The sequence below is a fragment of the Tetrao urogallus genome, assembly GCF_951394365.1.
Source record: "Tetrao urogallus genome assembly, chromosome: 8".
NCBI lineage: Eukaryota > Metazoa > Chordata > Aves > Galliformes > Phasianidae > Tetrao > Tetrao urogallus.
In genome coordinates, this window is record NC_136821.1 from 25,606,609 (window position 1) to 25,731,631 (window position 125,023).

At 39.2% G+C, this 125,023-nt stretch overlaps 4 protein-coding genes across 4 annotated transcripts; 3 read left to right on the top strand and 1 right to left on the bottom strand.

Moving 5' to 3' along the window:
- Nucleotides 1-24,005: 24,005 nt before the first annotated feature.
- Nucleotides 24,006-62,644, top strand: ALS2 (alsin Rho guanine nucleotide exchange factor ALS2; the record flags this gene model as incomplete). Its single annotated transcript, XM_079538884.1, is given in 36 exon segments — nucleotides 24,006-24,067; nucleotides 26,717-26,898; nucleotides 29,723-29,766; nucleotides 29,770-29,809; nucleotides 31,915-32,064; nucleotides 32,605-33,524; nucleotides 35,671-36,031; nucleotides 36,727-36,895; nucleotides 37,322-37,418; nucleotides 37,809-37,886; nucleotides 38,849-39,022; nucleotides 40,001-40,172; nucleotides 40,555-40,735; nucleotides 42,536-42,601; nucleotides 45,168-45,330; nucleotides 46,119-46,250; nucleotides 46,493-46,621; nucleotides 46,983-47,053; nucleotides 47,450-47,516; nucleotides 47,706-47,908; nucleotides 48,053-48,118; nucleotides 49,851-49,949; nucleotides 50,347-50,511; nucleotides 51,374-51,485; nucleotides 51,796-51,873; nucleotides 51,978-52,111; nucleotides 53,897-54,085; nucleotides 55,093-55,210; nucleotides 55,753-55,910; nucleotides 56,635-56,757; nucleotides 57,633-57,809; nucleotides 58,210-58,255; nucleotides 60,024-60,085; nucleotides 60,674-60,823; nucleotides 61,112-61,208; nucleotides 62,606-62,644. Coding segments are annotated over 36 exon segments (5,274 nt in total).
- A 6,191-nt stretch (nucleotides 62,645-68,835) lies between these two features.
- On the top strand, nucleotides 68,836-88,641 carry MPP4 (MAGUK p55 scaffold protein 4; the record flags this gene model as incomplete). Its single annotated transcript, XM_079539035.1, has 21 exons — nucleotides 68,836-68,896; nucleotides 69,957-70,078; nucleotides 70,970-71,047; nucleotides 71,733-71,813; nucleotides 72,364-72,495; nucleotides 73,127-73,208; nucleotides 74,469-74,554; nucleotides 75,520-75,591; nucleotides 76,041-76,237; nucleotides 77,299-77,363; nucleotides 78,078-78,095; nucleotides 79,075-79,113; nucleotides 80,353-80,373; nucleotides 81,340-81,354; nucleotides 82,222-82,263; nucleotides 83,089-83,259; nucleotides 84,319-84,399; nucleotides 85,347-85,440; nucleotides 86,190-86,298; nucleotides 87,391-87,525; nucleotides 88,450-88,641. 21 exons carry the CDS (start codon nucleotides 68,836-68,838, stop codon nucleotides 88,639-88,641), a joined length of 1,893 nt encoding a protein of 630 aa, XP_079395161.1.
- A 2,279-nt stretch (nucleotides 88,642-90,920) lies between these two features.
- On the top strand, nucleotides 90,921-102,013 carry TMEM237 (transmembrane protein 237; the record flags this gene model as incomplete). Its single annotated transcript, XM_079538927.1, has 13 exons — nucleotides 90,921-90,950; nucleotides 92,347-92,378; nucleotides 93,346-93,356; nucleotides 93,926-93,982; nucleotides 95,374-95,487; nucleotides 95,750-95,864; nucleotides 96,570-96,730; nucleotides 97,359-97,482; nucleotides 98,491-98,682; nucleotides 99,491-99,564; nucleotides 99,887-99,980; nucleotides 100,866-100,987; nucleotides 101,946-102,013. 13 exons carry the CDS (start codon nucleotides 90,921-90,923, stop codon nucleotides 102,011-102,013), a joined length of 1,194 nt encoding a protein of 397 aa, XP_079395053.1.
- A 6,760-nt stretch (nucleotides 102,014-108,773) lies between these two features.
- On the bottom strand, nucleotides 108,774-114,995 carry STRADB (STE20 related adaptor beta; the record flags this gene model as incomplete). Its single annotated transcript, XM_079538885.1, has 11 exons — nucleotides 108,774-108,926; nucleotides 109,379-109,421; nucleotides 110,022-110,251; nucleotides 110,481-110,585; nucleotides 110,967-111,138; nucleotides 111,592-111,715; nucleotides 112,275-112,383; nucleotides 112,827-112,948; nucleotides 114,085-114,184; nucleotides 114,577-114,657; nucleotides 114,984-114,995. The coding sequence occupies 11 exons, from the start codon at nucleotides 114,993-114,995 to the stop codon at nucleotides 108,774-108,776; spliced, it is 1,251 nt and encodes a 416-aa protein (XP_079395011.1).
- Nucleotides 114,996-125,023: the final 10,028 nt, after the last annotated feature.

The following is a 125,023-nucleotide window of genomic DNA, read 5'->3' on the forward strand; positions in this document are numbered from 1 at the left end:
AGCCATAACATTAACTGGCCTCTTAAATTTGGCTGGGCCTTTTCCTGCAAAATCCTATGGCATCTGCCCTTCTTTGTGCCAGGGAGCACACCAAGCTGCTCAGCTCAGCCACACTGTTCAGGGACAGAAGTGTCCAGCTGCAGATGAAGCAGGAGGCCCCTTTGCCTTCAACCTGTGCAGCCATTTCCAGAGCAGCAGGCCCTGGGGCTGGGTCACTCTGAGTCTGACTTGATGCACAGACAATTTGAAAAAGTGCAAATGGCTGAACTTTCAGCACTTAACCTTTCCAGCAGCAATCTTTCACCATTAAGCCAGGCAAGCAGGTTGTTAAACCTGTCTATCACAGTGTAAGTAACAGGTCACAGCTGAAGCATTCTCTTACACCCAAATAGTAAGGTAATTTGTAAAGCGGTAAATGGCAATATAATCTGGGATAGGATTCATGACTGCTTAGGTGCCAGAGCTCTGGAATTATCACCATTATATAGAAGATATATATCTTTAGTAGCCTCTTCCCTGGTCAATCACTGAGATTAATTCTGTCAGAATGCTCCTCTTGGATCACTATTAACATGTTCTCAAGGTCCTCCTTCCTTCTCCTTTCCCCCTCAACTGTAATAAAAGTGTAGAAATAAATTGTCTGTACCAAGTAGTGATGTAAAGTTTACAGGAAAAAGAGAAGAAAACTGAGTTAAAATAATGGTTTGGAATTATTTATTTATTTATTTATTTTGTGAAGAAGAAAAGAAAAGCCCCATGTTGCCTCTTCACTGAGCTGGCCTAAAACTTGCAGATGCTGTAATACTCTATCAGAAAGTTTTGATTCACTGGAAACATTTCATGGCAATATATCAAATCCCTTTAATATTTAACAACAGTGCCGAAATTACTTAAATATTATTATTGAAATCTTTTAACTGTAATATTCTTTAAGGAGTTTAATATAGAAGTTAAAAAACGCAAGTTCAGTTGCTAATGGCAGGGGAAAAGGTCTCAGTTAAATCTAACTGGAACATCATTTTGCTTGCGTGAAACAGGGAGGAAACTGGACTTTCCTTACCTTACAGATAGTAATACCAGCTCACTTGCTGGGAACTGTGAGGAATACTCAAATTGCTATGTCTTGAGCAAGATTCTTGACTATAATTTAACGTTTATATAACTGAGAGATTAATAATTGTCTACAAGGGGTAGTATAAGTGCCAGTAAGCCAACCACTGCTGTTCCAGTCCAAAGAAATCTCTCAGTACAGAATTCTGCTTGAGTGAGGACAGCCAAACTTGCCATTTAGAGTAGACAGAGCTTTGATTATAACTGGAAGATATGGGTAAGAAAACACTGTGTCTCTACTCAAGATTTAATGCAGTTAACTAATCCACTTTAAATCAGTTCAGATTAATCTCCTGACTGACCCCATATAGGCAAACCCACAGAGAATTCTGAGGCCCCATTGTGTTGAGCAGGGTAAGAGCAGAGCAGTAAATATTTTTCCTACTGTAAAGATTAAGACCAATCTAAAACTGTAAAACAGTGTAAACAGCTTCTCCTTGAAGGTGAGAGATACCACACAAAAAAGTGGATGAACTACTGATTTAATCATCTTACAGTGATGATAGACATACACACGAAATGATGGGATCCTGTAGGGCTGATTGTTTTTTTTTTTAATAGTGTGAGTAGATCTGAAAGGTAGTGCTTGGGTTTGTTATTTTCTATCAGTATGCAGTGCAGTGTGTGCTAATGAGGAAATACCTCCCTACATGAAAACCCAGGTGGAAGTGGCTAATGAACTGATAATGAGGCAAGCAAGCCAGAGGACAAAAGTTAAACTTTCCTAATGGATGAAGAGAGAGATGCCTCGTGCTGTTGGATGAAGGCACTGAGGTTGCAGGCTTGAAGAGAAAATTTCTCTCATTAGTGAAATCTGTGTGGCTGCAGGACAGGACGAGCTCTGCCCGTGTGGCAGGCTGTAAAGTGCAGGCTGTGCCCAGTGCCAGCCAGATAGGGAGTTTCCCTTCAGTCTGGCCAGGATATACTGTGCCTTAGCTGCAGCACAGCTTTTCCCTTTGGGATCAAAGCCGTATGCAGTTTATAACGACAATAAGAATTTCATCATTTTAGAATTCAGTTTCCAACCATCCAATTTATTAAATGAAGCATCAGCATAAAAAAGTGAGATTAAAAATAATAATAATAATAATAAAAAAAAGCAGCGTTCAGAGTTCAGACTTCATCTACATTTTCAAAAATGCCATTTGATGTTTGTGTTTCACTGCCTGCTGCTTGTTGCCTCCATCTGCCGGTGGCATTTTGGAAAAGCAGGAGATACTAAAAATGTTATCAGGAGAAAGAGTTGACTCTTAAATCTCATTCAGCATAGCAAAGCTTGCAGACATCTGAAAAACGAGGATTAATATGAAAACTGTTGGTGTACCTGAAAAGGCAAGTGAGCACCATGAGTCTGCAAAGGGAAGCGATACTACTTGGCATAGGAAACTTTATAGTCAGTCTGTGTGATAAATGGAGGAGCAAAGCTCGCTCACAGCAAATTACAGCTCACAGCAAGCTCACTGCATTATAAACAAATAAGCACTGCTTCCCCTCTTTGCAATCCAAATGTCAGAAAAATGAAGCATAAAACAATGCACTGGGTGCTCCAAGTATTCCCAGTTTGGCAAAAGCACTAGCTTAATGTCATGGGCTGTGATTCTTAATCCTTTCCTGCCCTTGACCCCTGCTGTCTAGATTCAAAATTGTAACCATTAATGGGGCTGGATCAAAACACTGGCCTTCTGGTGTCACCAATGGTGTTTAGAGGGGATTTAAACTCCCTGCTTTTCAGTGCAGTGAAATGAACACAGCAGTAGATTAATGCAAGGATTTGAGCTCACACAGCATGAGAGCTTTCAAAAATAGTGTTAACAGAGCTACAACTGCCTCTTTCAGGGAAAGCAAAATGAGGGGAACTGAACAAATGAACAAACACAGGGCAAAGTCTTGTCGCTACGGACTGGGCTCCTAAGCACAGAGAACTGGGGAGAGGGCCAGTGAGCACACTGGGCATGGGGCTGGAGCTCTCCCAGCCCTGCACATTCTGCAGCAGCCAGTTCTGAAGCCAGGGCTGGGGGAATGTCATGCTTTCAGGCTCCACGTCTGTGTGTAACTCCCTGTCCCAGATCTCCAGTGGAGATCAGAAGCTACAGGGCTGGACAAGGAGGAGTTTCTCACCTGTCTCCCTGCTCACCTGGGTTTGGACACGGGCTGAGATTTTGTCAAACTTCAGGCAATGGGCATGGGGACCATTTCTGAATTTCTCTGAGCAAGAGGGCAAGGGCACAGGTGGACAAGTATTGCCTTGCACAGTTCTCCTACCAATTTTCCATAGAGGAACTAGGGGAGCCACTCTTTCTGCAGCTGCCCTATGTGTGCCTGACTCTCACACTCTGTCTCCTCTTCACTGTTTGCAGCAGGATATGCTCAAGCCCACAGTAGTGACAGGAAAACATCTAAAGGTTTCCAGCTTTCATTTCAAAGATTCCTACTAATCCACCTGGCTCAGGAACCCTTCCAGTAACAACCTCAGTCTGGGGCTGAGCCTACACTGCTGAATCCAGTGGGAGTTTTGCCATCAACTTCAATGAGAATAGGATCACACCTCAGAGCTTTGTTTTGCGTGTGTTCGTGCATTGCCTCAGGCAGGAACCTGTTTGTTTGTTTGCTGCCTGTGCTCACTGCAAACATCAATAGGACTAGCTAAAAGCATTCAAGCCATCAGATCTGGGGAAGCTTCCCAAGTTTGTTTGCTTATCTGAACTGTCCCAGGCACTGGAATTCACTCCACTGGGCTGGGAAGAACCTCAAGAGGGAAGGTTTCCTCAAGCAGCTCCAGAGCTTTCCCTGGGGGGACAGCAACACTTGTGCCTCGGGGAGAGGGGGGAAGTACTCAAGGCATGTTTAAAGCAGATAGCTTTAAACAAAGAGATTGATTTGCCTTTTTACTGGCAGCCTCATCAAAAACTGACTTGGTTTAGTTCATGACTAGAGCATAGTCTAACCACGTATGCACAGCCTTATTCTAAGTGGGCTGGTTTCTACATCCCAGGTTTGAGCCATGTGTGGCTCCACTGTGTGGCTGGAGCATCTTGGATCTCCTTCAGCAGGCTTTGAGGAAGGGAAAGGATGCTGGCTTTCCAGTTGGCAGAGGTATTGCCCCAACCACTGGTTCAGCAGCCCTCTTCCATGTTCTTGCCAGCAAGGTGGGATGCTTCCACAGGAGGGTGTCCTCTTCTGCACTGACTCCTGCATTTCTGTCTGCTGCAGCCACAAATCACCAGCATCATGGCATCATGGCACAGGGCACTTCTGGCCCACTGTAGTCCATTAACAAAGCATTCTACCCAGTCTGAAAGCAATTCAGGTTTGAAAACTGCTTATACTGACTGCAGCTATTTCCATGCTGCCTAGGTGCGTGTCTTCCCCTCCCAGCCCTGTCACTGGCATCCTCCGCAGTGGCAGAGGACAGTGCTGCTGCTCAGGCAAAACAGTGCTTGGAGGAACTGTTGCCCAGGACAATTCTGGGTACTCAGATATTCCATGTTGATTCTACTAATTTCTTCATTAGTTTACCATTTGTGCTCCCACTTTTCAAGTATCGCTCAGTATTGGGAGAGTTTTTGGCATTGTATGCAGAGATGACTGCTGTCAAAAATTGTCATTGGTTTGTCATCCACATGAGCATGCCTTCCCTCCCTTCAAAACATGTAGAGTACCCTACCAAGCTTTCGGCAAGTTAGAGAAGAAAGTGCTTCCTCCAGCTGTCTACTCTGTGCTCTCTCCCTATCCAAATTAAACTTGCTGTGGACAGCGACACATTCCCATTTCACGCTGGTTTGATTAATGTGTCTCAGCTAATTGTGTGAAGGATTCCAGCTCCTTGGACTGTGAGACCAGGTTATTGTTCAGCCAGTCGTGGCTACCATGTGAAAATGGGGGCTGTTTAGTGTTCATGCACCAAAATCAAAGGAGGGGCATCTTGGACTGGGTCACAGAGCAACACCCACTTCTTTGAAAAGATGTTACTATGCTCTACTAAACCTGTAAACCTCTTGCTCAAAGCACGTCTTCTCCCTCCTCCTCTTCCCCCTGCTCTCTTTTTTTCCCCTCTAGAGAGACAGACTCCCCCCACGCTCTCTTAGGGTACAAGAGAGAGAGAATGGCTAGAGTGCAGATGGGTGGATTTCACATTCTAGGGTTTTTAATATTTCACTTTTATATTTCTCTTAGAGAATGATCCTGCTGAGAGGCTGAGAATCAGTGCTCATCATTTCCCCCTCACTGACACTTGAATATATTTTCCCAAGAGAAAACATTAAACAAAAAGAGAGAGAAAGACAGAAAGGGGGAGAGAGAGAGAGAGAGAGGGAGAGTGACTGAGCTAGCTTTTCAAAGCATACTTCTCAACCTGCCCACATCAAAATAAGAGACAACTGGCCCTTTGAAGTCCAGGACACAGACTTCTCTACCAGCCCATGTGGAAATAAAAGAAGCCAGCTTTATAAATCACACAGATTTCTCACCTTGCCCACATCAAAATCAGGGACAGTGACCTTTAAAACCGAGGCTTATGGCCCCCAAACTAATTTCCATAAAAATAGGAAGAGTTCAGATAAACTGTGTCCCCCAGTACCTGTCAGCTTTCCCAGTGCAAAACAGGAGACACTGGTCCTTTGCACTGAGGACTAACTAGATTGGGACTAACTACTTGGGACAATGAAGTCTTCCATCAGCCTAACATGTATCTCAGTGAGGCAGCTTTGCCATGCTTGTACTTTTGCCTGTATCTTAAAACAACACTGCAGTCAAGTAATTTGAGGGATTTAGTAACTCTGTCTTTTTCCTAATATGAATCAATGATCCAAAAATTATTAAGTGATCAGCAGCTCTGACCAAAAGCTCCATATTCTTGTGAGTTAAATCCTACCTGGCTTATAGTTGGGGAGCTTGGAGAGTCCTGGCCAGGTGTCTTCAGTTGGGACCCCTAATACCTGTGCAAAACAAAAAAAGAGACTGAGAAGAGCAATAGCCTCACTATATTGTACCCTGCAGAGCAGGATGACTTGATCTCAATGGAGAGAGACTGCCTTAAGTGGTGCTGGATCTACCTCTGCACATAAATGACATTCACATTTTAGCACCTTGATGTTACAACGGAAGGGTTCCTGCTGAGACTTCATGTTGTCACTCCTGGGAACATCACTGAAGGTGTATGCAGCTTCACTGCCAGGTGCCATTCATGCATACGTTCACCAGCCCAGGGGTCACACTGCTCAGCTGCTTTCACTGCTGGAGGTGTCCTCCTGTGCCAGCACTGCACCGGGGACTGCCCACTGGCATTGGCACCCACTGATACTTTCAGTGGCAACTTAGGCTGCAAGCTGTGATAGAAGCTCCGCTAAGTGAGGGGTAACACAGGCAGGAAAGACAGCCAGGAACATAGAGGAGGATGGACACCATTTAGGGTGGTATTTGCCTCTAAAAGAAATGCTGATGAATTCACAGTCAGACTGTCCGATGGTTTGACAGGATGAACACATATTTCACAGCATGGAGATTTTCCAGCTGTATGTCTATATGGTGTTTTAAACAACAATCTGGCATGTAGATAAGTGTCTGGATGACATAGAGTCATGCACACAAATGCAAACGGTCTCTAAACCAGTGCCTGATGCCTCTATTATTAGTACATGAAAGGAGCTGACTATTAAAAAACAGTAGGAATCCCCATTCTGAATCTCAGACTATGCCAAATATCTCAAACTAGGCATCGAAAGCCTCTAAGGAGCTTTGAAATCTTGGCCTAACACAGAGCCTCATTCCAGGCTGTATAATAACATAAAACCTACTGTGAAAGGCACTAATTATTTCATGGTTCTTAAAGCTTCCTCATGATTTTTAAATAAGTTTTTGCCTTCTATAGCACAAATCCTATTAATCACGGTATCAGTTCTAATACCGGAGAAATGACGATAGGGCTATAACCCTCCAACTGTAAAACCACAGGAAACGTATCCAGAGATTTCAGCCATATGTGGAAGGGTAGCCTTCATTCACACTGCAATTCACTGAGTCCTGCCCTGATTTTGAACTGTGTTAATTGGCCAAGTCTGGATTTCTTTTTTCCTCAACAACTCTCTCTATTCACTTTCTATGACAGAGAAATTCAGCATTTATTTCAGTGAACTGAACTCAAGTCTAATAGCTAGACTTACTTGTAAGTCTTTTTAACAAATTCTAGGTAGAAGCAGAGAGGAAAACCCAACCTGACAGGTGTGCTTCTGGATAAAGGAATTAAGAAGTAAAAGTTTGATTTCAACAAACTTGAGGCTATAAAGTCTTCTCTCACCACTTCCCAACTTTAAGTCTTCTCCACTTTCTGCTTTGACACCCCATCACTGGAAAACTGCCTGTGCAGAAGAGTTAATCCCTGGGAGATGTGAAAGGGCAGATACCTACAGCAAAACCTAACGGGAACCTCTGGGTTGACCTTTCTGGAGAGCCAGTAGTGGGATCAGCAGTGAGCAGTCAGGATCATACAGAATCCACCAGTGCCAGGAACTATCTCAGTTTTGCCAATAACCACTGAGGGCGTAGCAATGTGATTTTGTTTCCCCTGCAGAAAAGTCATCTTAAGAGGCTTTTAAATCTCTCTGCTCTTATTCACTGCTACCTTTGTAAAGTATTTTTCACGCTTTTCATTATACCAAAGCAGTCCCTAGGGCTGCACCATAATCTGGTTGATAGAAAATGTTCCAAGTCAATATAAAAAGGACCTGCAAAAAAACCCTGGGCCTTGCCATTTTCCAAGATAGCTTACTAGCAGTGTTAGAGCTTCTTTGTGAGATTATAGTATGCTGCATCCTACAATAAGTAAATGAATTAATGAGAAGGAATAGAATTTGCAGTACCTGCATACCTTTTATGCCTACTTCAATTTGATGTCACTTTAATTGGCTTTAAATTTTTGATGAGATGACAAACATCAAAGGAAATTCATTTGATTTACTCCTGTGTCTGTAAGAAAGTTGCCAAATATAAAATGGGTTACCAAGTCTGCTATGAACTTGGCAGACCTAACCAAATTATTTCTGCTGTTCACAGGACCTATGCTCCAGACTTCACAGTCAAGTACAGAGCTGTAACAACAGATTCCTTTCTCTCCCATTTCAGGATGTATTTTACTCACCGTCCAGATCTTCTCCAGCTGTTCAGGAGCACTAGAAGTTCCTGCAAACGTTGGCTGGCCCTGGATCATTTCAACAAAGACACAGCCTGCACTCCTGCAAGAGACCCAAGGTATTAACTCATTCACGTGCTTCATCTGCACTGTGTTTGTGTGGGGTTATCAAGGGAGAGAGAGCAACTGTTGGAATGGAAATGTAAAAATCTTGATCTGCAAATTCTGAAATCCTGACATAAGTAAATACTACATGTTTTGCTTCTCTTGCAAAAAATACAAGTCTGATGTATAGATACCACGCATCCACCTGTTTTTTACCTAGTGCATGTGTATAGGAAGCAAGGCAGGACACGAGGTGTCTGCATACATGTACCTAAGCTTCAGCAAAGGCTGATCTACCTCTGTGGTACACTGTTAGGCAGGGTAATTCATTATCAAAAATCTCTACTTCCTATGGGAAGGACCATGCTATACAGCCCTGGGCTTCCAGCATTGTCCTAAGTGCTTGCATCTGGCCCTTGTTCCCAATTGTTTGCAGTAATCAGCAACTTCATCCAAGGCCTACACATTGAAACGTTTGACCTAAAGACCCAGCAAGCAAAATAAGACCGAAGGAGACTAGCGATTCATCACATTCGCATCCTTCCACGTTAAATGTTTTAGAATAACACGGAGCAGTCGAAGCTGCCTGTGAGTTGTGGTCCCATCCACTTTTCTCATCAGCCCCGCCAATTAAAAAAAACAACACTCTTCACCAGCAAAACAAGACAAGTGATATCCTTGGAAGAGAAACTTTGTACCATCTTTTTTTTCCCTTTTTTTCTTTTTTTTTTTTTCACCAGCAGCAAACTGTTTCTTTCAGGTCTCTTTCAACCTATCCAATTAAAAACCCACTTCAATAAAGATAGTCAGGGCAGATGCCTGCACAGCTGTAGGTTGTTTTCTGTGAGAAAAAGATACAAAATCTGTGTGATAAGAGTAGAAAAAATAAATGGGGAACTACTAGACAGTTTATGGGCTAGAAGGGTACATTAGATGCAGATAAAACACAGAAGAACTAACCAGTAGAGTGATTTCCCTTCGGAAGCAATTAGCCCTCCTCTAGAAAACTGAAAGCAAGATTTCACAGCATAAAAAATTCAGTGGCAAAGTAATCCTAGTTTTATGTTGTCTTCTGCTCTACACTTTTGCTAAAGCAAACCAGCTTAAAAACAAAAACAAAAACAAAAAAAAAAAAAAAAAAAAATCCAAAAGCAAAACCAAAAATCCCAATACACCAAAGCCTGCAAAAAATGCTTAGTTTTATTAAGGTGGATTAGTCCTGTTGGGAAAAATGATTAGATAGTTGTGGTCAGGATAGATTTATCTATTTGCAGGTGTTTCAGTCTTTTCTTATGTGTTGTAAAATTCTGCTCCTTTACTTTTTATTGTTTACCCTCCAAACATTTTCTAGATTTTCTGCCTTTTCATTAAGCCCCAATCCAACTTTTCAAGTTTCATCTTCCTTTTATACCAGATTTGAGTCTTTCAAGCTTAAATGTTGAAACCCCAGGTTTGTCTAACTGACTCTGACAGTATTATTCTCACTCGCAGAGCTACAGCTAGTAATCTCCTCTGGTCATCTGTACTGCTCTCTTACCACTTACATCTTGTTTTTGCAATGCTGCAGATGCTTTTCCCACCTGGCTGTAGTTGGTTGAAAGCCTGACATGCAGCTCATCTCTGATATTCATTTTGGTCATCCTCCGGTGATGTCAAGCCTGTTTGCAGATCCATATCTAATGCTGTTTTCACAAACAACTCTGATGCACTTTGGGTCTTGCGAGCTTAGCTCCTTATTCGTCAAATGTGCTTTCACACAATCCAGGCTTGTCATGAAACTTAACCCACACTTTTGCAACACGGATTTTTGTGTTTCACAGTACTACCACATCACTAGATATTATTTTGGAGACTACTCTGCTGAGACGAGTGCCATAACAACCTTCTGTTTTCACAGCTGATATATGTACTCAGCTGGCTCACCCTATTTTGCAACCACAGGGGCTGCTGCAATCCACTGATGCCATTGCACAAGTCTAACCACATGTGGTCAGTGCAATTTAGGTACTTTTGATTTGTGCCATGAATAGAATCAACTTTGTATGTTTTTGAAGCAAGAAATCCTGACATTTATCCACAGTTTGGGTTCTGATATCCTAGCTAGAAATGGCCGTTAGACTGGCAACAACAGAAACTTCATATGGATTCAATATAGCCCCCATGTCAGATACCACTAAACATCCTGCAGAGATTAGTTCTGATGTGCTGTGAGGTTTTCTGAACTGAATCTAGACATACACAACACTAAGGAAAAGGGCTAGTAACACTGAAAGTATTCTGTGACTGTGATCTTCATGACTTAAATTGCTCTGATGAAAGATTTGAGGCAACATTGAAGGCAGACCAGATGCGTTATTGCTGAGAAGGCATACAATCCAGGCAGAGCAATACATGGAAGTAAGAACTCTTTTTTTTTAAGTCTCTTTTTTTTCCCCTAGATTTTTCTAGATCCTATCTAGCTCTTTCTAATAATTTCTTAAGAGCAAATTGTTCAACTTTCAAATCTAATGAAACAGTCTTTTTGCTACTGGGCAAGCTGTCAGTTTGAGGAGAGGAACAACGTCTGAGTTCTTACAAATTTGCCTTCTGATAGAACTCTTCTTTGTATTCCTGGTTTATTCCAACAATATCTGGATCTCTTTCTACTCCAGTGTCTCTCATAAAGACAGAGCTATCAGAGCAACCACAACAGCTGGGAAGGAAGAACTGTTTCCTGTAGTGTGACTCAGCTGATGAGCTTCCTTTAATGCTTACTTGATACCGCATTGATTCACCAGTGACAATTGTAACTGTTGCTACCTCCGTGTGCTTCCAGGCTGATATATGCTTTTCCTTACAGAAAATCCAGAAGTAGCTGGAAGTAGTAATGCAGTGACATATGGGCACCCACCTCTTTTCCCAGGTAGATTTTGCTATGGGCTAAGGTAGGACTTTGGGAAAAAAGACCTCTTTGGTGCTAGTCATCTGATTAAACTCTCCAGAAGCCTCAGTCTTCCAATATATGAGAGCTATAGGCACTGCCCTTCCAGCATTATGGAGATCCTTCTGTTAATGAGAATGGTTCAGAAAACAACCTTTTGTTTTAAGTATTTCTCAAGAGTTAGGCCTAAGTCAGAACTGGTTTGTTTTTCTCCCTCTTCCCCTTAGTGCTCTGGTGTTCGTTCCTGAGGTGCCCTTGCGTCTGAAAGCCCACACACTTCTCAAAACATGTCAGTTCCACAGAGCAGTCTAGGGAAGCACTGGGGCAGAGCAAGAAGTGCATCATAAACTGCAAAGGATTTAGATGGGGTCCAACAGAAAGTTCTGCCAGGAGGAGAAAATGCAGAGCAGCCCTTCACTGACTGCTTTGTGGCTGTTCAGTAGTCACAGCTACCTTCTTATACTTGCTGTATCCCTCTGAGACTGGTGTATTTTCATCAATGGGATCCTAGTAGTGAGAGGGGAAGACAGAAGTGCTGTGCTAGGGCTGGTCTCCCTTGCAGTGGTGTTAGACAGAAGTACCCTGCTGAGATCAGTAGAGTTACATCAGTGCAAATAAGACCAAGGACTTTGTGGTACCTCCTGGATCAGATTGTTTTCTCTTTTGTCTCCTATCTTAAGCAGACATTGTACCATCCTGCACGAGAAAACAACAGGCATTTTTACCATCTGCAGGCCCTCATGATGTCTTTCAGGAAGGAGCCTGGGCATGATGTTTCAGCATGCACCAAACATGTATGTGAAGCAATACACTGACAGCTAAAGTAGCAGGAGAGTTATAACTGGTTGCACATAGTGAACATAAACAGGGTTGATTCAGACAGCGCTATCACATCAGCCTGCAGTCCCTGGGACAGATTGGATACTTCACTTAATTCTCAGTCTCCATTACTGCATCACACAACAGAGAAACACCTTCATCGGGATTAAGATCTAAGGGTTCTCTGTGGCATCCTGCAGTTTCCTCTCCACAGATTTTCTGTCACTGGGGAATTGCAATTTGGCATTTAGCCACAAGTATATCTTTCTCCTTGTACCTTGCCAGGCAGTGCTGCACATTGGAGCCCCTGGCCTAAGTCTCCCAGTTTGACAAAACAGGGCAACATGATCCAGATTTGGGACAAGTCTGTAGTGGCCTGGCAGATCTATGTCAGATGACTGCATAGGAATTCTTATTCTAGGTGAATCTATGTGGGGAGATTCCTGCAACTACCGTAGAAGAAATTACATGGAAAATCTGTCTGAAAAGAAGACATGACTCATGGGTGCTCATGATGTTGAAAACTGAATTTTGAAAACTAGTACTGAACATGCATAAAGCCTTTAGTGTTTAAAAAAAGTCTCCCTCATATGCAGTGTAATCTTGCTGAAACATTGTCAGTCTCCCTGAAATCCCTTAATTGAATTTTCTAAAGTCTTGAAGTGATAGTGAGGGAGAAAGAGAATAAAAAGATACAGAGAGATTAAAGCAGCTTTTCTAGTTAGTCCAAGAGCTAGTGAGACTCCTTCTATATCTCTTTCTTCATCTATTCAAGGCCTCATTCACTTCCCGTGTGCCTCCCACTGACAGTATTGCTGCTTAAGCACACTATGCATGAATTGCCATAATGTTTTATTTTGTTGTAATTGGTTTCTTTAAACCAAGGCTTTAACACCCACTGTCTCATGCCATTAGCAAGGGCATTCTGACCTGCCTTCATGTAAATTGCAGTATCCAAAAGAAATAGTTTTTTTTTTTCTTTCTTCCCAATAGACAAGTAACATCTGTGTGAATTCACATTATTTCCTAATAGACAAAAATTGAACTTAAATGCAGTGTACATCAAGATAATAAATGACCCTTGTTAGAGGAAGTTACTGAATAGAGCTCACTGAAGAACTCTCTATTCTCTCAGCGTGACATCTTTCTTTAGGGCCAACACTTGGAATGTTGTTATTATAAGGAGGCGTTATAACAAAGGTGCCTATAGTGTGAATGTTGTTCAGCACTCAGTTAAGGGACTGAGTACTCTGCTGTTAGAGCTGGACAGAGTGCTGGATGGGATCTTTGTATTCCAGCCCTCTGTTGCCATTCACTGCTCTAGAGCAGAGTTATGTAGTGGGGATGCTGGATTTGCACAGGCAGAAATGCCAGGCTTTATGCATGCAATCAGGACTTTGGACAGGCCCCAGCTTTCAGAAAAAAATACAGGTTACTACCAGCATCTTCCTAATGCAACCCCTCCAGTCTGTTAGGCAGGCATCACAGCAGATGTTCCTGAGAGACTGTCTGGAGAACAGAGGTGACAAGGAGTGGGAGGGAGAAGTCAGGACATTTGGACTGGCTTAGCAGCTGGAAGCCATTAGAATTTAGCAAGGTTTTCTTCCTCAGAGAAATCTTTAAGCAATTAAATTATCATCAGCCCTAGGGAAGTTAACAAACAAATCTCCTATTTTCCTGAACTGCCCTCCAGACTTAGTTCATCAGAGTCTCCAATAAGCCACAGATCTCTGACAGGGGATGCTGGCTGGAGCTTTGCAAATTTACAAACCCTCTTCTTATGCATACTTCAGCCTTCTGTGCTCCCACCCTTTCACAGCCTTCAACTCTGCACAGCAGTAAAGTGTCAGTGTGACATGCACAGGCAGAGGATCTGCTGATCTGAAGAAAGGGCAGAGCTGCAGTACTATCTACAAAGGTAAAATTGGCCTGAATGAAGATGCTCTGCTGCTCCTTCATGAGATGCACATTGTCCATGAGTAATTCAGAACTGCGTTGCTGGGAGCAGGTTCATGGTGATGCAGGAGAGAGCCAGAAAGTGGATGCATACTCAGACCCATCCAGGCCAGCTCAAAAGGTCCAGTGAGAGTCCTGTGAAACACTCATTCGCTCCTGCATTTTACCTGCTCTCAGGAGCTTCTCTCCCTTCAGTTTTGCTATTGCATAGCTTCCTTCCTGTGATTCCCAGGCATTTTGTGATTCTGTGATAGGGCTCATAAGAAGCCTTAACAGAAGACGGTTCTTCTCTTATATGAAGTGTAGAGTGCATTTAAGATGTTCTTTAAGATGAATGACAAAGTATTTCAGAAGTAATGAACATCTTAGACACTTTTATACCTCCAGACCTATTCAGAAGTCCTTTACTGCCATCTTTTGTTACAAAGCCCAGAGTCATCATTTGTGTATTCATGCTTGCATTCATTGTTTCTTCACAAAGCCATAGCTGTAGAGAGCTACCACTGACTTAGCCAACCACATATCTACAAAACTGTAAGTGCTTTAAGGAAACACAAGACCTGAAAGTGCTTTATAGATGTCACCAAATGAGATTACATACTTTATAAATATTGCCAGGTCAGATTTATACAACTCCATAGCTGATACGTACTGACACCATTCCCAAAAATGTCTATGAACCCTGCAGTACAAAACTCCTCCATGCTCACATGCTTTCTACTCACAGGTGTTAATTCCTCTGCTTACAACTGTAACTACCATAACTTGGTTGAGTTAATTTAATTCAGATAAAGACGGTTTTTCCCAAAAGACCCCAGATGATTTGACATAGGCCAGTACCAGATATCTAGATCAGAAGAATAATCTGTAGCTCCAAGCAAAACATCAGGAGGACGGTACCAGAGTGTCACCACTTCAGAGGAGTATGTCTGACTGGGGATGGACTTGGCACGAGCGAGGCCTGCTAGAATAAAAAATACTGAGTGCTGTGACAGAACAGTCTTTCTGTGGGTACAATACATAAATGATAACAATAATTGGAAACAGAACATTATTTCCTCTCAGTTCAATAAACACAAGGAGTCCCAGTGCAAATTCCAATCAATTGACAAAAAATTGTGTCTGGAAGATACCTCTAGGGCAGATCACATCAAGCAATATGCTAAGATGTGCTGGGCTTTACCATTTGTGACTGAAGCAGCCATCACAAACTGATGCCAAGAAAGTCCGTCTGTTCAGTACATTGTTGTGGACTTTACATGTCACTTGATTTTCTGAAGATAAAGGGGTTGATTCTCAGTTCTCTTGAACTGACTTTATGTGGCAGTAATTGCTCTGACTTAAGTGAGGTTACTCCCTGCAACTAGTAGTGCAAAGACAAGAAAGACAAGACTGACCACAGAAATACTTTTCTGAAGTTCAGTAAGAGGTTATGCTTCTGTGCCTTTACTGGCTGTGGATGCAGATCTATATGCATGCTAAAGCTTCAGTCTGAGCAGATATATTAGCAGCATACAAATTGTGACTCACCGAAGTCAGCTAATTTGAGCTCACCAAGACAGCTGATGAGCAAGTTCTGGGGTTTCAGATCACGGTGAAGAATATGTTGTTGGTGGATGTATGCCAGGCCTCGCAAAAGCTGGAACATGAAGAGCTTGAAAGAGCCAACAACAACAGAAAAAGAAAGAAATGATTTGGTGTGAATTTGCATTCATACATGAGCTCTGAACTTTGTAAGTCCTGGAACAAAGCAGAGGCAAAGCAACTGAGAAATGAGTAAAAATCTCGAAAATGAATAGAGTTGTCTGAGAAGTAGAAAACTATGGTGGGATATGATTGCTTTCAGGTGGAATATTTCTCCACTAAGGCAATAAAATGCAGTCCCTAATTTTGGAAATTCAGCTTCTCTCTAGAAGTGGAGTGTTGACTGCAGGAGCTACGTGCCAAAACACAGTCTGAGCTTTCGGAACAGCAGATATTCTGACCTCAGCGTTGATAACGAAGACATGAAGCTAAGCATGATAAAGGCTTAAGGAGCTGAAGATTTTCCCTGTTGAGCCAGTTATACCAGCAGAGGGAGTTGTGGGGCTGCTTCTCACACCTACACTGCCTCTCCTCGGCCCAAGCTTGACCAGTGAACTGACTCGTTTGGCAATGTGAGCTGTTATCTTCAAGCTGGGAAAATCAAGAAAAGAGAAAGGCAAATAAGAAAGCAAGCTAGAAAGAAATATCTAACTCCTACCGCTATGGCAGTATAAATAAGCCTTAAGCAAAATAAGTTGGATAGAGACAAGGTATGAAATTGGATAGTGGCTAGAAAACAAAACACAGTAGAAGTATATAAATAGAGTTATCAGAGAAAAGATATTTTTCACAAAAAGCTTAACCTGAAGAGGAAGATAAACAGTGACACCCATAGGTAATTTTTTGTACCAGAAAAGTGTCCCTATGATATTCTGCACACTTGCATAACACTCAATAGGAATCACTCAGAGGAAAAAAACATTTGCCAGCAAAAATGAAATGAACTAGATTAACCCCCTGGAGGACCAGCAAATCATTTTTGTGATTTGATTTCTGCTGACAGTGAGGGCTTGAGGCAGGAAAGAAGAGCAGCTGGCTAGTTTTACTCACACAAATGCCAGGGAGTACATGTTGCAGCCGTGTACTCCATGTGCTTTACAAGCCTGCCTGGTAGTAGAGCCCTGGAAGTCTGTGCCCAAACTACAGCACCGCATCTTGGACATATCAGAGCTTTAAGGATGTTAAAACTCAGGGCCCCAAGAAACTACATTAGAATTGGTGTTGCTTAACAACTATCCGAAATAAGATGTGAACAAGGTGGCAGCATTTGAAGATGACAGAAGTATTTAGATTAGCCAAGATAAGAAGTGACAGTGAGAAACTTCAGAGAGATCTGACAAAGTCAGATGAATAGGCGGTTTGATAAGGTACAAAGTTACTGTTGACAGCTGTAAGATAAATTAACTGACGCTACTCAGGAAAACGACCCAGGCATTCACCGAGGACATCTGCACTGAAACTGTAAGTCAGTGTGCAGCAAAAAGCCTGAAAGTTAATTAAATGTGAAGATGTGTACAAAGAAGAATCAGAGACTATTATAACATCAATCTACAAAGTAATGGTACATCTTCAGCTCTGCTCAGTTCTAGTCAACCTATCCCAAAAAGCTGTGGCAGAAACAAAAGAGGTTTAAATGACTGAATATGAAGACATCATCAAATAAAGAAAGAGTGACATTTGAGAGCTTTTAACAAGAGGGATTAATAAAGTATTCTAATTATAAGAAGATACAAATCTGTGTAAAGACAGATTTGCTTGCCACAAGATGTCATTGTCCACAAAAGCTGAACTGGGCTTATGAAATGGAAAGAACTAACTGCAGAAAGACTTTGGAGACCAAGAGGTAGTCTGTTACATCTTTTATCAGTCAGTTTTTCTCCAAAGTGCTTGTCATATATGGAACAAATAGATACTAGTAAGAGCTTAAAGATGTTTGAAGCACTGCAGCAATTTACTGTCACCATATACAGAGAAAAATAACATTCTCGTTCATACTTTAAGGGATGTGAGTCTTTTAAGGAACTCACCATAACATTGCAAGGATGAAGTCCTCCAGGATGCTGGGCCATGTACTGTGCCAGATCTGTGTGCTAAATAACAGCAGATAACTTGAGGCAAAACAATGGACGAGAGACTCAACATGAGCCAGCAGTGCGCTCTGGCAGCTCGAAAGGCAAATGGGATCCTGGGCTCCATCAGGAGAGGGGTGGTCAGCAGGGACAGGGAAGTGATTGTCCCTCTCTACTCGGCTCTTGTGAGGCCCCATCTGGAGTACTGTGTCCAGGTGTGGAGCCCTCAGTACAAGAAAGACATGGAGATTTTGGAAAGGGTCCAGAGGAGGGCGACTAAGATGATCAGGGGGCTAGAGCACCTCCCCTATGAGGACAGGCTGAGGGAGTTGGGCTTGTTCAGCCTGGAGAAGAGAAGGCTGCGGGGCGACCTCATTGCAGCCTATCAATACCTGAAGGGAACCTACACCCAGGAGGGGAGTAAACTCTTCATAAGGGCTGACAATAGCAGGACTAGGGGAAATGGATCCAAGTTGAAGGAGGGAAGATTTAGGTTGGATGTTAGGGGGAAGTTCTTTACGAGGAGAGTGGTTAGGCCCTGGAACGGGCTGCCCAGGGAGGTTGTGGATGCCCCGTCCCTGGACGTGTTCAAGGCCAGGTTGGACGGGGTCCTGGGCAACCTGATCTAAATGTGTATGTTTGGTGGCCCTGCTAGGCAGGGGGGTTGGAACTACATGATCCTTGAGGTCCCTTCCAACCCGGGTGATTCTGTGATTCTGTGATTCTGTGATTCTGTGATTCTGTGATTCTGTATGTAGAAGAAATGAAGATATCGCTTTGACCTTGGAGAACATTTAATTTGATGCAGCACATAAGGATGTGCCTAAGTGCTTGGTCACATCGGGGAGCTGGCTGACCTGTTATCTCTCCCTAGCAGTTTATGGCCTGAAGTTGATAGTTAACAGAATTCATACTTGTGCCAGAATTAATCATAAAACTGCAGAATGAATAAAACATTCTCATAATTTTGTTGATAGCTGTTAGCAAAAGCAACAAAAGTAGTAAAGCTCATGCAGAGAACTCATTTAATTGGCATCCTGCCCTACCCATGATAGTATCCTGCAGCTTGGTCTTGGTGAGCCACATGAGGTCAGGGACAAATTTGATACCAGGATGTGAGCTGGCATCGTTATTCCCTGTCCTTGTGGTGCTCAAGAACAGTACTGTTATTGTATTGTCAAGGCAGAAATGGACGTAAATAGTTTCTGCCACCCTCGTGTAGATGAGATGTGGAATCATTTTTGCATGCAGCTGCTGCATACACTGAAAAAACAAAAGCAAAATTGTGTGTGGTAATCAGGAGATCAATAAGGGAAATCAGTCATTGCACTAAAGGATTGCAATTTGTTTCTTTGCCAGTGTCTCATAATGCAGCAAATTCATTATGCAGCCACTGGTCTTCCCAGTACTTCCCAGTACTAGCTTCACAGGAAGCCAGAAAAAGGAATAACTCACCATGTACTCAAGGACAAATGTTAGGGTCTCCTTGGTCTGGATAATATCATGGAGCAGCACAATGTTGGCATGTTTCAAATGCTTGAGAAGAGAAGCTGGAGAAACATAAAAGTAAGATCAGCTTCAGTACTGCTTCTGCAAGTTCAAGGAGACTGTATGTGCAACAGAAAATAAAATTTGGGGGGAACTATTCCAATCTCAGCATTTCTGTACAGCAGCATATACTGAATGTGGAAGAGGATGGAACAGCTCCTTAGAGAAGCAGGAATTAGTGCTCTGGGCTAGGCAGGAGCCCATCTTCTCTCAGAGGCACATTGCAGTCCTCAGCTGTCAGCTTCTGAGTCAATGAGAAATTATTCTTCCAGGAAAACGCTGAGAGAAGCAGGGGCTGGGAGCTCCCAGTGCCACAGTGTGGCAGACTTGGGTCACCACTGAGCTTCACGTTCAGTCTGCCATCCACCTCCCAGCACATGCCCTCAGAAAGGCCCTTACTGGACTTACGGGGATACATAGGTTTCCATCAGCTTCCAGCTTTTGGTGTAAAAGCTGCCAGAAGAAATCAGTCTATGCTAAGCTGAATTCAGCTAGGTGCTTTTAGCATATTGGTAACTTTTTCCAGCTTTAGACTCAAAGAACAGAGATGAAGTCATTGAGTGCACAGTGATTTATGCAGCTCTGGCATGTTTTGTCTATTGGCCTGTCAGCCTCAGAGCTGCTCCAGCAGTTTGCTTCAAACAATGCAAACAAACAATATTTGAAGGTTTTTAGATTGGCAATGCAAACTTTGCATCTTACAACCTAACAATTTAGGCTGGTTCTAGAAGCCTTATAGGCCTAAGTGCATGTCAGTAGTGAGACTGCTGAGCAGTAGAGATACTTGGTAAGTGCTGGAAGCAGCAGAGAATGTCAATTAGCTCTTGCACGGAGCTTGGTGCTGCTGGAGCTGAACTGCCACTGGTACTGCCACGAGTGCACTGTGGTATGAACCTTAAATATGCTTCACACTGTACCTAATAGCCTGTGAACTCAGTAATTACACTCTGGCTATATCCCAGCCAGACTCTATCTGCTATCGGAAGAGACTGCCAACCTGGCTGTGTGATACCTTGAAAATCCCACGTGGCCAAACTAATCTGTTGCTCCAGAGGAGCAGTTCAGAGGGTCTGCAGTGAAATGAAGAATTGGGCCCCTGTGCCTGAATCAGGCCCCTGGGAACTGCTCCTTGTTGGTTGCTTCTACAGCCTCCTGCTGTGGTGTCAGGTGCTACAGCTAGAACTGAGCTTAAAATGCATTTCAGCTCTGTTGTGCTTCCTGGGGTGAACTGGCTCTTTGTCAGTGGTGTACCATTCCTCCAGGGTAGATGAGAATGTGCCACATGAATAAATCTTGTGCTTTGTTTGCACTACTGACTTACATTGTAAATTTGAAGTGTCAGATGCTGCAAAGCTGAGCAGTACACAAAAGATCTATTTAAAGTAGACTCTTTGTGAAATCACCCTGGTTTTCTCCCATACTGAATGAAGTTAAGACTCTCAACCTGTCCTACAGTAGAGCATGTTAAAGGGGTGCTGATCATTAGAACATCATTAGTTCTACATAGATAAAGCTTTTAAGACTTATTTCTCTAGTGGACAAGTGTAAAACCAGAGCAAAAAACACCACAGCAAGTGGGTGTATGCAAACTGTATAGCACAAACCATTCTGTAAAGAGCTATACTTTGGTATCTCTCTGCTTTCACTCAGAAACCAGCTAAAGAGTTTGTTAACTTTCTTATCTTAATTACACTGGTATAAGCCTGGAGCGAGTCCACTGACATCTCTGTTTTTTTCTGAGCTTCAAAGGGAGTTGTATGATGTGAGAGTCCCTCTGTGCTTGGGCTGCTGTGAATGCTGGCACATCCGGCCTCTGACACTCCATCTCATGAGCAACAAAGTCCACCCTAGTTTTGAACTATATAAAAAGTAGAAAACAAAATACGTGTGTCCTCTTACATGTGTAGCTCTCACTGACACGAGACAAGTCTGGTGCAAAGGTTACATACTTCTGTGAAAGGAAGAAACTGGATTATGGTCCTCTTGGGATAGTTGCACAGATGAAAATAGAAGCTTAATCAAGCAGGCAGTTTGTGAACTTGTGTCTGTAGGGACACATAAATGCGTTCAACCAAAATCAAGCACTTAAACAAAAGCATTTCTTTCTCAAGGAACTTGAGAAAGCAGCAGATACTTTGCCCCGTGCTCTGTGAAGGTGACCGATAGAATTTCTTGCCATGCTGAAAAGGTAAATGTTGTTAAGCACTGGATTTACTCAAAGTATTTCTCTTCAAGCTGGGATGTGTGATCCTCCACGTATCAGCTGTGTTTGTGCTAACACCATACAGACTTCCAGTTCACAACTGCCCAATGTAAAAACTGCTGTGCTCTGCTAGTTCCTAGCAGACCTAGCTTGTGGAGGTGGCTGTGTGGCTTTGCATTTGTCAAAACAATAGCAGTATAGCTGTGTCTGGATTTATCCTAGCTCACTCCAGGCTTCATAGAGGCCTCTAGATTAGGGCAACCTTGGCTGACTGTTGAGTGAAAGGAGCACAGGTCAGAGTTCTTCCAGGCAAGCCCAGAGCCTGTGCATCTGTGCACTAAAAACAATTTGCATGTGTAAATTTAGATGTTTAAAGCTAAGCATAAGAAATCTGAGCCTGTTTCAGTATTGAACACTGAGACATCAAAAAGACATTTTTTGAAATGGTTAACTCTGAGCTGTGGCCTGTGGATACCTTGTGGATGTGCAATGAGCATTTCTGTCAGCATGCAACTCTGACAGGAGGAGTGAGCTGAGAGACAGGAGCAAACACAGGAGAAGCTGCCTGCTGCCCATGTGGCTAACGGTACAAAGGCTGTTCTTCTCTTTTAAAGCATGAAATTTGGGAATGAGGGTCAAGCAGTGCACACAACTGACTGACTTCCTCTGTCCCACCAGGAATTCCCTGCATGCCAGGTTCTCTGTCCTTTGACCACTGGATCTGTTAAAGAATTCATTGTGGTGAAGCTGCATGACTTCCATGGAATTACATCCACTCAAGCCCTAGTGCGGAGGTGGGCATGGCACACAGCAGGATTGATGCCAGGGAGGTGAAGTGTGTTGACAGAACAGAAGCCAGGTGAGTCCAGCTCTGCTTAGAGCAGTACATCATTAATGAAGTTTGATCCCAACACAGTCAGTGCTGGAGCATCCAAGGACTGCTCTGGAGAGCAGATTTGACGCATGTTATTATTGATGTCATTTATATTTTTATTTTTAGTGTCCAAAATATGGACAGTGAGGGAAGGCTTCTCTCTTATTACACAGCCATAAAGGGTATAGCATCAGCCAGGCATCATACTTCAAAAAAGATGATGCCCACTACATAAAATCTTAAATCTCTTCCAAAAACACAGAGATTGAAAACTTAGCCCCTCTTTGATATGCCTTGTATTAAGCTCCTTTATTACATATACTATGTTTGTTCCATTGCTTAGAGCCCAGAGTCTGCAGCTGCAGCCCAAGTTGTTTTTCCTCTGATTCTCCATGTAACTGGGACAAAACATGTATCCCAAAACATGTATCCAGAAGCTGACAGCTGCAAAAGAAGTTACTTATCTCCTGTCATATCTCCCTCAGCTTTGGAACTTGTATCTGATACATCTTGACAGGCAACCTGTCCCACATCCAGTAGCCCCACCTGGCAGATGCAAGTCACTCTGATCTGCTACTGCCAGAGGAGTTTAGAAATAGCAGTGAGAAAGCAACCTGGATTGCAGGTAGGAGGTGTGAAGGGGTCCTATACTGCTGGAACAGACAAGCTGTGGCTGCAGCCAGCCCTTTCCTTATCGCAGGCTTGGCTGTATCTGCCTGTCACAATACACAGGCCAGCAGGTTCCCCCTCCTTCTATCACATGCTTAGCCCCTACAACACAAAGATCTCCTTCATGAGGGGATAAGGACACTGAGAGTTTTGTGAGAAGCACAGCCTTGTACACTCAGTCAGCAAGAAAGGAATTAGGAAGCTGTCCCACGGAGTTTTTTTCAGATTAAAACAAGTACTCTTCAAGAATGATGTCCCTCACTCTATACCAGTGTTTGACAAGGTTCGAGAAGGTTCTTACCTTCTCGAATGGCTGTAAAGGGCACTCCCTCCTCTGTCTCCAGGCTGATAACTTTCAGTGCCACCAACTGACCATTGATCCTGTCAGTTCAGAGCGGAAGGTCACACAGAGCACCTTGGTGCTTGGCATGATGACAACATTAACAAACTTCTGAGGTGCTTCACACTCACCCAAGCAAAAGTATTTAGGACTCACTGTCCCTTCCAGGCCAAACTTAGAAACGAGTTACAAATCTCTTGTCTTCTTGAGAAGTGGAATGGAACCAGCCCATCCAGACAGAGCAGGTATTGCTAGTGTGCCTTAGTGCTCCCATTCTTCCCTCTCACAGCTTTCCTGCCCCCATGTGATGGCAGTGTGCCCTCAGCCTCAATTTTGCTGTCATTCAGGAATTCCTCATTCCCAGGAAAACCCTTGCTCCATTTCTGATCTCCCTGGCATGCTGCCATGCAGCAAAATGCACAGGCAGAGAGTCCATTGCTAAAGTGGAGGAGTTCTCTGAGAAAATTGGATGGGTCTTCGCAAATATTCCACTTAAAAGCAAACCCAGACATTTGATTAGTCTTTATCTTCCTACAAGTACTCCAAATTGCCCAGCTTCAAGCTTATTCTTCTGATTTCTGTAACTGATAGGCATTGGGAATGCACTTACAGCACTGGTGGTCCATGCTCACCTGCTGATCCCCCTGTAAACAGTTGCAGAGGACCCTTCACACAGCTTCTCCAGATGTACATAGGATGTGGCAGCTCCAAATGGGATGCCTTGCCTCTGCTTCATGAAAAAAAATGGTATACATGTTAGGTTGTCATGAAGAACTACAAGCTACCAGCATGTCATTCACCAGTTAAATATGGATTCACAGTTGGAATAATCATAAGATGAAGTATCTTCTGTCTGTCATTGTGGATGCTGCACACTCACCCATTTAAAACTCTCCACAACATCCTGTTCTCGGAAGGGATCAGTGTAAGTCCAAGGCCTCCACATTCTGCACCTTCGACTCTGGAGAGTGTGGAAATGCTGTGGCTGCTCTGAGAGCACAGGAAGGGCTGCTCTGGTTACATCTCTCAGCTGGCACAAGAACAGAAGGCAAACCATATCACTGGTGAACAACCATTTAACTGCAGTGGTTCTTTCCTTTCTCTTTGACTGCACTGGCTGTAAGCACTTCATTTTCAGCTCCCTCCCCATCATTCATGCTTTACAGCGATGATTTCCAAGACATGCAGAAGGGGAAAAACTGTCTGTATGTTTCTGTCTTGGTAAACGTTAGCTCTGACAGCACACAGAGATAAAACTGCTGCAACTACTGAAGAAACTTCAATCCGAATCATTCTAAATACATGATATTTTATCTTACCATTGATTTTTTCCTTTCCAGATAGTAATCTGTTAGGGCAGGGAATAAAAAACAAATGCAGGAGTAAAATTTAAAGAAGTTTAAATTTATGCCACTCTTCTTCTTCTCCCCCCTGCCACATTAAGCCTTTCTCACCACTGTATGCTTTGCACAGCCTGGTAATTTGGCCCACACTTCGTAACAGTGCCATAAACCATAACACCAGTAGTAATGAAGGGCAGGCAGCCTGCAGTCTCCTCATGGGCAGCTACATGGGACAGATGCCTGCATCGTCATTGAATTCAAACACAACAGGACTTGTAATCTAAGGCATGATGCCTCCTCCAGAACACTGATAGAGAGATAGATCATTAGCTCCCTGTTTTATAATCTCTCAGTGTCACAGAGCTTACTGGAGTGCAATCTCTTCCCAGATCATCACATCAAAGGAACTTATTTGCTATCTAAGGCATGAAGCACTCTCTCAGCGGTTTCACAAGCCTGAAGCTGCAATGTTTGATGCTGTCTAGTTAGAAGCTAATGTGAACACCGGCACTTCCTTACAACAAGGGGAAGAGCCCAGGCGCAGTCTCTCACAGTGCAGAATCATTGCATGGTGATATTAAATACCTCTTCTGTAGGTGCTCCTTCCACGTGCTGAAGGCCTCTGCTGTGCTGGGAGCCCCTTCCCTCAGAGCAGCAACTGCAGCACTGCGCCCTGACAGCACTCACACACAGCATGTCTTCCCTGCTGTCCCGAGTCCTGCTAGCGCTCTCTCTTTTCCCATTTGCTCCCCCCTCTAGCTGGTCTTATGACTTGCGTGAGACCTCTGCCTCGAGCGTTCTTATGACTTCTGCAGTTTTTCTTTTAAAGTGCAATATGCGATGATCCAAACTCATGCTTGCAGTAGCTCTGTTGGCTTAAGCTCATTGGGTGCACGTCCTCTAAAAATATCCAACATATTTTCACAAAAAAGGAAGATGGAAGATAGACGATAAATCCAAACCTGCTCGTATGAAGCTCTTTTGCTTAAGTAACTCTCAGTGTGATAGATGAGGTAATTAACAGATTAGGTAATTGTAATGTATCGCGCAGGAACAGGCTGTGACTTTACTCATGTCTGTACAACTACAGTTTTGTATGCTGTTAGCTTTAAGCTGAGCTGCCCGAGTGGCGTGGGTGAGCAGTGCACACAGCAGCTGTGCAAGCGTTGGCTGCCCGTCGCTGCAAGGCTTCCCACGCAGGAAGGCATTTCTGGGCGTTATGATCACGTTCGTACAAACGGGCTTTGAAAATATATTTAAACACAAACAACGCGCGCGGTTTTGCAGCGGCGCGACCCTCCTGACCCGCGCTAACACCACGGCCCAGCACGGAGGGCGGAACGTTTAAGCGCGGCCGCGCACGGCGGCGTTTTGTCTCAGGCGGGGACCCGTCGATGCGGCCGCCCGAGCCCGCCCCCGGGCCCCTCCATCCCGCCCGCTGCGCGGCGCAGGCCCCGCCCCGCGTCCCCCAGCTGATCCGTGCCCCGGCGGCGTGGGCGGGCGGGCGGTAGGATCGAGCGCGCGGCCCGGTGAGGCGTGAGGCGGCGCGTTTTGCTTACCTGAGGCGTCCGCGCGGTGCGTTTTGCTTACCTGAGGCGTCCGCGCGCAGCTGCCGCTCGCCCGCGCTTTCACGCCGACGGTCTCTCCCGTGGGGGGCCGAGGGGCCGCCGCCCTCCGGCAGCTGCCGAGGCGGCGGGACGGGTAACGGGTGCGGGAAGTTCGGGGGAGGCGCGGGGACGCGGCCGGGCCTCTGCAGGAGAGGGGCTGGAGCGCGGCGCCAGGCGGAATCGCGCTGCCGAGGGGCCCCGCGAGAGCTCCGTGCGTCGCCCGGGCCGTAGCGCGGGAGGCGGCGAGGGGCCGCGCTGCATAGGTGAGCCTGCTGTGGGCCTCCGCCGGGCCGCACTGACGGGGTGGCGGCTCGCGGGGCTCTGCGGAGCGGGGAGCGGTGCGTTCCTAGGGGTTCCTGAGGAGTTTTCCCTTTCGCCGTGAGGAGGTCACCTGAAGTCACTCTTTATCTCTTTTCACTTTCGCTTTGCGTGACTCGGTTTCTTAGGGCCGAGCGCGCTTTCACCTTTCGGCGTCCCTCAGAGGCAGCCCGGCCCGGCTGTGCGGGCGGTTACTGGCGGTGTGGCGCAACCCGAGTAGTTGTAGAGGGGCCGGTGTTCTCCGGGGTGGGGGCCTCGTCGCCGCTGTCACGGTACGCTGCCTTCATCGAAGGAGCCGTGCTCGGCAGCTGTCTGGCTCGGGAGGGAAAGCATCTGCATGTGTGCTGAATGAGGAAGGCGTGGTTTCAGAAGAGGGGGCTGAGGGATGCTCACAAATCTTGGAGCTTCTTGTCTGTTCGGTAGATCTTAAATTATTAATTGGCTGTGTAACGGATAATTTTCATCCCAGTTCTTTTGGCTAATGCTAGGAACTAGGAAGCTTGGAAATAACGTTTTCAGCAGCTGTGTGGATAACTTTGTGCAACAAAGTTGCAGTCCTCTTAGTTACATGCTTACCAGCTCTACAGTTCTGTAGCTGTAAGCCAACATAGGGGGATGTTACAGAAGGATTTGTTATTAGCTGTCAACTGTAGCAGGTAAATAAACTACCAGACGGTGATACGTTTTCAAGGCTGATGGGAGTTCCCTTATTTTTGCAGGTCAGAGGTGTACAGGTTCTGTTCAGCCTTGTTTCTGTTCAGCCTTGAATATGAGATTACTTTTATGTCTGTGATACTCAGTACTCAATGTCCAGTGAGAGCTGCAGTCCTGTAGTTATCAGATGAATGTTTACGCCAGGTCATTCCTTGCAGTAGCAGTTGTTGCAGTGTGGCAGTGTTTGATTTCTGGAGAATTGGAGTTAGCAATCTGCTCTGCTAGTGGGAGCCATGACATCACTGTCACAGTAGTAACCATCTGTTTGTAACAAAAATCCATTTCATAATTTGGATCCGTTTGGCAGTGTTTGCAGTTCTTCTCTTGCAGTGTTGAAAAGAAAAAGTAGAAAGTAAGCATGTGGGCAGAGCAGCGCAGGTGCTGATAACTTGCCAATCCTTCATACCATGAAAGTGATATGTGGTATCTGTTTTTTTCACTTCTGTGATTATTAAACTTTGCTACTTACAACAGTTCAGGTGAAATAATGCAATGGTAAAGCTACAACATTATTGTATACAAATGAAATTAGGTGATAGGCTCAATAGAAAATGGCGTATTCTGATTGTGAGAAAATTGTGAGAACTTGTTACTAGAAGTAAAATAGTAAATTTTTGTGCAGTCGAACTTCATGAGACATATACATTTTTGAGCCATTAAAAATAAATTCCTCAATGATAGAAGCCAAGTATATTAAGAGTTAGTTTCTCTGGTCTTAAATATTTGTGGTGTGATACGACTGTTGATACTCTGACAACTCTATCGAAGCTTCATATAGTCCACAAGGAAGTTATATATTTAGCTGCAGTCCTTCACAAAGAAGTGCCAACATCTTCAATAAAGAAATTCTAAGAACTGTATTTAAATGGACTTATTCTAAGCAAGAATGCATCACAAAATCAGAAGTTCTAGGAATGATTCATTTCTTTTGATGTTTCATCAACACCTGCATTACTGAAATGTTGTATGGCAGTTTCTTTATCTTCAGACTTCCTCTGTTAGTGTAAAAAGTGACAGTAGTGGGTTTGTTTTAGTTATTTGTTGTTGTTGAGAAAGAAGAGGAAGAAATGTCTTGAAAGCAGTATCTTTCTGATGATGAATGCAACTGTTTCTGATCCTAGAAAGTCTGATCTGACTTGATGTTTCTTAAGTGCAAAGTGTGTATGGTTCATTACAATGCTATTTTGTTATGTTAATTTGATTTTTTAATTTTATATTTTGTTTTATACTTTTGTGATTCTTATCTGTTCTTTTGGTGTCCTGCATCTGGTGTTACAAAGGTCTGCGTGGTACCTCATTATTCAGAGCACCCTAGTGCTGGAGAGTACTGGAATTTGTGTGTTACTTCAGTTATTTGTCACCATGATGAGCATTATTTCTAATTGTGAATTTTTTCTGTATGCAGTTTACAGCTTTGTATATATTATCTCTTGTGATCAAGACTTGTCTTTTTCTGTATGAGGGGTTCAAATATTCTTTTCTTGGAGATGAACTGTCTTTAAAAGGCCATTGTGTTAGAATATTTTTCTGTTTTTGTTACAGTAGATATGAGACAGCAACCATGCTGAGACAAAATGGCCGAAAGAATTTGTCTGAAACTTATTTCAGTCAATGTGATCACGTGTTCCGTAATGTAATTTTGAGTACTTCATCTAGCCAGGTAGTGCACTGAGGAAAAATACAGATCTCTCTCTACCCAACAGACTGTAAGAAACAGGTATTCTCTGTAGTATCACTTTACTTACAAGACAAGTAACACAAAGGTATCTTTGGGAAGATGGAAAGGCGCGAGTGTAGATTTCCAAAATTCAAAATGGAAAAGGATAAAAGCATTAAATAGAGCAGCTGCTTTTTCCTCGTTGGTTCATGTGGGCTTATCATATAGCTACTCTGCTACCAGATTCTGTGAAGAAATGTTTTGAATTCTTCCATTGGTTTTCTGCATTCCTGCACAAGCTTTAATAGAACTGTACTGTTACATACGGTAATGTGACTTGATATGTGAATTCCTAACTGTTATCTGTTCCTATAAATATATTTGCCTTATACATTTGGTTTCAGTTTAGGATTCTTAAACTGAAAACAAATCAATTACACTGCTTCAGTGTTTTTTTGAGTGTGTACCGAGAATTAGAGAAGGTTTTTCTGCCTTTGAACTAGATTTTGATCAGTTTGCCCTTACAATGGGCCTACTGTGAGAAGAGTAGGTAGGACAAGTCTGACTGCTTAGCTTTGTCTGCTGGCTCTGTGTGAGTGAACCAAACCATCCTTGTGTCGTGGAAGTGATTATTGATTTCTACGTGTGGGATCTAACACTTTGCTTCTTGTTTCTTGGGGTTCTGGGATTATTATTATCTTGGTTTCATGTTATTTGCAGTTAAATAGCTGTATATATGTATTTTTTTTGTTTTGTTTCACAGTTTGTGGAGAGACTGTTCCTTTTGAAAGAGACATGATTTGGTGGTGATGGAGTGCTGCCACTGACAGATGGCCTCACAGGAAAGAAGGTGAGAATGAGTGAGCAGCTAGGTAGAGCCACAGAGGCTCCTAGAAATGTGCCAGCCAATGATTGCTCTGTGAAACTATTGAGTAATGTCAGCATACTCTGTGTGTAACCTAAGGTGGAGGAGGGAGGAGTAACATAGCTTCAAGTTTCAGTTATGTCTGGAACAGTCAACTTATTAAAACAGCAAATTCTTCTTTATTTATTGAACCTTGTGGACATGGGAACATAAAAGTAACATTGTCTGGTGAATGGTAAAATCATCTCTGCTGCTTGAGATGGAAAATTAGTATCTTGTAATAAATTCTGGGATATAAGTACCCACACAGTGATCTGAAGGTTATCAAATGAATAATATCTGGAGTATAAGGCTGTAAACTAAATTGAATGCACAGTATGCTGACAAAAGCTCCGTTATCAAAGAACACAACACTGTAACATGTGCTTTGTCCATCTCAGTTAAATCCATGTTCTTGTTTCTAGCCAGGTACCCTAAATGTGATGTTGGATTTTTCACAGAATCACACAGTCACAGAATTGTGAGGTTTGGAAGGGAGCTCTGGGGATCATCAAATCCCTAACCTCCTTTTTCTGGCCTGTACGTTACTTGGTTCTTTTTAAATGTACTTGTATTCTAAACTCAGGTTCTCTGCATCTAAAATGCAGGATGGACTCTGCATTTTAATATTATGTTTGTCATTTGGATTGCATTACTTATCTGAATCATAGAATAGTTCTTGTTTGTCATCATGAAGTTCTTTTTTTTTCTTTACATGGAAGAAGAGATTGAGGATAGGTACTGGAGCTGAGAGAGGCATAATTCAGTCTTGTGTAAGTTCCTCTCAGCTTAAATGTTGCAAAGGCAGACTGTACAAAGGTGTTGTTTGGCTGATGCACCACAATGAGCAAAACTTAGTTTAAAAAAAATAAAAAAAATCAATGGTCTTCATGAATAAAGCTTGTAGCTTTTGAATGTGCTTCTTGGGTGTTAAAAGTTGTCCACAACGTGGCTTCTCAGACTGACTTTTTCTGAGTTTGCTTCAGTAATTGAATTCGTGTGTTATTTAATGTCTTTATTTTAAACAAACATTGCTATTCCATCAAAGCTCTTTCATTACCTTTTTGTATTTAACTTCAGGTTCAAGCAAAGCTGAGAGAACTGTTTTTTGTAGGCAGTAAATGACTTGACAGTAGCAAAAGAAAGAGCTAAGCCTACTTTTCCTGCAGGGTGGAGAAGTATCTATTGTATATAAATTTGGAAATCTGAAGAAAACTCTTAATTTGAAAGTCTCTACTGATGTCTGAAAAAACTTTTTTTAAGAATACCAAGTGATTTCACAATTTACTAAAAGTATGCTTGCTGTCAAAGTCCAAAAGAATTTCTTTTGCTGAATGGGAAATGGTGCTGGCTGAGCATTCAAACCAGAGTGCGAGTGTTACAGAACCTTTGGATAGCTTCAGCTGTCTGTGAGCACAGATACTCCCATGATGTTTCAGGGTTGTTTCTTTTCCTTGGTCCAGTTGATATGAATGACTGATTCATTTGAACCTGAGAAAGTTGCTAAGAATTGAAAGATCAGAATGTTTTTTTTTTTCTTTTACACCCAAATTTCCCCAAATTAAATAGTATAAAATATGAATAAAACTTAGCAATCTAGAAGTGTTCTTTCTGTTTTCTAAGATGGGAAGAGTTCATGTAAATCTCACTGCAGACAGGAACAGAGTTGCTCGGAAGAACTGATGCAGCTCTCTCCCCCAGCACATCCACAGTGGCAAAATTGTGCATGGATTTTATCTTGCTGTGAGCAACAAGTACAAGATGTAATTAGTTGTATTATTTGCAAATAAATGTGTCTTTAAGGGTTGCTGGTAACAATTGCTTTGAGGGTAGTAAAGGAAAAATGAAAAACTAATAAACTCAAGTAAAAGATTTTTGTTTTTAATTTAAGATTACCAAATCGTGAGTTCTGTTGGTGCCCTGAATTTAAAACTAATATAGTAACCTCTAAGTTTTTCCTACATACATGAAAAGCAAGCTTTTGTGATATTGCAGTACCACAGAAGATTTCAAGGCAATTCTGCGCTTCCTTCAATCTTTTTGTAGCTCAGAAGAGGCAGAAGGAGCCAAAGAGAGAGGCCTGGTCTATACCTGGAGGGCTGGTTCCTGCTCTATAACTCCAGAAAGGCTTCCAGGCCTCTGTGGAAAGACTGTACTGCAGGCAGCCCTTGGTACGAATCACGGCTTACTTCTAACAGAAGGTAATAACTATGTTAATATTTAAGATTTGCATCAGTAACAAACTTTAATTATCGCCAGCCTTTCTTTTAGAATGTTTCATTGATTGCATCTGCAAGTCTCATGTGCAACTTTCAAACTGTTTTTTAATGTTGCCAGTGTTTCATTTTTAGTTATGAATACCTTAAAACTATGTTGGAGCAGAGTTTAGTGTTTTCTTTCCTATTCTTTTTGTGATGGCTCTGGATTTCCCATTTGAAAATGGTAACGTAGTCTAAACTGTCCTAACTCAAAATGATATTTATGTGGTGTATTTCATTCAGAAAAGACATTACAGTGAGAAGTTCTCTGGATTTCTAGCAGCCTTGTTTTCCCATCAAAAGAGGCATAGAACTCTGCAGTAGTGGAGGGCAAACAGCAGTCTTCCTATATCAGTAACCACAGTTTTGTTAAGATGGGATTAAGCTAGAAAATGATATTTATCATAATGTTTTCTCAAACTGCTGTATTGATTTAACTTCATTAGAATTGTGAATAAATTTTTTGTTCTTTTTTTTTAATAGGTGGTGAGGTCTACAGTTTTGGAAAACTGCCCTGGAGATCAGGACCAGAGGAGTTCTGTGCTAATAGTCCCATTTTAGAAAATACCTTGCTTGGGCAGCATGTTATTACAGTGGCAGCTGGCAGCTTCCATAATGGAGCTGTGACAGAAGGTGGTGTGGTCTACATGTGGGGGAACAATTCTTCTGGACAGTGTGCAGTTGCTAATCAACCATATGTGCCAGAACCACAGCCTATCAGTATTTCTGATTCTGAAACCAGTCCTCTGCTATCAGTAAGGATTTTGCAGCTAGCATGTGGAGAAGAACACACGCTGGCACTATCGCTAAGCAGAGAGATATGGGCTTGGGGGAGTGGCTGCCAGCTGGGCCTTATAACAACAACTTTCCCAGTGACAAAGCCACAGAAGGTAGAGCACCTGGCAGGACGTGTTGTGCTCCAGATTGCTTGTGGAGCCTACCACAGCCTGGCTCTGGTACAATGTCTCCCTGTGCAGGAGATGAAGCCTATTCCAGAGAGGTGCAATCATTGCAGTCAACTCCTCATTACCATGACAGACAAGGAAGATCATGTAATCATTTCTGATAGTCACTGTTGCCCACTGGGTGTAGCATTGGCTGATAAACAACCAGAAAACCATGCCTTCTGTTCTTCGTTGGAAAACCTGGAAGGAAAAAGTGTAACAGGCAGTGAGAGTGAAGACTGTAAGAAACCTCTTGTGGAAGAGCATGCGCTTGTTGCTTTAGAGTCTGATAGAGCAAGTTTACTTTCCAGCAACAATGGACAAGAAGACAGTGGAATTTCTAGCCCTGGAAATATTCTGTGTGCTGACAAAAAAGAAGTGAAAGAGTACTTAATCAGTTTATCTGATCGCACGTTAAATGAGAGCCTGGAGAAAAGTATCTGCACAGGATCTGAGCAGGTTGGTAGCCAGTAGATTGCTCTGATGTGCTGCAACTCCTGTTACATATGCTGTGCTTGATGTTACTCATCACAAATGAGATACTCAGTTTAATGGAGCTGTGGTATTCCTATAGTTTCGAAGTGTTTCATCACTCAATTACTCTCATTTTTGAAGTGTAAGAGTTTTTGTCCCCTATCCTTGTTGAGTTGTAACCCTTTGATGCAAGTAGCAGTGACAGTGGTATAGTCTTAACTCCTCATGCTCCACAGTATCAAAAGCAAGTAAGCTTGTTTGCCATTCTCCTCTCTAGTCCTTCTGTGTTGTGTGGGTTTCACACTTGTGTGGAAATTGTCAAATTTACCTTCAAGGTAAAGCTTCCTTTATTTTGCATGGAATAGATTCTTTACAAATCTGTTTAATTTCTTGATGTTAAAACATTGAATAAAAGGCTTCCAGTATTAATCAATACACAGTGGCACAAATGGATAAACAGGGATAGGAATTCATAAATACTGCTCTGTTTTGAGCAATGCAGAAAATAGTTCAACAGTACTACAACAGTGCTATAGCAGAGCAGTTAATTAAAAACTTCTTAAAAAGGAACAGGTTGTTGTTTGATGTGACTGTTTCCCAGCTCCCTGACAAAATATCACCATTTCTATTGTTTGGAAAAAAAATGTTGTATATCAAAGGGGGATAAAGTATATATAACCCAAAAGCTCCTAGACTAAAATCTAATGCAAAACTTGACGGTACAGTCTTGGCAGTACCTACCTGAGTACTAGGTGATGTGTGATAAAGGTAACTTCTGTAAGGTAAACTGCTACTCTGGTCCCATTGTGAAAGTTAAAGCAGAAATAGGAAAATTTCTTCCATTGTTTCAGAAGTGAGTATATACATTTCTTAAATTCATTTTACAATTATCTGGGATGTGTTGTTGTCACTGCTTGCTAAAACAAACGTAAGTAGTATTAAGAACAAAAGGCTGTCCTGTAATTTGGTATTTCAACATGTTCTGTTTTCCTATTGAGAGAGATCTATTTAATAAACATTACCTAGACACAACTGTCCTTGCTGGTACAAATGCAGTCTCACACTTGTGAGCTCCTCATAATCTTGCAAGCACTCCTGCCATTAGGAAATAACTGAAATAAGTAATTTCATGCGCTGTCTTGATTTCTTGCTCCAGGAATGGTTCTAAAATAGTTTTTCTCACACAGTTCCAGGTATTAGACAAATATGGGATTGATGCACTGAATGTTAACATAACTGAGCATCTTTATCTCTGCTCTTCAAGTTACTCATGGATGCTCATGTAATGTTTCATCTTAGTTTTGGAAAAACATAAATGACGACAAACCTGGTCTCCCAAATTATGATGTGCAAATGAGTGAGACAATCCCAGCCCTTTAGGCTACTTTTTCACAGAAATATCAAAGATTCTTTCCTTTCTGATGGGGTATAAATAAGTTATAATGTTTTCCACCAAATATTGGGTGACAAAATAGGACTTGCTGTCCTGTTTTCACTTTACTATTTTGTGTATCGGCTCTTATTTGATAGGTAAAATTGTTGTTGCAGGCAATGATGTGCTGATACTAATAACTGCCTTTAGTCAGTTTATCACTAGTGTAACTCGCTGACTTATCTAAGTGTTTTATGGCTGCAGTAGCAGCGTGGGAGAATAGATAGAATAGAGTGGTCTTAAGGCAAACCTTGGAAAAGAAGTCAGTGAATTATTGTTTACCTTTTAGTGTATGAAAAGGAGACCTTACATTTCTTTTAGTACACTGCTCACTGATGCACTCTGTTTGCTGACAAAGTTGGTAAGGAGCCTAAAATATGTTTGTAAAGATCCATTTTTTTTGTATTAAAAAAAAAAAAAAAAATCATACCCACAGAAATAGCCTTCAGCCCCTTATGAATGAGCTACAATGTGTCAAGTCCAGAAGACACTTGGAGGTATTTTTGGTCATATCCATAGAAGTGTGCTCAATTGTAACCTGTGATTCCAGGGACCAGTAGCAGTTTATGACAGACTATTAAAAAAAAACCATTTCTTATAATGTCTTGTTCAGTATAGCTCTTAATTTGATTAGTGGATCAGCCCACTGTTACGTGCTGTCTTTGTAACACTTCTGTTGTTGTTTTTATTTTATTTTAGCCTTCTCAAGGAGAACAAATTGGTGCTTGTATCCCTGGTCCTCCAGGTACAAGTGCATCTGCCTTAAACAGCCTGGTGGCCTCTTGTGCATCAGCAGTCGGTGTGAGAGTAGCTGCTACATATGAGGCTGGAGCGTTGTCTCTGAAGAAAGTAATGAACTTCTATGGCACACCTTCAAATGAACCAAGCCCTCAGCCTAGCAGTGGTTCCACAGGGCCTGAAGCTCTGAAAGACAGTCGAGAAGAGCAGGTCAAACTGGAATCAATGCAGGGGAAGAAGAGTTCCAGTTTAGTAGATATTAGAGAGGAGGAATCCGAAGGAGGAAGTAGAAGACTTTCCCTGCCTGGCCTGTTATCACAAGGTAAAAAAAACCAAAAAAAAAAAAAAAAAAAAAAAAAAAAAAAAAAAACAACGGAAAATGACACATTTATTGACTATAGAGTTACTCTTCAAATGGGCCTACTGTGTTAGTCTAGCCATCTTCTTGCAACGTGACTGTCTATACACATTGTATAGCAGATGAAATATCTGTGGCCTCTGATCCCTGCTGTGCTGAGGTGGTTTTGACCAATGGTTTTTTGGGTATTCCAGCTCTCTCCACCAAGATTCAAAGCTGGTGATGTTTCTCCACCATAGGCTTCCATAATATTAATTACTCTGTATATGTGGTTATGTAGCTTGGTTCTGTATCAGTCTGGTGTCTGTACAGAAATTTCAGAAACTGGAATATTTCTGTTTGCTGCAAGTGTATATTTTCCTTAGAAGTATACTTATTGTACATATAGTTTGTTTTGACATATCTGCAGTGTAACTGCGCTGTTCTCATATGCTGTTAACTTTGCTAGCTGGTAAAAATTACTTGGGATCCATCTGCCTTTAGCCCATCCATGGCTGCTTCTTGTCAGTAGCTTATCTTCTTGCACATCAGCCTTTGCTCTTAATCTTAATTAAAACTTCTTGCAAAAGCCTTGATTTTGCATAATGCTGAGTAACATGCCTGTGTAAGTGATGAATTTAAAATGATGACCTATTTTTTTTCTCTTGGCATGTTTTCAGTTTCTCCTAGGCTCTTACGGAAGGTAGGACGGGCAAAAATGAGGACTGTAGCTCTCACTCCAACCTACAGTGGTGAGGCAGATGCTCTTTTACCATCTCTAAGAACAGAGGTATGGAGCTGGGGAAGGGGGAAGGATGGACAGCTAGGACATGGTGATGTTCTACCAAGGTAAGATTTCTTTGATAAATGTCTCTTTATTCAGTCAATCACTTGAAAATCCTAAGTATCCAATTTAATTTTGATCATCTGCCTTGCATTGTTCGTGTTCTTTGAGGTGTTCTGACCTAAATTCTTCCACGAAATGTGTCTCATGCTGTGTTGTTACTGATCAGTTAGTCAGAATTTCTCCCTTGCAATTGCTAGGAGTTCTGGTGATATTTTGACCATGTTGCCCACACTAGGGTGACACTTGTGTCTACTTTTGCACCTTGTGGCCTTTTTAATTAAGTTTATTATTGGATTATGGATTATTGTCAAAAGACTTAATATATGTTTGCAATGTTTGATTTTTCTGATGTTCTGTGGGAGTGGGGTAAAGGGAAGAAAGACCTTTTTTATTTTAAACTCTTCTTTATGGGTTCTGGAAATTGACAGGCTTCAGCCACTATGTGTGAAAAGTTTAGATGGTAAAGAAGTGATTCACATCTCTGCTGGTGGTCATCATTCCTTAGCACTCACTGCCAAATCCCAGGTACATGTTACTGTATCATTTATTGCTCATCTATCACGTTACTGTCACGTTGAATGTTTTCTAGGTTTCTGTTTCTTGTAAGCTCTAGTTTCTGTTTGGGGAAGGGGACTTGGAAGCAGTGTGCCTCATGAAATTCTGATTGTATTAAAGTTCTCTATGGGCCATCAGTATTATGTTTGAAGACTGTAGTGACCTGTTGCATTTCTGTTTCTATTCTCAAACTGTCTTCTCACATTCAGAAAGACGCAAAAAATTAGTGAGGAGCTTCTTAGTACATTCTTTGTATGCCTTTGGCTTGTATTTGCACACTCAATGCATTGTGCTACTACAATTCAGATTTCATCTGTGTATATTGGTTGTCAAATACTGATATTGAGCTGTTTCTTACAGGTGTATTCATGGGGCAGTAACATCTTTGGTCAGCTTGGTCATACGAACTCCCCAACAACAGTCCCTCGACTTGCAAAGGTATTTTGTTTTCTGCATTTTTCTTCTTTGAGGTTAGGCCTATTCCTACAAAAGTGAATACAAAGCAATTTCTGAAAACTGACCTTATTTATGGGTCTGCATGCTATATGTAGCTGAGTCTTTGCTTTCTTTGCTTTATACAGTGACTGTTATTTTTAAATGAGTTTGTGAAAAAGGTGTTCAAGAAATCATATTTTATATATATATATACACTTATATACTTGCACTGTTTTTGACTGCTTCAAAGTTCTAATACTGAGAGACATGACTGTTTTGTCTCCTTAGCAAACCTGCCTAACAGTTGGTTCTTCTGATACAGATGTGGAAGTACTGAAACTTTCCTATTTGTATAGAATAGCTAAACAAATGCTTCTAGCTTTTTCCAGTTTTGCTAGATCATGACCATATTTTTTTCTTGTGTATTTATAGAGCTGTTAGTTAAATCTTACTCCTTTTAATAGGGTTTTCAGTTTGAGTTTTTCATTATTTTAAGTGAATAGGTTAATAATGATTTTTTGAGTCAGACCAGATCCTTGCCTGTTTTCCCCTACGACAGGCAAGCACCAGAAAACTAGCTGCAGAATTTTTCTGCTTAGGCCTTATGCAAATTAAGGTACAGCATGTTAGCTTTCCCCCATATTTGTGGGTTTCACAGCTAAATGGACAGGGAAAACTGGTGCTGTAATTTTCATTAAACCTGCCTGATGCCACTTAAATTATAAACCAATTTTATTTTTAAAGGTTAAAAGAAATATCTACTAGAAAGAAGAGTGAGAAGAGATGATTTTCAGTGAAGGACAGAAAATACACTTGTTATAAAACGCTGATGTTAAAAAATTACCTTTCATGTAATACATCAGCTTGTTATCAGGTGTATTACTTGCATTCTTGTCTAGAAGCTGTGCGTACTCTCCTTCCAGTTGGAGATGACTTCTAATTCTTCCTCTTCTCATGAATTTCAGGTGTGTGGTAATGGTGTTTGGAGTACAGCAGCAGGATCAGATTATTCTCTCTTCTTAGCAGATGAGGAAGACTTCCAACCTGGATTATATTATTGTGGTCAAGAGACAACAACAGATAGTTTGAGTGAAAGTAATTGTAGTAAGAGTCCAGTTTTGTTACTATCCTGTAGTAAGGTGAGTGATATTTCCCCTAAGTTAGTACAAGTCATACTGATTGAAATTGAATCTTACTGTAACTACCAAGAGGTTGGCTTGAGGTGAGGGAATGTGTACTCTGATTCTGTGTCTTTGTATCATTTGGGCTAATTTGAGTTTAAGATAGCAAAAAGGAGATGCTCTGGGAAGAAGGCTGCTCTTTTGTTTCAGTTAATCTGAGCCTCAATCCTACGTCGCTAGATCTAGTAGAAAAACAATAGGAGAGAGGTTTTGAGCTGGGATGGATTTATACATATGAACAAACCCAGTATATGTACATGTGTGTTTCCAAGGAATCCTCTTTTTAACAAAAAAAAACAGGGAAGTGGAGTTCAAACACTGAGTTATGATATGGTATTGCATATGAACTGAAACTGGTGAGGAACCTCAGTGCATTTAGATTAGTGGCACACATACTGACTTGAGGGAATTTTTTTCCAAAAACTGTAAGTTGCAAGTAGTATTAATGCAGATATCAGTATCAGTCCAGTTTGTTAATGATGTAATATTCCTCTTAGCAATAAATTGACGTCTTTCAGATTGAGAATGCACTGTAGTTCAGAGCACAATTACATTAAGCTCTTGTTATCCTCAGCTCCTAATTATCAGGAAAAAAGAGCTGATGTGGTATTATATTGATATCAACATTGTTTACATAGGCGTGTTCTAAAAGTGGCTAATCTGAAGGTAACTGTTTCTTAAACAGGCAATGATTGTTGTCTTTAAAAGCTTTTTTTAGCAGTAGTATAACGAACAACATTGACTATAAATGTTTCCCCTACACTATTAATTTTGTATTAAGCCATTGAATAGACTGCTTGACTTTAAGTTTTAACTATCTGCGGTAACCCTTGGCACTAATGATGATAGCCTTTATTCTGTATCATCCTAATTTTTATTTATTTTTATTTTCAAATGTAAGCTATTTTTCCTTTTTGTTGTTGTTTTGTCTTTCAGATAGGATATATAAGCAATGTGATAGCTGGTGGAGACAACTGTTTGGTCTTGGTAGACAAAAACATAATGGGGTATATTGCCAGTTTGCATGAGTTGGCTTCTACTGAGAGAAGGTTTTATTTCAGACTGAGTGAGATCAAATCTCAGGTTCTTAGACCTCTTCTAGGTTTAGGTAAAATTTTTTTAATATTTTCTTTAATATTATTTAGTCTGTGTTCTATAGTAAAGTCCATTATGTGAGACAGGTCATTACATGTTTTTAAGTTAAGCCAAGATTGTTTTTGTCTCCCTTGTTTCATTCAACTACTGAAACACAGCTGCAGTTTGATACCTGCGCAATGTTACTGGTGTTTGTGCTTTCTTAACTGTTTCATCTGAAATAATTGTTTGAACCATTATGTAATGTAAAGTCATTGAATTCCTGAATGTGGATGATGTTGCTGGGAAGTGAAATGAGCTGATATAACGTCCATACAGTGTACTGGGGTAATTCTCTTATTAATGGGTGATCTACTTTTATAACGTAAGCTAAACTTCTTTCTGATTTATTACAGATAATTTGGGCAGTGCAAATACGATCCAGTTGTTGCAAGAAATGGCAAGCAGGTTCAGCAAGCTATGCTATCTCATTGGTCAACATGGGGCTTCCTTAAGTAGCTTCCTTCACGGAGTTAAAGAAGCCAGGAGTTTGGCCATCCTGAAGCATTCCAGTCTCTTTTTGGATAGTTACACTGAGTAAGTGTCTATCTCATCTTGCGTGTCTGCAGGCTTAATCCACTGACCACAGCAAGCCCTGTATCAGGAGAAAATAGATCATAAAGGAAGTTATATAAGAAACTATAATTCAAGTTACATTCTTGCAATTTAAAATTTATGCAGTTTTTCACAGGCTAGTTCATTTTGTAGTAAGCTTTGTACTTCAAACTTTGCTAGTGTGCACGCTGGACAATTTTGGTGTTGGGAAAGCATTAGGAATGTAAAATTCTGTACAAACACTGAAGTGACTGCTGCATGTATAACAGTAAAGCATGACATATTTGTTAGTTAAAGATATCCTAATATAAGGCAATAGAGTTGCCGTTACTTGGCCACTAAGTAAAAATACCTTTGGAATTTACTGTGGTTACTGTGGTCTTTTGAAAAGTCATTAACTAAAAGTTGTTTCCCAGAAGAACAGTTCTTTTGTCTGGTATCTGCTCATAGCAGACCTTATGCCTAGAAGACACAGTTGTGTTAGCGTTCAAACTGTGGTCTGAATTATCTTTATTATTATTATCATAATTATTCTGGGAGAGGATGTCTATGCGATTGTTTGCTGTCTTTCCTCTCAGTAAGCTTTGCAGTTGCTGGATAACTTCATCCAAATTCGTTTCAGAAATCTCAAATTAGTATCTACAGGTTTTGTGAAAAATACTGGCTTAAGAGGAAAGGGTCTAAAAGTATCTTATCTGAATGTATCTGTCTTACTAGATATCTGAAAATCCCTAAAGGAACAGAACTTTGTGATTGTAAACTCAAAAGCTTCACTTGTTTTGCAGTAGTGTTCTGAATGTGCACTTGCACATTTTATTAAATACAAGTTGTCTTTCCTGCTGGGTCAGTGACAAAATTAAGCCATGTCACCCTGAAACAAACTTTTCATCTCTGTTTATCAGATGAGTGATCAACAATTTTCTCCATTTCATCCATACTGACTGCAGTTTTTATTTTAACTTGGATGCCTGGAGATGGTTCTCATTATTACTAGAATTTCTTCTTTTTATCCTGTCACTTACTGCTGTGCATAAAGTCTGTTCTTGATTATTTGCATGGCTTCTGCTCTTCCCCTTTATTTTCTTAGTTCTTCAAATATTAATCTGTGTATGGTGTCAAACCTATGCATGCTTCTCAGTGTAGTGTCTTTACCATCTTCCAAGGATCCATCAAGCCACATGAAAGACTATCAGTTAATTGGATTAAACTGAGACCTGCTTTTGTTGTGAATGGTATCTCTGTTACAAGGGAAGGGAAGAACCTCTGGAGGCTCTCTGGTCCAGCCCTCTGTTCAAGCAGGACCATCCAGAGCAGGTTACCCAAATTGTATCCAAATGGTCAATTTTTAAATTTTTTTTTTTTTTTTTACTAGGGAAGAAATGAAGGGTAAAATGATGAGTACAGGAAAAAGAGAGATTTCTATCTTTAATACTGCTAGGAGCTAGTGTTATTGAACTGTTGAAACAGATGACCTATTCTGTACATGTTCAAACTTGGGGAAACAAATACTTCAAGTTTCTGTTGTAAAATAGTTCCTCTGGCAGCAACAGTGTGTAACAGTAATGCATATTCTGTCCTTCATGTGGAAAGGTGAGTACTCGGTGTTCTGGTAACACTGAGTATTTCAGTGTTCGATATTTTTCTCAAGCCCTTAGGCTTTTGATCACTTGTGTAACAGGTAATGAGGATCTCACTGGTATGTTGATGGAAACTACAATAGATGCCATTTCCAGGGTTGTTCCTAGTTTGAAACTAAAGGTTTCTTTTCTTTGACCATTTTAGGTATTGTACTTCAATAACAAATTTCCTTGTAATGGGAGGATTTATGCTTCTCGCAAAGCCTGCAATGTAAGCAAACTTTTACTATGATGTGGAGTTTTTGGTCAGCTTGTAGAGTGTTCTAAAGAAGTATTTGTGTGCATGTGTGTGTATAGTAATGAGCATGTAGTGGCATTGCCTCAGCATACTTGAGTACAATAATTCATCTTCCATTAGATGAAGAAAAAGGTTTCTCCCTTTCAACTATGATAATAATTCATGTTAAAACGCTGCTTAATTAGCTCAATTGCTATTACATCTAGGTGTGGAGAGAGGAAGAAAAAGATCATAAGTGATGGCAAATTCTTTAAAAGAAGCATAAGTGGATTTCAAGTAATTCCCGAAAGCTTAGGAGTGATGTTTTCATTATCTATTCAGTGTTTGTCAGTATTTTATGCTTTCAGTTATTGCTCCCTAGAATATACAGAACGGTGAATATTTCTTTAAGAGTTAGTGAGAGTAGATATTGTGAATTCAGTTTAGTTTGAATTCTTTTATGTTTATATTCTTTTAAGTTTGTGGAAGCTCTCTAGAAGGATGGAGAAACAGCATGCTTTCTGCATCAGACTTGCTTTACTTCTTGTATAGATGCTTTTAGGCTTGAAGAAAGAAACTGTGTTTTTAGATCTTAGAATACAGCCTTTTCTCAGTTAAACAGTATTTTTGCCTATGAATTGAAGTAGTGATGCTGTACAGCTCTTGCTCTACTGTTGTGAGGAAATCGTTGTAATGAAGGAGTTTTTTTTCCAAATGTTGTCAGAAAAATTGCCAGTTTTCATTCCTTCCTAAAGTCTCTCATCTGGACATGATTTTGTTACAGCTGATTATGATGCACTTTGAATGTAGCATAAGCAATGGTACTGGAAGTTCTTTGAAATATTGGGGTATCTAACACAGGGAATTTTCTACACCTGTGGAGTAGTGCCAATGACTGAATACAAAATCCCACTGCAGAGAGACATTGAGAATCTTTCCACGGAGGGCAGGATTCTTAGGGTGACTTGCAAGAAATCAGAGTTCAAGTATAAGCTTATTTATTATTAGCAGTGACAAGTTCTGGATGCTGAAATTGTGTACCAGATTCTTCACACTGGTTGGCATTGTTTGGTATCAAAGCTTCTACTGCAGCCAGGGTCTCATACGGTGAACAGCAATTTTTAAGGGTTCTGAGACTTCAGAGAGCAGATATCATGGAAGTTTTGGCCCTTACCTGTAAAGGGAAGCCAAGAATATCTTTGCTGATAACGATTTTGTTTTTGCAGTGAATTCTGTCTCAGTGAATGGTTAATGGTATCAGTGGGTCTCTTCTGGATGTTCCAGGATATTCCAGAAGATGAACAGTTAGCCTTAACAGTTAGTCTTAACTTTCTTTTAAGCTAGCTGACTTCATTGGGAAGTTTAGTTATGTATATCTATAGTATATAGATGTGTATAAGAGTATACAGGTACTTGCCATTATTATTTGACACTTTCCTATGGAGAGAACTCCCTGTGAGGATCTTGAAGCACTTCAGAAATGCAAGCCACCCATTTAAGTGGTTGACTTAGTTTAAATTTACAACCAAGTTAAATAATTAAATTTATAGATAAAAATACTATCTTGTCTCTAAAGAAGACTCTTCTTAATGCTTATTGAGCAAGAGAGTTCTTAATATCATTAGCAGACCTAGAGAAGATACGTAAGATAATATTTTGTGCATCAAATTAATCATGTAGAGCTCTAGGGAGCCTGATGTGCAATTCTCTGATCTGGTTCTTTGTCCCTGGGGCTTACTTTCTCAGCCTCACCTGGTTCTTGAACTTCATGGTTTAAATGCTTCCCAGCTGGATGTGTATTAATGGAGATATGTCATGTGTGCACATGTGATGGCACAGGTACTGTGAAGGAGAGGGAAAAGCAGATTTGTTTTCACTTTTATGAAGAAATCCTGGTCTTGTGTGCTAATGCATTGTCTTCAGAATCATTTCCCTCTTCTTCTCTGAACTAGATTAGTTCTCCCTCTTGGAAGTCAGACTGAGGATTGAACAGATTTCCTGCCTTTCTTTGAGGTAGGATGTAATTTTTCTAGTTAGGGGAAAAACTGTTCAGCTTTCTTGAGTAACAGGGGTGGGGAAGAGATTATTTGGTTATATCTAGGAAAGTGTACTGGAGCAAAGTTAAGATTCATTCAGGCCTCCTTATATGAGTCAACACTGCTAGAAAATCACTAACAATAACCATGACAAAGCTAAAACATTCCACCTATTTTCTCTTTTACTCGCCACATGTCAAAGGGGAAAAAGGCAATTAATTACTCTTCAAGTGGGGCAGCTAAGTCAGCTTTCTTCAGCCAGCATAATGACTGAGCTTGTGCGAGCAGAACTGAACTCCTGTGTTGCAGTTGGTAGAGAGCTACATGATTTTATTACAATACTTGCTGAAGTTAAATTGGGAATGGATTAATAAGTAGCACGTGTTTGCCTTTATTGTTTTTGTTTTATGGAAATCCAAAAAGGTGCATTCTGTGCTAGTACAGTGCTCACTGATGCAAAGTATCACTGATGTCTTACTGTCATTCTTGTTTCCTTCCTGTTCCCCAATGGTCCTATCATTTAGAGACTTCTTGAGTAAAAGTCAGGAGCTGTTACAGAAATTGTCTGAGTACAATGAGGAAAACCTGCAGCTAGTGGATGTTCTAAATGCTCTGTTTTTCATGCCGTTTGGACGACTTCATGATTATGCCAGAACCTTGCTAAAGCTTGCCACGTGTTTTGAAGTGGTAAGCTGTCTTTATTATCTATATCTCAAAAAATATCACACGAAACTTATTGCTTGGAAATAGCAGTGAGAAGCAGATGCCGGGCAATTAGAAGTAGCTTAGCCCTCAGTGAAGCTACCTTGGATTCAGCTTTGCTACAGAGAAAGATCGTGTACATTTACTTGCAAATTCATAAGCCACACTTGCGTAGATCACGCAAGTAAAATGTTGTTACTCTGCCAGAACTTTCTAGTGCTTGAGTGTCTAATTGAAAATTTTTCTTGCATTATTTTGACATCCGCGTATTGTTTTTCACTTCCATCTGGCATTTTTAGAGTAGCGATCCTTGGCTTTAGCACTACTGAAAATAATGTGTAATATTAGATATACATGTTTATACATAGCAAATGTCTACAACTGCATGCTATTGAAAGAGCAGGTGACTACCCAGCAGTAAAAATTACGTGCGTGTCTGTCCCAGTGCGATTATGAGAGGCGTTACTCCTGAAGTTGTGATCATTTTTTCTGCTAATCTCGTTAAGCTGCAAGAAAGTGAGCCATGTAATTATGTATGTTAATCATTCTGCCTTTAGTGTTGATGGAACTTCTCTGGTCTAAACTCCTGTCACACCAAGAGAACATGTGACCAGGAAAATTACCTAGCTTCCATTGTTGATATTATTAACTAGACCAGCTGTCATACACTTGGTGCTAATTTAATAAAATGGGATACTGTCTTGCAGCTTGGTTATTGTTATTGGTACAGGCCCTCAGAAACTCTGTCAGGTCTGTCTTGCTTTGTGCCCTAGGCATCTCCAGAATACCAGAAGCTACAAGATTCTAGCTCTTGTTATGAGAGCCTTGCTGTCCATCTTGGCAGAAAAAGGAAAGAAGCGGAGTACACACTTAGCTTCTGGAAGACATTTCCTGGGAAAATGACGGTATGATGACAATTGTCAGCCTGTTAGTAGCTGGTATGTCTGGCTGTGAACTTTATATTCTGTCTGTTATCTATGCTATTCTCAGTTGCAGATTGCATTTTTCTGGCTTGTGTTGCTGAAGTAATGTAATTTTAGAAAATTTTGGCCTATGAAAGTACTCTATGAAAAATAAATAGCACTGATCTTAAGTCATAATCAGTGAGAAGTAAACTTCTGTGACTATTACTAATCTCTGCCTGTAGGATTCTTTGCGGAAGCCAGACCGTCGTTTAATCTGTGAAAGCAGCAACAGGGGGTTGTCCCTACAGCATGCTGGAAGATTCTCTGTGAACTGGTTTATCCTCTTTAATGATGCTCTGGTGCACGCTCAGGTAAGCCTGCTTGCATCCAGGAGCAAAGCTTTCTTTCAAACAATGTGACTCATTTTTCATACAGCGAAAGTAAGTTTTTGCACTATTCACTACAATATTTCTTAACACAGAGCGGTACTTTTTCATGTTTACTAAGCAACTTGAAATGATCTTCTAGTGTTTTCTTTCAGTGTATGTTTAGTGTTGCCTTGTGGTTGGCATTGTTTCTGCTCTCTTTTTTTGAGAGAGGAAAGTGTGCATAAGGAGCCCGTAATACCATTTTCCTTAGTCTGTAGAGGAAGAAATTATGTTCAGAAAAATCATGGGCAGGGGTAATGAATCAGTTAGTACTCAGTGAAGTTTCTCTTTTCCTTTCCTTCAGTTTTCAACACACCATATTTTTGCCTTGTCCACACTGTGGGTAGAAGCTCTTTCAGAAGAAGCTGGTAATGTGTGAGTATGAGTATTTATTGTGTTGTGAGGCAGAAATAATCAGATGTCTTGGGTGGGAGGATTAGGGCTTTGTAAACAGTTACTGTAAACTAGGAGCTAGTTTACAGTAGGAACTAGGAGGTGTAATCATTTTTAGCCCCTTTTCTTTCAGATGATTTTCTTTTATTTCTGTTTAAAAAAAAAAAAAAAAAATTGTTTAAAAATTAAGAACAACAAGATAGAATCAAGAGATTAGCCAGTAGTCTTTTCTGCTGCTTTTTTACTCATGACCTAATGTAAAAGTGAATTCTAATGAGTTGGGGCAACGGTGATACAATATTCATGCTCTAAGAAACATTGCTCTTTCTTTGGATGAAATTTCACTAGATTAAAATGACTCTCTTGCCTTCCTTGTAGGAATGGATTGAAGATTACAACACCAGAAGAACAGTTTGTTCTGCTTTCTTCAACACCACAGGAAAAGGTAGGTGTATCTGCAAGCTTTTCATGGCTTCAGTGACACATTTTTCTCTCCTACTGTAAAAGCAAACAGGGAGAAGTAGCAGTACTGTACTGCAGAGCGCAAAGGAAATAGCTGTAGTTGCTGTAAAGGAGAGAGCTTCTATGCAAAAACAGATGCTAGCTAAATTCTGTGATTAAAACTCTGTTTCAGACTAAGTGGCTGAGGGCAATAAGTCAAGCAGTGGATCAGGCCCTTAAAGGGACTTCTGATATAATCCTATATGGAGCTGGAGGGAATGTTCCAAGACAGGAACCTCCTATTTCTCGCAGTGCCAAATACGTCTTCTATAAGGACCCAAGATTTAAAGATGCTGTTTATGATGGGAGATGGCTCTCAGGAAAACCCCATGGCAGGTAAAAGCATTTGAACATAATAGTTGAAAACAAAATGAATTGGTAAGTGGGCTTATTCACAGAAGCCTGTTTGTGAAGTGCTGAGTGAACTGATTATCTGGTATGCATCTTTGTATAAGAAGTACAACTTTGTTTATTTTCCAGAGGGATCCTAAAGTGGGCTGATGGAAGAATGTACTCAGGGACCTTCCGAACTGGACTGGAGGATGGGTAAGATCTTCCACTACTTGTGGAGGGAGAGAGCAAGAAATACTTCTGGTGTAAGTTATAGCAAGGATTATAAGAAGATAGTAAATAAATCTTTTAATTAAAAGATTTTGCAGTGAATCTCATTGAGCCAGGGTTGTGAATGTTAGGATATCCGTGTGCATTGATACTTGAATAATCCAGAGCTATGTTAATTGTCTTCAGAGTAGACTCTGTAACTGCAATTAAAAACTTGCTGTTTAATAAAATTGGAACTAATTGGGGTAATCAGCTGCAGGATGGAGAGAGAGAGAGAGAGTGAGCGAGTGGTAAAACAGTTGAGAAAGAATGAGTAGGTGATGTGAACTTCTAAGCAGAGGAACCCAGTTAAAAGCTGTACAGTCAGGTTTTCTTTATATAGGTATCTAATGTTTTGTGTTGCAGCGTTCTTTCAAAATGTCCAGTTGGTGCTTTATTTTTCCTTCTAGGAAAGGCAGTGGTTTTCATACAGTGTAGTGATGCAACTTCTTTTTTTTTTTTTTTTTTTTTTTTCCCAATGTTTGTTGTGGAGTGGGGGTGTAAGAATTTTGGAAGGAGATGAAGTCTTGAAATATAAGCCTTTTGTCTTAAAATGCATGAATATATGATCCTGGTGACTAAGATAATCATGTCAGAGGAGTTTGAAAATAGGATGCACGGGAGTGAGTCCTGGATATTAATAATTTATCTTATGAAACAAGTGAGACTACTTAAAAGTAAACTAATAGTTGATTATACAGCTTTGAATTAATCCATTGCTAAGAATCTGCTTACGGCATTATTGAGGCTGCAAGGTTAACTTCTTTCTAAACAAGGTAAGGTAAACTTCTTTCTTATACCAATCTTGTGAGCAGACATGTCTGTAAAGGGCAGGATTAAAATATCTGAAGAGTCCTGTTGAATTCCAGTTGTATTTTTGAAGTATCAAGTCAGAGGAGACATTGAAATGCGATCAGGCTGTGGGCAGATTGTTAGCATGCACCTTAGTTATTGGCATATGTTAAACTATAAAACCAGATCAGACCAGATCATGCATATGTAACTAGTAAATGTAACTAACCACGATCACTTTGGCATTCTTGGAGATTCCTAACATAAATAGATTGATATTTAGCATTATTTACTATGATAATCAAATGCATATTCTTGCATTTCAACATGCACACTGTTCTCAACATTCAGCAATAGCATTATGCGGTGGGCTAGGTGTGCTCACAGGAGAATCTTTTATAACAGAATTTTAGCCTCTTTATAAGATCAAGTCCTATGAATAAGTTGTCTGTTCAGGTGTGAAAATATGAACAATTTTGTGCATCTGCTTGAGCATAATTAGAAGCTAGCATCTTGTTTTCTTTTAAATGTTGTCGCCTTGGAATAATGGTGCACTTGAGTTATCAAGACTTGAAGACAACCAAGGTAGACATAAGATGTGAGAAGTCTTGTGTCCTTTAATAAGTCGAGAAGAATGCTGCAGCGTAGTAGAGAGGGGAAAGCTTAGAGCAGTGTCAAAATGCAAAACCAGAAGAAGCAGTACAGATTAAATTGACCTAATGATGCTGAAATTTTTGCTTTCTCTCTTTACATCAAAAAATCTAACTGTTGTAGCTAGAGATCTGCAAAACCATAGAGCATTTTGATTTTAGAATGGGTGTTACACGTTTTTATTGAAATGAGTTAGTATTATAGCTGCTTGTGTTCCATGTCTGTGCACTGACAGGTATGGTGAATACAGAGTGCCAAATAAAGCCTTGAATAAAGATGACCACTACGTGGGGTACTGGAAGGAAGGCAAAATGTGTGGGCATGGAGTCTACAGGTAATACAGCATTTGTGTTCCCATCACTGCAGAACAGAGTCCCCTTACCAACCAGCCCCATGTATGTAGGTGTATTGTTAGCTTAGCTTATTTTCTGCTTTTACTTTGAATTGCTCACATTTACACTCATGTTGTGTTCTGTTAATAACATATGTTTTACAGTTGCTACCATCTTTCAAAAATTCATGATATTCTTTTCTTTAGAGATAAGTAAAATATACCAGTGTTGCTTGCTGGGGAGAAGTTGCCTTTAAAACACCAAAGCTCACTTAAGTCTCAAATATACTTTAACTACAGTTTTTATTTGGTATGACTGTGATGTAGTTCTTATAAGGAAAGAAGGGATGGCAAACTGGAGGAATCTTGCTTATTCCTTTTTTTTTTTTTTTCTTCATAGCTATGCTACTGGTGAAGTATATGAAGGGTGCTTTCAGGATAATATGCGTCATGGCCACGGGCTGCTGCGCAGTGGGAAGCTTACCTCTTCCTCTCCCAGTATGTTCATTGGACAGTGGACAATGGATAAGAAGAGTGGTTATGGTGTTTTTGATGATATTACAAGGTAACATTTGAGGTGCTTGAATTCTTAAGCACTAATACAACATACATGTATACAAATATATACATGAAGTAAATGTTTTCTGAGCACAAATCAATATAGTTTTGTCTTTCCAGTCACCAAATCAATGTTCTTTTCATCCTTGAAAAGAGGGGTTTTAGTTGGAGCTCAAGAAACCAGTTTTGGTTTAACTGGACTGAAAGCACACTTAAAAAGCAGAATAACAAGAAGACTGAGAGTGGAAGAAGTATGTGTGTATTTCTTGAAACAGAGCTAATAGTATTTTCAAATGTCAAGTGACTTTGAAGGCCTCCTTCTCACTCCCTGCGAAGAACTTATTTTTTTTTAATTATCCCCTCGATTTGGGTCATCTAGCTTAGGTAAAGAAACCAAAATTAGGCAGCAAATTGCCTAAAATAAGCATATAGCATCTGTTCTAAGTAACTGTAAAATATATCAAGTAGATGCCTAATGAAGCTGAAGGTCTCTTTTCACATACAGTTTGTTTGCTGAACTGGATCAGATTCAAGTTTCTGTGTTTCTTATTTGCTGCAACTACAGCTTGGGTTCCTTTAGGTAGAAATTGATCTTAACTGGGCTTCAACTATTCCAGGCAGTCAGGAACAGTTTGCTTGGATGTAGCCAATCTGTAATGTGACTTGTTAAAGAATGTTCTGTAGAATTCCTTTATATCAAAAAGTCTTATTCTCTTTAATCTAGTGAAACTGGATTGACAGGCTTGTAGCAAGTGATGCGTAACTCATTTATAATGTTTTCTGTGATGGTCAAATACCAGAATAAAGCCATAGAAAGAGAAAATATATATTAATTAAGCTGCATTATTTCTACTTCATTTTTTCTTCAGAGGAGAAAAGTATATGGGAATGTGGCAAGATGACCTTTGCCAAGGCAATGGTGTTGTAGTTACTCAATTTGGATTGTATTATGAAGGAGCCTTCAGCACTAATAAAATGATGGTGAGTTGAGTACTAGGATTTGTGCTACAGTAATTTGTCCCTGAGATGTGGTACTCTTCTGGGGTAGATGGTTGGTCATATAAATAATCTGTTAGGTTGTGTAAATCTTCTGTTCTTCTAACCTTCTGTTGTGCTGTTCTGTTTTTTAGATGTCTATATTGCAGTTTTGTTTTACCTAGGACTGCTGCAGAAGTTGTTTCAAAAAAAAAAAAATTAAGAATTAGTAGCAAATATTTCAGTGTATCTTCAGATCTGTAGTCTGGCCTTCTGTTACAATTACAATGCTGTTTTTTTCTGATTCTCTTTGTAGGGGACTGGCATTCTCCTCTCTGAGGATGATACAGTTTATGAAGGGGAATTTTCAGATAACTGGACTCTGAGCGGAAAGGTTGATATTACAATAATTTGTAAACTGTTATTTTTAAAATAATAATAATCTTGTACTTTGAGTCCTAATAGCTTTCAGTTCAATTTTTGTTGTCTTTTTTCAAGGGAACACTGACCTTGCCAAATGGAGATTATATAGAAGGTCTCTTCAGTGGAGAATGGGGATCTGGAATAAAAATCACAGGAACCTACTTCAAACCTAGCTTATATGAGAATGAGAAGGATAAGCCTAAAGCATTGTGAGTGTTGAGTTGAAATATTTTCTGATGAGGTTCAGTAATGCTGTCAGATGTAACCCTTGGCTTTTTTCAGAGGCTGATTAAATTATTTTCCAAAGAAAAAAATGAGATTTTGAGAAGATGCTTCCTCCTTTTTTATTCCTTTTCTCTCCTCTCTAAAAAATAAGATAAAACCCTATTTCATAGCTGTTGTGGTATTCATTACTACTTGAGTAATGATATAAAAATTACAGGATACTTGACACGTTGCTACTGACCCGTAGCAGTCCCAGAACTACTTGTTTGTACCTGGGCTGGCTGTTAGAACCTGAATTCGTATCTAATGATTCATGATTATATTTGTGAGAGAGACTAAGTTGCATTTGAGGGATTAAATCATTCACGGAGTGTTCTACCTTCTGCTAATGACTCTGATGGTAATTTAATGTCAGTAAGGGTGCATTTGGTCGGAATTAGCTAACTACTACAACTTTTCCAAACAGCAGAGTACTTGAACTGCTGAATTGCCAAAAATGAAACAAGGCATTTTAACAGATTATTTTGCAAAGCATATATAATAGTAACAGCTGTATAATCTCTGGAAAGAAACAGTGTGTTTGTTCTAGTTAAATCATAACTGCGATCTTTAAGTAGAATAAATTTAAGTAAATTTTAAGAAGAGTGGTAGATGAAAGTTCGGTGTTTAGTAGTGCTGTATATTGGTCTGCAATACTAAAAATAGTTGTACAGAATTCAGTGTCTTTGAAGCTTACTCTGAAATTTCAGATTAAAATGGGAAACACAACTGTTTTAACCCAGATTACTTCTTGGTATGCTTCCAGAAGCGTTCAATACTGATTTCTTTTGACAGTGCTGACACCCACAATGGGATGTAGAGTTACGCAGGCCTCCCTGCTGTACTGCGTACTTAAAACCTTAGCAACTGCCTGTTTTTACCCCAGTAGGGAGTCTATGCATAAATGTATGTACATATTTGTGAAGACAGCTTGTGAAATAAGGGTTTCACCAACCCTTTTCAGTCTCTTGAGACTGAAAAATCTTCTGATATCAGTTGTGGAAAAAGCTTGAAAGCCTTCTTTTTCTGCTTTGTGAGACTGGAAGCGTGGAGAAATGTCAGTGTTTCTAGTTCTCATCTAAGTTTGGTGGGGAAAAAATATTTATGAAAGATCTGGCAGTTTCTGAAACTTGATTGAAATCAACAAAAGCACTGCCAGACTTAACAGTTCTATTTGCTTTCTGAAAGCTTTTTGAAGCCCTGAACTCAATTTTATGTCTTATGAATATGGATGGGCAGCAGCTCTTGGTTTTGTGTATAGAGAATCCCTGAGCAATGGCTGTCAGGGGAAAGATGCCTGCACTTGTTTTGCTTGCTACGACCTCATACCTAAAGTGATGCAGCGTTATCTGTAGATGATACTTTTGGGCCAGAGACCATAGATGGATGTTTTTTGTCTGTGTACGTAGGCTATTTGTACATCCCAAGATCGTGAGATGCTTGGGATATCTCTGTACTATGTTCTTATTATGTTAACATGTACAATCTTCTGAATCAACGCCAGTGATGTAAATAAGCCTCATCAATCGCAGTATGTCCTATTTGATTGGAAAAAAAGATAGTGCTTTTATGTTTAAACAAGTACTGGGTTTATTCTCAGTGATGAACAGTAAGAAACTATTAAGTATATGAGGTTTTGGTAAAGTTCTTTGAGATGTTAGGTTGACATTAGCTATGAAAAACCACTTATGTCTAAATGTATTGTTTCAAGTGTGTTTGATTTTTAACAGACTAACTGATCACTTTATTAGGAGGAAACTTGGAATCCTGGCAGTGCCTCCTGATGAAAAATGGAAGGCTGTATTTGAAGAATGCTGGAACCAGCTTGGCTGTGAGAGCCCAGGCCAGGGTGACAGATGGAAGGCTTGGGACAACATTGCAGTGGCTCTGACCACCAACCGACGGCAACACAAGGACAGGTTGGTTCCTAGAGAACGTAGTGTGCAAGATGAAAAAGTATTGACAGAAACTGGAACTGTGCTCTACTCTAGAAACTGATTCTGGTAAAAATCATTTGTGTTCTGTGAGCAACAATAACAAAGCATCAAAACAGAACTCCTAATACAAACATCTCTTTCAGGGACATGGTGTCTAGGGTTAGTTCAGGTGTTACAGTTTGTTAGATTATTCAGTGTGTATTAATAAGATGCTAGCTAATTACTACTGAAAGATCTTTAACAGATAAGGGAATGTTCAGTTGTCACAACTGAAATTAGTGCAGAAAAATCAGGAGAATATAGGGAACAGAAATTCAAGGGGTGGGAAGAAAAATTTTCTTGGATAATTTTTTCTGTGAGATTGAAAAATAAATAACAAACCAAACCACCAACAAAAGCCACAAAACAAACAAACACAAAGAGGTTTAGACTTCTCAGGATATTGCACAAGAGACTCATTTAGTAGACTTTGCTAATTAAGAGAAAAATAGCTGTAAATGAGCTCAGAAGATTAACATAGGAAGCTGGCTTCTAACATCAAGAAACTTACGATAAAAACAGTAGTGTGACACTTAGTTAAATACTGCTGATGTCCAGGAAACGTGTAGTGATAAGTTGCTGGTGTCTGAATGTCTGTTAGAGTGGGAATTGGTATCTTCCATGTTCCTGATTTTACAGACTTGGGATTTTATAGTAAAACAAGTCTGTGGATGTGTATTTCCACAATGTTATTTCAAATTAAATTTGCTTAAGTGAAGTTGCAGAATTTTCGTGCAACCAGTGTGGAAGATGAAGTTCAGGCTGAAGGATTCATTAAGACTTTGAAAGTTCAAGGGCATAAAAGATTGACTAGTTTCCTATGTGTATTTCTACCATCTTTTTCTTTCTGGCTCATCGCTTTCTTGTTGAAACTTCCATGTTTTGCTTCAGTTTTTATTGCTTCTCTGTCTCCAATAATCTGTATGTATTTGTCCTTTTTATGACTGCAGTCCAGAATTACTGAGCCGTTCTCATACTCAAACACTGGAAAGTCTAGAATTCATTCCGCAACACACTGGTGCCTTCACCTTGGAAAAATATGAAAATATAAAAAAATATTTGATTAAGGTATTGTGATTATCAAATGCTCATATAGCTTGTTGGCAAGGCATTATGTTAAATTCATTTGAGTTATAACTTGTGTAAGAGCTTCCTTGAATCCCTTTCGTATTTGCATGTTTATAGTCCATGTTGAATTCATTCATATTTACTTATAACTTTCTAAGTCATTGAGTTCAACAATCATTAACTAAGACTAAAATCACTGAGTATTTAACAAATATTTCTTTAAAGTCAGTTTTTTCTCAGTTGCTGTTTTGATTTTTATGTAGTGGATCCCAGCAGAACATTCTGAAGTACTTATTATATCATGTTAAATTTGGTATTTATCCAAGCATGTTCTCGAACTGTCTTGACCACTGTATGAGTCTGTATTCAGCAATACATAAATTTCTTAGTTTAAATGGTCATTTGTTGATGTATCTGCAATATTTTTGTTTCAAATTGTGTTGTTGTTTTTCTGATCCATCTCTAGTTCCACATTTTTTTTTTCTTCAACCTGCCTGGCAGGTTGATCTATTTGACCAGGCAATTGGTATCTTTCACATCAGGCATGTGATACTCCTCTCCATCCGTTGGGCAAGCTTGTGGAAACATTAGTAGCTGTCTACAGAATGACTTACGTTGGAGTAGGAGCTAATCGACGATTACTGCAGGAGGCAGTAAGAGAGATCAAGTCCTACCTCAAACGCATCTTCCAATTGGTTAGGTAATGAGATTCCAGTGTTCAAGTCAAACTACTGCTTACTTATTTAAAAATATGTCCAATACTGAAACAGTCTAGTGTTTATGTAGTCCAAGCATACCAGTATTTTACTCTGTTTTGGGTGTTGATTGTATTTCCTTAAACTTTCTAAAAGGTCTTCAATATTCTGTCAAAATAATAATAAAAAAATATCAGACTTCAACCCAATGACTTATGTCCCACATTGCACTTCAAAATGCAGATCAGAAGAGTTCAGTACAGATTTCCAAGTTCACGTCTTTGGATATTCATGCTGTGAGAGGACAGTGTCCAAAGGGTTTAGAAGAGTAGCAAGAATAATGGAATATGCTGCAATTCCCTAAAGTTCTAGGAATCATCCATGGCTCATCCATGTTGATATGAAGTCTTTGCTTGAATTCTCAGTGCAATTGCAGCTTTCAGTGGAGTGTTTTTGCTTTCAGTTTGGCGGGATCCAAATCAGTAACCACTAGAAGCCTTATCTGTAGGGAGGTAATGTCAGATTGGCCGAGGTCTCTTTGACGTATAAGGATATGGCCTTTCTAAGTTTTCTTCCAGGTGGGTGGCACTGTACATATATTATCTGTGCTGTCTTAGTTATGCCTCGTTGTAATTAAGGAGACTTTTCTTTCTTCTCCAATCATCTCTTATGCTGTTCCGTGGAAATTTCTATGGATTTTCATACGTTACTCTGTGCGTTGCCACTTAGGTTCTTGTTCCCTGATCTTCCGGAAGAGGGCAGCACAATTCCATTTCAGCCGACGGAAGTGAAAGGAAGGCGTTCATTCTGCAGTGGGAAATCTGATTCCAGATCAGAATCGCCTGAGCCAGGGTACGTGAAGCAGAACATGAACTAATGAAAGCCTTGCTTTATTTTCTGTTAATTTTCAGGTTTCCCTTTAGAAGGTTTAAAAAAAAAAAAAAAAAGAGCAAAACAAAAACAGAACAACAAAATAAGCCCTGTGTTTTACTGGTGGACATAAGCAGTTATTTTTTTTCCTTTGGTTTTGATGATGGTTTTAGAAACAAGTTCAGACTTAGGCCTGGATTTCAGAAGGACGTTTGGAATATGGGTATTGGGCTAATGCAGATCAAGTGCAAATGTCATGTGGAGCTCAGCCTTGATTCCACCACTGTCCTGTCCATAAGCACTTCAGGTGTGGACAACAGAAGGAAAGAGGGATCAGCAGGGAGAACCTTCTGTGAAAGGCCCCATTTATCTGTATAGATGATATTAGTAGGTACCTTACATTCAGCTTTCCCTGTTAAGGTTATGGCTTGATGCGAAGAGACTCGTGTCTTCACGATGCCTTATGGTATGAGTATGTGGAGCTAGGTCAGCTAACTTGCTGGGGCGTTGCCTGTTTTTCAGCTTGTGCTTAAAAGGTAAAGTTACATTATCAGTGGAGTGGCTAAGAATGGGTGCCAAATAATAGCCTTGAATATGCAGGTAAAACTTGAACTACAATATAGTATACAGCTCCCCAGGGAGTGTTCTTTGTGTGGATGCAAAAGAAAGTAATTGCTAAGCATTTCTTAGCACAGATTTTTTCTTGTACTTTCTATACTGTTAATTCCTCACAGAATAAATCCATATTAAATTAAAAATCTGTTTTCCAATCAGTATTTTTTTTATTCTGCTTTTATAGTTGTCTCCCTTCTTAAATATCTTTCTCTTCACCCCATTTTCTATTTCTTGTGTTATAGCTATGTGGTAACCAGTTTTGGCTTGCTACTCCCTGTACTACTGCCACGACTCTATCCACCTCTATTCATGTTATATGCCTTAGACAATGAGCGTGAGGAAGATGTTTACTGGGAGTGTGTCTTACGTCTAAACAAACAAACAGATATGGCACTTCTAAGTTTTCTTGGAGTGCAAGTGTAAGTATGCTTCAACGTTAAGTACTTAAAGAAAGATTATGGTATGTAATTAGATAAAGCAAGTCAGTGATTGTCCAGAGTGCATTTCTCTGATTAAAATACACGTAAATATATTTTCAAACTAATTACTATGGTTGAGAGAATGAATCAAAACTTCTCTTAGAAAAATAAATTAAAAAATGCGGATAGAATGGGAAAGAAGATAGGTATCACTACAAAACCAGAGGGAGGTATTTCAAATCTGAGTATTTTTCACTTATCTGTGCTAGATATAGTTCCGCCTGTTGGAACAGATACTCTGACTCAGAAAAAAACACAATAATTTTGTTTTCATAAGGAAAACAATACTTTAAATTAATAGGCTCTGTTATCTGAATAGATTGTTTTGGCTTTCTTGCAGGAAATTTTGGCCAGCAACTGTATCCATCCTTGGTGAGAGCAGAAAGGTATGTTCATTGGGTCTTGACTTAACAATGTACTTTGTTCAGTTTTCTTTAGAGAAGTCAGTCATAAAGAATAGGTAGGAGAACTTTAGACAAACCTTTTTGCTGAAGAGATGCTGCATTATCTTGATCCCTAGAAAATTCTGCTACTTAAAAGCAACATCAGTGATTTCTTAGAATAGCTCTTTGTCCAGCTTTGTCACTTACTGTTTTACTCTGTAAGAAGTTCTAATTCAGGAAGAAATTTGAAACCCTTTTGCTTGGTCTCCAGTTATGAAAACGTATGAGGGGAAAATACCAAATAAATTTTCAAGATGTTTGAAAGTTGTGCTACTGTATGCACTGAATTATTTTTATTCTTAGTCAGAATGTTTACAGAGGCTGAATACTGGTCTTAAATAGTGGTTATATAGTGCTCAGTCTCTATGCTCCACTAATAATTAATTCAATAATCATGACTTTGAACAATTTCAACTTTTACAATATATTTTACATCACGTTTGTTTATGAGCCAGTGGATTTTTATTTGAAACTTTTGATTTCTTGCAGCCATTTAGATCCCACTGCCTTCAAAATTACCTTTTCTGTGTTAATAACTGTGGCTTGGCCAAAATTTTAAACATATGAAGTGTGGTTTTGGTAATGCTAGTTGCTGAACATAAGCAATGTGTTATTAATAGAATCTTAGAATCACCAAGGTTGGAAAAGATCCACAGGATCACCTAGTCCAACCATTCCTGGATAGAGGTGAAATGTTACAGATTTATAGTAATAAGCAAAGCTGCTGCTTATCTTCCCCCTCCTTTTTCCCCCCCCCTCCTTTCCCAGAGGGAAAAGGCTGTGGGTTCCCAGCAAGGCATCTTCCCTCTTTCCCAAAACATGAATGGTGGGACGCTTCAGAGTTCAAGATTCACCTAAGGAAACATAATGCAGACCTCCACTTATACTTGAAACATTCCAAAATCCAGCAATAATATGTTGAGTTGCTGCAAACCTTTTGTGTTTTTAGATACTAAGCAAAATTCTTATTAGCTGCCTGAAATTTTTTACCCAACTGTATGTTTGGAGCTGTATTTTTTTTCTCTGTTGTAGAGCAGAACCCTTCCACTACATACATGTACTATGCAACATGTCTTTGAATTACATGGTGTCTGATGCTGTCTGCAACTATTTATTTGCTGTGGTCATCCATCTATTAAACAGGATGTGTTCAGCGAGACGTCATGTTTATCTTGCTTCTCTCAGTTTTCTTATTTCTTTGAATTTCTGTGCATCTTTCTGCATCCGTCTATTCTTTCTCTCCTTCATTCAGAAAGTTGTAGGCTCAGCTGCTTATTAAGAGCTCACAGAGCTCACAATTATACCAGTTCTTTTCTGTTTTCTCCAAGCCTATGGATCTGTGATTCTTAACTGGTATGACCTTTCTGGATTTCAACTATTTCAGTCTTAAGTTTCCCTATCGCCATTAGGATTCTAACCATGTTAACCATTAAGATTCACTGATTCTCAGTCTTCCTTGACCTGGAAGATATCCAAAAAGTCTCTGATCCTCATAACTTAACCACTTGTTCAGTATAGGCTTTTCTGAATTTTAAAGAAACTCAGTAATACATGGACAGCTTCCTAAATGACTTTATCTTCTGGGCACGTTCCCTTCTCTTTGCACTGGAAATCTGAAAGTCTTTTATGACAGTGTTGCACAATATGCTGCTTCTTTCCCTGAGTAGCGTGTTGTGAAACTTGAATGACAAATCTTCTCATGTTTACACAGGTATCATCGAATACAAAAGATGCCTGCTTTGCCTCTGCAGTTGAATGTTTACAGCAAATCAGGTAATTCTCTGAAGCTTGTCTGTTAGTTTTTTACTGGTTCTGCTCTAATGGCGTCTACTTAATATGATTGTTCTTGCCTTATCTTTGTTCACCTTGTTAGGCAAGGTGTATTTTCAGATAAGCTAGAAGTTTCAGAGTTCCTATTATAAACATTAAAAATTGTCTTGGTGGGGAATGACATGTAGCCTTGTAAAGGCGACTGTTGGGAAATTTGCCTGTAGACACTTAAATTCAAAAGCAAAAGGATATCTAATCAAATATGCATGTGAATTTTTAAGCAGTTAGGATAAAATGACCTGTTATATCAGCGTAGTTTGTTTCTGTCAGCTGGCACAAGGAATTCTGTTGTAAGAACTTGAGTTCTTTTTTTCATCTCCCTTCCACAATGTTTAACTAGCTTTAAACTGTGAAGCTAATCTTGTTCAAAGCACACTGCTGCAAACTAGTAATTATAGACGAGGGTGTACTGCAATGAATGATCTAGCTTCTTGCGTGGAGGGAAGGCTAGCTAATAAGTTGTCTCCCAAATTTATGTGCAGATACATTGCTTCTTATTGTTATCCTGTTTTGCTTTTGCTCTCCAAACAGTACCACATTTACACCAGCTGACAAACTGAAGGTAATCCAGCAGACATTTGAAGAGATATCTCAGAATGTGCTTGAGAGTCTTCAGGAAGATTTTCTGTGGTCCATGGATGACCTTTTTCCCGTTTTTCTCTACGTGGTGCTACGAGCCAGGTGGGTGCTAGCATTGGCATCAGGCACAAGTTGGGCGTGGGCTGTTGGAGAGCTCATGCCTGTATTAAACTTTCAAGCTTCTCATTACATGACTAATTCTTAGGGTTTTTTTTTTTGTAGTTTAGTCCAACTTGTAGTTTAGTTGTTTGCTTTGACCTGGATAAATATTGGAGAGTCAAAATTGAGATGACTGCTCTCAGAATGGGGATAGGAAAAAGGCTGTTTCTTGCCCAGTATCTGATGTACCATGTCATCATCACTTGTCCTCTTTTGTCCCTCATGTGACAGGATAAGGAATTTGGGTTCTGAGGTGCACTTAATTGAAGACCTGATGGATCCTTACCTGCAACATGGGGAACAAGGCATCATGTTTACCACTTTGAAGGTATGAAAATTATCCAACATTATAAAAAAAAAAAAAAAAGGAAATTAATCAGCTTTAAGCAGTGATGACTGACTTATGTCAATTGTGTGAATGTTAGGATTTAATTTTAAGTTTTTGTCTTATTTTTATCCAGGATGACCAAGGAAACTTAACTTAAAGCTTAGGATAGCCTAACAATTATGGAAACTGCTAAGAAAATGTTGCAATGTGCTGTATTCAAATATTCAAATGTACTTTATTCAAATATAAAAACAAGTTGCTCTTGACTATTGTGTATGCACAGATGTACCATGTCTTTCTCCTGCAACTTAAGAAACCTTACTCCTTTTATAAACATGGGAAAGAGGTGTTGGTTTTTTTGGGGGGGACTAAATTCTGATAATGCTTAAGTCAAGGATTCCATCAAGGTGGCTTGAGAATTCAATTTTGTGAAATAAATAAGTTGTCTTCATTTTCCATATGCTAATTAGTATCCTCTTTGTAAGTATGGGGGAGGGGAGAGTCTGTCCTCACAATAACCCACTGTACAGCTAGGAACCTCCATAGCAAAAATTGTTTCATCAAAACTGTTGAAACAAATGGGTTTCATGACAAGTCAGGTGTGTAGAGCTTTTCTGTGGAGTTTTGGGGGATGCTGTTAATCTGAAAATTAAAAATCTCAAGCTGATCTCTAAATTGAGTATGATTGGTTTTTTTTTCTGTCTGTGCAAATTGGAAAAAGAGTTGGGTGCAGAGTTTTTTCATATCTATTGTAGTAGTGTAAAAAGGAAGGCTTCAGTTGCTTAAACTTTCTTCAAGAATCTATTTAGTGTTAAACTATTTAGTTTACTGAAACAGATCAAGTTGCTGGTAATGGCTGATCCGAGGCATGTTTGAGGCAGCATTAAGGAGTGAATAGCAGCAGATCATGTGTGAAAGTTAAGGTCTGAGTATTTCTTCAGGAGACAAACTTTGCTCTTCAGTCTGCGTGCTTTTGAAATGCATTAATACCTACATCCTAGTGTAAGGAAATGCTTTCATTTTGAGGTCCTTCTGTCAAAGGGCAAAGAAAGACTTGTGAGCCAAAAAAAGTACGTCGTCTTTGCAAAGCGGAAAAACAAAATTATTCAGAGGCCCAAGTCATATATCATGCTATCTTTATTAAGAAAAAAAGTTGAATGTAATTTATATCTTAAAAGCTCCTGTTCTTTCTGATTGTTTACTGTGTCAGAGGATTGTTGTGTGTTGCAGTTTTACTGTATCATACCTGCTTGCTGAAAGCCTAGTCCTGTTTTTTTGGACAGGAAGGAAGGGTTGGGGCGGGTTGGAGGAAATCAACCTCTTTATATATATATGATTTTTTTATCAGCGTACTGAGAGCTGGTACATATGCTAAAATGACCTTTGTTTTAATTTAGGCGTGCTACTACCAGATTCAACATGAAAAGCTTACCTAGACCACCATTTACGACGTGTCTGGGATTATCTACTGAGTGAAACTTCAGTGATACCACTTTATTTCCTGACATGACACTTAAAATTGAGAATACCCTGATATTTCAGTTCTGTTGTTACAGATGAAAACATCTCAATTTTAATATCTGAAAACTGCAGCCAGAGGTTATCTGTGAAGTGCTGATGAAGAGCAGAACTTGATTTGTTGAATATTTGCCAAGAGGAAATAATTTCCTATTCTAACAGATCACTTATTAATTTTAAATTAAAAATACTACGGAAAGGCATGGCATCTACATAGAGTACATGTAAAAGTCTGGATCGCATGGCTTCTAAAGCAGTAGGTTTCTTTTTTTTATTCCTGGTTTGTCAACAAAAGTGTTTAAACAGGATGAGTTGCACCATAGAACCATTCAGTCTTCCTGAATTAATCCATTAGATTTGTTTACTTAATAGAAATGTTAGTATTTATAATGGATATCCTATAGTGTGTTTTGGCTGTATAAGTTCTGAGGCATCTTCGTAAAAGAGAGTTACTGAATGCAGTATTAATGTGCTATTTTAGAACTAATCACTCTATTATGGACTTGCCTGTTTACCAGAATTATGTACAGGCATTCACCATGCTTTCTGTTTATGAAATGATTAAAATGGCACTGACCAATTCAAACTCTGGCACTGAATTAATTATTAAACCTGAAGAGTGTTAAGTTTCATTAACCAGGGGTCTAAGGACAAGCTTTCTTTAGAAGCCCATGTGATAAGACAATGGGATCATGCTATTGAGCAACCTGACACTGAATTAGATTTGAGACTTCTGCTTGTTAAGTTATTTGGTCGCTTAAATATCAGGATTAACAACAACAACAAAAAAAGACCACTTTGGTGCATTTTTGAACATTCAGAGAACAAATAATTTCCCTGGGGGATTTGTGTGAGTGTGTTCTTCTGTGGTTTATGGTTAATTTAATTTATATAAATAACACTAATGGATAATTTGGGTATTGTAGAAGCTGTTCTTCACCGTGGCTGGCACAAAAAATGAGGAGGCCCTCACAAAAAATGAGGAGGGGGGAACTGGTAATAGAATGTTATAACGGTTTGAGATATGTCAAACTACCATAGATAATGCTAATAATATTTTTGAAATAGTAATCATGGCTTGTGTATTGGCACTTAAATGGAAAGAAACCCATTGTCAAAATACTGTTTTGAACAGTGACTATAATGTAGCAATTTTCATAATAAAGTGAAAAAAGATTGGTCTTTCTGAAATAATTTTTAGCATTATCAGCAAAAGGGGGAGAGTAATTCTGGCAGGGCAGTGCTTAAAAGTATTGTTATACTTGTTCTCCTTGCAACCAAGAATAGAGATAGACTTCTTCATGTTCATGAACAAATTCTTTTTATTTCAATCCTACGTTTAAATTATACTGAATAATACGATAGATGAACAAAAACATGTTTAGAAGGTAAGCTATCAAATATTTGGGTTTTTTTGGAGAAAAAAAAAAAAAGTGTGACTAAGGGTGGAGAGTGTATTGAAGTATAACACACCAGCTCTAATGCTTTATCTTTTGTGCTGAGTATCTTTCCATGCAGTCATCTTTTAGAACTCGATGTACAAAAATGTTTAAATGAAAACTGCAGGAGTAGGATTTCTTCTTGAATAGGAGTTACAGTGAACAGCCAGGTAAACTAATTTTCATCTGCACAGATTAACTTGTTATTTATTTAGCTTTTTGTAGGAGAGCGAATGATTAAAAGCGTTCTTTTTCCTTGTAATTGTTCAGCATCAGTGATCCTCATCTTTAGGTATTTCAGAAGAATAAACAATTTCAATCATAAGCTTTGACACATGAAGAACCCTTTTCTGTATGACTTTAATTCCATATTGCTTCTCTGCCTTAAGCTGAGAATGCACCTGCAAACAGAAATGTTTTTCTATTCTCTTCCTACCATTGAAAAAAGATGGTGTAGCTACAAATATGTAACAACTTCAAATGTTTAACTTCATTTACTGTGAATGAAACAAACTTGAGTATTAAAAAATCTGCCTTTTCTACCTATATACAAAATACTGTAAAAATAGTAATGAGATCACTTGTGAATTTAGTTTGCTGATTATTAGAAGCTTGGGCTGGATTTTTTTTTTTTGCCTTTCTGGCAAAGCTAACTGATAGCTTCGTTATTGGCTGAAGTGAATCCTCGGATTAAATGTGTTTCTGACACAGATTCCAGTTTACAGCCTACGTGGGCTTGATGCATTGGGCAAGTAATGCACAGCAGCTTTGATTTTCATATTTCTGTAGCTACCCAAGGAACGAGTTAACCTGCAGGACTTCTGTCTCTATTGCATCATGGTAATTAATTTATTTTCTTCATCTTTTTATTTTTCTGAAGTTGAAAGCTGGTTGTTTCTTGTGTTGCAGTGGAAATCCCGTAAGGAGCACTGGAAGATGGAGGCTGAAGTATAACACATTGTAATTTGTAGGCATGGTAGTTGAAGACAGACCTGAAAAGCTGTGTATCCTACTAAGTGGGGAAAGTTGCTGAGAATGAGAAACTACTTAAGTGAGAGACAAAGTATGCTTTTTATGCAAGAAAAGGGTTAAGGGGATTTGTTCTTCGTGGTAATGAGTAGTTCTAAGGTTAGGTTTCTGCGGATTAGAAAGGAGGGGATGTCCATAGATTAGCTAGGGCAGTGAGGATACTTGCTCTGCTAACATCCAACAAATATTCTTTCTCTCCAGAAATTCTACGAGAGCTGAACATGGTGTATTCTGCACTATTTGCAGGTAAGAAATTATGTACTGTACTGAAACCATTATGCTACACAGATGCATTTCCCCCATGCAGTTGTAAAATTAATGTCTTTTGATAGTTATGGCAAAGCTAATTAAACTTGTGTTAGGTGTTCAGTTCCCACCAGCCAAATACTAGAGATGTGTATGAATGGGGAGTAGGAACTAAAAAGATAATTTTTCCTCATTCCCAATCTTCACAGAATAGTCTGACTTGAATGTCAGGTGCTATATATGTTGACCCTTTTTGCTGAAAGTAAATTGACTTCACAACCATCCCTGGTGTAATAACAGTCTAGGAAACTACCTCGTGTGTAGTGAGAGATACTGTAGAAGATGGATGTGAATGGAAAATTTTACCTTTGAACTCCCTAACCTTGTAGTGTTTAAGTTGATTTAGTGATCAGTGTGCTCATCTTGTCAGTTTTGTCTTCAGTCCAGGTGGTTGGCAATAAACAGCTGGAAGTAAAGCTGCCTGCTTCACATGACTATGGTTTGCTGCGCTCAAGTATTCTTTGAATGTGCTGCTCTTCTAGGAGGTGATGCTTTAGAGGTGTTACCACCATATAAACAAGATAATAGCACCATCAGTGTAGCAATATGCTTTTCTTTTAGAAGAAAGGAGGATGAATCGAATCATCAGATATATCTAGTTACAGTTATAACATACTTTTAATCAGCAACTTTACATATGCAAGTGTGATTATCTAAATACTGTAGAATGGCTTACTGAACAAATGTTCTTTTAAAAAAACAAACAAACAAAAAAAAAAACAACACCTGTGCCACCTCAGACTTGCAGTAGTTATCCTTGTATATATGGTTTTAAACAAAGTCTCAGCTGTTGCTTAAAATGTATGTTCTGCTTATGTTTCAGATGGCTATTTAAATTCAAGCGCTTCTTGCTTTGAAGTTTTTTACACTCACTTGAGAGTGACCTATGTCAATGGGAGGACTAATTAAGTTTTTAGTGTGGGACAAAAAAAAGTTCTGCATGGGCATATCATTAGAAGAAGCTTATTCTTCTTTATTTGCGTTTGCAATTTACTGGCATTTGGTGGCTTACTTAGGACAAAAGCTCAAGGATATTCTCTGCCCTCAAACTAGTTTACAATCTTCAGTAATCCAAACAATTCTGACAAATTTAAATTGAGTGGTTTTCCTTTTTAAACATGCTCAGTAACCTTGCAAAGGAAACCCTAAGTATGACCCTTATAGTGTGTGTATATGTCTCAGGGAAGGAAGGAAGGTGCAGTGTTTTTAATTAGCTTTCCCCTTAAGTAAGCAATTTGGTAACTGATAAGCTTGCAGTCTTCTCTTTGATGCCGAAAAGGTAGTCAGAGCAATGAAGCTATTTGTGTTTCTAAATTAATACTCAGTGAAAACTAGGGTACGATGTCCTGAATGTAGTTTGCAATGTATTTGCTTGTCTAAACCATCCCACAGTAAAGATTTCTGGCCTACTCCTAATGTCTTCAGTAATTAAGAAACAGGTATTCATGGCTAGATTTATATGGCCTGCTTACTTGATCTGCCTAATGATGGATTTAAGGAAGCTTAACAAAGGAGAAGGAAAACCCTTAAAGGAACAGAACTCAAGAATATTGAGGGATAAAAAATACTAATTGTGGCTCAACCCAGTTGCCAGTGAGCATGTGGTAGGGAGGATTCAGTGTTACATAAACTATTACATAGATAAAATATGGAGAAACAGTTTTTCCTCAGTGGAAAAACGGTTATGCAGTATAATGCAGCAATTCAATGGAAATGTTGTGTTGGGTGGGGGAGGGAGATCAAACTATGTATTTGCTGGTCTCTGAAAGGAGAAAACAGAATTGTAAAAGTGGTCTTTGGGTTAGAATTTCTGCAAGACATAGAACTGAGCATCCTGTGGAGGTAGCTTGTAATGAATTAGCATTACTCAGCAATAAAATGTTTGAATCAGAATTTCCTAACTTCTGTTCATTTTTTCCTCCTTTCATTTCCACTGCCTTCTGAAAACAGTTCTGTGATTTAATAGGAGAGAGGAAAAATGGTCTAAAAATAAGTATTAAGATGTGCAGTAAAAGTGGCAGTAATGCCTTCTGCTTTTATAAGCAGATCAAGGTAATACATTTCCTGCATTTGCCTTTGATATGTTCTGTCCATAGAACAATTTAGAGGAAAATGGCTGCATTTTTGCTTTACTAATCTAGGAGATGAGCTACCGTATATTTAACAGAATTTGATGAGGCATTCTCTGTGCATACAGTGTCATAGTGGTGTTCACTGCTGGCTGATGTGCTCAGATATTTGGTGTTGCAGACTTTTTAACTTGTTAACTTTTTAAGCCGTGTGACCTGTTCAAATACGTAGTTCTTCAAGAGTAATCTTACAATAACGGCAGTCTTGACAATGTCTTCATATTTGTATCAAACGTGATTTGAAGTTGGCTTAACTGAGATGTGTAGTAATTCAGCATCTTTGTTACATCTCTCATACATGGGTTTTTGATACTTTGGTGTGGAAGTACACCAAGTTATTTCACAAGTCTAGGGAAATAGCACAAGTAAGCACAGGACCGTATAAGTGAGAGAAAACAGTGTGTTACCTGAGAAATTCCCATGCTTGTTGGAACTTTTAAGTGAAGAATTGTGAGCATTCTCTAAGGTAATCCCCTACTACATTGTTTCTTGCTAGAAATAGGTGGAGATCTTCCTCCACTTCTAGTCTAACGTATCACTTAGTGCAATCAGCTGTAAACACCTGAGTCAGATGAGGTAAGGTGTGGGATTTTTTGTTTGTTTCATTCATTTTGAGGGAATACGAAGGAAATTATGAAATCCTTTCAAAGATGTTGCATTTAATTTAAACAGAGATCCTTTCTTTGCAAAATTATGCCTTCAATTGTTTCAATTTTAATAATGTCAATGACAACAAGAATAAATATAATTTGTTTTTTGAATATGATTATTTTTCAGCTATGTAAAACGTATTTGTTTTATGTAAAACAAGCTTTTAAAATCTTGGGGAAAATAACTTTCTGTGGTAGCACACTTAGAGGTGGGGAACACACGTTATATAAGTAGATTGTTATTTTAGACAGCTTAATAAAGCAAGCTACTGACAATTCCGTGAAGAAATAAAATGATATTTTGCAGCTTAGGTTTATCTCTGCGTTTTCGGTGGTGGTGGGTAACTGACTTTACATTTGTGGCTGACGTGTCTTCAATTTATGCTTGCAACCTGTTCTTGCAGGTATAAAAATGATTGTCATTGCTTTTTTTTGTTGTTTTAATTTTGTATCAATTTAATATACTTGATTTTTCAGTATGAACATACTCTTTTCCCTAGCTCAACGTCTGTCTGTGAAAACCTACTTGGTGTGAATGCTGTAGTCAAAAGCATAGATGGAATCTCCTGGAATGAAAGAAAAAATGGAGGTGCCAGCAGTCTGCAGTCAAGATAATGGTACTTGTAACTCTTGCATTTCTCTTGCCAAGAAAACTGGCAAAAAGTTTTGTTCCATGCATGTGTGACTTTGACTTGTGAGAAAGACTAATTACATCTAGAAGTTTTACTACTTAATAATGGGAAAGACTTTTGGTCTCTAATGTTGTTAGGTAGTTTATAGGGTTTCGGAAGAGAATTACTGCCATTTGTTTCTGGCTTAAAGTCAAGTTTCTTTAGCTGCATGAAAACATTCTAATTTGTAATGGGGCTTTTTTCTTCTGAAGTAAATGATTCTTTTTATTTAAAAAACTTATGCTCCTATGCAGAGTATATTGTATTATTTGAGCTTAGTTGTGTAGGGATTGCATTCTTGGAGATACTTAGTACAAGTTCTTTCAGAAGAAGGCAATGAATAAAGAGGAAGAGATCTCAAAAAGCCACGTTCTCTTGGGTGATAGAAAGTTCTTGCAGCAGATAATCCTTTAAAGTTAGCTGTGTTTTGAAAGACAGATTTCCCTGTGGGGCTTTTACAGTCATGGTTCACAGAATTCATAGATCATTATTCTTACAAGTGTTTAGACATCTGCTATCCTGAAAGAGATGGTTTCTTTGGTAATGAGGTACATTTCCAGGCTTCCCAATTGGGATATTCAATAATTCTGCCTGATGGTTGAGCTAAGAGTCCCATCTGAGAAGCTTAGTGAGGAAGTACCTGTATAAATGATTGTATAAGAAAAATAGCTGATTGAAACTAAAGTTGATTGAATATAAGTGTTGTCATCGTTACAGTGTAGAGTTGGTATAGGAAATAGGGAACAGTTAACTGTCAGTGGCTAAAAAATCTTGTTCAGGAGAGAAGTAAGAGCGGTTTCTGTGTTCAATTAGCTGTGGTAACTGGATAATGGCAGCTGGTTATACAGTCCATTGCAGAAAACAAGTAAAGCAGACAGAGGAAATCAGTGCATATTTCTTGCAAATATAAAGATGTTGCTTTTCAAGGAATGGGTCACTGATTAGCTTTGGTTGATCTTCTATTTGTGCTGAAATTGTGTTGCACTTTTCTGTTTCTTGGGCTCAGGTTTATCTCATGTTCTGACTCTAGTGCTACAAGAACTGAGTTTGCTCTGTAAAAGAGATGTCAATGGCGTTGGCGTGTTGTATGACCTGCTCAGATCTCGCTGGCTGCAAGCACTTTTAAAGGTAAAATAATATTCAGCTGTGAAGACGGCTGTTTCCAGGTGATAGCTACTTTATTTTGCCGTGTAAAGACATGTAAAGAATAATTCATGCTAAGTGCTCCTATTCCTTATATTAGAACTAACATCAGCAGTCCAGGTGAACAAAACTACTTTAGCTTTATGGAAAAAAAAATATTTTTATGAGACAAGCTCTTTTACTTGATGCATACATATTAAGGTTAGGGGTGTAGAGGCACGAGTTGAATATGGCATTGCTCAGCTGTCTTTTTCCACTCTTCAGTGTCAGTTTGGCTGTGTATCTTGCTTGGCATAGATACTGATTAAATAATACTTTTTGGTTTTTATGATCTGATATGCAGCTGGATGCTGTGTGTTGTTATAGAACAGAGTTTTGGCTGGTACTTCTGTCTGAATCAACTATATCTCTTTATAAAACAATGTTTGTACAAATTTTGTTTTTCTTTTGTGAGGATTCTAAAAATCTTTTAAAATTTAAATTAAAAATGCCCTTAAGGCTGTTTTAAATATGGCTACTTGGTATTAAATTTGTTTTGTTAATCTGGCCTTCAACTAAGGGCAAGGAAGCAAGCCACAAGTCAAAATTGACACTGTCTTGCTACTGTCCTGTGTAATCAGCTTTCCTTGTTGGAAAACTAAACACTAAAGCATAACTGGCTAGCTGAATGACCATATGGAAAAACAGTTACATGTAGACTGAATTCTAGATGCAATAGGCATTAAAGATTGAGATTACAAGCTCTCTGGCTCTAGTTGAAATGACAAATTCCTAGAAATGCAGTATTGTCTTTGGTATGTTGTGTATGTATCTATATAGTCAAGAAAACAGATGATGCTCTCATTGCATTGTCTTGTCTATTGTGGCATGCAATAGATTTATGAATGCCTCCAAAACTACCTCGGAAAAAGACCAGTTCCTGTCATGCTGCAGGCACATGCGTTGAGCTGTGAGGTAAGACCATGTATTTCTTTACTTACTAATACCAAATCAGTCAACTTAACTGCAGAAAATAATGTTCTAGTATTTGTTTTGTGTCTCAGGTCTGAATATACTATATAAACTGGAAGGATTCTTTATCTATTCAATAGCTGATTACTTACTGTGTTAAGAGAGGGAAAGAAAATATATACAGCTGTAATCATTAGACTGCACAAGCTTTGGCCGTATGAGATCATTAATTATTTGCTTTAACCATTGACTGTGTGTGTGTGTGTATATATATAATTTCTTATCTCACTGTAGTTCAGTGTTATGGATATTATAAAGCACTTTGACATGGGGTTTTTGAAAAGCTTTTTAGATGTTTTTTTCTATTAGCTGATTATTAAATAGTAATAATTAACGTTTAAGTGGAGAAACTGACAGTAGTGATGATATTGGTTGAGGCATAGAAAAAAGTAATTTAGAGCACATGGCCTGAACCAAACTTAAGTGTTACACAGTTGCACAACATGCAACCAGACTTATTTTGGTCCAGTTTTAGAGCAAACAGTATAGATATGCTTTTAGTCATATAACATGCAGGACTTTTTTAATAGTTTTATTAGTTTCATAATGTTGTATTCCTCAACTTATTTTAGAACTTCCTTTTAATTAATTGGCCTTCAGAATCAGTCTCTGTGCTTACTTTTATCAGGTGGTAGAGTTGCTGCATGAAGCCCCTCTGTCTGGAGAGATCAAAGAGCTAAGACGATTGCTGAGGGCTCCTCACTTAAGGGTAAGTAATGCTTAAGAAAATAGAAAATTTGCTCATAGCAGTGTGTGCAATGGGGATGGAAACAGATGACCAGCTGCTCACAGGAATCAGGAAAGAAATAGGAAGAGGCTTAGTTTCCTAGTCATGGGCTAACCTAGTTGAGAATTCATTTCGGTACTGTGTATCTGCAGTACCTGCACCGGGCTGTGTTTTATTAACAGCTACTTTTTAGAGATTTCTTTAAAAGATAAATTCTGAGCAGTTGCTGCAGACATGTGAAATCAGAGTTTATTTGATATTGTGTGTAAAGCCTGCATTCTTATCTTCCAAATAGAAATATTTCAACTTCTGTAAGACTTCCTAAGGAAACACAGAGAGAAACTGTTCTTAATTTTTTGCAGTTGGAATTGCCAAATGGGAAGAAGAAAAAGTCTATGTGAAGGAAACCTATGTCCACTTAAGGACTTACCCTCTGATTTCTGTTTCCTGACCAGTCACTGTTAAAAGTAAAATCTGTTCTGATGTATGTTCTTTGCTGATGGGTTGATTTCTTTGTTTTCGCTTGTAACAGGCCTTGCTATCTGCTCATGATACTGTGGCCCAGAAAGATTTTGAACCTACGCTTCCACCACTGCCAGACAACATACCTGAGAATGAGGAAGCCATGAGGATTGTCTGCTTAGTGAAAAACAACCAGCCTCTGGTTGGGGAGTTTACTGATATCTGTCAAATCACTTCAGCTTACACGAGTGTTGGATAATGCATCGTATGCATTTTGGTTTATTTCCAGGAATATCGCACAGACTGTGTGTGTTCTGAGGCTCTTACAGAATTGGAGATTCGCAAGAATTATTAAGATTGGAAAGGGCCCTAAGGGATCATCTGGTCCTGCTCCGTGCAGGGACAGCTAGAGAAGGTTGTTCGTGGCCATGTCCATTCAGGCTGTGAACATCTGGCAGATGCTTTTATCCCATTAAATTTAAAACGTAAATAGGACTGAGAGCTGTTCCCTTAGTCAAAACAGTGAAGATAGAAAGGAGGATAGAATGAAAGGTTCATTTGTGCTTATATGCTGAAAACATTGTAATCTGACTAATCATCTTGGGAGAAGATTTCTAGGAGTCAGATGCTGAGGTTAATTTAGTGTGATATTGGATGATTTAGTATTATGGAATAGTGCTGCTAGTGATACATTCTTCCTGGATCCATGTGGTGTTTAAAAAATATATTTATCCTTTAATGCCTTTTTGTCATTGCAAAAGAGATCAGACCTGTAATTTGAAAGAAAACTTTTAAGATCTTAAGTGATGAAAGTGTTTTTTTCTGTTTGCCAGGGTGCCACTATTAAACGGCACGAGATAACAGGTGACATAACAGTTGCCCGTGTGATCCATGGTGGTCTAGCAGACAGAAGTGGTAGGTATAACTTGAAACAAGGTACTAACAAAAATTCAAGGTAAAATAAGGTATTTTTCAAGTATATTTTATAAGTATGTTTTTCAAGATAATGGCTTTACTTCTACAATTAGCCTTCCCTTGTGAATAAGCAAGTGTATACACCATACAGCACTGTATGCTATGATGCATTGGAGTGAGTTTGATTCTGCTTTAATTTTTGTATGAACATGATATGTTTGAGAGAGTTGAGGTACAAATCGAGTTTTTCATTATTCAGATGTTAAAAGTCACACAAATCTACTATGAGATTGGTCATTAACAATCAAAACTGATGTATTATAAAGCTAGCAGCTTATTCTCTGATGGAGAAATAGAATTATAGATAACTTTGTGTAAGATAAAGGGCACTGAGGAATGTGTAGTAATACTTTTCAGCAGTAGTCTATTAAACACTTCGGTATTATTAGTTGCTAAGCAAAATTAAAAGACTTTCCTTGGAAACATTACTGCTTTGTCATCCTAGAATTATATGCCATTTGTGTTCCTTGGGAAATGTAACTAAAATGTAGAACATAAGAAATGACATTTATCTGTAATCATTGTAAAGTTTCTATTAGTAGTTCTGGATTCTGTGTAGAGAAGAAAACCCATACTGTAGGTAGTAGCTGAATATATTCCTAGTTTGATTAATATTTTAAGTTGAAGGAAAATGTGATATTCTTAATTTTTCAGCACCCAAGCAATTAGGAATTTCTTAAGGTTTGGTTCCAAGTTTCATGGTTTATTAAGATGCTCAGAAATGATTTTAGGAAAGGAAGCTATATTAAAATGATTATGTAAACTTTTAAGGCTAATTATCAGTAGATTGCATGTTGTGTAGGGGAGGTGAAACAGGTTGCCCAGAAGAGTGCTGGAGTCACTGTCCATGGAGGTTTTCAAGGAGAGATTCACGTGGCACTGAGGGACGTGATTTAGCGGGCATGGTGGTGTTAGGTTGGTGGTTGGACTTGGATGATCTTAGAGGTCATTTTCAACCTTAATGTTTCTAAGATTCTAAATAAGGAAACTGAAGTGTTCGAAGTTCTCATGTCTCACAGAGTCTGGGTCTTATCCAGGGACAATGTAGCGTATTCTTGTGTACGTAGTGTATGGGAACTTCTACAGCTGACCTCTAAACCTGTGATATATCTTTGTTTACCCCTCTCCCCGCCCCCTGCCAAGATCATCCATGCTGTGATAAAGCTTCTGCTGCTGCTTTCATACTTGTTTTTACTGTAGGGTTGCTGTATGCTGGAGACAAATTAGTGGAAGTAAACGGAGTTTCCGTTGATGGACTCGAGCCTGAGCAAGTTATTAATATTCTGGTACTGAATCTCTTTTAAATTTTATTTGGACTTTGAGGGTAACAGTATACTGCTCCATTTCCCTACCTGTGCTGCCTTCCACTCCCTAGAAAGATTGTTTCATTGCTGTGGATGAAATTCACAGCTGCTTATAAAATCGAAGTCTTGTGCAAATTCAAGCCTGAAAGTCCAACATGGATATAACAGAATCAAATCTAACTTAACTGTGGCCTTTCCTTCCCCAGATTCTGTGGGGAAAAAAAAAAAGGTAAATTATTAATTTATTCAAACTTCACTGATGCTTAATTTCCTTGGAAAATCTTCCACATGAATGAAGTGGCAAGGTGGTATTCTAATAAAATTCCATCTTATGAAATGAACTAAAGCAGAGTGAAGTGAATAAACGTGAGTTACATCCCTTCACTTGCATGAAAGCACAGTAGTAATCTCTTGTCAAAATCTTTTGAAGAAAGATCTGTCTCTTTTATATACAAACCTTGCACACAGTCTTTCAGGTTTTTTCACTGCAGAGTAATAGTGCCAGTTAGGAATGGCATATGGTCATGCTATGCTAATGTCAAGTCTTCTGATGCGTTATTTCCCTCGGCTTACTACTTCTAGATAATTTTTAGCTTAATTGAAATAGTTAATTTTCAAATATTAAATATTTTTCCTCCCTCTTTTACATCACTTGTCTAACCGAACTTGCCACTAATTTAAATAAGATTTCAGTAGGTTTGAATTCATGTTGAACTTGCATATATTTATAACAGAACATGGTTTTTCATTGAATTAAAACTATTCAGTGACATTTGGAAGTTTCCTTCTTGATTTTACTTTTGGAAAAAATGTAATAGCCGTATTAACTCAGTCTACCTAGTTCCATTTGTAATAACATAAAAGCCATGTTATGTTAAGTCTGTGTGACAAAGTTTGGTCGTTTGTGTTGAATGCCAGTCATGTTTTATTCCTCTTTAATCATTTAGGCACTTTCTCAAGGAACAATTATGTTCAAGTTGATTCCAGTTTCTGATCGTCCTGTTAGCAACCAAACAACAGTAAGAGTTGGTCTTTTTTCTGTATTGCTACTGCAAAGAATTGCTACAATTGCCTGTCTAGTAGTGTGATGCAAAGATGTGGCATTGCTTCGAATTTTACTGCAGTCCCTAAAATGTTACTTGCCATATTGGCTACCTCTCAGCTAATATGCTGTTGCTGAAGCAGTAAATAGACTAAGCTGAAATATAGTTGTGTCTCAGATAATGAAGACATTTTTAGAGCTATGTAGAGGTTAAAGCTCTATTTTTATCATAATTTACAAGTCTTCTCTCTTTGCTACTCTACTTTTTCTCCTCCTTAATGAATTGATAGGATTCAGAGTTTGATCTCGTTTTTAAAGCTCAACTTAATCATGAACAGACTTAACTAGCAGATATACTTGGCTTTGTGATTATAAAGGTTATGTAGTATCTTGGTGGGTTTTTTTCATTTGCTTGTTTTTTACCAGCTGTATGTGAGAGCAATGGCAGATTACTGGCCGTTACAAGATCCTGCCATACCATGTGCTGATGCAGGTTTGCCTTTTAAGAAAGGTGAAATACTCCAGATTGTGGACCAGAACGATGCTCTGTGGTGGCAGGCTAGGAAATTATCAGATCTTAGTGCCTGTGCTGGACTGATACCCTCAAACCATCTTCTGAAAAGGTAAAGTAATCTTAATTTTTACAATTTCTAGTCCAGTCTTGCTACATGAACTTTTGTCATTCACAGCAGTGATATTCAGTTACATCTGACAAGTGTCTCTCCTTTTACTGTTCTCAGGCTTATTTCTCTCCTTCTTTCCCAGTGTGTGTGAGAAAATGCTTTTCAGAACACCTATGTAATCTGAAATTAAATCTGATGTTCATAGCAGTTATCTAATCTCTGTAGTAAAAGCCCTTTAGTAGTTAGAGTATAGAAGCTGCAGTTTTAGTGAAAGTGAAGAGCTCTGTTTGGAATCATAATTCATGGTGTTTAAATATATGTATTGGATGAGGGATATTAAAATGTAATATGTGAGGATATGGCTGTATCTAACACAGATGCGTGTGGTTTTTTGTTTCTTTTTTATAAGGTGTCTTATGAGCCATTACTGACTTTTCAGTTTTGGTGAAAACTTATTTCACCAAATAAATGGAACTGCTTCAGAAGAGGACAAGGATCTTTTGCCTGTTCTCTACATATATAACCCACTGTTTGTTTCTGAAAGCATAAACTGTAAAGAAAATTTAAGCTGCTATAGCACACTTATTCAGTTTGATCCTCTAACCACGTGTCCTATCTGTGTTGCCTCAGGAAAATATAAGGCCAAGCAATCATAGATGAACTTTGATTTATGCTCTGTATAAACCTACCTGTGTTTTTATAATAGAAGTCAAAATCATACTAGATTGTGACTGAGGCTGGAAGCAAAAGGCTTTCTTCTAATTCTACAGGTCTGTAGACTAGAATGGCTAATGCTTGTCCTTATACATTAACTCAAAATATTTTTGTGCTGCTGATTTGCACATTACATTTGAACAGTTCTGATAGCATGTAGTTTTCCTTCAGCCCAATGCAGAATATTGAAACATTGCTAATAGTTCCATTTTTTTTGATGTTTTGCACTGGCTCAGTAGTGATTAATATTAAACATTCTCTGAATATGGCTGAAGCATCATGCCCTTGTGGACTGGTTTCTTTTTTTCTTTTATTAATTTAACTGTGCTATATTTCTTTCTATGCAGGAAGCAGCGAGAATTCTGGTGGTCTCAGCCCTTTCAGCCCCATCTCTGTCTCAAGTCATCAATGTGTGAGTGAAAAGTTATTTGAGTGGTAGAGCAGGAAAGAAAAGTCTTGTTGCTGCTTCCAGGATTACTGAAATTACAAGCTCATACAAATTCAGTTTAAGTCAAAGACATTATTTCTAGAGCCATGTTGTAACTTCAGCAGCGTTTTAAGTATTCTCTTGAAAATAATTACTTAGTGGTAGTTATGTTTGGAGGATTGGTGGTGATTGCAGTCATCTCTAGAGTACTTGATACCTGAGAGAATCTGTGAATTCAGTTCCTTCTGTAATCTTAGTGAGTCAGGAGCACTTTGTGCCCACAGGGTCAGGTCTGAAGTGACGGTGGTACGAGCCCCATGACTTTACAGGGGCATAGACAGCAGTTCTGCACTGGAAGGTGATACAATACTTTTAGAATAGAATGGAGTATTTTTTCCTGAAGGTACAGTTACGCTACATTGCCCATGGGAGATCCAGAAACATCACCTTCCAGCTACATAACCTAACTTTCCATAAACTTGTAGTTATTCCTAGACACAAGGAACGTTCATCCTGTTTTCTCTTTCCATTTTTTCTATGGTTCTTTTTACTTATATAATACTCTTCTTCTTTTGCGATAACTTCTAGATTAAGTGCTTCGTTGCATAGGATTCTTCTGACTCAAAATGGTTTGTTAGAGCTCTCTTTTACCATAATTTTATTGTGTTTTAACTGCTTCAATGGATATACTGTGGATAGTAAGCACTGTGGAAGAAGGTAGGAGATGGTGTCTGGGCTATATTGCGTTTTTGTACTTAAATCACTATAGCACTTGGTTTTTTTAGGCTTTGTGAACGTTGCCAAAAATAAGGTAGTTCGAGTTCATTTCCCATGTATTTGCTAAGTTCTTACATTTTGCATGCAAGTCTTTGGTTTGCTTGAAGTGATGGAAACTTAATTATCCAAAAGTGGAAGTTTAAGCTATGCACTATCTGATGGGGAACTGAGAGTTTGGATGGGGTGCTTAGAAGAGGGAAAGACAGCTTTTTGCTTCCTCTCTTCTGTCTTCAGCAGGTGATGTGAGCAACTCTGGGAGAGTATCTCTTGCAAGGATATCTTTGGGCAAATACTTAGGATGGAAGCAGGAGTTTATTGGGATTGAAACGTGGTCAGCTGGAAAATAGTTCCTACTGGGCCTATCTGTAGAACACAGAAGAGCAGAACACAAACCTGAGGTTGCCCAAATCTGTGACATTGGATTTCAAGGACATAAATTGATGTGATCTGGGCATAAAGAGGAAGCTGAATCAATCTTTTATTTTTCTTTCTTTGTGAAATTAATATCAACCAAATAAAACCACTTCTGTGAGCAAAACATAATGGAAAGATGGACCTAATTGCGATGAGAAAACAGAGTGAGTGGAACATTGCACTCTGTAATTATAATATTTAATAAGTAAGTTTTCCCAAGCTAAGCAGAGCGGTTACCATGTTAAACCTTTTGTTATTTCAAAAAGATAATTCAAGTTGGACGTGTTCAGAGCAGGAGCTAAAGAACAATATTCTGCTTACTAAAGATGGAGAACATCAGGAAGATGTGGTTGCAGTGCTTGAAATCCATAAATGTCTGAAGCTTCAGATCTCTTCTTTCAGTTGTCTGAGTTCAGTCTTGTTATGTGTAAAGCTTTTTCCCTCCTCTGTTTTTTTTTTTTTTCCTGATTTGGATAATTTTTTTTGTGTGTTGATCTGTCTGCAGAGGACGACATGCAAATTGATGAGAAGTGTGTGGAAACAGGTAACTGAATTGACTTCAGACTACTGTTTCCTTGAAGGTAATAGCTAGTCAAAGCAGATTTTATTTTCTACTTAAAGATAATAATTCTCCAAGTGAACTTAACTGTAGAAAATTCTTGTTTTCATAATCTGGTAACATGTCACTGTATGAAAATGAGCTGTCTGCAGTTCTAGTGAACAGTGCGTGACTGCTTACAGTGAAATGTGCTGAAATGAGGGACCACCCAAAAAACATCTGAATGAGAACCAACATCTTTGATTCAAGTTTTGAATTGTGTAACAGCATCAGTTTTGCATATTTAATGCCAGAGATGATTGGAATTTTTGAGAACCCACACAATTCATTGTCAAGAGACTGAACTGATGTGAATATATTTCTAGGCAGTGAGCAACAATAGGGTTTCACAGGTAAATAGTATATATGAAGAGTGTGAACTTGACATGCTTCTTGAAGTGGCACAGCTCATTTTCCTTCTACTGAGGTATTTAAGAAAGTTCTCAAGAGGGGATGTGATCCTGTAAGTACCTGCTGCGGAACTTTTTCCAGTTTTCTGAAACAGTTGTTACCATTCACATCTGGACTGCATGAAAAACTGCTAGCACGTTACTTGTATCACGTCAAATTTGTTAAATGGAAGTTTAAGAATCTGAGACGCTGCCCCCAAGCAGTATTGTTTATAAAGGCAATGCGACACCTAAGTGCTTGTAGATGTATTGCCTTCAGATGCCTGGTGCATCACAGGATTAGTGCGTGCATGCAGAATGCCTTGAATGTGGTGACCAAAGTCCCCTAATCTCACATACTATGCTGTCACATCCTTAGCTGGAAACCCAGGTCCTTGCCTAGGTTACTTCTGGCATCATGGGAGGGTTTGAAAATGTCTTTGCCTCAAACGCAAGTAGGAACTGTAGATTTGCTGTCACATCAAAAGGGAACATAAAAAAAAAAAAACAGCCTGTATACAAAGAATCTTCCAATTCCTATGCCAATCCACTTTCTGCACGTATTGCTTTTGGGGAAGAAACGTTTTCTAAGCATATTTCTAGAAGAATGACTGTGTAGAGAGAGGTTAGGCAGTTAATTCAGGCATGGCCTCAAGTTAGGAGGAAGTGAAGAATATGTGTATGAAGCAGACTGATGGGAGCTGGAAAATTCAGTTATAATTCCAAAATTCTATAAGAGGAAAATAATTTGTTTTGTATTTCTTTTAATATCTTTGCTATCCGGATTATTAAAAAGATGAAGAAACATTTGAGTCTGGTAAGTTCTTATGACCTAACTCTGAATTCCTTGATATTGTTTTGCTTTGAGGTGACTGTCCACAAAAAAAGCAAGTGTCTTAAAAACAAGCAGTTGACAAAAATAGGAATACTGTTCTAGCTTTAAAAGCCATTCTGAGTCTACGGTGCCTGTAGGAGCTGCTGATGTATGAAGAGAGAAAATGTTCTATATTCTTGGTTGTGTGCATAGTCAAGAATATATAGAAAGAAAAATGTTTTTATAAAAATGAATGCGTTATGTATAAGTCAATCAGTGAGGGTGTTTCTCTGTTTTTGGTTTTGTTTTTTAAACCAAGCAAATCGTTATAGCTAACAGCTCCCTATCTATTGCATATTGAGAGTTCTGCAAAAATGTTAAGTCTTCTGAAATAAATGTTTTCTGCTAACAGAAGTCATCTACTATTAAATTTCTTTGAGGTGTTTGGCAGGGGAAAAAAGTCATTCCAGCTCCCTTTCCTGCAGCTCTTCTGCATTTCATTTGCCAGTAGGATCATCTTTTATTACAGTTTTCTTTCACTCTCAATTGGAGCCCAAATCTCTTAAGACGGGTCTACATAGCTGTTTTTTGTTTTCAGGCTAGGCCACTTGGTAACTGCATTTGGGATTTACTGTTGCAAATCCTACTCCTTACTCACCACTGAGTCTGCTTTCTGCTGTAGCTAAGCAGTTAGAGCAATGATGAAGCAAATATTTCCTATCCTATGTCTTACTAAACAATTAGCTGGCTGTTTTTATGATTTATTTTGCAAGTACAATACTGAAATAAATGCTGTAGATGAGACTCCTGAACATTCATGCTCTGTGCTTCATAGGGTGTATTTTGGGATCAGAGCCTACAATACCCATTTCCTAAATTCAGCTGGCCATGCTGGTTGATTTTCTTCATTTTAGTTTTGAGAAAACAGTCCATACTAATTGCTCTGTTTGTCTTTGTCTGAACCCTCAGAGGAGCTTAAAGAAGGTAACGCTAACTTTTTTTTTCTCAAACTCTGTAAGCAGCAGTCTATTAGAATTTATCAGGATATATTGTATGATGATAAACTATACTCCTGTTATAATATCTGATAGCTGTTATGTTTGCTCACCGTAAATTACCATGCTGCACTCTGTACCATGGAAGGACAGGGTAGATAAAGCAGGTAAACTCAAAGATTTGAATGACATCTCAAAATTAATGAGGATAGAAAGGATGTAAGCATAGGTGGAATATTTTCTGGAATACTGGAGCACAGATATATCTGATCCAAAGATGATTTAAAAAAAAAAATAAAAAATAATTAAAAAAAAAGAGGTGCTGAGTGGTCTAACTAGATGCGCATTGCATATTCCAGGCATGCTGTTGGGCAGAAATTGACCTGCGTGGTTACTCTAAATTTGTTATTTTTGACTTTGAGCTATTGTGTTGTTGGTCGTTGTAATGTTGTAACTGAAGAATTCTTGTAAGCTAGGTTTCACCTACAAAGCTTAAATTAGGTGGACTTCTTTTTTTGCACTTCAAGTATTTCGAAACATTGTCTGGTGTGTAGTTATCATAGAAACAGAACAAATGAAACACTGAGGTTTCTGATCTCACTTAGAAAAAACCATGACTTTCCAAGCTTTATTCAACTAGTTTAAGCTTAATTTCCAGGCTCTTACAGAAAACGTCGTCTTGTTCGAATATTTCATATTAGTGTGTAGCGTGCTTTTTAAACTAGATTAGTTGTAATACTAGCTTGTGTTTTCTGCAATGCTTTTCTTACAGGATCAGAAATAATTGCTAACAGTGTAGCTTTGAAACTTTCACTCTTTTTTTTTTTCCTTTCATGAGTATTTGTTCTTATTCTAGAAGAGGAAGAATTCGGTGAATTTGGTCAACGAGTCTTCATTGGTACGCAGTGACTAAAGATAAGTAAGATGTTTAGGGCTTGATCTAGATTAAATGTTTGTGTGGAGTTTAAATCAAATGCTCTGGTCTTCACTTCACCTAAAGAGTTATTGAACTGAATTTTGCTCACTTCTTTTCCAGACTTCAGGAAGCCATTTTCTTCATACTAGTACTTGCTCTCTCCGTTTAAACCTCTGTTCTTGATAGATTTCTAATGAGACATGGCCACCTTTTAAATTGACTTTGTTAGATTTGTTATATTTCCCTTCAGGATTATGTTTATTAGAACATTGTTCTGCTATCTGTCATGCATCAAGAATAATGATGAGGGTTTTAATTAGAGAAGCAAATGTAAAAATGAAGTTCTCAGAGTTGGATAGTAAAGTGAAGCAATAAGCGTATCCTTGGTACTCAACCATAACAATCTCTATAAAGTATTTGTATTCGTTTTGTAGGCTGAAGCAAAAGTTCAATATTTGTTTCAGCAGAGTAGACCTTAAAAATAAATAAAATCTGTTGGCATGTTCCTATTGATACTTTATATGATTGTAATTAAACTTCTGTTTGGGCTAGTTTTGGGCAAGTTGTTATGCTCTTTAATTATGGGCTAATTTTCAGGTAGCTTTTTAATGAGACTTGACTTCATTCATCTAATGCTCAGAGGTCCTACCAAGCTAATTTGCCAAGAATGCTAGTGAAATTAACTATCCCTTACCTTGCTAAAAAATGCAGCAGATATTTAGCTTAAAAAGAGACACTCTAGGCTCCAGAACTACCTGCTTGCATTTTAGTTGCGGTTTTTAGTGCCGATGCCTTTGTCCCTTACAGCTGGCTTCCGCAGAAGTATGCGCCTGTGTCGGAGGAAGTCCCGGGCCAACCAGCAGTCATGTTACGCTCGGTGCCCCAGCAGCTGCTGTAGCACTTTTGCAGCTCCGTATGAGGAGGTGGTTAGGTACCAGCGGCACCCAGGAGATCGGAACAGACTGATTGTACTAGTGGGTAAGCTGTGATTACTTCCTGATGAAACATCCACAGCCTGTAATGGAGAGGAGGAAATGGTCAGTTTGTGTCCAATCGATGGAGATTTACTGCTGCTAATTGTGACAGGCAGTGGCTGAGGACAGCAGAAGTAGCTCTGAAAGCAACATTCAAGAATGATTTCTTGTAATTTTTCTCCATTGTTGATTTTAAATTCTGATGTATGTATCATCTTTACTTGAGACAATTTTCTAAAAAAGAAAGAAACAACAAAAAGGCAAAATCTTCAGAAGAAACCCTATGGTTGTGAATTCTGGTTGAATATACATTTTATTAGGGAAATGGTTCAGTTTTACATTCAGGTAGGACTGATGCATAAAAGCGATGAAAAACATTTGTATTTTACTAGGAAAACATAAGTACATGCAAGCATTTCTACTACTGGAATTAAAAAATGCACAGGTATGGCAGCAGGAAAAAAAAACTTTGGACTAGAAAATCTCTATCCTGGGTGGAAGGGAAAACTAAAAAGATATCTTTAATCGTGGTTACTTTAGTAAATATTGTCTTAACAAGCTGCTGTTTCTCAAGTTCTCTTCACCCATTATGACTGAAAGAAGTCTGGTTTTCTGTAGTGTTCCATGTTCCTGAAAAAGCAGACTGAGTAAAAGCAGATTATTTTCCTTTCCAAGTTTGGAGGTTTATTTAGTGTCTTGTTTTAAAATGATTCTGCTGAGTTACTTCCTAGGAGTGACCAAATTGCTAGGAAGTTATTTGTACCCTCATCCATCAAGGTACCTCAGTCACATTTAGTATATTTTTTCAGGAAGTTCGCAAAATCAAACTTACAGAGTGATGACTTGCTGCCAAATAATCCTTCAACAGGAGTAGCAATAGGGTTTCTATTCTGATGATAGGTCATTGCCTATTACCTAAAAATATAAGTTTATCATATTTACAATTCATTTGTGTATGTGCAAAATATTAGAAAATGGTTGTCTTTTCCAACCTTAATGATTCTGTGAAAATGTGGGGGGTGGGTGCAAAAAGTGCCTCTAAGTCGTTTTTTCAACTATTCAGGTCCTGCAGGAGTGGGAGTGAATGAGCTAAGGAGAAGGCTTATTGCAAGCAACCCACGAGAGTTTCAAAGTGCTGTGCCTCGTATGTAATATTCTTCTTTCCCCCACCGCCTTCAAAAATGGTGATAAGGAAATGTGAAGTACCTACCTCTTGCCTTTGTGTACTCATGCTCTTTGTTGTGTGACTGTTTTGTACTGCAAGCCGTAGTCATTTGTGTTTAGGAAAGTTGGTTTAAAATAGTACCTTTCTGTATTGGCAAATCGGCCAAAGGCACTTTTCAGTTACACCTTTTGAAAGCTTAGAACTTTATGTAGCGATAAATCTGTAAGACTCTCTAATCTTTGCCATTTTCTTTTCATAGATAAAGTAAGAGTATTTCTTAGGTGTGTTTTAATTTCATAGCATTTAGGTGATCAGGTATGAGAGAGGAGGCAACTGAAGATGGTGCTTAATAGGCTTTGCAGCTTTCCTTATTAGCCTTCTGGTCTTGAATGAGACTAATACAGATTAATTTCTGACTTAATCATAGAAATTTTCTCTACCTTATTGAGTTCTTGTGATTTGGATAACTAAAGAGGGAATGTATCAATCTGAAACTTGTTGAAAACTTAAGAATTCGATTATATTTAAGGTCCCAAATACGAGGAAAGTGCAGATGTGAAAGTACTTGCAGAATGTTTCACAATGAACATAAATCAGCTTCACCTCAGAGGAGGAAAAGCAATTATGCAACTAGTTCCAAAGAAGTTTCTGATTGATTTAATCCAAACAACTGCACTTCTTCCATTCCAGGAACTATAGGTAGCTTAGCAAGTTTTCAAAGATTTTCTGTTGGTCAGCCAGTAGAGTAGACAAAGCTTTTGCTCTGGACTTAAAAAAAAAAAAAAAAAAAAAAAAAAAAAAAAAAAAAGACAACTGATTTTAGTACCTACAAAAATATTTATATGTCTTCATGAAAGCTCCCTTATTTTCATCTATAGCATTGCAAGAATTTACTTGCAGCTGATTTCTGCTGTCTCTACTTTCAGACACCACTCGAGTTCAGAAGAGTTATGAAATGAATGGTCGTGAATATCACTATGTATCAAAGGAAACTTTTGAAAACATGGTGTATAGCCACAGGTAAACTGTAACACTATCCAATAGCCGGTGATTTTGTAGTTAGGATTTAAGTCTGGGTTCCTCTCCTTACACTTGCTATGTGAGTTGGGTGTGTATTTGGGTCAAATTACTTGAGCCCATTGTTTCAAAAACCATTTGTGCAATTGCAAATAAGCTCCTCTACAATTAATCTTGGCATTCTTCTCAAAGTGTGGCCTCTAGTCCTGAGCTTGTCTGGTGTGATTGGTAAATTAGGAATATAAGCCCTTTTAGGAACTGACCTGGTTTCAGGTCAGGCCTGTCCCTAATCTGTATCACTGTTGTGGAACCTCTGCGGTGATGACATCTCCATGTAAGCACCTCAGGTATAAGGCCCAAACTTTAAGAACTGTTCCTTTCTCTACCTCAATAGGCTCTCTGCTAAAATAGACGAGCTTAGCAGCAGAAGCTATGCTCCTTAAGTGTATACTCCGTAAGCTATACTCCAAAGTGCTTTGAAATCATCTCATCTGTGAAGTTATTAGTACTGAGTATGTAACTGACAAGCTTTTTGTTGCTAGACAACACATTATTTGTAATAGTAAAATAAGTAAAAGATAAGTAAAGTATGCATTCATTATAGCTGTAGTAGTCCTTGAGTTGTGTTCATTATGTTTAACTATTTCTCAATCTTAATCACTGGATTACTTTGGAAAGTTTCACACTTAGATGGAATCTTTTTGAGACCGAAGCTCTTTTCTTGTTTTCCTTCTTTCTCACCACTGTTACAGAATGCTGGAATATGGGGAATACAAAGGGTACATGTATGGTACCAGTGTTGATGCAGTGAGAACAGTCCTCGATGAAGGGAAGATCTGTGTAATAGATTTGGAACCACACGTGAGTTGTAAAGGGGCAGGGAATCTACAACTGGTATCTCCTGGAAGGAAAAGTAATTCTGTATACATTCATGAACTACTGGAACACTGTTAGATGGTTTGTCTTGTATTTCCTGTTATAGTGTTTATTAATAGTAGATTTGTCTTCGCGTGGGTCTTAAGGGAAGAAGCACTACTGCGACAAGTACATGCAGATCAGTATTATTCTCTTGTTCATCTGTTTCCAAGTAAGCAGCTGCGTTGTCAGGTGGAATGATGCAGAAAGGAGTTTTCATACTTGCATACAGCAAGGACTATTCTTTCATGTGGAAGCTTTGATTACAGTGAGCTAGACTGAGCCTTAGTTTTGCAGTGGTTTGTTTTTTTTTTTTTTTTTTAAGTTACATACCTGCGGAGCGCTACTCAAAATCCAAACTGCTGTAGAAGCAGATAAGGCTACACTTTGGTATTTGTTCTGCGTCTGAAAACATCCATAGGTTTATTCTGCTGCCCTTTTCCTGAACAAGAGGGAGGAGGAGGGAAGAAATTTAATCTCGCTGCTTCTACATTATATGCCACCATGAGTTTCTAGAATGCGAGTTTGTGGGCAGGTTTTAGTAAGGGTATGAAGTAATGGTACATAACCATTCTTTAGTGGTCACTAGGAGGTAGGAGAATTGCTGTGTATTTGCATACTTATATTATAAATGAGGTAGCTTGGCCAACTTTACATGCTGCAATTTTTATCTTCATTTTTTTTCTTTTCCAAAAATACTTCTCCAAAAGTAGCTCAATAGGTTTTTTGGTGGTTGTTTATTTAAAATCAGAGACCTCTTTAATGTTGTCAGTTTGTTAAAGGCAGTGTCCAGATACTCACTGACATTGAAAGCATCTTCTAATAAGGTTGTCAAGCAGAATTAAGTGACTGGTATGCTATGCTTGCTTTAATAATGTCTGGTCCAGGGATTATCAGTGAGGTCATTCTAAAGTAGGTGTTTGTGGAAAAGATTACTGCTCGGTCTGGAGGTAACAGTACATTGTAAGCAATTGGTTTTCTATTGAAATACAACTGGGATGAATACACCTGAAATAGTTGTTTACTCCTACTTTGCAGGGCATCCAAATAGCCCGGACTCATGAATTAAAGCCCTATATTATATTCATCAAGCCATCCAGCATAAGCTGCATGAGGCAAACGCGTAAAAATGCCAGAATCATTACAGATTATTATGTGAACATGAAATTCAAGGTGAGATGTGGGAATGGAAGAGACATGACTTGCTACACTGGGGTTGTGTGTTTAGAACATAATGCCTTCTACTGTGCTACTCAGTTACATCTTTACAACTTTATGTCCTGAGGTTCAGATCTAAATTTTTTTTTTTTCATTTTATTTTCGTATTTTCCCCCTCTAAATGTGCTTTGAAGTAGGAGGGTTGTGATATGTACATAAGGAATTGAAGCATTTGGTCAAATGCCTTTATGCAAAGAGACTATTTGGGATACTTCAGTTTTAACTAACTGCCTTGTGACAAGATTTGAGCCAACACACACATTTACTGTTTGTACTGAAATGTATGGATCAAATGTGCTTCATTCAGTGATGTAACAAAATATTTTTCACGCAGTTTTAAGTGTGTAATGCTGTATAATGTATTACTGACAGTACTGATATCTGTTCCGTAGTGACTTTTATAGATAAAACACAAATCCTGCTTGTGGGAAACACATAGCTTGCATTTGCAATGTGTGTAGTGTATTTATCACCACTGTTTCCATGCAAATCATAATCAAGCTTAGCATCTCAAAGTTTTAGAGACCTCAGTGCACAACCATATATGGAAATAAATCATATTTGCTATGACACAAAAAAACCATGAAAATGGAGAAGGTAAATTAAAATGCAGGGTAAGAATGTGTGCAAGAGAGCAAGTGGAGCATACTGAGACTCAAGGTACTTCTGTGAGAAGCATATGGCAATCAGCTGTTTCAGAATTCAGAATGATTGTAGCCAGCATTTTTCAGTTGTTATAGCAACTGTAAATTGAAATGGTGTACAATGGCATTGTCTTGGCTACTCACTTGTTTTCTTAGCGCAGGGTGTTCTGCAGGTGCCATGCTGACTGTTTTTCTCTAGAGTACTAGAGCTTTAGAGATTTGTTGTGTCTCACAGGAAGAAGATCTACAGGAAATGGAGGATTCTGCTAAGAAAATGGAAGCTCAGTTTGGTCAGTTCTTTGATCAAGTGATTGTGAATGACAACTTACAAGAAGCATCCGCTCAGCTGTTGTCTGCAGTCCATCATGCACAAGACGAGCCCCAGTGGGTCCCTGCAATATGGATATGCTCAGATACTGAGACATAATTCAGAGTGGCAGGCAACTCCATGAAGATTACAGATTGTTTTACTTCAAGAATAATCCTCATGTCAGGATTGTGAGAATTTGTCTTTGTATGCAAGGGATTTGGAAGAGGATTAGGAAAGAAGCCGCTATAGGAGATACTATCATACTATGTTCTGTGTAACTGTACAGCTTTTATGCTACAATTGCACCTTTTTTTGTACAAAAAGGAAACACTGTGAGCAATCCACTACAAGAATAAATAAAAATCTATTTTGTTGCATGTATAATTTACTCATGGGTGTCCAACCTTTTGGCTTGCTTGGGCCACGCTGTGTGAAGAGGAATTGTCTTCAGCCGCATATACAGAGGCTGCTCTGAAAGTAATTACTCCTATTTTACTTTCATGGAAACTACAGCAGATAAAAAGAGCACAACATTATTTAATAGTGTTTTGTAGCTGAGAATCTGCTCTCTTTTTCACTGTGATCACCACCATTAGCTATGCATTTTGTCAGCGATGAACAAGAGCCTACATGTCGTGCTCATCAAAACCTGCACCAGCAAAAGTGACCCACTGTGTTTGCATCCTGTTTGGTCTCCAATAATGTTCAGAAAGTGTCAATGAATGGTGGCATTTTTTCCACATGGAGGAATTCAGTGACAGAATTTTGCCTCAGATGCCAATTTGTCAGACTGCCCCTCTGCTGCCATTTGTCACATGGCAACAAAATGGAATGGAATATTAGTGGGAAGGTTCACCTCCACTCCATATCACCAACATTTGCTTCTGACAATGCAGGGCAACATAATAAAATAAAGGGTGTTACTTTCAGAGCAGCCTTCATAAAATATGCAATACAACTACTGTGTAAAGAGCAACAAAAACATCAAGCTAGTGGGATATGTGACCTTGTTTTTGTGAAACTTAACACGCTGGCCTGGTTTGATGGCAGTGGTTACAATTCTCAGGGAGGTCTCAGAGTGTTTGTTTTGGTTTTAGGTGAAGTTTTACTCGTACTTCATCCTTGACAACCGTTCACAAATGTGTGTACTGCCAAAAAGGGATGATGTGAATAAGGTGTGATTGTGAAGTGAGAGATTTATTTCTCTTGCAAGAGAGGGCTTATAAAAGTCTGGTAAAGAGATATGACCAAACTTTGAAGTGAATGCCTGATTGCAACTTTTGAAAATTCACAGGTTATTCATTTATGTTGACTGCAGTCGTAAATATACAAAAAAAAATTTTTTTTGCAATCTTGAAATCTGTTCTCAAATTCCTGTATCAAAGTGGACAGTATGGCTGCATGGTTTTTTGTTGTTCATCAATCTGTGTATAGCTAATGTATCAAAATGTACACAGTTATTTGCCATAACTTGAGTTACCACTGCCCTGCACCCTCTGTCTGTCCCAGACCAGCGCAGACAGTGCTGATCACACACTGACATGCAGTGGTTGTGAGCAATGAGTGTACATGTGAGGCCACTCGGTGGGGCAGAGCTGCTGCCATGATCTAGCAGGGCTTGGCTTGTCCTCCATCAACTCAAGTGAATGAAAACTGACAAAACATGGATTTATTAAAGAGGAAAATCAAATCCAAAGCCCCTTTTCCTGTTGGTTTGAGGCAAGGCAGCATGTTCTCTTCATAGAGAGTACAGTGATTACAGCTGGCAAGTTCCTCACTCTCTTCATCTCACATTACAGGTGCATTGGATGCTGAGGAAACAGCTCATTCTGTCAGCCCAGCTTCCCCGGAGAAAATGAACTGGTGAAGGCTGTGCTGCCTACAAGAGGTGATTCCTGTACTAAGCCTGCTCTTGTAGCTAGTGCTGTGCCAGCTTGTGAAGTCAGAGCCGGTGTCCTTGGTGAGAAACGTGCTGGAAAGCAGAGCCCACCATCGCCCTGGAATGGGGTGAGTAGGAGCAGTGGGAGAGGGACCGGTGCACGGGCTGGTACTGTGCCCCTCACAGCAGTGGGACATAAATTGAAAGGCAGCTGGCAGAAAAGCACAGCATCGGGTGTTCGTTCCCTTTGCGGTTTAATTTTCTTCCCGTTTAGAGCTTATCGCTTCATTTGCGAATAGTGTCAGTGATAACGAGACGAAGGAAGCCAGAATCCCAGTTTGGAAAAGGCCTTGCTTCCGCCCCCCCCCCTCCCGCCCACCGGCCTGAGAATCCGTGCGGGCAGCTCCGCTCTGCGGCCGGCCGTGCAGCCGAGGATCGCGCCCGTAGCGGCGGGGCGGGGCGGAAGCGAGCGGCGGCTCCTCCCTGCGGGGCCCGGGACGGCGGCGGCGGGCGCGGCATGGCGGAGCCGCGGGCGGGCCCCGAGCGGGTGAGGGCGCGGCGGGGCTCCCCAGAAAAGGGCGGCGGGGGGCCGGGCCTTCAGCCTTCTCCGGCCTCGGCCGCGGTGCGGGCGTTGGCGGCGGTTCGGTGCGGCCGGGGAGGGCCTGCTCTGGCGGAGGGAGCGGGGCCGGGGCTGAGAGCCCACGTTGCGTTCGCGTTTCCGTCCCCGTGCGTTCGCAGGATAACGAGTATGATGAGCGCGAAGCCCGTAAAGAGTTCGCCGGCGTTATGTGTTGAGTTTGAAGAACCGACCCCCGCTGGGGCAGCTCGGTCACCGCGCTGGCAGGGCAAACGCGTTGCTGGTGCCGCGTTACCGGAGCCGCACCTCTCGCTCTGCTTCCCTGAACTGACCCCCGGCCGCGGGTGTATTTCCTCTTCGGAGAGTTCCTAGGCGCGTTCCCGCGGCCCTGCGGCTGCTCAAGGAACGGTAATGGTGCCGGGAGTGTGCGGTGTGCGGGGCTGGTGGCTCCGAACGGCCCCTTCTCCAGCAGCCGGCACTGCGCTCTGGGTCTGCGGCGTGCTCCTACTGGCCCTGGGGAGCTACAACTAAGGGCTGCGGATCTTGGACCTGTCCTAGATAATTAACGATACATAGGAATCGATGAAAGCAATGAGGCCTGAGCTAAACTTAGGTTGATTTTTTTTCTCCCTTCCTCACTCAGGGTGTTTCATCTGTCAGGTGAAAATCCCCGAGTAGTGCTCACCTGAACTTCTAACGGCGCATGGAGCGATGCGGTTTTGGGGCGGGTGCTCTTTAGGACGAGCTTTGCTGCCAGAGCAAACTACCATTGATTCCAGCAGGAGTAGCACTGGGCCCTGGCCCAGGGGCAGGGAGGTTCATAGCCAGCTAATCCGGGCTGCCAGAAGCTTATTTTTAGTTCAGAATTAGCGGGGGTTCAGCATGAGCAACGTCAGGAGTGGAGAACTGTTCACAGTGCCTCTTCCAGGGAACTGCTTCCAATGATATGGGGAAAAAACAAGTGGTGAGTTGGGGACCCTTGAGCCTTACTGGTCAAGCAGCTTTTGTGTTGCTGGTATCGACTGAATTCTTGGAACATGGGAAATGTTTCATGCTGTACTTCTTAAATATAATTATGTAATGCAAAATCAGCAAGTGAATTGCTCGCCTGCATCTGGATGGGAATCATCCAGTGCAAGAATTGCATTTCAGATTGGTAATGGGAGATACTTGTTTCTTACTTTTTATGTATTTGGTTATGTATGAGATGTTTAGAATCTGGTTTCAGAAGCATAGGTGGCAAAACATAGATAGTGTGAGTTCTTACTGCCTCTGGAAGCAGCTGTCCTCTGTGGAGTGGTTTAACAGACCTCGGGATGGTTTTGCACTGGGAGAAGCTGACTTCTGTCTCTCTGTTATGTTTCAGTGCCCCCCACGTGCCCTCCCTCCAGTGCCAAGGTAAGATCAGTTCATTCTACAGGATTGATTATGTTTTTACCGCTGTGTTTTGAAAGAAATGAAATGAAGAAAAATCGGTTTGATAAGTACCTGCATAGTTACAGTAGCTTTTAAAACATTGCTTTTCTTGCTACTTTGTTATTCTAGAATCCCTTACAAAAGGCATAAAGCACATGATGTTTTTAGAGGCTGAGAAAACTTACCTCATTTTTAATATTCAGGTAGATTAAACCTTTTAAAGTCTTGGACAAAGAGCAGCATGAGTTTTATTAGCATTTATTTCAGTCTTGCTGATGTTTCTCTTTTCACTGTCTTCTCCCTTAACTCTTTGTTGCTGTTGTTGTTTTTTCCACATTCTTTGACATATTTAAATTGCAAATCCTTCAGGACAGGGATTTTTCAAATTAAGCTAGATATTATCAAATGGAGACATAGGTGTTTATCAGTTTGATGTAATATAGGGAGAAATTTGGGCTTTTTTTCCCCCAGCATTTTAATGATCAATGTGGAAGGAAAAGCAACTGTACAGATTTTTATGGCGTATGGATATGTCAGAATTCCTTCAAAGTACCTTAGAGAAAATGTGGTGTTCGTGATTGGCAACATATAAAGATAGTGTGTTTTTAGTAAGGTATATGCTCTAATGTTTCGTAACTTCTGTTAGTTTGTTATATGTCAGGCAAGTTTTAATTAGCCAGGTGATTATAGCTTTTAATCTGATCTACAGCTGGCCAATCAAGAAACTGCACACTCACTAGCAAAGTGTTGAGTCTGGTTGATTGCTTTGTACACTTAACCCTTTTGTGTACAGTTGGCCAATAAAAAGACGTAGGAATGAAATAAGGGAATTAATCAAATAAAAAAGTAGAGAGAATGTCACTGTTGTGAGTTGATTAAAAACTAACTCTCTTCTTACCTTTGTTCCTTTTGTGCTGCTCTTCAACGCCTTTTCTCATTAAATGTGAAGTGGAAACCAGGGTGAGTTATTCTGTCATCAAAGAGAATCATAAACATGGATAGTTCCTTTTGGTGTCGCTTCATCCTCTCTTGAAGGATTGGTCCTTTTCCTAAATGTAGGCTGTTTTCCTAAATGTTTAAATGTTTAAAAAAAAACCAGTTTTCCTAAATGTAGGCTGATAATTGTTCAAATTGCATGGGTATTAGGGCTGCTACTGTGAGAACTATCTGCTATTTTCCTCTGTTCTTTTTACCAATTGGTAGTTCCATAATAAATCAGGGTAACTGGAATGTTGTCACTATGATTTAAAAGAAGCAGTTTATTCTTCAGAGCATCGTTTGGTTTTTCGCTTAACATGCATTAGCCTTTGTTGCACACGAGACAGGTTTGTTGTCTTGCTTTCCTGTTTTCGACTGCACTTTTCCTGCTTGTGCAAATCAGTTAATTGTCACCTTATCTTTAAAAGCCGAAGGATGTCTTCATTTGTAAAAAGGACTCTATTTCTTAATTTGGAACGGTATGGTTGTTAAAAAAGAAAAATGGAGATTTTTCCATGCTGTGCACATTGACTTATGTTTCTGTTCTGCAGATGACATTCCACTCAGTCGTCCCAAAAAAAGAAAGCCCAAAGGAAAGACTCCTTTAGGTGAGGTCCCACCTGTGTTTGTAATCCTGAGTGATACCTACACTGTAGCCAAGCTCCTGACAAATGTTTTTTTCAGTCTTGTACTCTGTTTTGGAATAATATTCTTCTGTTTCTTTATTAAAATTGATTTTGTGTCAGGTGCTTTCCCCAGCACACACCATCACCGGAATACAGTCTGTATATTTAGAGCAAGTCTGTAGTGCTACCTTAAAGTAACTTCTTCAGTCTTCTCTTTTTCCCTGGATCCATTCCCAATACTGGTAATAGAGCAAATTTTAATAGTGAACTGCAAAAAATGCTTTAATGTTTATTCCTGCTATTTTTTTCCTTTCTCAGTTTTGTTAATACTTAATTAAATAGTCACTTCCATCTGTAAGCTGCTTGCAATGTTGAGTGTGTTAAGTGCTTGAATTTTTGAATGAACTAAGATACAACTAGTTTAACAAATTGGCTCAGCTTAAATCCTCGGCCCAATAAAGTCACAAGTTAACCGTTCCACTGTCACCTGAGAGTTAAGAGCATGAAGCATGGCTGACACCAGAGCTTTGCATTTTTACAAGAAGTGCATCTGCTGAATAAACATATCATTTAAGCAAAATTACAAGTCTGATCTGCTTTGATAAAGAATCGATGTTGATAGAATCTACTGGATTTCTGTAAATCAGCTGATTTGGGACTGATGGTTTGATGAGTAAATCTCCCTTATTTGATTAAAAGAGTGCAAAATATCAGGCTCTAAAAGCACTCTAAAAAGGTTTGTCCTCCTGTATGAAAAGATGCCAGTGATGCTAGAATGTTTGATGAGATTTCATGTTTACCTGCCATGAAAAGCTGGTTCCTCCAAGGCTTAGCGGTTTTTCTCTCAGATTGGAGTAAGCTTTCTTTAGAATTGTTTTTTTTTCTGCTCCTCCTGGATTCTTGTGCTGTTTGTTCAGCAATTAATTTAAATTTCCCTTTGTTATTACACCATTTTGCCTTAACACATTTATCTGTCAGTCTGAGTCAACTTGTCGCTGTTAATTTTTCTGTCCCTTGCATCATTGTCTCTGCACATAGAAAGGAAAAATACAGAGCTATTGTTCCTTGCTGTAGTAGATTCCATTCTGTCAGTCCTCTGTTGTACACCCGAATGGGAATCCTGCTACTTCCTGCATACCTACATTTCCTCCCAGATGTGAAATTGTTATGATGAAACGAAGACCGTATGTTTTCATCTTGTATATTCTTATTACTGTATTTGCTTCCCATCTCTTATGTATTCTAGCCATTATGTTTTCACCTCAGCTGGGCAAATACAGATACTCTACACTGTGTAACAGGTAGCAGCATTTTCTTGCCTTTTTCTCAGCAGCTTTGATTGAAGTTGCTGGAGGTTTTTCTCTGGTTTTTAGATGACATTGTCCAAGCGACTGTCCGTCGGCAGTCTGAAAGCAGTGAGCCCCTAACTCCTGAACCTCAGGATGTCCCTCCTCAGCGGAAACGCAAGAAGAAGAAAGTACCTCCTGGTACGTGAATAACGGTAGGCTGCAAAGAAGGCTGAATAAAACCTGGTGACAAAAATATGGCTGGCCAGTTTGTGTTTTGGTTTAAAGTGTTTCAAATCGAGTGCCCTTTTAACAAGTGGAATTAATCTCTGGGTGAATGATAGCTTAGAGTTGCCATTTCTGCCATGTTTATGTAGTAACTATTTCTGTATTTAAGTGAATGTGTCTCTAATCCCATAAAAGCTATACAATTTTCATGTGGCTTGTTTTTTCAAATCTCCAGATTCTGAGACCTCCTTTACCCAGCAGAACATTGCATCCTTATTTCAGAATGGAAATGGCATGGATGTTCCTGAAGCTGAAGAACCAGTGGTCCGCAAACAGAGAAAAAGAACCAAGTGAGATGAATAGCTCATAATTCGGAATATCTGTGGTAGTAAAAGTAACTGAATAACATTTTAGTGTCACTTTACAAAGACACAGGATCTTGGAAGTTCACAATACCATTTACGTTGCTTAGCAAATTGTATGCACACAGTCCTGTCCAGGGCTAAGATCTCGCTTTCTTCACATGTTTGTTTTGTGTGTATCTGGATGCATTTCAGTTCAGAGTATGGTAGCATGAGCCTACTGTTTTAGTACATAAAAAATTAAAACGCATAACTGCTTTCTTTCATTTTTCCTGTATTTTTCTTAACTTTCTGAGAAACAGCTGCTTTCTTATCCTCCTGAATGGCCTTTTCTCCAAGAGCTATGCCTTTACAACATTCTAGTTGCCTTTCCAACCACAAGCATCCATTCTCTTGGCCTTGTATTTAATTAGTACGTTTTTTTTCTGGTTGTTAATCTCTTGCTCTGTACTTTTCCCAATTTAGTGCTTTGACACAAGAAGGTATCTAAATTGAAAGAAAGGCCCCCAAATCAAGGCTTAGTGTTAGTGCTTTAGTGAGAATAATAGCTTTAAATTTATGTGGGTGTAATATACTGGTCAGTAGCTTAATCTGTTTGTATCAATGAGGTTAGGAATGGTAAATGTTCATTGAAATCTTCAAGTTTTAAATTTTTCTTCTTCTTCTGCCCCATTGTATGACTTGTGATAATAGGAAGGCTCGGCCGGCAGAAACACACTGTTCCAATGAGCTGGAGGTAGAGGAGGATGACATCATTGAAGATGAACACAGAAGGAGCCCAGATCAGCAGCCTGTGTTTGCTGCTCCCAGTGGAATTAGCCAGCCTGTCAGCAAGGTGTTTGTAGAAAAAAATCGTAAGTGCATTGTGTGACTTTTTTTTTTTTTTTTTTTTTTTTTTTTTTTTTTTTTTTTTTTTTTTTTAACTTAAGTTCTTGCATGAACACATAATTGTATTTAAAATCCAAATATTTTGCTATTGGGCAGAATTTTAAAAGGGAGTTTGCCAGCAAAAAAAAATGCTTGAGAAGAAATGTACTATGTAATCTTTCAGCAGTGAATGCTAGTGTTGCAGTGTTACTGATTTGTTGGATTTTTTAGTTCTGTGGTTCTGTGGGTGAAGAAAACCTGGTAGTACAGAACTGAGCTCACTTGACCTAATACTGTCACAACAGGTTGAGAAGTATTTACTATATTGCAAAAAATCATGCATGTGGAAGGTTATTTTTTTGTTGGCGGTGTTTTTTTTTAGTACAGAACACTGAGTACTTACCCAATTGTGCTGTAGATTCATAAATCCTGATCTGTCAGGGTGCACCACGCTGACAGAGGCATCATGATATGAATGGAAGCTGGCAGGGAAGAAAAGGGGGCACAAGAGAGAAGAAATCTGATGGAAATTTTGATAGGAAGTTCAAGCATTAATGTAAAAATATTGAGTGAAGTTAATGGCTCTCTCTGAAATAAATTTTCTCATCCTTTTAGGGCGCTTTCAAGCAGCCGACCGTGCAGAATTGATTAAAACCACTGAAAATATCAACGTGCTTTTGGATGTGAAGTCGTCTTGGACCACCAGAGATGTTGCCCTCTCAGTGCACCGAAGTTTCAGGTGATGGATTAATGTTTTGATGTAAAGAAACTGAAATCATTGTGTGGATTTTTTTTTTCTTTTCTTTCTTATCTCTTCTCTATCGCTGGATGTATCTTTACTTCATGTGGATACTTGTAATAGGTGGTGGTTGGGTATGCAGGTGGCATAAGTGCTCCAGCTTTTTTCTGTTGACAGTAATATCTGTTTCTACTCAACACATCCATTTGAAATGCAACCTCTAAAAAGAACAGAAAGCTGAAGCTAATTAAGGAAGCTGTATTGTTAAGATTCAGAAGAAAGATGAATAGAAAGAGATATGTATAACAGAAATACTAGGGACCTACAGGAAAAAAAAAAAACAACAAAATGAGATTTACCTGTCAGCTGTGATATGAGCAGAGTTAAAATGTCTGAACTCTTTCCAGTAAAAAAGGAGGAGTGAAGTTGGACTGGGCATAAATTGCAGAAAATAAATACACAGAAGTAAAAAATGATATATATTTTTTTCCATCTGTGGTTGTATGGTGTTTCAGAATGGGAAGATGACAACTTTTTCATGTCTCTGTATTTTACCTGGAAACCCATGCTTGATCCTAGCTTTTTGTTAGCAAGGAAGGCCATTACAGATTGAAGAAATTCTGAAAAGACTGACTTTCTCTCAGGGGTGGCTTAAAGAGTCTTGCATAGATGAAAGGGGCAGCGGTCTTGGGGAGCTACAGATAAAATGGGGAAACAGACAGAGTGAAAGTATTTGATTCCAGTAGCGTTAGTAAAGGGGTGTAGCAACAGGATCAGACAGAACACCTGCACTTTCCTGGTTGTGTGCTCATGCTCTTGTGCAGTCTGTCAGGGGAGGAAGCAGAAGTCTTATTGCTTAGGATTTTTGAAACTAGATCAGAATAAAGCACTTGAAAACAATCTATCACAGCAGCAGGATTGAAGGGGTGAATTTGTAGGCCTTTTCATCTGTAGTTTAATGCCTAATTAAAGGCATTAAACTTCTCAAATGTTCTGTTATCCTTTCAGGGTAATCGGACTCTTTACCCATGGCTTTCTTGCTGGCTATGCTGTATGGAACATCGTTGTTATCTACATTTTGGCAGGAAATCAGCTTACCATGGTTTCTAACCTGCTCCAGCAGTATAAGATGCTAGCCTACCCTGCTCAAAGTTTGTTCTACTTGTTGCTGTCTATCAGCACGGTCTCAGCCTTTGATAGGTAAATTGTTGATGATTTAATGATACTCTTGGTAAATGATTTTGCACATAGCTGATGTATAGTTAAAAGGTGTACTTGTATATTCAGGCTTTTGTTACTCATTTCTGTCCATTACCTGCTGCCTTGTTTCAGTGTACGAGTGCTGTTTGTGTAATCAAGAAGTAAACCAAATGGGAGAGCTGTGGTGGAGGGGAGTAGAGAGCAGCTGTTTCTGTTAGGTTACTTTTCATGTGAATTCCTTATTCAGTTAAGTTTGCAATATAGCTATATAAACAGCTTACCTGGCTCACCTGATGCTTCTGCATTATGTCTCAAAGAGTGGTTTCACTGAAGTTTATTTTAATGATGCATTGTTTCCTTGGCAGCATGGTAAGACAGGGAAGGAGTCTATTTCGTGGAAGGAATTGTGTCTTTTTTTCAATAAGTGGTGTCAGGAAGGAATCTTGAGTTTATTCTTAATTACTCCTGTACCAGTGTGAGCTTTGTAAGTAGTTTTATTAACATTAATTCTGTTGGTGGTGCAGACACTGAAATGAATGGGAAGGACTGGGGGGAGCAGATCTCTCCCCACTCTCCCTGACTGCAGTGTGAAAGCTACAAAACTTATGGAACATCATCCTTAATTTCAAACTTTCTGGAGCTTGGCATAATGAGGATCGTTGCTTGTGTGTGCAGCATTGTGGCTTATTAAGGCACTATAACACAGATAGGAAAAGGTATCTTGAAAAAAGCAAAAGCAACAGAACGCTGTTAGAAGAACAATATTATCTTATTGAACTGTGTTAATGACTCCTGTTTTTCTAATCAGGATTGATTTGGCAAAAGCATCAGTTGCACTGAGGGGCTTTCTTACCCTAGACCCAGCGGCATTGGCTTCATTCTGTAAGTATCCTGAAGTGAATAGGATGAGGAAAAATAGATGATTTTTCAAAAAATAAAGTAAATGGAAAAAATCCTGCGTTCTGTTTTCAGTGGATTTTTCTTCCACGGTTATTGTCTACCTTAAAATAAGTGACTTGGGGAGCAGTTGAAAATAGCATTCAAGGATTACGGATGCTTCGCGCATTTTTAAAGTATTCGCAGTAGTAGCATTAGTGACACTACTGCTGGGATGGTTGTTTCCCCTCCTATGAATGCAGAGCACAAAAGATGAGAAAGCATTTTCTACTTGCTTTATACCTGACACTAATTTCATTTCTTCCAGTGTACTTCACTGCTCTTATCTTATCCTTAAGTCAGCAGATGACATGTGACAGAATTAACCTCTACACACCACCTTCAGAAAATGGCAGCATCTGGTAGGAAACCTAAGAAAGGTCTTCTGTAAATTGTATCATCACTCACTTACGAACCTAAATCAAACTTTTGGATTCAAAAGGTTATATAAGATGCATAAGAAAGTATTAATGAAGAATTCCATTACTGCATTTGCCTTTGTCTGAGTGTGCCTTGAACCTCTGAAACCTTCACTCAGAAATGAGAAGTCCATATTTGGTCTCAGTCATGTTGGTCACGAATGCATCGTAACTTGAACATCTTGTTAGAATGATGCTGAGAGAACATGAAGGGTGACAGAAACTTTAAGTATCTCTTTTGCTGCATGCAGTTAGCTATTTTTTTCCTTTTTTAGAGCTTTTATAAGTGTTTATTGAAAAATCTGGTTTCTAGTAACAAGACCTCAACCTGCTGCTATTAATGACAGTATAAAACGTATCAGCCAACTTAAATCCTAACCTTTTACCTAAACCCCCATCTTATCTGGCCTCTGTCTACAAGTTCTTGCACTGGTTTCCAGGCAGATTTCAATGACTTGCTGCTCATTTGCCTGCTGCCCTACAAAGAAGTGATGAAAATAAGATCCGCTGATGACTTCATATGAGATCTTTCCTCATAGTGAAGTTTGACAGTGCGTTTTGGTTTTTGTTTTCTATTTCTTAGCCAGGGAAAGGAATGTACTGCTGAAATCTGCAAGTGAATGTTCTCTGTGAGATAAGTTGCTGTCTTTGGTGTACAATCTCTTTACCAGATCTTCGTAAAGCCAGACCATTAGGATGATAGTGATATTATTACATCTGACTTAACAAGCTTTTTATTTGTATTTTATGATATTCTGCTGACGTTATTATTGTAATATGTGCATACTGGTGTGTAACCTGACTAATTGGTTGATGTACTTTTCCCAGGACTGCAGGTATGGAGGAAGAAATTCTTCAGCCATGGATTGTGGTGAATCTGGTAGTATCTATTCTAGTTGGGGCAAGTTGGATCTTCTTGTCTTACCGACCAGAGCTAGACCACAGTGAAGGTAGGAAATGTTAATTGGCAAAAACTTATTTGTTCAGACTTTTATCTACTATGGTCTGCACTGGGTGCTCGAGTTTAGTACTGACAAATGTTATGACTAAGGAACAGATTTGTGTTTGGGAGACCAAAGAAGGTTGGTTAAATATGCTTCTTTGAATTAATCTAGTATGTTAATTTACAGCTTTCTATATTTCAGCTGCTGCCAGTTATCCTAATTGATTCTAGTAATTCAATTAGTTTAAAAAACAAACAAACAAACAACTGGTTGGCAGCTTTTACAATTATTGAAAGTAAAACTTACAGTAGATGTCTAAATTGTAATTAGAAGTCATTTTTGAAGTAATAAAAGGCTTATTCAAGGAAGACAGAGGTGTGATCTAGCTCAGGTTTTGATGAGATTATAGATATTTACAGATGTCAACTGGGATTAGGTGACGTGCTTCAGCAATTTCAGTACAAAAATTCTGTTAGGATTTATCCCAAGTAGTAAGGAAGTATTAGTAGAATGGCAAAACAAAAAGAAGTGTGGGATTTCAAAACTTGAGTGGATAAAATTACAGTGCTGCACGTTCAGATTGTGTAATTTTGCCACATTGACGAATTGTTGGCAAACAGTAGATGATCAGGTCTCTAAATGGAAATCTTCAGTCTTGGTTCTGACACTTTCAAAACTGGAACAATTTATCAGTCTGCTTTCAGATACACATTTAAATGTCCAGGCTGAAGCCTACTTCATATGATCAGTTGCTAATGTCAGTACTAGTTGTGTTAATGTGGGAGGACAAATGCAGTTTTCTAAAGACAGTGGTAGGTCTTCCCATTACTGAATTGCTGATACGAGGGCTACAAAGAAAAGCAGGAGGCTTGGGGAAATTCCATAGAACTTTTCTGGAATAATGTAATAATATTCAGGTGAAACTTTCTTCAGTAAAAGCAGTATTCTTTTCTCTTTTTTTCAGAACTGATGTTTCATACTGAAATTGAGGAATTTCCTCAGGGAGTCGTCATACCCAGAGTCCAGCCATAGAGTGGAACATGCACCTTGTAGCTGTAACTGATGGCTCAAAGCTTTCTGTATTTTAACCATGTATTATAACTTTCATAAAGAAAAAAAAAAAAAGTATTTTTATATTGTATATATTTCATGGATCTTTTATGTATGCTAATTTTTAATTATTCAAATGTGACTGAAATCTTTTATGTATCTTCTTTTTATTTTGTAATCTATATTATCACCTGTACATAAAGTCAAGGTACTTCTGTAAACATTGCTACCTAGACAGGCAGAAGAAATGGGTGAGTTCTGAAGATCTGCTATTCAGTGCTTTTTTGACAGCAGTGCTATATTGTCATCATCAATCTGTGTTTCGTTACTGACGCTGTTAGCAGTTGAGGTATAACTTTTTTCTAAGATATTCCATGGAGATGAGAGATGAAAACAAATCTTAGGAAGAAAGCAGTTTAAGTGAATAAATGCAGATGTCTTGCAGGATAAAACAATCTCCTTAGCAGACGTAGGCAAGAGCTAGTCTGAAATAGATTTCTCATGCAAGTATTACACAAGACTAGATTTAAATTTTATTTAATATGTATTGAGTTTTGCGTTATTTTATTTAATGTGTCTGAGGGTGGTTTTAAAAGCTGTGCAGTGTCAAAATTCCCTGGAGGCTACTGTGTTTTATAAAAGTAGTGGTGAGTTTAGCTAGATGAATGAGTGGAAGGGAGATGTGAAAGAGCCAGTAAGTTTCTACACTGTTGCCTAAGTTGCTTTAAAACAAGAATGGGAACATGAATAACTAGGACAGCTTCTGCTCTGTCAAGAACTTGAGTTCTAGTGTGCTTATTTAGCAAATTTAAGTAATTATGTAATTCTAGAGAGGGGAGAAAAAAGAGAGTTCTACTGGAATTGAAACATTTTCTGTAACTGCTGGCTCTATTTTAGGGCATTCACTTGTTTGTGGGAAGGAACTGCTTAACCTTTTTGTCAATTATTGTGAAGTGTATGTATTCTTGTAATACCGTGGAGCTCGATTACAGCCGGTGCTGCATTGTACATTATAGCAAAGAGATTCAGGATGCTGCTCCCCATCAGTGTTACTTTGGAGGTCCTTGTGATTTGCTGTAGGAGATGAGAGATGAGGCCACTACTTAGTGTTCCCACATAGGTTTCTACACAGTAATTTCCTTGCAAAGTGGGAAATGCACATCACAGATTCTTCAAGCATCGTGTGTTTGGTTTACAGAATTGCTGAGCTCCTGAAGGTGAGATTAGTAATGGATTCTATTTGCTATTTCATGCTTCTGTTATCTTGGCATATATATAAAAAGTATAACTTCTCTCATAAGGTATGGAGCTCTGACACAACAGTGTGAAGGCATCCAATCAGTATAGAGAAACATGAGGAACGTCACTGCTTGATTTCATTTCTGAAATTATTCCTAGGAATTGGCCTTCTAAGTATCCCACAAACAAAGCAATGCTAGCCAGGAGCCAGATTTTGCTCTCATTGTGAGATGGTTGAGCAGTGATTTTTTGACTTAATTAATGGCATCAGTAGTTCAAGCCAGACTTGCCTTCCTAGTTTGTACCTTTTTTGGAGGACCTGAGTATAACCTAGATGAATGAAAGAGGTTTGAGGTTTGCCATTTAAAATCACAGTTAGATAAACAATTTCATGGCTTATTACAAGGTAGTTTTCATTCTGTTGAGCCTCAGAGTGGAATTTAGCTGCTTTTTATGTGTTTGTGCATTTAGTTACTTGGAAAACTTTAGAACATCTTAAAGTTTACAGAATAGATGTTTAAGTGCAGAACATGCAGTATATATAGAAGCCTTAATTGAAATGCCTTTGTGCATTTCCATTACCATTGTTTTCAATGCGGTATTTTGTGTTGAAGAAAAAAATGCAGAGAAGTTGTTGCCAATTTTTTGTTTTTAAGTATCTGAAACGAGCGAGGAAGTGGTCAGAATGAGCATCAGCTTGTACTACTTTGTACTGTTTCCAAAAGCTTACTTTGTTTAAAATAAATCAGTCTAAGTTGTTTCTTTCTCAACGCTAACGTTCTGTTACTGTATACAAGCTGATTCTGTGATGAAGTGCTGCTCGGCGTCTTTGCAGCAAAGCTGCGTGGGTGCTCGACGGGACGAAACGCGGAGCCGCGGCCCGCCGCCAACACGCCTTCCCGCCAACAGGGGGCGCCCTGCGCGCGCCTAACGGCCGGTGCAACTGCACGGCCGCCATTTTGGGCTCTGCCTAAAGGAGGCGGTGCGGCCACTTCAGTACCGCCTTTCCTTCCTTCTCCGGGCAATCGGCGCTGGAGTCTCACGAAGGGGCCGAGCCAAAGAAACGTAGGCTTCTGAGGTACGGGCGGTGCTACGGAAGGGGAGGAGCCGGGGAGACGAGCGGGTTGGGCCCGGGTGGGTTTGGCTTAGAGGCGTGTCTGCAAGTGGTTGCAGAAAATGGAGGGAGTTGTGGAGGTTTAGTGGCCTGAGGGACGCGCTTAAAAAGCTTATAAAAGTTCACATTGCAAAGGCTTTCAGAACGAAGTTGATGCAAGGAATGTGTTCATAAAATCTATCACTAGAGGCCAGAGCCAGACCACTGATGGATGTGGAGGCATTGGTGCCCAGGGCAGGGCAAGATCATCACCAGCAGAAACCAGCAATAAAGTACATTTCAGCCAGAACTGCTCATATACTCTTACAGCGAGAGTTTTGGAAACAATGTAAAGCCTCTCTTATATAATTTCCTTCAAGGCAATCTTAAAATCCAGCTAAATGATGTAATAACATGAAAATCTGCATTAAGCAATGGTATGCAAAACTTTAATGAAAAGTAAGCCAAATACAATTGCAGCTAATTTGTGTAATTTGCATTTTGCAGAAATTTGTGGGGCTTTTTGATAACTAGCATGTTTAAGTAACTGATCTGCGGAGTAAGATCAGTTGCTTGCTTTTGGGAATCATGGTGGTTTCCATAGCAACCAGTTTAAATCTAATATTTATTCCTTCATCGAATCTTGAGTTTCTGGACAGATTTAATTATTTTAATCACCAAAAGTTATTCTGCTACATATTAGTAGACCTCTTTTTCAGTGCTTTCTTTTCTAAGTCGTTAAGTCTCTGCTGCACTGTTGCACCAACTAAATTGATTTTGCAGTGTGGTTCATATTCCTGTTCTTTAGACATTAGTCTCACAGGATGTGTTGTGCAGGATCTCTGAATTATAGTATTTCTTCATCAGTCAGAGAAGACCATCATTGGGACAAGTCATTACAGCTAGCTTAGGTGTTTTAGTGGTTTATTAGACAACCTAATGTACTTTAGCAGAACTACTTGCTATCATTAAAGACAGGGCACATAAGTCACCTACTTTTGGTACCTCCCTCTTGTCAGACACATTGAGAACAGTCTTTTTAAAACATTTTTCCATGATTTCACAGGCTAAAAACTGCTTACATCACTTTTGAGTAGAAAAAGGGGGTAGGGAAAAGAGAGATGTAAGGTAAAACTAGGTAATTTTTTGGTAATGCTTGCTTTTGTTCATTGATATCAGTTGGAAGAAACAATCATTTCTCCAATGGATACTTATTGACGTACTTTATATAGAAAATCAAGTTCATTGTGACTAAATCACATTTTTATCCTATGTTGATCCATTCAGACATTCACAAGCTGCTGCATCTGTCATTAGACCAAGACAGTAGGAAACATAATAACATGGTTATATTAAGGATGATATATAACAGAAGTTTTCTTTTGTGACAAGTTTTTAATTACATTACATAGTGTTAAATGCTAAATAAGAGAAAGGTGGCAGAAAAAAAAAAAAAAAAGAGAAAAAAGAAAAGAAAGAAAAAGAAAAAACAAAACCAACAACAAAAAAACCAACCCAGACCACTTGTGATCTTCTGTTTCTACAAATGTCAAAATTGCAGAAGCAATCCATCTATTAATTTCTGTTTCATAGGGCATGAGAACATTTTGTAAATGTATGAAAATTCTTACAATGTCTCCCATTGAGCTTACATGCAAGATTCTTTGAAAATTTTAAGTCTGACTTCAGTACTAGTTCATATGCTAATAACATGTAATTGGTATGAGTAAGGGTTAGTACATGGATGTTCTGAGAAATTAGGGCTTTATTGTGCTTGGAAGCATGTCAGTTTGGAATAGGAAGTCCGTCAACCTGCATTTATCAATGCAGATCACTTATGTCAGGTTTTGAGAATACAAATTGTATGCAAAAACTTCTTCACAGCACTGTATCTAATTTTCAGTGTATCTTGTTTTCAGTGCCATGCAGCTGTGACTAGTTCAACACTATGATGGTTACACATTTGCTGTTGTATGGGAACTGCTGAATCACGGCCTGAACCTCTGATTGATCACCTGAGGCGAGCCATGAGTCAGCCACAGGAGCACAGGTGAAGGCAATTCACCTGTGCTGCTGGAAGAGGTGAAGCCAGGCTCCGCCCCTCCTAGACCCATTTAAGAGCTGGCTACCAGTGGGGAAGGATCTCTTGTGGAGATCCACTCTGCTGGAGTTTTGTAAGTGAGCCCAGGATATGGGTAAGCTTTCAATCTGTTCTCTTTTTGTTATTATAATCTGCTTTGCCTAACTCTCGTTTATTTTGTAATTATAACCTTAATATTCATTGATTATACAACTGTATTAACTGATGAATTAACACACGTTTGTGTTAACACATTTTATGTTATTCCTTAGAAGAAAGTATCACAGTTAATGAGCAGAACTGCAAAAAATCTCTCTGTAAACTTAATCCAGAGACTGGAATATTTGTCTGTTTAAGTCAGTCTATGCTTTACTTCACTTTGCTATGAGTATTCAGGTTCATTGTTACAGAGCGTAGAGTGCTGTTATTTCACGTGAAGTTTGCAAACCTAGCGCTTCAGCTGCCTGAGATGTTTGGCATCAGGCTTTCTTGAAACAAACAAAAGTGAACTAATGTTCGTTCAGACATCTCTAATTTAAGTATGTGCAAAATATCCGTTTTCACTTACTTGACTTGGGGCTTACGTGTACAGTTACACAAAAACACTTGTAAGTGCTACATAGTTTATTTTAAAACAATCAAGATTTGCAGTGGTTAGGGATAAAGAACCCTGTGGGGTTTATGTGAGTCTAATGTCTTCTCTGAAGAGCCCACAAGCTAATATTGGTATGATTAACAAGAGTAACTTAGTGGTTTAACAACTATTTTCTTAACTGATGACTGACGTAAATCTGAAACATTTTTTGCAGTAACAAGAAGCTGTTAGTATGATTGAATTGTGGTGAAAACAGGAGCACACCACAAGTGTAAAAGTAAATAAACCAAAGTTTATTGAGAGGCTCTTAAGCTTAGTTGTACCTATTATGTTCTGAACTATGAGTTCCCTTCACAGCATAATGAGTAGTGTCAAGTATTTTGTTAATATTTCAGTGTGATTGTTTAGAATTGTTTGTGCCTTCCAGTGCATTCAAGTCTTTGAAGAGAAGCTGCTGGCAAAGCAGAAGTATTTGCAGGGCTGGTTACACATAGGCCCAGCTATGTCAGATTTGAGCACTTCACAGTGGAATTTCCGTGTGTTGAAAAACTGAAATGTATCCATTCACTATTTATACATTTTCACTATTGTCAGAACCCATGTCAGCAAGTAGTAGTGGCTTGGGACACAGCTTTTTCTAAAACATGATGAGGTTGCAGTTTTAATTTTAAAAAAATAAATAATGCTGCTTTTGTTCAGCTTAAGTTGCTTGGTGTAGTGTGGGAGATGAGAAGTTAATGATTTTTGTGGGCACAAGGGCAGTTTTTCCTCAGGGAAGAGACAGTGAAACCTCTCAGATTCTTGTGAATTTGTGCTCTGAATTGAATCATGGGAATCTGACTGCAGAAGATGTTTGCAAGCAGTAACACGGATGAAGCTTAATGCGTCTTGTAACTTCTTTTGAGAAAACAATATTAGGTCCAGATAATTCTTGGTACACAGTATAAACAAAAACACATACAGTGACTTCAGATCATTTAACAAGTCTTCAAAATTAACCTATATGTGTTATAACTTAAGACTTCCTTTACATTATCGGAGGTTCTCAAATTGCTAGTTAAGATGATGCAAGACTAAATGAAGATGCAAAAGCACAGATCTGTATTAAGGATGCAGAAAAATGCAACAGCGTTTTCAACTAGCTTCTTTGGTCAACATGCAGTATTGAAACTGCAGGAAAGACTTGCTAGCTAATTCAGGGCAAACACTGACAGCATGTCAACTGGCCAACACACCTTCTGAGAGGCAGGAGAAAGAAACACCATTTGCATAAGAAATTCATTTCTGCAGTTTCAAATTTAGGCTTGAAAATGGAAGATTCCTCTTCACTAAGATAATTTAGGCAACAATGAAAGATAAATAGATTACTGAAGAAAAGCTGTAGACAAAAGACAAAGCCTGAATTCAGAAAGGCACTTGGACTGCAGTAATATGAGCTAAAAAGTGCAGTAAAAAGTAAAGATACAGCAGGAACCCTCATGTTAATTATTTCAAAAGAGGAGAACAACTGAATTCTTATCTCCTACATGCAGTTTTGCTTGAGATCTGACAAAATGAGGCATACTGCACTTCCTGATGCAAACATATGATGAAGTTAATGGAATATGGCCACTTTAACTGCATTTTCAAGTGTACAGTGTCTAACCGTATTTTAACCATACAAACTAAAGCAGCAAGTAGAAATCACATTTTCCTTCTTTGAAGCACAAGAGAGGTATGATCGTTTGGTATCTACTTAGAATTCCCAGGCTGTATCATGTTGAGTTGCAGCAATATGTCCAGGTTCAGCCTCAGCTGCTGCTGAGGGCAGTGTCAAGAACTCTGGTCTGTTGTTTTGAACAGGGGGCGGTAATAGGGACAGGAGCGAGCTCTGTGTTTGTTCTTTCACCTATGAAGAAGAAAAGTTAATCAAAAGAGGCCTGCAAAAAAATCTGTATGAACTTGCACCTGACTTAATTAAAAACACATAGAAGTCGTAGAGCCAACTTCTTGCATGTTACAGTATTGAAAACAGGGTAAGAGGTTTATCTTTCCTCACTCCACAGAAAGTTGAATTAATCTTTCATGAATTAGCTATGGAATTCTTCTGCTTGAAATCCTGAATATTTACCAATTTTCTCATCAGTTAGGCTGACCTAAGTTATAGCAACATTATCAAAGGGAAAATAGATTATTCTAATGATGTGTCTTTTTACAAAAGTTGTCTGAAGCAGATGAGCTGTTACAGGATGGTTTTGCTTCTAGCTGACCTAAATATTTTGTAATCCACTCCAATATTTTAGGACTTATTTTGATTATTTTTGATAGCTGTGTCATTTAATAAAAATTTAGTGAACTCACCTGTTTGAAGAACGTATGAGAAAGCAAACTGCTTGCTGATGGCCTGCATTGTAAAATGAACAATATGATTATATTCTGTAAAGTTAAATTAGTCGTCTTGGGAAAGGGCCTAGTCTGACAAAGCAGTTTAAGGTGTGTCGTTATTGATGCATGTGATCAAATGTGAATCATGAGAAAGGCAGCATAGGATTCCTATGTTCTGTGTCACAATTTGTAACGAGGGTGCTACTAAAGAGATGAGATTACTTTTAAAGATTTTATTTTTACTTTTCTGCTTAACAAGGGATTTTGTCTCATTCAGAAGAGGTGTCATACTGAAAACATATACTTAAGTTCTCACTGTTTCTTGAACAAAGTGCGTGTTTAAAATTAATTTTACTTGTCTAACTGCAATACAAGACAGATTCATACCGTAAGAAAATCAGGCCTAAATGGAGTCAAACAAAACTTTAAAAGCATGATTCCTTTGTCAGATAAGACAGTTTTTAAATAACAAGACCAAAGGTAAGTGTAGGGTTTTGTGTAGTAATTCTGGTCTGAAATTCTGATTGTAACAGTATTCAATTAATTGCTGTATCCTAAGCCCTACTAGACCTGGTCTAAGAGTAAAATGACACAAAATTAGTTTTCACCAGAGCATTACCTTTTCTCAGGGTCCTGTTGCAAGCAAAGTTCTACCAAGTTGTAGAATGCAGGGGAAAATGTTTTGGAAACAGGACTTTGTAGTCTTTCGCTCGTCATTGTGCGTGTCAGACTCTCACTAATTCCAGAATCAACACCTGATTGGGAATTCTTCATTCTGGATTCCCCATGGGGGAAGGCATTTATATCCCAGGGATAGTATGTGGGACCTTTCAGCTTCTGCAGCAGCATCTAGTAGAAAGGAAGAGCGGTTCTACAAGTGCACCACCCACAGACCTATTCAGGCTATGCTGTGAGTCTATGAGAAAGGATGATTTACTCTAGCAAGAAACATGCATGTTTGAAATAACTAAAAGCGGCCACCATTTCATCAGTGCTTTATCTCAGTAATGTTTTATGTAAAAACAGAAAAAATAATAATCTGTGTCCTTTGAAGTAGAAATGGAGGTTAGCATCATACCTGAGTGCGAGGCATATCTTGAAATGGAACATGTCCATTGGCTAATTCACATGCTGTTATTCCCACACTGTAGATGTCAGACTTCATATTATACCCAGACAAATCCTGTGGGAGAAATAAAACTGTTCTGGACCACAGAAGCCATTGATGGGTGCAAACAAAAACACAAATACCAGTGTCAAGACACAATTCTAAAATTCTGTAATCTAAACGGGATTGAGGCAATTAACAACTTGAAACAGGCTTTTTTTTGTGATGTTGCACTGAAGACAGGGTCTGCTCTAGTTTTCAGGAAGAGAATCAGGCAGATTCAGTTGTAAGTTCCACCTCGCCAACAGATGTAAAACCTGTTCTCTTTAGGAGAATCACAAACTTTTAAGTTGCAGTTCAACAGCTTCTATTGCATTTATACAAGCAGATGTAAGATGGAAGTTGAGTACTTCATGTTAACTTGGAATAAGAAGAGTGAAGTGTATTTTAACTGACCTGTCTCAGTAGTTCAGGGCTCAGCCAAGGAAGTACAGATGTACTAAACTGAGGAAAGTCATACACCACCTTTGACTTTTGTCCATTGTTAACTAAACTGTAGAGGTTGTTTAAGCCAGAGAGAGAAACCAGTCCATCCCCTGAAATCAGAATGTGGCTAGCTTTAATATTCCTGTAACAAAAAGTGGTAAATTTTAGTTAGACAAATTACTCAAAGCACTATTAAAGTAGAAATATGAAAATCTTTCATTAATTTATTCTGGGGAGTTTACATGCAGTTTTGTTTAACAGATTATTTTCATAAGCTCACTTAGCATGAGCTGTCTTTTGAATACACCCTGAGAGATGGTTAGCAAGAAAAACTGACTGCCAGACATCAGAGAAGGGTCGTCTTTCCTTCCCTGCAAAGAGGATAAAGTAAGGAAGGATTTATTTATCCTGCTGTATTATTCAAAAACAAACTAACAAAATGAAACAGCCTGTACTGTCTGCATCTGCCATAAGAAATATATGGAAAAAGGAAAGAAGATGACAGTTGAACCGAGTATGGGTTTTGTAGCGAAACTAAATTCCTAATCAAGTAGATCCTGTAATCTGATTCTTACCTATGGCACTGATGTCCTACCTGTGAATGTAGCCGTTCTGGTGCATGTAATTTAATCCTCTGATTGCACCAAACAGGATGTTCCCTATCAAAGCTTCACTCATTCCTTCAGGAAAGTAAGTCTTTAGCAGGTGTCTAGCAGAACCTGGAAGCAGTGGGGGGAAAAAAAAAACTAAACCTAACAAGCCACCTTGAAGTTGTTTCTGTGCCTCTTTTGTGGTATGCATTTTCCAAGAGTGATATTCTCACCTTTATATTGACTATGGTACGTCAGGAACACTTAACGGATGCAACTGAAGCATCCATCAATCATAAGGATTGCACTCATGTCATGCTTGCAAACTGAAAGCCTATGCCAAACCTGCACTGAAACCAACAAGTTTTCTATTCTGTAAGATCAAATGCATCTCCCACTTATTACTCAGTACTTTGTGGGGGTTAGGACTAAGTGAAATTTAATGCAGTTCAAATGTCAATCTTTTCGGGGGAGGAAGGCGATATACAGAAGACTTATCTAAACAAGTTCTTTGGGAAAGTGTGTCTGTTAGGGTTTTTTTTCTTCTCTCTTCCCTCCCCCCCCCCCCTTTTTTTTTCCTCCCCTTCTTTATGAGGAGTTTCTTACAGAAAAAAACACTTCTCAACTGCATAGCCCAAATTTCATCAGTCCTTTTGCTTACTCCAAAATAGCAGTTAACAGTTCTTACCATAGGCCATGAATGGAGAAATGACCCAAAGCCAACTACCAGCTGTAAACACTGTCCAAAGTGTCATTATGTTGGGATGCTGGAAAAAGTGGGATAAAACCACCTCATTCTATGGAATTAAATGAAAATGGATATATTAATCATAAAACAACTGTCTTACTAAAAGCATTAATTGTCAATAATCAGTAGAAAAAAAACTGTTCAGTGTATTTATTCTAAATTGCATATGATGAGCATAGCTGCAATAGATATGCAAATAGCTTGGATGTGATTGCATTTTTCTGAAGTCTGGTTTGTTCACAGTTGTAAGTTTTGCTGTTAAATGCAGAGCACAAAATGTGTTTCAAAGGAAGAGTTGTAAAGTTCCATGATAATTTCTAAACCATTTGTCAATGGTTTCTTCAGAAAGCAATCTTTCAAACTTGCACATGCCTTTTCTATTCCTTTGAAGAGAAAATTTGAATTCAACTGCCCAGTAAAAGCACGAAGGCTGCATTGGTTTACTAAACCTTTACATGTTCAAAAGTGGCTTCAGAAGTGCTGTTGCTTTACCTGTAAGGCTTTCAAATGCTCTTCTGAGCAGCTTTCTAGGTCTGTGATCCTTATGGCAACTTGTGTGCCTGTAGGGGTATGCCGTGCAAGGTAGACTGAAGTTAAGTTGTTGAATCTCCTTCCTGAAACCAAAAGTTGATACCTTAATATTAGAAAATGTAGTAAATCACCACATTTTCTTTGTAGTTAAAGAACTTTACAGTTCTGAATTGTAGTGGATAGCAGCATGATATTTTCTTTAAGCACACCAACATCTTAAGTAGTTGGGGCAAAATATATACACAAATTAGATCTTGATTCTGCTGTTTTTAGAATTTTAGAATGTCTTTAGAACAAAGAACATTTAAACATTTGTCAGCATCAGTAATGCATCTACATTAACAGCCCTTTAAACACAAGCATTAGAATAAGCAGGAGAGACGTGGACCTGTTAGAGAGCATCCAGAGGGGGGCCACAAAAATAGTCCAAGTAATGGAACACCTCCCCTACAAGAGGAGCAAGAGCTGCAGTTCTGCCTGGAGAAGAGAATACTCCAGGGATACTCGATAGCAGCCTTTCAATATCTAAAGGGGGGCTACAAGAAGAAGGGAACAGACTCTGTTGTGATGGAAACAGGTCGCAGGTCTGTTGTGATGGAAAAGGGGAAATGGTTTCAAGCTTAAAAAGGGGAGATTTTGATTGAACAAAAGAAGTTTTTTTTTTAAAGTAGGGGTGGTGAGGCAGTAGCACGGGTTGCCCAGAGAAGTGGTGGATGCTCTGTCCTTGGGGACATTCAAGGTCAGGCTGGATGGGGCTCTGAGCAACCTGATGTAGGTGTAGGTGTCCCTGATCATTGCAGTGAATATGGACTAAGTGACCTTTAAAGGTCCTTTCCAAATCAAATAACTCTATGATTTTAAGCTTGCACAGTGGGATTCAGTGCAGCCATCATTAAGACAATCAAATCAACTAGCCAAATGACAAGCTATGATGTTACTTAACGTTGTATTTATTGTTTGCATGCCACAGATTTTAGGCAATGGCATCCAAATGCACAAATACCAAAAGAAAAATTTGTTAATTTGTCTTATGTTTTAAAGCAAGTGCTAACTGAAACAAGATGATCTATATTTTTCTCAAGAATAAGGGCAGTAGAAACAAGAATAGTTTTAGTCAGCTGATAATACGTTTTCCAAACTTAATATTTATTGCGGTTAGCAATAGCTACAGAGAGAATGCATCTTCAAGAACAAGAATTATTTTAAGCTATTGTGTTACCTATTTCCACCTGCAGTTCATAATGAGAGACGTTGGAAGAGCAAAATATCGTTTCATTCCCTCCTTTAGATGGGGGAATCCAGGCTAGCTCAGAATCAGCCTAATGGTGGAGAAAAACATAGTTCTCAGAATTACTATGTGCATTTATGTTTAAAATTAATGCATAAATAACATCAAGTGGAATGCTAAAATCAAGTACTGAAGTCGGAATATTCAAGCTGGTGCTTGAGATTTACTACACCGAGACTTGCACAAATAAGCTACTGGGTTTTTTGTTTTGTTTTTAAACTAGTAAAAGATTATGAGTAATGCTTAGTCAATAGCAGTCATCTTCTGAAGTGGAAGCCCCAGAGTACTCCAGTTATTTTTCCTCTTAGTATTTTATTAAGTGCTCGCTAATGAGATCACTCTTTTTTTCCACATGTGCAACTTCATACTGAACTTTGTCAGTTAATGCTTTTTTATTATTATTATTTGTGTTTTTTTTCTTACCAGGGATTCATGGCTGCTGCTCTGAGATTGCTTTTCTGGTCTGATTGACTCAACTGGTGTACGTAGAATACAGGAACAGTCCTTGAGAAAAGAAACAAGTGAGTTATTAGTGGTCTGGCTGCAATTTATTAAACAAGGCAGTGGAAAAATAACAGAAGTAACCCAAATAAGCTGTAGTTCAGAAAGTTTTCAGCTACAAGTCAGACATGCAAGAGGTTAAAAAACAGTATAGAGCATATGGTAAGCTGGGAACTAAACAGCCTGCATCTAAAGTTGATACAAGAAAGTTTCAATATCTCAGAACTGTGGAAATCCCCCTAAGCAAAACATTTCACCAGGCTGTTTAACTTAAGGCATCGCTGGCTAACAAGGTTGCAACCATTGAGGGTTCCCAAATACAAACTTACCAAACAAGACATGGAACCACTTTAGATGAGGTGAAAAGTCATATACACCCATTGATCCTAGAACAATTAAAGTAGCAATGTCACATTGTGCATGAACCCACGATAAAAGTCTTTTCATAAATGAGGACACTGAGGGATTCCTCTTAGTTATGTCACGCTAGAACTTCTACAGAGCTGGGAAGGCCTGCTTTTCTATTAAGCCTTTAAGCATCCTATGGATGTCAAACTCCATAACCAACGATATGCCACGTATATTCCAACTTAAAGATTTCCTGTTTAATTCATGACTTTAGACATCTTATTACCATTTCTGAACAAACAATTTAACTGCAAGTCAACTTGATAAGTGCAGAAAATAAAACAGAAATAGATTTGTGTATCATTAGCAGTTCATAAGAAAGAGAAAAAAAAACAGCTTATTTTAAAGAAGCGCAGCTGAACTAGCTCACAAACCCAGCCAGAAGCTATTGCACTTCACATTTCACAACTGAAAGAAGAAATACTATTGTAGGGAACTTGAATAAGAAAAATCAAATCACTGATCACAGAATCAGCACTCAAACTCCCTCACCGATCAGAATCACTACAAGTTTTCCAGCAGACTTTTCCATCCAACACACTGAAAGCTTACACAGAGAGGACAAAGAGAGATGGTTATGTGTAATAAGCACATTGCAGCTTCTAGCATACAGTGGGACTACCTCACTTACTTTAAGCTACCAGATGATTCACAGGGAAGTCGTCTACTGTGTTGAATCAATCCTACTTGACAGCTGACATGAAGTCAATTGCTGGGGGTTGTTCCACGTTAACATGTAATTATTGCTTGAAAGTTAACTTCAAAAGGTGAACTACTACATCCAAACCCAATAATTTTATAAATCAGGGACCTAAGCTTGATTATATCCTTCATGAATATTATGAATACTCTTTAATCTAGGAAACACTGAAAAGTGAACAAGCACCAACCAACCATCTCCTGCCAAATAACTAAGCCACCAGTAGTCCTTACTATTCTTACTCTAAACAAAATGCTTGAAGATATGTGCGATTCCTTTTCAAATATGAAAAATGGAGAGATCCTTAGTAGGTATTTGGCTCTGTTAAAAGGTAAGGGCTTGACTTACCTGCTTCACCGAAGAAGTCTGTGGTAGGGTAGGAAAAAAATGCAGATACCTCAAGACCAGTTGAATTGGCCAGTTCAGCGCTACAGTATCCTTGTTATACCTGGAAAAAGAAACCTTGTTTCATTATACAAATTTAGTTACTCTGTTGCTTGAGACAGTAAGCCACAAAAGGCAAGGCAAAGATGTCTTAGTAACTCGGGTATGCTAAGGTGAAATCCTCCGAGAGCTTGTACAGAGCTGTGCAGGAGTATCATCAGGCAGCAGAGGTGTCCCTAATCCGCATTTGTTCTAATAATGTTGTTTCTTAATTTTTTTTAATTCCACTGTTTAATATGTCCATTTTCATTATGGCTTTGGGTCCCTAACCTAAGCCTTTTTTTCTACTGCAGGTTGTGACAGCGGCTCACAGCTGAGCTGACCATCATCACAGCTCAGCTGAAGCTTAGGATGTAAGTTCCATCTATTTCCAGAAAGACGTGAGTTGTGGAGGCCTAAAGCCCAGGTACCACCAATGTTACTGCTGTTCTGCTGACGCGGGGCTGCAGCCCTTACTTGTGGGTTTGAGTGGCTGAAGAGGTTGGAGTTAAGCGATCTCTGACAGATACCGACTCGAAGTCGTCGACAAAAGGAGCGGAACGCGAAAAGCGCTTCCAGCCTCCCTTAGCTCAGCTCCCTTCAGCTCGCACCTTTCCCCCGCGGCGCCCAGCCGCCCCGCCTCCCTCAGCCCCGCGGCGGCCGGCACAGCGCTACCCCGCTCCCGGCCCGCCAGGCTGCCAGGCTCCCCGACTCCAATTCCGAAGGCGCGGCCGCCTCGGAGCCTCTCGGTCCCCAGTGCGGCCGGGAAGCCCCACGGGGGTGAGGAAGCGCCCGCTTGTACCCGCCGCCGCAAGCCCGGAACCCTGCGGAGCTGTGAGGGTTGGCGGGGCCTCGGCAACGAGCGACCCGGTGTACCGCGAGCCGGCCCCTAGCGGCGGGTGGCCCGGCCGCACCGCGAGGCGTGCCGGGGCCTGTAGTTCCGCGACGGCCGGGCGGAAGTCATCGTCGCGCTTCCTCGGTCGCCGGCTGATTGCACGGCGGGCGGCTGCCCGTCAGCCGCGGGCGCAGGGCGGTGGCGGGGAGGCGGAGCTCTGGAGGGAGCGCGGGTAAGGCGCTGCTCGGCGCTGATTTGGGGTGTCTGTGCCGCTTATGGGCGCACTGTTCTCAGTACAAGCTGCTGAGATGCAGCGGGCGCGTGTCGAGAAGCGCGAGAGCTGACCGTGGCATGGCCTGGCCCCGGCTGCGGGCCTGTGGCTGCGGGTGGGCTGCGCTGTTTCGAGCGGGAGGCAAGCGGCAGCCCTTGTCCGTTCTTGCGGTGAGGCTGGCGGAGATCTTTTCGGGTGGTAATGTAGATATATGTGATGCTAAGCTTTATTTTCGGGTGGTAGCGTCGATATGTATGATGCCAAGCTTTGTGCCTACAGTATGTACGCGTCTGACTGCGGTCGAATGGCAGACCTTTGCTGCGGCGATGGCAGTGACCGCAGGCTGTGCGTGGCGTGACCTTCAGCGTGCCGCCAAGTTCGTTCCATGGTAACAGTGTCCTTACCCACACGGGCTCCGTATGGGGGGGCTGCGTCTCTGCTCACAGAAGGCAAAGTTTGGCGAAATATCAGTTGTGTCTCAGGTTTTGTATGGACTTTAGGGCAAGGCGACTCTGGGTTCCATCAGCTTCTTAATTACAGCGTTGCATTCTGAGCTTCTGAGTAAAATGCAATAATTGCTTTTTTCCTGTTGGCCACCCAGTGAAAAAATGCTGCATGGTGCTTCACCCTTGTATTATTATTATTATTATTATTGAAAGTAATCTTCAACTGTAAGCTGCTGAAAACATCCTTTTTTGTTACGTTTCAGAGTTATTGTTGTCTGTCAGTGAGAATGTGGATCAGATACATCAGATACTATGAAATAATTCTTAACACAATGTTACAAGACATGGTGAATTTTAGGTTAGCTTTCACATACTTTCTATTTTAAAAGTATGCATTTTATTAGCATTTATTTGGATTTTTATCTTTGCTGTTGGCTAAGAATACTATGTAGAAAGTATTGAAGTTAATCTGTTGTCTTTACACGTATTTCCAGCGCTAATCTTAACATCCCTAGAGTTTGATGTGATGGACAAATGAGGAAGGAGAACAGTAGAACAAATGCATGGGAAGCTAGATCTCATTAATTCCGAAGCTTTTTTTCCCCTCCCTTCCAGTTCCCACTCACATAATACAGCCTGACTAGATGTGCAGACAGTTGGTGTGATACCTCAGATGTTGGTGTGATACCTCAGATGTGAAGGCGTTCGGTACTCTGTACTGATAGAGCGAGGCATCAATTTGTCTGTTTGGAGGAAGGCTGGTAAGGAGGAATTGAAGGAACAAAAAGGAAATGTGCCTCCAACAATTAGTACATAATGTTTTTCAACCAGGCTAAATGAACTCAGCGTTCGTTTTTCCTCCTGTTTCTTGTCTACATTGCCTGTGCTTTGAATGTCTATTTTCTTGCAGTTGGTATAAATACATTTCAGGGCAGTTAAGTAGGCTGTTTACCTTATTCTTGTATTGAAGGTATGCATCCTCAAGGTTTTTTCTTTTAATTGTACTTCTAACGCTAAAGGTAACTTAAAAAAAAAAAAAAAAAAATTGCATATACCTGAAACTTAAGAGCTCTTTAGTGATGGCGTCCTCTATTAGATCTATATCAGTTCATCAAATTTAGGATGAGGATTTGAAATTATGATTTAAGAAGCAGAATGCTGGAAAATCTGAATGTTCTGTTGTTAGTTTGCATCTAATGTAGTAGAGGGCTGACTGGGGTGAATATCACCCTGTTGAAAGGCAGTGTTTCAGGAAGGATGAACATGTGATTCATTGATATATTTTCCAGGAAGCTACCAAAATAGCATTTTTGCAGAGATGTTAACAAATGAGATGACGGATCCTTTTATCTAGTTAGGTTGCTAGCAATATTCTGATGGCCGGGTCACATTGATCAGACTAATTTGTTTTAATAAATTTAGAATTGTAGCAATTAAAATTCTGAGTAGTGATTAAAGTGTATATTAAGAAATTTAAACTGCTTACTTGGCTGAATCCAACTATGCATCAACCTGAAAATGTTAGTGATCTTAGTGGAAAATATTATTTAAGTTCATCTGAAGTATAGGCAGTAAGCTTCGATTTTTAAGGTAGCCTCTAACAAACCTTTAATGACATACAAGTACAGCTCTTGCTTCAAGAGTGTGTGTGATGTTTTTATACTTTCTGACTAACAAATAGAGGATAGTTCTTTTTTTTTTCTCTCTCTCTGAAGAAAGAGAATTAAAAAAGCCACCGGAGGTCTACCTGGAAGAATGTGTACATTTGAATGTTATGGCTGTGCTTTTAGAAAGTTTTATTGATTCCCAGTTCTTTTCTGTATGGTTATTTCATGTAGTTAGCCCCCACAGTTTCTGCCAAAGATAGAATTAATTTAAGCATGTATTTCTACATTGTGTGGTAGGGATGATATAGACAGCCTCCAAGCATGTAAACGCGATTGAGTTTGTGGTCTCAAGCTGTGAAATTTAGCAATTTCATTTAGCAACAATTCATGCATGCGTAAGCGTAAAACATATACGTGTGTACTGAACGGCTGGTTTTGCTGTGTATGGAGATACAGGGCTGACAAGGAGCAAAAGTGTCCACCTTGGCTTAAGGCCAAACAAAGATCATGAGAGAACTGTTAGGGTCTGTGTTGTGGCTTCGTTGATACACATCAGCTTCTGAAAGATGCCGCTACCTCAAGTTTAAAAAACATCCAGGAGATGCATATGGAATTCTGGTTTTGTTCTATTTTTTTGTGTTAGTTTCTGGAAGTTGTTACCCCCTATATTTGATGGTCTGATACAGGATTGCTTATGATGATTTGGTAGTGTTTGAGTATCCTATCATTCGGATTACATTTGCCTATTTTTTTGAAATGATACCATTTCTTACATGAGAGGAAAAACAAGCATTAAGTAGGCTTCTGTGGGGATAGTAATGGCTGCACAATAATATAGGTGTGAGGTACACAGCAAGTGGTAATTGTGATTGAAAAAGTTCACTTTCACAGATCCTTGTTTTTCAGTGTGTGTGTTCCTTTGTCTTCCATAGTCTACCATATACTGTAGGAAGAATTGGCTTCTGCTTCTGAGCAGGAGTCCCAGGAATGCTTTGGCTGCAATTCAGTGTGGTCACGTTCACTACAAGAATAGAACTGTTTCGTTAACCTTGACATGCAAAATATTTTTCTTGTTATTAGCTGACTTGATAGAATTCCAATTGTAGTAATAAAAAGCAGTGTGTTTAATACTTGATACAATTATTTTCTTAGCATATTAATGTAATAATAAAATTTGGCATTCTAGGATAACTGGCTTGTTCATTTGGCTTCTTTTTGGAAAGGTAGTGTTGCTTTGGCATTGCTTTCTTGTTGTCAAAATCTCCTTTGAGTTAGTTGGGACCTGTTGTCTCACGTCCTATAACTACACAGAGGAACAAATCTCATTTACTCCTTCCAGGTGCTGGTGAGAAGGCAGTTGCTCACAACAAACAGAAAACAGAGAAAATAACAGGATGTTTCTGTTTGAGTTTGGATGTTGTCAAAATAGATGCTAGTATTTTGAAAGTGTTTTTTTTTTATGCAGGAAGAAATGAACGCCTACATTGTTTATCTAGTCTTTCCTGCTGTAAAAGCAGCTCATCTCTGCTTTCAGATCCTTGTAATTTGAAGTAACAGAGTTCTCTAGTGGTAGAAAGTCTTTAGAATTAAGTTCTGAAATAAGATGGCACAACTGCCATTTTACATTTGTCTTGTTCAGAGCGGCAGTTACAAAGAGCAGAATAACTCATTTGTATAATATGTCACGGCTATTTCAACTTTTCTAAGACTTCCATCTATCTCGCTTTTGCAAATTAATCTTGGTTCAGAATTTTTGACTTGCTGAAGAAAAAATTAGTGTGATCTCCTGCCAGGTTCTCGAGGAAATCGTTTTTGTCTCCTTGTTTCTAAGATGGAATGATATTGAAATAGCAGTGCTTTAATGGAATGTGTGGTTGTGATAGCTGAATGCTGTGATGGAGAGTTTAGTTTGGAGAGCATGGAAATATACACACATGTGTATCTCATGTTTGTATGTATAATGCTGTCTGATGTGTTAGCTTCTCTTCAGAGGGCATCACTTCTGCATGTAAACTGTTCTTCAATATTTGAATTCTACTTGGTTTTTCTCATATTCAATTGAATTATTACTAAGATACTTCATCATCAATGGGAAATGGGTGTATGAGGGGTATGGGGGTAAAACTGATGGCAAGTACACTTTTGTAAAAACAGTGTAGTACACTAACAATAGAAATGGTATTTCGTTATAAAATCTTTTAACAATTATGTAAAATAGGAAAAAAGGAAGTAATGAAAGTACTAAATCAGTAGTTTTTGTGCAGTGTGGTTGCACTCACGGTCTGCTCTTGATAGTTTATAGCACAAGTCCTTCACATTTTTTACTGTTCAGTGGTTGATAAAGGAATGTGTGGCTGTGAAAGAGGGAACAGAGAAAGGAAGAAGTTCTAGGGCTGTCATTTTTGTGCAGCAAAACAAGAACAGAAGGTGTCTTTAATTCATAACTAATGTCTTTGAATGTCTTTACTGTTAGTAAATTGTCTAACAGGAAACTGAAACCTCTGTTCTTTTTTATAAGGGGAAAATGGGATGGCTGTTAGCTCTAACTTTAACTCTTTCTGACAAAATTCATATATGCCAACTAAATTAATCCTCTATTATAGTGAGTTGTGTGAGGCTATGTGATGAAGATCATAAAATATACAGAGAGGCACTTAGCATTCAAAATTTAAAATAATTAAAGAAATCTGCAGCAAGAACACACTTAGTGTGTGCATTTTGACACTACAATGTAGTACTGGAGCCAGAGGCGACTGCAGGTCTTTCAGAGCAGTTCTTCTAAGGATAAATGGCCCAGAAGGCCAGGTGGTATCAGCGAAGTGTTACAGTGCTTCAAGTTTTGTCGTGTAGTTGTGAGGCAGAAGATAAAAAAGGCAGAGCTGTGGTTACGCACTGTACAAACATCTTTTTAGACAATTCGTTTTCAAATCTGAACAAAAAATAAATTGTATTTGTGAAGAGAACAGCATCTAGGTTTAACTCGGGCAACAAGAAGTGTTTTCTTCCTTGTCTCTGATAGCATTATTTCCTCTGAGCCCTCAGTGGACATTAGACAAAGTAGAAAGAACTGCACAGATCATTTTAAGTAGGTTAATGTAAGTTTCTGCTTTTCTGTAACTTGGTGTTGTGTATTGCAAAATACCAAAGAAAAGTTTATGGTCTTATTTTACTTTTCAGGTGCATAGATGCTTCAGTCAAGCTTCAGTCAAGTTATAAAGGAGTTAACAGTTATTTCCCCAAATTAACAACTTTCTTACTTTTTTTTTCCTTTTTGATACATTTTTCAGTTTAAATAAGTAACCTTATTTAGTGTTTTGCCCTTTAATTTGTTTCTATACACAAGAAGAATTTTCAAATTATTTTCATTTGTGTTGTGATTTTAGTCAATGCCACACTTGACTTTTAATTCCTGATTTGGTTTCTAAATGTCTGGCAGAACTAGTTTAAATTTAGTGTTTAGATGTTAGCAAAGGCATTAAAAGTTTAGTGTTTTAGTCATTTTCACTATAAATATCGGACCTAAGTTGTGTGATACTTTTTCATATTCGCTCTTTCCAACTTGTGTGGGATTTTTATTTTTATTATTTATTCAGACTAGAAGAATACTTGAGAAAGTCTCTGGCTCCTGTTTTGGGCATATCTCTGTACAACTTAACTACTTAATTTGAATTTCTAACCATCTTATAGTACAGCTGTGTGTATTAAAGCTACGTTATAAATGTTGAGGGTGTTATCCATGTGGATGTAAGTACGGTTGTAACTTGCTGTGCTTCAGGAATAATTCTGTAATTGCACTAATTCTGTAGTTGCACTGTGGCAGACTAACAGGGTCGGGGAACCTCTTTCGGGCTTTTATTGTGCAGTGTATTGGCTGGTTGAATTTCCAGAGAAATTATCCCATGTTACACTGGAATAAAGCTATCAGAAACTTTGAAAGTGGTGATATTGATTTCTGCGGTGTTTGCTTCTCAAGGGTGTTGGAAATGAGGTTGCCCTTTGAAGTCAGTAGCTTGTTATTGGCATGGTGCTCTAGAAACTTCGACTCATTATTTACTTTTTTCCCCGTGATTGGCTGAACTGAGACTGACCTGCTAGAAATGCTGTTTCTGCTTTGGACTACATAAAAGAGAGATTAGCCTCAGTCTTGAGAGGAAATGACATTCATTTTTAGACTATTAAAACTCAAGGGTAGATTCAATCAGACTTGTGAAGAAACAACTGAGTTCTGAGTTTTTTCTTGCTCTACAGTGACTTGTGTGTTTCTAAACTCATCCCAGCTGCGCACACCTGAACTTCTCATCATTCGCTATCATGAACTTCTACAGTTACAGCAAATAACTGTAGCACACCTAGCATGGTGCTTTTTGCTTAGTTCTTTCTTTTAATTTCTTTGGTTCCTTTTGACTACCAAGTTTTTAGTTTAAAATTAATATAGAGGATGTATTTTGTTATAGGATTAACCAAATACCAATAACACATTGACTTAAATAAATATCGTCCGGTGTTATGTAGTTATGAAGTGAATATACTTTTCAGAAAAACAAGTGTTATTGAGATGTATTATTGTAATAAATCCAGTTTCTCCTGGGATGCTTAAGAAATCTTTGAAACTCAAGGCAGATGAGTTACAAATACACATACAGTCCTACTCTCACATTTGCTTATAGGAAATGCTGAGAATAGTAGCTGCAAAAGTGCCAGATTAAGGAAGGATTCCGCCTTATAATATTTTTAAAATTGGATAAGAATATGAGTTTTGTCAGAGGGTTGGGGAGAAAAAAAAAAGGCAAAAAAAATCAGTTGTTAATATGTGCAGGTGGCACAGCCCGCTGTGTCTACTTTATCAGGCACATATGCCCCTGACCTTATTATGGGTCATTGGTATTATGGGTGTACAATGGTTCCATGAGATGTCTGTGTAAAAGGAATATAAGATTAAGTTATTTATTGGAGAATTGTAGCTTAAAAGTTCAGCTTAGAAATAGGATTGATTTGATGTGTCCTGTTGTGATTATTTTCTGGGACGCCTTCCAGCTGTTTGTACTGCTTTTAGTACCTTGTGTAACTGCACTGTATACATTAATAATGCAACACGTGATGTTGGGGTAAGCCATCTGTATGGATGCTGGCATATCCCATATGTGAGGCAGGATTGCCATTGCAAACTGATTTATTACTGGCCTCAGGCTCTTAACAGTAGTCACAACTGTTGTAACACTGCATTGTCTTGTGACTGCCTCTGATCATTTCTCCTTTAGAGTGATTTGTATTTTCTAATTGGCAGCTTTTTAATATGGTTTAGAGTAGATATCATAACCACTGTTTATACAGCAATCTAACAGTATCAGGATTGAAGCTTGAATAACCAGAAGAAACAATAATTTTTCATTTTTATGCAGTTTTAGGCTGTTTGCAAGCATCTCCCTATTAACATTATCTGCTAATATGAACTATTAAACATTTGGGTCTCTATTTTTTTCTTCCTTCTGATTAATGTCTAATAGTGTATTGAAGTCCCTAAGAAGGACTTGCAAGGAAAGGAATGTAGCATTGGCATGTCTGGTGGAAAACAGAGCACAAAATCACCTTGCCTTGTGAGGAGATTGTTTCTTTTATCAATCATGGTTGCATCATAAGCACAGTTAGAACTGCTCTGAGGCTTTTAGTTTTTAAGCACTT